The sequence below is a fragment of the Cibotium barometz genome, chromosome 33 (genome assembly GCF_041138505.1).
Source record: "Cibotium barometz isolate CiBa-2024 chromosome 33, ASM4113850v1, whole genome shotgun sequence".
Lineage (NCBI taxonomy): Eukaryota > Viridiplantae > Streptophyta > Polypodiopsida > Cyatheales > Cibotiaceae > Cibotium > Cibotium barometz.
Genome location: NC_141078.1, coordinates 917,255 through 1,061,433, shown reverse-complemented (window position 1 = coordinate 1,061,433; position 144,179 = coordinate 917,255). Strand labels below are relative to the sequence as shown.

Sequence of the window (144,179 nt, the reverse complement as noted above, 5' to 3'; positions counted from 1 at the left end):
TTTATACATTTTAAAAAAAAAACAAAAACAAAAAACAAAAAATAGTAAAAAGAGCAAGAGCACAAAAACAAGAGAAATATCCGTATACAATCAAGAACTAGATTGTCCTGTCATAAACCTACTGATGCTATATCTGTGTTTGCAGATATGGCAGATGCCCGATCATCATACACTTCATCCACTCCCGCCTTTGATGAGAGGTATCATCTGTACCTTTCTCAGATATTTCACATGTGCTATCCTGTAATTGAAACTGAATGGGATCATATAGATGTATTAGCCAGAGAGGAAAATGTTGAGGAATTAGAATGGCTAATTTGCCTATTAACCATGACTGACCCCTACTCCGTAGAGGACATATCCCCGATAGCCCAATGCTTTCCTTTTCCACAAGATGACTATCCTCGCATGGTTACATTCTTGATGAGTCTATGTATTATTAAAAGATTGTGAGTAGTCCGGAATACATTGGTAGTCATGTTGTTCATGTGTCTATGTTTTATCTTACTCTCTTGTGTGTTTGTGTGTTATAGTTAAGGGAGAAGGTAAGTGGTGTGAGTGTGAGTGTGAGGTAATAGAGCATAGGAGGTTCCTATATTGCTAGGGTAATGGGAGAGGCTAGAGAAGGTAAGTCGTGTGAGTGTGTGGGGAAATCGGGCATAGGAGATTCCTATGTAGCTAGGTTGAGGAGAGAGGCTAGTGTAAAAGGCTTAACAGTTCCAAGACCTGTGTGTAATATATGGATCATCCTGAATGAGTATACTTCCTAGAGCATAACCCACTAAGTTCTCTCGTTCTCTTCCTTTGGTGTAGAGTGAGCAGTCCCAAGTCTCTATAGTTAACTTGAACATCATGCCTAAATCCAATTGTAGGACTAAGTTTTATCATTCTCTTCCTTTGGTGTAGAGTGAGTGTAGGGTGTAGGACTAAGTTTTATCATTCTCTTCCTTTGGTGTAGAGTGAGTGTAGGGTGTAGGACTAAGTTTTATCATTCTCTTCCTTTGGTGTAGAGTGAGTGTAGGTGTAGAGTGAGCAATCCCAATAGTCTACAATTAACTTAAACATCTTGCTTGAAGCTAATCAAAGGACTTTGGGTCTATGCATCTCCAACCCTGGTCCCTTCGCCACCATCAGAGTGGCTGATTAGAGGGAAGTTATGCCTCTTGGTTAATAATAGGTGATGTGTCGGTCATTGGTGGGCTGACCTTCTTTATGAACTTTGTGGTATTGGACCTCCCACCGACCAAGGGTACTCCCAATAGTCTCTATAGTTAACTTGAACATCATGCCTTAAGCCAATCGTAGCACTAATTCTCTCGTTCTCTTCCTTTGGTGTAGGTTGAGTGTAGGTGTAGAGTGAGTAGTCCCAATAGTCTACATTTAACTTCAACATCATGCTTGAAGCTAATCGTAGGACTTTGGGTCTATGCATCTCCAACCCTGCTCCCTTTGCCACCCATCAGAGTGGTTGATTAGAGGGAAGTTATGCCTCTAAGGTTGGTAATAGGAAATGTTACAATCATCATTGGTGGGTTGACCTTCTTTATGACTTTTATGGTATTCAACCAAGGGTGCTTACACTATGTTGATTGAAAGATCGTGGCTAAGATTGGCTTCAGTAATCTATGAATAGAGAAGGGATAACTTGCAGGTCCCTAGGGGAGATAGATGTTTGTGCCCTTGGCATTAGAAAAGGGGGTAGATGAAGGAGCTGGGGGAGCTTCCCTTCACGACAACTTGCATGTCCCTATGGTCCCTATGGGGAGATAGATGTGTTCCCTTGGCATTAGAAAAGGGGGTAGATGAAGGAGTTGGGGGAGCTTCCCTTCATAACATAGTTCCAACCTAGTCGAGTAAGGACTTAATTCAAGGAGAATGCGGTGATGATTATTTAGATGCATGGGACTTGTTTGGTCTCGAAGGAGAAGATACATAGCTCTTATGGAATTGGTTAGATTCCTTCATTGGTATGGAATGTAACATGGTGAAGGTCATTGAGCTTCCCACACTCAAGAGAAGACTGAGGATGGATAAAACTTGGTAGATTTGGTGGATTGGGCAGAAACTATCATGGTGGATTGGACCTTGAGCAGACTCGATCCCCTCTCCCTCAACCAAAAGAATCGATAGGGGAGCCAAGTTTATATATTACCATCATACTCGACCAGTGGATTGGGCAGAAACTATCATGGTGGATTGGACCTTGAGCACACTCGATCCCCTCTCCCTCAACCAAAAGAATCGATAGGGGAGCTGAGTTTATATATTACCATCAGAGGTTGTAGGACAAGTGGAATCATTGCAACCTACTCCTCGAAATTGAAGAGAAGGCCAAGCAGCACATTGCAAGTTTAAGTGGAAAAGTTTCCCTTACAACATGGCTAGAAGAGCTCATGATGGGAGATTTTCCTCTTGAGTCTTGGTTGTTGTGATGTAGTTGTGGCACGTGATCTACTGTCTCTTCTCATGAGGCTACCACTAGTAGGGCTCATGACCTCCTTTCTCTTTATGAGGCTATAGAGGGGCCGTTCCTCTCTCTCCAAACACTTACCAAGATGAGGTTAAGGAACTAAATATAGGCACTAAGGAAGATCCCCTAGTCTTGGTGGCAGCTTGGGTGTGGGAGGATGGAGCCACCTTCGACTAGGTCAAAAATTTCTTTTCCCAATATTGAGAAGCTTTTACATGGACTTACAAGAACCTCCCTAGCTTTCGACCCCCATAGGATACCACTTAAGGAGGGAAGCCAACTAATGAAGAAGGGGATCTACCGCATGAACACCAAGTACTTAGAAGTGGTGAAGAAGGAGCTAGAAAAGATGGAGGAGGCTAGCATCATTGTCCCCACTGAGCACTACTTTGAATGACTTTCTCCCATAGTAGTCATTCCCAAGAAGAAGACTAGCAAGATCTACATATGTGTGGAATTTTGATTGCTCAATTAAAGCACCATCAAGGATGGATTTCCTCTCCCATTCATCAAGCAAGTCCTAGAAGATGTGCCAGGCCATGTTCTGTACTCTTTTATGGATGCCTTTAGTGTGGGTACAACCATGGAGCCATAGATCTCACCAACCAACTGCAAATAACATTCATCACATAGTGGGGCACATATGCCTATGTGATGATACCCTTTGGGTTGTGTAATGCTCCTATATCTTTTCAGTCATCCAAGAAAATTCTCAAAAAAGCATCCAAGAATATCTCAATGCTTTTTTGAGAATTTTCTTGGATGACTTTTTAAAATTTTTAGGTACCAAGGGTACACCCAAGGAGATGGTCTTGGGGAAACTCTTATTGGTCTTTACCAAGTGCATCCTCTCGGGTCTCAGGCTCAATCCCTTCAAGTGTCATTTCCTAGTCATAGATGGAGCTCTCTTAGGCCTAGTGATCTCAGAAGAGGGGCTATCCCCCGACCTGGAGAAGATCATTATTATCCTTTGTCTTGCCACCTCCCAATAATTCCAAAGGGGTGTAGGAGCTTCTTGGGCATAATTTGTGAGGTTGTATGCTGATGTCTTCTTTTATCTCACTTGACTTCTACACTAAGAGAAAGCTTTTTCCATGCTCAAGCATATGTTGGTGCACATTCTAGTGCTTATTACCTCAAATTGGTGTATCATTTGTCATGTTCACATAAATGCCATTGGAGTAGTGGTGGGAGTAGTGCTTGCCCAACCATATGACACCCTCAAGATGGATCGACCTATCCACTATGCGAGCCTGAGTGAAACTACTCCACCAGAGAGAGGGAAGGTTTGGCTATTATTTATGCACTTCATAAATTTAGGAATTATTTATTGGGCACCCATTTTGTGGTGATCATCAAGCCTTGAAGTATCTTCTTAACATGGCTCGGGTTGTAGGTCACATCTGGAGGTGGCTATTGCTTTTTCAAGAGTTTGATTTTGAGATTATGGTGCTCCGTGCGTAAAGAGCATGTGATGGGGCCGATCATCTTTCAAGAGGAACTAGTGGTGGCAAGCTAGCTTGTGGCATCCTTCTAGATAGCATATTGTTTGCAGTAGTTCTCACTCCCACTTGGAATGAGGATATTATGGTGCTATTGAGCACGACCCGCTTCCTTGAATTATTGAGCCCTAAGGAGAAGCACCGACTTCTCATCAAGAACTGGTTGTATCAAATCAGCGGCGGCAGGTCAACTCTACAAGATGGCGAGCGACAAGGTTATTTGCCGATGTGTCAACCCTCATGAGGTGGAATTAGCAGGTCTCATGGAAAGTCAACTCTACAAGATGGGGAGGGAAAAGACACTCCATCACTATTCATAAAGTTTTGGTTCACACATCATTATGAGGAAAGGTTTGCCATCGTCCACAAAGTTTTGGTTCGCCACCATCATCAAGAAGGTTTTTCTTCTCCATGGTTGAGGAAAAGTTTTGGTTTGCCAACATTATGAGGAAAAGTTCATCATCATCCAAGAAGTTTTGGTTCATGGTCCAGAAGAGACAAGGGTCACCACCAGCCCAAAAAAAAGAGGCCATTGATACCATCAATCTTGATCATGGATTTCAACACCAACTAGGTTTAGAGAATTTCATTGCCCTCGAGACCCACCGATGTACCCAAAAAAGCACCTTATCCTTGTGGCCACAAATTGTTAAAAATCTCACCCATATTGCGTGCTCGTTTCTTTTCTCTTCCACTACCACTTTCAATTTTCTTGATTTTCTCTTCCTAACTCCAAACCTCTTCTTCCTCTCTCCGCTTGCTAAAAAATCCCCTCTTCTTGCCCTTTTGATCTTCTCTAGCCTCTCCACTGCTTCTCTATAGTTGCTCTTCATTGCTCCATATAGCACACTATTTTCCCTCTTTGTAATAGCCACCTACTTGTATTTTGGTTCCTCCTTTTGTGGTCAGCTTTAGAGAGAGAGAGAGAGAGAGAGAGAGAGAGAGAGAGAGAATTAGAGAATTTGTATGTGTCAAAGAGTTTATGTGTGGGAGGAGAGAGTGTGCATTTGCATTAGTGTATATGCATCCCCACCTTGTTTTTACATGCTCCTTCGCGGTGCTCGTTCACATTGAGTAGCCCATGATCCCCGACGGGTTCCTGATCGTTGCTTGGATTGACTTATTTGGATGGTGATTACATGCCTTCCAAAGGTCTCTTTGGCTCCTCTTACAACTTTGGTGGCAGTAAGCGGCACCTCCTCTAGCTTGAGATAGAGATCTTGGTGGCGGCTCTCGACCTTCATCCACGATCTCAATAGATCAAATTTATGCAGAGGTATCTTTCCATCGCCACCTTTTGGGTTTATCCTTGTCTACTTTTTTTTATCTTCGGACAAGATTAAGAGTGTCATCTTAGCCTTATTTGAGACCCTCAATTTTAAGGATGTCTCAAAGGCCCTATCTTACACATTTCTACTAGTTTTGGCGTCTCGATGGATTCCCATCCTATCAATGTCCTTGGTTGGGGAGTTGTTAGTGTTCCCCTCTTGTCAAAACCACGGGAGGAGGAGGAGGGTTATGAGGGATTACCTAATGACATGGTGGGTGTCATGCAGTCCTTATTTCCAAGGGCCATTCTACATACTGAATCCCCTTATGATTCCTTCTTCTCACATAATTTACCTAGATGCCAGTTTCACAGTCTTAGCCACCCATAGCCCCCCACCCCCATTCATGCTTTGTTTATTACATCCTCACTTGTTGCCTCACCCCAGATGCCCATATAAGAATATAGTGCAATGGAAAGATAGATAGAAAAACAAAGTGCAATAGACAATGCGATAGATAGAGACTGGAGAGAATTTAAAATTCTAAGATAGGTAGAATGTGATGGTACTATCCACCCATGTGCTCTCAAGTAGAGCTTAGATGGTAATCTAGATAGACTATGGTGGATGAAGGATGTACTAAGTGTGGAAGGTGTCGATATTGACAAGAATTTATATAGTGCTATAGGTGTTGTGATAGGCACGTATACAATGCCGACGGTTACATAGTATAAACATGATCACCACCCTCAAAATGTGGCTAACTGACCACCACCATCGGGCCCCAACTACTAATGCTCAAACCCCTGACCATCTCCTAACCATCAATGGTCACAATAATAACAACCCCATCAAAATCTAAGCCTTAGCTCATTTCACCATTGACCACCTTGCCTTAGATCACCATTCATCCATTATCTTTGCCATCAAAATTTTAGCTGGCCTTTTCAAGTGGGTTTAGCATAGCCATTTATATTGTAGTGACGTGTGGACGTAGGCCAATAATGCGCCACGACACGTTTCCCTGATAAGAACTTTTTTCCCTCGAGCATATGTACACACTCTTATGAGTGTGTGTAAGTGACCTTATCATGTCACTTCACTTGTAGTCCCATTCTCATTAATCTACTTTGAGTGTTGTCAAGTTGCTCTTTTGATTGTTTCATATTGAGCTATCTTCTTTTTTAGTAAGTGGAGAAGATATATCTTAAACTATGTTAGCGTTATGTTAACAACATTTTTGGGCATGTCAGGGCATTTTGAGCATGTTTGAGGTTTGTTCGCATGCTGTGAGGTTTGTGTAAACATCCTAGGGAAGTGTTATACTCATTTTCTTTGTTTTTTGATATTAGGTTTTCTACCAAACATACATTTGGTGTATAGACAAGGCGGTCTCGTTAAAACATCAACGCATCTTTGAGGTCATCTTATCACAACAATATAATCATCATTATCATTAATTTTTTTATTCCTACTAGTAACATTTCTACACTCCACACTCTGCCATTTATCATACACTTTGGAAGTTTCTTCATTATCAGTGATCTATTGTTAGTCATCTTGGTTTGTACCTGCAGTAGGTACTTGGGACATCTGCATTTTGTGTTAGAGAGATTTGTTATTTGTGGGCTGAAATGATAGGTAGTAATGTATTTCAAATGCTTTTCGTTGAGGATAAGCTTGATGGGACCAACTACCCATTTGGTCCTATATGATGCATCATGTATTGGTTGTGCTAAAGAGATTTGCAATGTTGTTTTTAGCATTGAGGCATGTCATGTCTCACCTATGGTAGATAGTACATGTAGTTTGGATGGTAATACTAGTTCAAATAAAACTGTGGCATCCACGCGGATGGGAGGGATACATATACGCATGCATTGGTGGCACTTTCTGTGAAAAGGAGCATTATTTCTCATATGTAAAATTACCAAGTAGACTTGGGATGTGCTTGTTACCAAGTGCATATAACGAGGCAAGAGTGGCCTACTTGTCCAAATAATTAGGGTATGAGAATATGACTAAGGGAGATTTAATAGACGAGTTTTTGACCAAGATCTAAGATTTGATGAGGGAGATATAATGGATGAGTTTCTTGCTAGAATCAAAGATCTCAGGGAGCAACTTGCATGTATTGATGAGGCCTATCCGAATAGTTCATTAGTGTCTACTATCCTCACAGATCTACCAAATTCATACCATAGTTTTGCATCCACACTTTGGTTCATGATAAAGCGTAGCGTTAATGCTCTTATGTTTGATGAGTTGGTTGCAGTAATCTTGCAAAAGAAGAGAAATCATAGTAAAACCAAACTACTATATGTGTGGGAGATTAGGTATTCCCCAACTGCCAAATCAAAAAGGTAAAGTCAAAGCCTTTTATCATGGTGGCTATAAGCTAAAGGTAGAATTAGCTTAGTATTTTGGCAAGGATACTGAGAATGGGGGTGATAATCCTAAGAAGTAAGACAAATGAAACTATTGTCAGAAGCCATGCCATTATATCAATGAATGTAAAAAAAGACTGGAGAAGGAGAAGAAGGAAGAGTCGAGCATGGCTGTGGTCGAGATGCATTAGGATGCATTAGCACGGAGTGTTGAAAAGAAGGGGTTAGCACCAAAAGTGTTGAAAAGAAGGAGTCTACAAACTATGCATAGGATGATTGAGCACTCATTATGCACTACTACAATTATGACTATTCTATCCATGATGTATGCATGTCAGTGATGACAAATCAACATGTCTGCTGGTAATCTGATACTGATGCTAGCAACCAAGCACGTTACTTCTCAGCATGATTTGTTTTCCTCCCTTGAGTCTGCTCATTAAGAAGACATAGTAACAACCTTACCAACTCCTCATAAAAAAGTTGGTAAGGTTTTGCTCACTACTACAAATGGTGGGACAATCACTCTCTCAGAAGTGTTATTTATTCTAGGCATTTACATAATTCTTGATGTCAGTCTCTCTACCATTATTGCTAGGTCAAGCCTAGTGGTCAGATTTGTTGATAATAGATGTACAATTAATGACTCAAGTGATGGAGTCATCATTGTGGTATATCTGGTACTCTAAGCCATGGGCTTTATAGGTTAGGTATGTGAGATTGGCACATAATGTTTGTTCTCAGTTTCTACCACACGTGTGCTATGAGTGACACTGAGCTAAGGCATGCCCACCTTGGTTACTTTAATTTTGGCAATTTGTTATGTCTTAAAAGGAAAGAGATGGTGCCAGAGTTATGAAAGCTTAAGGCCCATCAAACATATATGTAAGGGGTATATTTTGGGCAAGATGCAATGGAATCATTTCTATGGCTGAAAATGTATCTACATATAAAGTTGGTACCCTTTGTAGCACAAAGAGTATATATAAAAATAGTTTCATGAATATATGGGTGAAAGAGGCATAAAACATCAATGCATAGTACCTTATACACCTTAACAAAATGGTGTGGTTGAGAGGAAGAAAAGATCTCTCATGGAGATGGCACATTGGTTAAAGGCCATGATCTCCCTCATGTTTTTTGGTTGGAGGCAATTATGTGTGCCACTTATGTGCTAAATAGATACCCCTTGTGACGCTTGGAATGGTAGGAAGCCCTTTGGCTCATTTACATGTTTTTGGTTATCTTTCTTATACACTTGTTCTTGAGAAACAATGCAATAAGCTCAACGATAAGGTAGTAAAATGCATTTTTATGAGATATAATTCAGACTTTACCATCTGGTTGCAAAGGAAGATTTTGGTAAGTAGAGATGTTTTCTTTGTGGAAACTCAATTTAGCCCATGCTTTTATGAAAAAAACAACAAAATGTATGCTCACAAGACATCTTCGATACACTCCTACCTTTCCACAATGCCGGGCATCCATATGCGGAGCAAATGGATGCTCAACAAGGTGCTACAAAGAATCCCATACTACCTAAAAATTAGCTCAAATTTCAGCCCACAGATTAGCCTATTGACGAGACAATTATGGATGATGCAATGGATAAGGAAAGGGCAGCCGTATAGGCATCCAAAGAATATGCAAACATTGCGGGATAGCAAATTAGCTACTCCTTTGCCTAGCAGGATATGTGTAGATTCTCATCATGTATTTTATTCTTTTGTGGGTCATGTTTGCATTGCCAATATATGCAACGAAGGGGAAGGAAGCACAAGAAAATGGTCATTGGTGGGTGGAGGCCATACAGGATAAGTATGACTCAATTTTCAAAACTGAAACTTAGTATTTAGCACATTTACCTTATGGTAAAAAGACCATTGGTACAAAGTGGAATATAGGCTTAAGCATGAAGCTGATGGTGATGGCATGACTGCTACTACAAGGCAAGGCTTGTTGAAAAGAGTTATGCTCAAGAGAAGGGCATAGATTATGATGAGACCTTTGTACCCATGTTTTGTATGATTGTAATGAGGTGCCATATTGCATTGGCAGTGCATTATAGTTGAAATGTACATTAGTTGAATATCAAAATTACCTTCTTGAATGGTGATTTACATGAGAAAATTTGTGTATCTTAGGCTTTTGTTTTGTTGAGAAGGGAAAGGAGTCTACATTATGCAGGTTAAGAAAGGCTTTATATGACCTTAAGCAGGCTCCTAGAGCATGGTATGAGAAGATAAATGCATACTTTGTTGCAACAAATGGTGATTTACATAAGAAGGTTTATGTATCTTAGCCTTGTGTTTTCTTGAGAAGGGATATGAGTCTAAAGCATGTAGGTTAAGAAAGGGAAGGTTTATGTATCTTAGCCTTGTGTTTTTTTGAGAAGGGATATGAGTCTAAAGTATGTAGGTTAAGAAAGGATTTATATGGCCTTAGGTAGGCTCCTAAAGCATAGCATGGTATGAGAAGATAAATGCATACTTGGTTGCAAATGGTGATTTACATGACAAGGTTTATGTATCTTAGCCTTGTGTTTTATTGAGAAGGGACATGAGTCCAAAGTATGCATGTTAAGAAAGGCTTTATATGGCCTTAAATAGGCTCCTAAAGCATGGTATGAGAAGATAAATACAGGTTAAGAAAGACTTTATATGGTTTTAAGCAGGCTCCTAGAGCATGGTATGAGAAGATAAATACGTACTTGGTTGCAAATGGTTTTTCCAACATTCCAACCGAGAGTACCCTCTATGTAAAGAGTAAAGATTTCTTTTTGGTCATCGTTTTATAAGTTGATGACATGCTACTCACAAGCCTTAATGAGGAGAAGATTTCAACCTTCAAGGCTAAAGTACATATGTCATTTGAGATGATAGCTATATCATTATTTGGATATATAGTTTATGATGTCGCGTGATGATGGTATTGTGATTGTGCACTTAAAGTACATACAGAAAATGCTTACATGATTTGGTCTTTAAGATTGTAAGCATGTTGCTATACCAGTAGAGATAGGTGCTAGGCTCACCTGGATCCAGGTGAACCATTTGATACATCACTTTATCACGCTTTGGGTGCATCATCTATCTAAGTAATATGAGCCCATACATTCAGTTTAGGGTCTCCAAATTAAGTAGATTTATGCATGTTTAGGGTCTCCCAGTTAAGTGAATTCATGCATAGGCCCAAAAGTAAGAATTGGTAGGCTACCAAGCAAGTATTCCAATACTTAAAGGCCGATTGGGTTGGGTGTTATTACACATGAGTGTCCACTAGTGGATTCTTCTTTGATCTTAATGATTCATGTGTATCATAGCTCAATGATAGTGGCCACTTCAAGCTATGAAGTTTAGTACATGGCAACTTTGAAAGGACGGTGGAGCATGTATAACTCAAACACCTTTTGGAAGATATTGGTGTTGGACAGTTCCCCACCTCCATCTTCACTAATAGCTAGAGTCCATTAGCCATTTACGAGGTACCTAGTGTTTCATGCTCGCACAAAGCACATTAAGGATAATTATCATTATGTCAAGGAGAGGCTTATTATACACGAGAGATTATCATGGCTTATGTCTCTACACAACAATGTGGCACAAATGTTCATGAACGGTCTTCATGAGAGATGTTCTATGAGAGATGTTCAAAGATTTTCACAAAGCTTTGAGCTTATTGCCATTTGGGAATTAATTAGCCACACGATCCTTGTCATGTTTAACATCATAATATGGGGGGGATTTGTAGCCATTTATATGGTAGTGATGTAGGCTAATAATGGGCCAGGGTACTTTTTCTCTCAGGAGTTTTTTTTCCTGACCCTGTGTACACAATCTTATGAGTGTGTGTAAGTGACCTTATCATGTCATTTCACTTGTACTTCACTCATTTTTATCAATCTACTTTGAGTGTTATGTGATTCTCTTCATCTTTACTTGCTTGCTATATTTGTGTTTATTGCTTGTTTGTTTTTGGCAATCATCGGCAAGGTTACATGTGATTTTTGTTAGTGGGGACACTAAATGATGTTAATAATGGGAGAGAAGAGAGGAAGAGAGTAATCTTCCTTGGCCAAAAGCTATCCCAAAGCCTCTTCTAGAAATCTGAAAGGAAGCACTATGATAGGCCTTGAGACTACCAGTGTGCTGCTGCTGCTGGTGTACCATCTATCTATGGCATCTGAATCCTACGGCGCCGCGCTATATATGCAAAGAAAGGGGCATCTAGAGTCTCCACCTGCTCTATGGGATTATGCCAAGTCCACTCTTCAGGGTCCCATTGCAACCGCGTGAGAGGTCCACACTCCTAAATCCATAACCACCAAAATCTCTCCCTGGCCACCTTGGCCGGTGTGCTGGATCTATGTGCCATGCTCGTGCCCGAAAACCAATCACCCTCACCCTCTGCAAGGTGCAACCTTTGAAATCCTCCAAGGGGTGCTTTGATCTCTCTAATCTGCGAGGTAATCCAATAGAAAAAGTGAGCAGACCACTGTCCTCATCTGCTCCATGGATCGACACAAGGATAACGTGTTTGGTGAACATGCCTAGCCACACTTGGGGGGTCGGCTCTAGAATAGGAGTCAACCACTCTTGAGGAATAGCTGAGTCAATGTTGATGCTAAGCGTGTCTCTACCCCGGATCCCTGTCATGCCTCTCTCCTGCTCCTCTTAAGGTATCTGCCTGTGTACAATCCAATCTCCAAGAGACCTAGCTGGTCCCGTGCTCAAGGCACCCCATGATATGTGCGGTTGGCGAGCCCCTAGCATGTGGCCACTGGGTAAATGGATTAGAGGGTTCTAGATCAAAGGCTGCCAAAGCTGCTCCTCAGAGGCCACTGGAACAATCTGTCTCTCAGGGCTAGCATGAAGCACAAACTAGATTAGCTGCAAATCTGAGATGATCCTAAGCACGAAGTAGATTGGCTGCAAATATGTCCTCAAAGGCTAGGCTGAAACCACGGGTTCGCATCTCTGTGAAGATCCATCTAGTACTCTGCGGCGGGCAGCGGACACGGGCCTCCAAGGCTCGGAGTGCAAGCAATCCAGGCCAAGAGGAAATCCTTCCAAGGCTCACCACCGAGTAGGAGTCCTCTCACAATCAACTTGCCCAACAGGGCATGGCTCTGTATAGCTGGATCGATGAGGCCAAGCCGCCCTCTGTTAACATGGCTGAATGATCACTCTCCATGCCACCTTGGCCATGTCTAGCCTCCCATCACTTCCAACCCACAAGAAGTTTCTAATCAGTTGTACCTGGCCAATACAATCCCGAGGTGATGTACCACATGGTGGCAAGTAGTACTGATTCACCACCACCACTGTGCCTGCTGCTAGGGATAGCCTCGTCGAGCTCCAGTATAAAAACTTCTTCCGAATACTGAGAAGAAGCGAAGCGAGCCGCTGCTTCGGGAGAAATATCAATGCCAACTTAGCAACCAAGGTATTGGACTGGAGTGCCCCTCGGGAGTGCCCCTCGGGGTCCATTAGAAAGCCTCAACTGGTCGCCAAGTCGGGGTGGGTGTTGAGCCTACCCAAAAACCACATGACTTGTGCCGGTTGATCTATGCTCCTGATGCACTAGAGAAAATATATATTTCCTCTGTGAATCTCTGGAGATTCCCAACATCTCTAGCAAGGTAGACTGTTGTGTCATCTACAAACTCTTAGTCCAGTAGCTCCTCCTGCGTGCGGAGGGGAAGGCGCAATCCCTGAAGATTGGTCTCTTGGGCAGAGAGAAAACTACTCATGGCCTCGGTGACAAATAGAAAGAGATACAGTGCCAGAGGACAGCCCTGTCAAACTGAGCAAGAAAGGGGGAATCTATCGCCGTGTGGGCTACCTGAATGAGAACTTGGTTGTGAGATGTTGAATAAAGTCATGAGACTCCACAAATCCACTCCATGGGGAATCCCATCTGGCTCATAGTGCCCTCCAAAAAGCTCTAATCCACCCTATCATAAGCTTTCTCAAAGTCTAGGAGTAGCATAATGAGGTCCTACTGTTGCATCCTGGCTGAAGCTGTCACCTCCCAGAAGGTAAGAATGCTCCGATCCTGAGCAAAACTAGTCTAAGTGTCATGGATCAAGTCTGGGAGAGAAGGCCGAAGTCGCTTGTTGATGGTCTTGGCCAAAATCTTATAGGCCGTCCCTAGAAGGGTGATGGGTCTCCACTACCAAATCTCTAATCTATCACCACCCTCCTTAGGGATCAAATGTATCAAGCCCTCTGTGAGCCTCTTTGGCTTGGCACCTTTGAGCATAAGCTCATTGAAGGCAGTGTGAAGGCCACCTTCCATAAGGTCTTAATGTCGAAGAAAGAAGGAAACAGGACGCCCATCCACCCCCAGGCATTTTCCCGTGGGTAATGCCTTCACCGCCTCCGCCAACTCCTCTGAAGTGAAAGGGGTCAATAAGAAAGACTAAAGGGAGGGAGGAACCACCTCCCTCGTGTGCCTCCACAGACTCTATTGTGTGCATCCATCACCTGGGGGGATAATGTGGCACCAGTGAGAAGAGATCGGAAGAAATCCATGGCGATGGCTCTCACATGCGGGGGATCAGAAATAATAGCTCACATGAGGGGGATCAGAAATAATAGCTCCATCCTGGCCATGTAGCCTATGAATACCGTCTCTCCTCCTGTGTGGGCCGGCTATCTCAAAGAAGTCTCCAGTAACTCTATCCTCACTGGCCCAAGTCGAGAATGAAGCCTTGGCATGGTATCTATACTCCACCCTCCTCTCCTCAATGGATCGAATCTCCGTGTGAGTGGTAGTAATCTGACTCTCAATCCATGAGCTGTCTAGTGAACTCTCCTAAAGATGTTGTAAAGAGACTAGGCCCCTCCTCAGACTCCTCTCCTGCTCCCAAAATCCCTCCAATCTATGTTGGGTTGCCTCCTATAAGAAAATATTGATCTCCCCAAGGCCATCATCCGAAGTGCACGTTGGAGAGCCTGAGGAAAAATCCAGTCCCACCCATATCTGCTCAATCCGGCTACAAATCTCAGGGTCCTGAATGAGGCCTTCAAGAAACCTGGAGCTTGCATGTCTGTCGTGCCTCCATGGGTCCTCTAGGGATAGAATAGCTGGGGCATGATCTGAAAATATAGTGCCTACCACCTAGAACACCAACCATGCCTCCACGGCTACAAGCCCACTCATCAACATAAAACTAGTCTAACCAAGAGAGGTTGGGGCCAGTGCTTTGTCTAACCGATCGAGAGAAGCTAAGACTCACAGGGCTATGCCCAAACTTTGGGAGATGCCAAGGGTAATGTCCCCCTAAGAATCAGTATCATCTCCTCCCATGTAGAGTACTCCGCTCCTGAGACTGTGGCCATGCCACCTCCAAGTCTGTCCTCTGCTGCCTCTATCATGTTGAAGTCACCGCCCATGCACCAAAAATCAGCCTGGGGGGCAGGGCCTATCAGACAATGCTTCAAAAGATAGCTCTACCTACAACAGCATTCGAGGCATAAATGTTGAGGAAGCCAATGCTGTCATCTCCAATCAGAATGGTAACCCACTAAGCACGTTCTTGAACTATGACTCCTGATCTTGTCATAGATGGCAAAAGCTACTCACTGATAGAGAGACACACTCCTTCCTGCATCCCTGATGAAGGGCCAAAGGATGGAGACCAAAAGGTATGACTCTTGCCTAGTACGCCTCTCAGTAAGATGGTGCTCCTGGAGGAAAGGAATGTCGATAGGTCCCCCACCATAGCTCATTGTAGCTCTCCTCTACACCTCATCCCTGAAAGCACTGAGGCCCCCCTAAGCCCTGAATGTTCCACGAGACAATCCTCATATCAATCTTTGTGTGAGGAAGAACTACCGGAACTGCCCTCCACTCAAAGAGTCTTGGGCGCAGGCTTACATGGGGAATAGTCACAATCTATCTTGGTGCGTAGTCGCGCCAAGTGGGCATGGATCCTACCCTCCATGTACTATCACTCAGCCCGAGCGCAAGAGTATGCATACTCCGTGCTCCATCGAGATCACAATGGAGATATCTGCTGTAAGAAGGGGGGAGAGGTACTATGAGAGAGGTATGCATGAACACAAAAAGTAGCACCTCTAGGCTGGAGGTCACCATCTCCCCTCCCTGGTCTCTGTGGGCTGATCCACCAAGCTCCATCCTGGCCAGAGGCCATAAATCAGTAAGAACATTGGTGATGTGAAGATCTTTCAGATAATGCGATAGCTCAACTGCCTGATCCTAAATGGTAGCGGCCACCGACTCTAGATTCCACTATGTCTCGAGGGTTGAGCTCAAGTGGAAAGAGAAGATCATCGCGCCATTCTCTGGCATAGAGGATTTGGAGTGGTGGAAGACCACACATACCCGAATAGGGACTACGGTCTCCTCCAACCTGTCTATCCCTTCCGTCGTCGGAAGACACTAGAAGAAACTATAATCCACATGCTGCCCCAAGATCCTTAGGGGCCTACCTAGAGGCTCAGGTGGGAGAGCCCTCACTGGTGAGGCCGCAATGGTCATCTCCACCGGCTTTGAGAAATGATGAATTAGGCGACAAACAAAACTCGTCGGCTGTCTCCTCTCTGGATCAGGGGCTGCACGGGGGCACAAGGGGATGGTAGGCAGCACGGAGGAAGAGGAAGGGGCAAATGGAGCGACTGTGGGTATAGTCGGAGGCGGGGGGGAGGATGCGACGAGGGGGAACGGGAAGGCAGAGAGGCTAGAGAGGGATGCTGCTGAGAGGTATCCATTGGAGAGGAAGGCTACTGGGGAAGGCTCGACGAAGAGAGGGTGGGGTCAACTTGCCCCACTGGGCACACTGAGGTCCAAAGGAGAAGTCGTGATGACGAGGAATTGGCTGTCACATCGAGGGGGGCGGAGGGACTCTCTTCGTCGTGTCAAGAGGGGGCTCGTTGTCTGCGAGCGGGTGTTGTGATAGTGCTCGAAACGGTTCTCTGACACAATCGAATCCTCCGTATGTTGCTAGCCTAGCGTGCACGACGGCGATGCTCAACTCTGGTGCTCGACCGACGACTGGGGCGGGGGCCAGGGGTGGGGGCCAACCGTCCGCCACTCTCCGGTTGATGGGTCATCCATAGTCGAAACCTGGTACTTTGCGGCTTGGGAACCTGCTCCTCCCTGGCCCCTTGGTGTGAGGATTTGAGTGGAAAGTAGGAGGGGGAACTACTGGGGGCGGTCTCCTAGTCTGACATCAAGGGAAAGCTCTGGCCAGATGGCCCATTTGCTGCAAATGAAGCATTTTCCTGGGAGGCCATAATACTCCATGCGCTACTGTATGTGATGCCCTTGGAGGCTAGGAAGAGAAATGCAATGTGGTATCGACTCCGGTGAGGCCACATAGATACAGAGGGATGGGGGGGACTCCATCACTCTCCTAATGGCACCACCAATCATCGGGGGACAAGAGGAAGGTACTCCTTCCTAAGGCCTGAGAAGAAAACTGTCACTGCCAGCCAATGGGTTAGACGCAAGATTGAAGCCGTGTGCCACCAATGAGAAAAGAACGCCTGCACCATTTGCAGTGCAAGGGGGCTCAGCTGCATGACTTGGTTTGACACCGATGGTGAGTCAAACTCCACTTAGTAGTCTCCGCATCCCAGAGGGTGAATATCGGTGATCTTTGTAGGTTCGCCAATGAGGCTAGCCTAAAAAAGATCCCTAAGCTGTCCGCGCGTGGGGCGGCTACCAACAATTTTGCAGACCAGGATGGAGGCCTCAACAAGTGAGGTAACAGTTGTGGCAAGAACCTAAAGATCCGCTTCGGAGAGAAGGAAATGCAAGTAACGGCGGCTTCGATTGGGGATGATCGAGTGACTGCCATGGAGTCCTCCTGCGGGTGAAGACCAAAATGAACTAAAGCTTGCCAAGAAAACAAAACCCCCCAAAACCGAGAAGTAACAACCTGCACAGGAGGGTGGAGACGCACACAATAACAATTAAAAATTAAAAAAATATTTAAAAAAGCCAAGTGGAGACACACACAATAACAATTAAAATTAAAATTAAAATTTAAAAAAAAAGAAAAAAAGAAAAGAAAGAAAGAAAAGGGAGGGGAAGGGGGGGCGTTCCCAAAAAGAAGAGGCGGATAGAGGGAGTCGACAGGGGGGTAAGCGAAAGTGGAGGGGGGTGGGTAGCAGATCGAAGAGAAGGGGGAGGAGGCAGGCAGCAAAGCACAGAATGGGGGGAAGCAAGGAAAGGGGGGGGAAGGAGAGGCGCACAACGGGTGGGGGGGAAGAGGGCACACATGGCGGGAGCGATTAGGGGGGGGGGAAGAGGGCACAACGGGTAGGGGGAAGAGGGCATACGTGATGGGAGCGATTAGGGGATCTAATGGGAGCTTGCCGACTATCCCTGGTCATATAGTAAAAGAGACGTGACTACAATTGTTGGGGTGCTAGTTAGTCATGGTTAGCTTGGGATAATCCTAGCTCGGGATATCGACACCAAATGTTTGAAAATTTGTGGTGTTTAACATGGTTTGACCACTTTTTGTGGAAACGGACCTTAAGGTTCCAAGACCACTTAGCTATACCGAAAAAAATAGAACAATTGTCTTCTTCGTAAAATTTAAGGCATTATTGATAAAGCCACTTGGTGAATCCAGAGCTCAGAGAACCATGGTGACTCTTGTTTCTAAGGGTCTTGTTGTTCCTCCACTCACGTCTATGTTTTGTTGGCTCATTTCTTCCTAGAGCCCTTGCTTGAGGTGGATCTGAAGGAGTCTAGTCTACTTAATAGAGGAGCACTCTATCGAGTGCTAGTTGTTTGTTGCTGGAATCGAAGGTTTGTTGGGTTTGAGGAAGTGTGGTTTGATGTGCTACACTCCACTGTTTTGTCATTTTCAACAATTAGTCTAGATCGGCGGGTTCCCACCAAAGGTCCTTAGTGCTTCTATCTTAAGACTCACCCTAACCCTCCTTAGTGCTTCTATCTTAAGACTCACCCTAACCCTCCTTGAAACACATCCAAAAAGAGATTACCCGGTACAACTGTCGTGAGGATCTTTCCAATGGCTGAGGTCGTAACCCTTGAGGTCTCCAAGCTCTACAACTCCTTGAGAAGCAATTCTACCATGCCTGATGAGCGTTGTTACACCGCCACATTACACTAAGGGTACTCGTTCCTCCTCTCACCTCACTTTACTCGCACACACTCACTAGCATGCATTAGGGAGAGAGATTAGCAAGAGAATTAGCAAGAGCAAGACTCAATTGCACAATGGGAGAGTATCTTGTATTATGAGAGATATTCACTTATATACATGGCCATAAGTGTTCACACCTCACTTAAACTGTGGAGAGGCCTAATGCTATTACAATGACTACTCTCATAATATATCCATGAAGTACATCACTTAGGACTTCATCCTATCTTGCTACCACACACTCTTGAAATGGGAATCGCCACCATAAATACTATGTCACACCATTACAGGCGCGTTGGTCTAAGTTGTAGCTTTGGACACCATTGCTTCATATCTTGAATGTATGACCCTTTGGTGTATCTATCGTGACTTCTTAATGTAAGATAATGGTTGTATATCTTGTTAACCCTAGAATTAGGTTAACATCCCCTGCTTCCTGATGGCGATCGCATCCTCGTGATCGCATTAAAGACCTTGTGTGGGGAGAATGGGCAAGCTTTGCCGATGGCTTTGAAATTGATTAATGCTCAATGGTCTTTGTCCCTCCGAAAGGAATAAGAAAAGCTAGTTAATGAATGAAGAGGTTAGTGGTTTATTGGGAATTCCTAACTGTTAATCCAATTCTAGGATTAACAAGAGCTACCGCCATTATCTTACATCAAGGAGTCACGGTAGATACACCAAAGTGTCATACATTCAAGATATGAAGCAATAGTGTCCAAAGCTACAACTTGGACGGGCGCCCGTAATGGTGTGACGACAGAGTATTTATGGTGATTCCCACTTCAAGAGCGTGTGGTAGCAAGCTAGGATGAAGTCCCAAGTGATGTACTTCATGGATATATTATGAGAGCAGTCATTATAATAGCATTAGGCCTCTTATGAGCCTAAAGTGCCCAGCCGGCCATAGTTTGAGTGTGAATACTTATGGCCATGTATATAAGTGAATATCTCTCATAATACAACAGACTCTCCCATTGTGCAATTGAGTCTTGCTCTTGCTAATCCTCTTGCAATTGAGTCTTGCTCTTGCTAATCCTCTTTCTAATCTCTCTCCCTAATGCATGCTAGTGAGTGTGGGTGAGTGAAGTGAGGTGAGAGGAGGACAAGTACCCGTAGTGCAACGCAGCGGTGTGACAACGCTCGCGAGAGGCGCGGTGGAATCGCTTCTCAAGGAGTTGTAGAGCTTGGAGACCTCAAGGGTTACGAGTTTAGCCATTGGAAATATCCTCACGGCAGTTGCGGTTCACTAGGTAACCTCTTTTTGGATGTGTTTCAAGGAGGGTTAGGGTGAGCCATAACATTTTTTGTGCCGCCCGGGGAGCCATCCCTTGGCTTTTTCCATTGTTTTGCCTCTAATCTACGCATAATCCATTGCCCATTGTTTTTGCCTCTAATCTACGTATAACCCATTGCCCATTGTTTTTGCCTCTAATCTATGCATAACCCATTGCCCATTATCTTAATTAATGGTTTCCCATAAAAAGATATGGATTGATGGTAATTTATGTGAGATTTGGTGTAGAATAGCTCTCTTTTTTATTTTTGAAAGGAATGCTTTTTGCTTAATTTTTAGATTAATTTGTTATTTTTGTTGTTCTTAGGGCTTGCACATAGTTTGTATTAGGCTTAGTTTGCATCCATTTCATCAAACAATGCAATAGAATACAATTTTTAGTGAATGTTAGCTCTCTTTAGTGTTAAACATAGAACTAAGATCATTAATTTTAGTTTAATTATGTGCTTGTTGTTGAAATTATTTGGATTAGAGTGTTAGCAAGCATTAGGAGTAGCTTAATCTTTTAAAAAATTTCTTAAAACTATCAAAAAATCCTTGAATTTGACTAATTTCTCTTAATGGACTAGTTTTTATCATTAAGGGTGATTAATCTTGCTCAAGTAGTAAAAAATTTAGAAAATGTGTTAATTGGGGTCTAAATTGATCATATGAAGAGTCGAAATTAGTGTTTTTGAGTGTTTTGAGAGCATTTAGATGCATCAAAACACGTAATCATATCAACTTTTTCATCAATTAGAGAAATTTGACTCTCTTTGCTTAATTTTACCTTAAAAAGAGGAGACCATAATTAAGAGTCTAAATTGATCATATGAAGAGTCGAAATTAGTGTTTTTGAGTGTTTTGAGAGCATTTAGATGCATCAAAACACGTAATCATATCAACTTTTTCATCAATTAGAGAAATTTGACTCTCTTTGCTTCATTTTACCTTAAAAGAGGAGACCATAATTAAGAGTCTAATTAATCTTCTATTTAATTTATACATTTATTGATGCACAAAGATTAGCATTCTCTTGCTCTATCCAATGATGTGCTCAATTGTGTGAATTAATTAGGGATTAGTGGTTCATTAGAGCCCTTGATTAGTGTAAACGAGGAAAAGATTAGTGAAAGAATTAATCTTAGATTAATCCTTAATCACTTTTTTTTACATAACTCATTAAGACTAATGAGCATTCAATGAGTACATAATCATGAGTTGTCAATTTGTCCATTTTGGGGGTCATTTATAAAGGGTGTAAGGGGTGTCATTAAAAGGTTGACTTTTTTTTATTCCCACTTACCTTTTTGCGAAAATGCCCATATCCCTTTCATTTAAATTCAAAAAATATCCCCCCTCCCAAAAAAAAGAAAAATTCGTATTTCCCACTAGACTTTTAAAAAAAAATCACGGCGTGAACCATTTTCTATACAACTTCACGAAACCTGAGTTCACGCTCAAAAGATTCACGTTTTCAAGAACCGTGCACAAAAAAATAAAAATAAAAAATCACGGAACCTCAAAAGTTCACGGAACCCTTAAAAAAAAAGAGAGTTTACGGAACCAAAAAAGTTCATGAACCTAAAAGGGGTTCACGAAACCTAAAAAGGTTCAACGGAACCTTAAAAAAAAAAGAGTTCACGGAACCCTTTAAAAAAAAAAGTTCACGAAACCTAAAAGGTTCACAGAACCCTTTTTTAAAAAAAGTAACGAAACCAAAAAAGTTCACGGAATCTTTATAAAAAAAAAGTTCACGAAACCAAAAAAGTTCACGAAACCTAAAAGGTTTATGGAACCTCAAAACTTCATGGAACCCAAAAAATAAAAATAAAAAAAAATTTAAAATTTATAAAACCCTTGAAGTCCGTCAGAGTGAAAAGGGGTCTGTCGGCTTCATTAAAAAAAAACACTCTAGAAAACACCCCTGTTTGGAGGCATGTATCTCCTAGACCGTATATTCGATAAAGGCACTCTAGAGCTCATCGAAAAGCTGACATCGAGCTCTTCGCCTTTGGACTTCGTTGTCCGAAGTCAAAATTGACCATTTTGGCCTCCGACCAGCAACCTCAAAATTCGAGGCAAAAAACAACCCAAAAACCACAAAAAAATCGTAAAAAATAGCGTGAAAACAAGGACGAGCCATATTCGGGCTACTTTTTGAGGGTCCACAACGACAAAATCACAGACGACTCAGGGAAAGAAAGTTGTAGTACTCCAAAAATACTATAACTCCCTTATATAGAATTTTTTAAAATTCCTTTTGGAACACCCTAAAAAACGTGTTGCAAAATAGAAAAAAAATTCTTGAATTTTTTTTCGTCTTGAGACAGTCATGGAAAATAGATTTTAGAACCTCCTCTTCCATTTGGGAAGGTACTAGCATACGTTTTTTTTCAAAAAATTATCTCTAAGGTCGTTCACGTGTGTATAGCGCCTAAGCAATTTAGGGTGAACAGACATCCGTTTGATCCAACGAAGAGTATGCTAAGCCTCTTAAGACTGTAATGAGCTGTGGGAGGATATAAAAAGCAAAAATAAAATAAAATGTGTTTGCTCTTTAAGGAGCATTTAGGCGCTCCGACATGGCCACGATAGAGGGAGTGCCAGAGATCACACAAGGACTAAACCAATGGTTGACATCTTCGAGCCATTGAGATCTATGCCACAAATTCACCTCCCAATACCATTGTCCATGCCTATAACAAGCATGTCATTGGGTTTTACATGCCCTATCACTTCGATCCCACCGGGCTTTGGTCCCTTACCTAACATTCTCGCAAATCCTATAAGTACTAACTCCTTCCTGGATGCCCATACCCTGGACATACTGACTAGTCTAGGAAGGGGGGTAGCCCAAGGACTCAGTGAGTCTCTTCCAACAAGAGCACTCACATACGGCCTCAGTGATTCATACATAAATACCGCCGTATAAATTTTTAAATTATGGGCAAATGACAGAACAACAGACCCTGTTCAATTCATTCAAATGTTTGAAGATATGAAGCCTTTGGAAATCCCAACTGTCCCACCAACAAGGTACATGTGTTGAACCTATGCTTAGAGGAAAAAGCTAGTCGATGGTTCATCACACTGATACCTGCAATCAAGACCAACTTCAAAACCTTGAAATCAGCCTTCCAGACAAGGTGATCGGTGGAGTGCAACAACAAAATTCTATTCAATTGAGCGTCAACCAAATGAATCCATTAGAGACTTTATTCTTTGGATAAACCTCTTGGACTCACGTTGTGAGTCATGGGAAAAATTAAATGATGTTCAATTGAAGAGATGTTTCATGATGGGCTTGAAGAATAACAGCTTACACAACTTGATCATTGTAACCAATCTGGAAACATTCGATTAATGTTGTAAAGAAGCAATACGTTTAGATGACAACATGCTAGAAGATGATCATGCTACGAGGTGTTCCTCATCTAAACCAAGTGAAGCAATGACAAAAGAAAGATCGATCTCGAAATTGACATTCCTAGAAGTTTATGCAGCCTTGCTTAAAACTATACAGCCAACATCTCTAAGAGAGGATGAAAACCTTCAAAACCAAACATCCTTAATGCCTCTTAAAAAAGTGAGGAATGAAATGCCTTGTGTTGAGTGCAATCACTACGACCATCCCAATCCTCATTGTGCATACAAGGTACCTGTTCTTCTATAGTGCATACAAGGCACCTATTCTTCTATAGTGCATACAAGGCACCTGTTCTTCTATAGTGCATTTATTGTAAAACCTTTGACCACGATACTAAAAGTGTCCCGCTTCATCCATAATTGACTCAAAACCTCCATCTCTTGGGCACTAGACAGAAATCGTCCAAAGGGTAGAAACTGCTCAAGAAGCAGTTAATCGAACACTTCAGTGTTTCTATTGTTATGGACCTCACAAGGTGGCAGACTGCACAGTTTGGAATACTTCCATGCCCATAGTCACTGACACTTTGCGACCCATGTGTGAACGATGTGGCATTGATCACATTTTCCAAGATTTCCCAAGACGAGTTGTTTCAATGTAACTTGTCTCACAAAATACAACTCTTAACATCTTAAGTGTACAAACGGGCAATTGGCCATGGTACCCTTGAATATGCTTACATGCTTACAAGCCAAGGCACAAGAAACCATAAAAAAGAATGCAAAAGACAATACCTCAACATGGGTAGAAGAACATGCTTTAAAGCATAACCCAAAAGAAAAAGCAAAACCTTCTAAACCCAAGAAAAACAAGGGACTACGAACTGTCAAAACCAAAGGTGAATTAAAAGACAAGGAAAAGGAGCCTATAGAGGACATAAACCCAAAAGGGGACATAAACACAAAAGAGCCAAAAGCCATACATGATGAAAAAGCATCCACCTCAAAGACCACCACATAAACCTGAAGATCCATATGTGTGACACAGGATACAAAAACCCAAAAGAAAATTTGATCTCGTCGCATGGGTAAACATAATGAAAAACTGACACTCCAAAGAAAGTGAGAAAATGAAAGAAGTTCTAGTACGTCACTAAGTGAGGATGAAAAAAGTTCTTACTCTTCGCTTAGTGCACCACATAGGCCAATCAAGAAACTAGAACCCACCCAACCACCCTAAATGGATAATAATGATCACATGACATATGCGAAACACAAAATGCAAGCGTAGAAGAGCATGCTTAGCTTAATTGAATGTCATACAAGGTCCCCGATTGTGATTGAGTCTCATAATGCCAATACTAAAAGAGCAAAAACCAAAATACAAAGCCTAGATGAGTACCGCTTCCCCTTTCAAGAGAAAGACATATGCGAAACACAAAATGCAAGCGTAGAAGAGCATGCTTAGCTTAGTTGAATGTCATACAAGGTCCCCGATAATAATGATCACATGACATATGCGAAACACAAAATGCAAGCGTAGAAGAGCATGCTTAGCTTAGTTGAATGTCATACAAGGTCCCCGATTGTGATTGAGTCTCATAATGCCAATACTAAAAGAGCAAAAACCAAAATACAAAGCCTAGATGAGTACCGCTTCCCCTTTCAAGAGAAAGACATACTCTCTACAGAAGAGTCATTTGAAAGAAATTGTACGAACTATACGCTTGAGAAAGCACGTGAGGAATTCAATAATTCCCTTACAAGATTAAAATAATCTCTCAAAACCTCATTTAGAGGAATGCTCTTCTCTCATGAGATGAAGCCAGCATCACATTAGCACTTGCACCTTTAAGGGCTCAACATGAGTTATACCAAGACATAAAGAACTTCATAAAATAGGACTGTGAGGATTCACAAGTTTCCAAACAGACCTCATTAAGAATTGTTAGAGGACCAAGTGTGCCAATGTACGCATTGGGCACTCTTGAAAAAGCTGATATCCAAACAGGGGATGAAAGTGAATGGGAATATGAAACAGAAGTAGGATCTGAAGATGAAACAAAAACTGAAACATCCATGGTTCCTTTGGAAGATTCTATCATGGTATTATGATTGGATTTTCCTACAGGCAATGATGTTAAGCGCAAACGCGCATTGATTAGTCCTCAAGCTAGTCATAACATCATGACAATAGACACTTGGGTGTCATTGGGACAACCTAAACTCATCCCCACAAACAATAGCCAATGGACAAAACATTGAAGTTCCAGGTTTCAGATGCACTACTCAAACTATCGATGGTGATATGGAATTTACATTCCATGTTACCCTAGATTCCATTGAGTATGATGTCGTCCTTGGCAAAACTTGGATAGGTGAATCGTTGTATTCAATAGATGACTCCATGAAAAAAGTCACCTTGAACACTCCTGCAAACAATGTACAATTGTTATTACGAGAGGAAGAGACCTTGGAGGAGTTGGAACTTCCAACATATCTTACTGAAAAGATCCCTAGGATTCTAGTTGGATTGGAAATTGCAAATAAAATCACCACAGCTCAAGCACAGCTTTATCCAACCACGAGAACACAATCTCATGACCCTCGAGCTATGGGATTTGTTAGGTCAACCAACACTTACCTTTACACAAGACTTGAACATGCCATGTTTGGGGTACTTTGAACATACAATGTATATTGAAACTAACCCCCTCACTTGCAAGTTTTGAGTATGTGTTTGAAGAAGCGAATTGGATCTTGGGACATAAATGAACTATTGCTGCCCAAGCACCACTGTGCTTCGCTAGCGATAGAGTCATCATGAAGGTCAACGATAAAAAATTGACAATACCATACTGCAAGGAAGAAGATTCAACTTTAATGGATATCTATGATACTGAGCGCAAAAGGATACAAGCCTCTTTCACACAGAAGCCCCTCTACACAATGACCTACCATCTGCATCAATGACTAACTCTGATAAAGCATCTACTCCTTCAACCCCATCCTCACCTATACGAATTTTGATTGCAAAACTTTGCAATCAATGGCTATTCCTGAAGAAGTTCCCACATCCCAACCATCTATCTCTAATAAGGAACTCAAAGGAAAGGACCCAGATCCTATGCATCTTCATCGACAAACCTCACCAAAGGAGACAACAACCACATGCTCAAAGGCCTCCTCATCAACAACCACTCCACAAGAGACTCTAGCCTCATCACATCGATGCCCATGAGTCTCAAACCTGCAGCCTCAGCGCCAACCAAAGTCAAGGAGGGCCCCAAACCTTCCACATCAACCCAAAAGAAAACTCCCCCAAGACAACCACAATCACAGTATCTTAGTAGTATCAAGATGTGGGTGGAGAAGTAGCTATTCTCAAGGCTACTATGAAGGTGCCAATGAAATTTGGGTGCCTCGATAGTCAAAGCCTCTTCCTCGACGCAGCACTCGAAGGCCAAGGAAAAAGAAAAATACTCCCCAACACAGTCCACTAAAGCCTATGCAAGTTCCTCAAAAAACTCCACCACGTCATCAAGTGTGGGTACCAAAAACACTACTACAGGCACAAGGGTACTAGCAAAAAAATACTAAAGCTTGGGTCTCCAAGTACATCATAAAGTCCCCTAAGCTTGCACAAAGAAGGAAGCCTCAGCACCAAGCACATAGGCCACCAATTTATAATGTTCATCAAAGATGGGTGCGTGTGCATGTGCTTCAACAACAAGGATACTATGATGGTAATTTCATCATATGGTTGCCAAAATCGAACAATGTCAAGAAAGCCTTACCACCAACTTCAACCCCAACAGCTTCACCTAAAGTTTGACAAGAATGGAGGCCCAAGCAACAGCAAGCAAATCACTCAACCACTCTCGTGCATTCAGCACCAACACAAGAGCAAGCAAATCACTCAACCACTCTCGTGCATTCAGCACCAACACAAGAGCTTGTCTGTTCAAGCAAACAATCAGCAGTCTTCCCTACTGTCTCGACAACATTTGAGCAAAAAATTCAAGAATCAACGGAGACTTATGAGCGCATCAAGAACAAAATAACAATGCTCTTATCACCCCTCTGGAAGTGAGAAATGAGTGCACAAGAACCTGTTGCTCACAAGTCACGACCTAGTTGTCCCATAAAATCAATATAAAATTAAAAATATATAAAATAATAATAAATTTTAAAAAAACCCATCAAGGTAAAAACCTGCAACTTCACGGGGTCAAAACCTGCAATCTCACGAGTTCAGGTTTCTCAAGAAATACGGTCTCAAGGCTTAAGAACCTGCACTTTCATGATTTAAGCCTCATCACGGATTAAGCCATATCACACAATAGCCACTATATATTTGTTAAGCTTATTCCTTACACTATTCTTTTGGCTAAATTAATGTAGCAGCTGCTCCATGAGTACATATCCATACTCATGCACTGGAGAACATTTGCACCAAAGCCTCATCATCGACAACTTCCACCAGGTACATCTCTGGATGGGGGGGCCATCGTGGGCAAAAACCTGGTCAATGGTACAACCTATCGCCTGGAATTTTCCTTCAAATTACAAACCTCTCCAAACGATGCCACCATCTTCACAAATCAATGATCTTCAATCCTTAGTGAAGATATCCATCTTAGCCTCACAAGTCGACGTAATTCTTTCAATCCTCACCAACAAGTGGCTAATTCAACATCGAGCAGTTCAATAAGAGTCTATATGACTCAATTCTTGTACTTCATGTAAATATGCTTCATGAAGCACTTAAATATACATAAAAAATAAAAAGCACATGGGCAGAAGAAAGACGGAACCCTAACCCTCCTTGAAATACATCCAAAAAGAGATTTTCTCGTGAACCGCAACTATCGTGAGAGGATCTTTCCAATGGCCGAGCTCATAACCCTTGAGGTCTCCAAGCTCTACAACTCCTTGAGAAGCAATTCCACCGTGTCTCCTGCAAACGTTGTGATACCGCCGCGTTGCACTACAGGTCCTCGTCCCTCCTCTCGCCTCACTTCACTCACACCACTCACTAACATGCATTAGGGAGAGAGATTAACAAGAAGATTAGCAAGAGCAAGACTCAATTGCATAATGGGAGAGTATGTTGTATTATGAGAGATATTCACTTATATACATGGCCATAAGTGTTCACACTCACTTAAACTGTGGTAGCCGATCGGGCACTTTAGGCTCATAAGAGGCCTAATGCTATTATAACGACTACTCTCATAATATATCCATGAAGTACATCACCACTTAGGACTTTATCCTAACTTGCTACCACACGCTCTTGAAGCGAAAATCGCCATAAATACACGGGCACTTGTCCAAGTTGTAGTTTTGGATACTATTGCTTCATATCTTGAATGTATGACCCTTTGGTGTATCTATCATAACTCCTTGATGTAAGATAATGGCAGTAGCTCTTGTTAATCCTAGAATTGGATTAACATTTGCTCCTACCCTGATGGCGATTGCGTCCTCGTGATTGCATTTAAAGATCTTTGTGTGTGGGGAGAATGAACAAGCTTTGTTGATGGCTTTGATGTTGAGTGACGTTTAATGGTTTTTGTTCTTCCAGAAGAAATAAGAAAAGCTAGTTAATGAATGAAGAGGTTAGTGGTGTATTGGGAACTCCTAATGGGGTGGGGGATGGGTTTTTTTGTGAATGATTGCATTTTTATATTTGTTTGAGCCCCCTTTTTTTGGCTCACTTTGTTTTCGGCGGCGAGGTTACATTTGATTTTTGTTAGTGGGGACACTAAGAGATGTTAATAATGGAAGAAAAGAGAGGGAAGGATTCGGAGGAATGTAGACTTAATCATCAGAATGAGGTTGTGATTCTTAGTTCCTCATTTGATTCATTGAAGCGCCATTCATCATTTGAAGAATTTGGCCTTTGATGATGTCCCTTTGTGTGGCAGGATTCTTGCAAGTGTTGTTGAGTAGGACCTATTCATGACTTTTTCTACCTATGTGCTTTTTATGTTTTTATATATATTTAAGTTGCCTTCTTATGAAGCAGATTTACATGAAGTAAAATAACTGAGTCATATAGACTCTTATTGAACTGCTTTGTGTTGTTGAAGTAGCCACTTGTTGGTGAGGATTGAAAGAATTATGTTGACTTGCGAGGCTAATATAAATATCATCACTAAGGATTGAAGATCATTGATTTGTGAAGATGGTGGCGTTGTTTGGAGAGGTTTGTAATTTGAAGAAAAATTCCAAGCTATGGGTTTTACCATGACTAGGCTTTCGCCCACCATGGCCCCCCCATCCAAGGATTTATCTGGAAGTTGTCGATAGTGAGGCTTTGGTGCAAATGTTTCCAGTGCATGAGTATGGATAGTACTCATGGAGCAGCTGCTACATTAATTTAGCCAAAAGAATAGTAAGCAATAAGCTTAACAAATATATAATGGCTATTGAAGATCATTGGGAATGTGGTAATGCATGATATGGCTTAATCCGTGTTGTGATGAGACTTAAATCATGAAAGTGCAAGTGCTTAAGTCGTAAGACTCTATTTCTTGAGAAACCTGAACTCGTGAGATTGCAAGATTTTTGGACGTGAAGGGTTATTTTGTGAAATGGCCTAATTCAATGAAGTTGTAGGTTTCGACCCTAAGGTTTTTTTTTAAATTATGGGTCATCTAGGTCATGACTTGCAAACAACGGCATCTTATGCACTTAATTCTCACATCCAAAGGGGTGATAAGAGCATTGTTATTTTGTTCTTGATGCACTCATATGTCTCCATTGTAGACGTGGGTATTGATTCTTGAATTTGTTTTCTCAAATGTTGTCGAGGCAGTAGGGAAGACTGCTGATTGTTTGCTAGAATAGACAAGCTCTTGTGTTGGTGTGCTGAATGCACGAGAGTGGTTGAGTGATTTGCTTGTCGTTGTTGCTTGGGCCTCCATTCTTGTCAAACTTTAGGTGAAGTTATTGGGGTTAAAGTCGATGGTGAGGTTTTCTTCACATTGTTCGATTTTGGCAACCATATGATGGAATTACCATCATAGTATCCTTATTGTTGAAGCACAAGCACAGGCACCCATCTTTGATGAACATTGTAAACTGGCAGCCGATGTGCTTGGTGCCGAGGCTTTCTTCTTTGTGCAAGCTTGGGGGTCTTTGTGATGCGCTTGGGGACTCGATTTTGGCAACCATATGATGGAATTACCATCATAGTATCCTTATTGTTGAAGCACAAGCACAGGCACCCATCTTTGATGAACATTGTAAACTGGCAGCCGATGTGCTTGGTGCCGAGGCTTTCTTCTTTGTGCAAGCTTGGGGGTCTTTGTGATGCGCTTGGGGACCCAAGCTTTGGTAGCACGCTTGTGCCTGCAATAGTGTTTTTGGTACCCACACTTGTTGCATTGGTGGAGTTCTTTGAGGAACTCGCATAGGCTTTTGTGGACGGTGTTGTGGAGTACTCTTATTCTTCCTTGGCCTCCGAGTGTTGTGTTGAGGAAGAGGCACCCAAATTTGATTGGCACCTTCATAGTAGCCTTGAGCTACAAGTAGTTGCTTTTCTACCCATATTTTGATACTATTAAGATACCTTGATTGTGGTTATCGTGGTGGAGTTTTCTTTTGGCTTGATGTGAAAGGTTTTGGGCCCTCCTTGACTTTGGTTGGTGCTGAAGCTGTAGGTTTCAGACTCATGGGCATTGTTGATGATGATGAGGCTAGATTCTCTTATGGAGTGGCTGTCGATGAGTGATGAGGCCTTTGAGCATCTGGTTGTCTCCTTTGGTGAGGTTTGTCGATGAAGATACATAGGTTTCGGGGTCTTTCCTTTGATTTCCTTGTTAGAGATAGATGGTTTGGCTCTGGGAACTTCCTCAGGAATAGCTGCTGATTGCGCGGTTTTGGCATCGAACTTCGTACGTGAGGATGGGGTTGAAGGAGTAGCTACTTTATCAGAGTTGGTCGTTGACGCAGATGGTAGGTCATTGTGTAGAGGGGCTTTTGTGGAAGAGACTTGTATCCTTTTGCATTCAGTATCATAGATATCCATTAAAGTTAAATCCTCTTCCTTGCAGTATGGTATTGTCAACTTTTTGTCGTTGACCATCATGATGACTCTATCGCTCTAGCAAAGCAGAATGGTGCTTGGGCAGCAATACTCTATTTATGCCCCAAGATCAAATCTACTTCTAATACATACTCAACCACAAAAAAACTTGCAAGTAAGGGAGTTAGTTTCAATATACATTGTATGTTCAAAGTACCCCAAACATGGCATGTTCAAGTCTTGTGTAAAGGTAATCCTTTCAGGATGTGCCGTGAGTGTGTTGACCTAACAAATCCCATAGCTCGAGGGTCATGAGATTGTGTTCTCATGTTGGATAAAGTTGTGCTTAAGCTATGGTGATTTTATTTAAAATTTCCAATCCCACCAAAATCCTAGGGATCTTTTCAGTAAGATATGTTAGAAGTTCCAGCTTCTCCTGCAAGGTTTCTTCCTCCCATAGTAATAGCAATTTTACATTGCTTGCAGGAGTGTTCAAGGTGACTATTTGCATGGATTCATCTACTAAATACAACGATTCACCTACCCAAGTTCCGCCAAGGAGGACATCATACTCAAGGGAATCTAGGGTAACATGGAATGTAAATTCCATATCGCCATCGATTGTTTTGAGTAGTGTATCTAAAGTAGCCTGGAACTTCAATGTTTTGTCCATTGGCTCCTTTTGCAAGACTATTGCTTGTAGGGATTAGTTTAGGTTGTCCCAATGACACCCAAGTGTCTATTGTCACAATGTTATGACTAGCTCGACGGCTAATCAATGCATGTTTGCGCTTAACATCATTGCCTGTAGGGAAATCCAATCATACTATGATAGAATCTTCCAAAGGAACCATGGATATTTCAGTTTTTGTTTCACCTTCAGATCCTGTTTCTCTTTCATATTCCCATTCACTTTCATCCCCTGTTTGGACCTCAGCTTTTTCAAGAGTGCCCAATGCGTACACTGGCACACTTGGCCCTTTGACAATTCTTAATGAGGCCTGTTTAAAAACTTGCGAATCCTCACAGTCCTGTTTTATGGAGTTCTTTATGTCTTGGTATAACTCATGTTAAGCCCTTAAAGGTGCAAGTGCTGATGTGATGCTGGCTTTATCATGAGAGAAGAGCATTCCTCCAAATGAGGTTTTGAGAGACTGTTTTAATCTTATAAGGGAATTATCGAATTCCTCACGTGATTTCTCAAGCATATAATTTGTACAATTTGTTTCAAATGACTCTTCTATAGAGAGTATGTCTTCCTCTTGAAAGGGGAAGCGATACTCCTCTGTGCTTTGTATATTGGTTGCTGTTTTAGGATTGGCATTATGAGGCTCAATCACAACAACCGGGGACCTTATAAGACATTCAACCAAGCTAAGCATGCTCTCTTGAGCTTGCCTTTTGCGTTCCACATATGTCATGTGATCACTATTATCCATTTGGGGTGGTTGGGTGGGTTCTAGTTTCTTCATTCTAGTTTCTTGATTGGTCTATGTGGTGCACTGAGTGAAGAGTAAGAACTTGTTTCATCCTCACTTAGTGATGTACTAGAACTTGTTTCATTTTTTGACTTTCTTTGGGTTGTCAGTTTTTCATTATGTTTACCCATGCAAGGAGATCAAATTTTCTTTTGGGTTTTGGTATCCTGTGTCGCACATATGGGTGTCCAGGTTTGTGTGGTGATCTTTGAGGTGGATGCTACTGCATCTTGTATAGCTTTTACCTCTTTTGTGTTTATGTCCCCCTTTTGGGTTTATGTCCTCTATACAGACTCCATTTCCTTGTCTTTTAATTCGACCTTGGTTTCGACAATTTGTTGTCCTTTGTTTTTCTTGGTCTTAGAAGGTTTTGCTCCTTCTTTTAGGTTCTGTTTTGAAGCATGTTCTTCTACCCATGTTGAGGTATTGTCTTTTGCGTTTCTTTTGACTATTTCTCGTGCCTTGGCTTGTAAGTGTGTAAGCACATTCAAGGGTACCATGGACAATTGCCTGTTTTGTACACTTAAGATGTTAAGAGTTGTATTTTGTGAGACAAGTTGCATTGAAGCAACTTGTCTTAGGCAATCTTGGAACATGTGATCAATGCCACATTGTTCACACATTGGTAGCAAGGTGTCAGTGACTATGGGCAGGTAAGTATTTCAAACTGTGCAGTCTGCCACCTTGTGAGGTCCACAAAAATAGAAACACTGAAGTGTTCGATTAACTGCTTCCTGAGCAGTTTCTACCCTTTGGACTGTTTCTGTTGCATGGGAGATGGAGGTTTTGAGTCCATTGTGGATGAAGCGGGACACTTTTTAGGATCATGGTCAAAGGTTTTACAATATATGCAGTATAGAAGAATAGGTGCCTTGTATATGCACAGTGAGGATTAGGATTGTCGTAGTGATTGCACTCGACACACAAAGGCATTTTATTCCTCACTTTTAGAGGCATTAAGGATGTCTAGTTTTCAAGGTTTTCATCCTCTCTTAGAGATATTGGCTATAAGGTTTTAAGCAAGGCTGCATAAAATTCTGAGAATGTCAATTCTGAGATTGATCTTTCTTTTGCCATTGCTTCACTTTGTTTAGATGAGGAACACCTCATAGCATGATCATCTTCTAGCATGTTGTCATCTAAACGTATTGCTTCTTTATAACATTGATCGAATGTTTTTGGATTGGATACAATGATCAAGTTGTGTAAGCTGTTATTCTTCAAGCCCATCATGAAACATCTCTTCAATTGAACATCGTTTAATTTTTCCCATGGCTCACGTGAGTCCAAGAGTGGATAAAATCTCTAATGGATTCATTTGGTTGACGCCCAATTGAATAGAGTTCTGTTGTTGCACTCCACCGATCACCTTGTCTGGAAAAGCCATGTATAAAGGCTAATTTCAAGGTTTTGAAGTTGGTCTTGATCACCGGCATCAATGCGATGAACCATCGACTAGCTTTTTCCTCTAAGCATAGGTTCAACGCATGTACCTTAGTGGGGCAGTTGGGATTCCAAAGGCTTCACATCTCTATTCAAACATTTGAATGAATTGAAAAGGGTTTGTCGTTCCGTCATATTTGTCCATAATTTTAGAAATTTGTACGGTCGTATTTCTGTATGAGTCACTGAGGCTGTATGTTGGAAGAGACTCAGTGAGTCCTTGCCCTTTCTAGACTAGTCAGTATGTCCAAGGTGTGGGCATCCAAGAAAGGGTTGGTGGTACTTAAAGGATTTGCAGGAATGTTAGGCCAAGGACCAAAGCCCGCCGATGGGATTGAAGTGATAGGGGGTGTAAAACTTGATGACACGCCTGTTATTATAGGCATGGCCAATGGCATTGGGAGGTGAATTTGTGGCATAGATCTCAATGGCTTGAAGATGTCAGCCATTGGGTTCAATCCTTGTGTGATCCCTGGCAATCCCTCTATCGTGACCATGTCAGAGTGCCTAAATGCTCCTTAATGAGCAATCACATTTTTTTTGACTTTTTATACTTTCCCACAGCCCGTTAACAGCCTCAAGAGGCTTGGCGTACTCTTCATTGGGTCAACCCAGTGTCCGCTCGTCCTAATTAGCTTAGGCGCTATACGCACGTGAACAGATATTTTTTCGAAAAAAGCGTATACTAGGAACTTCCCAGATGGAAGAGGAGGTCCTAAAACCTATTTTCCATCACTGTCTAAAGACAAAAAAAAATTTCTAAGAATTTTTTCCCTGTTTCGCAGCACATTTTGAGTGTTCCAAAAGGAATTTTGAAAAACTCTATATGAGGGAGTTGTATTATTTTTGGAGTACTACAACTTTGTTTCCTTGAGTCGTCTGTGATTTTGTTATTTGGACCTTCAAATAGTAGCCCTTCGTCGTCATTTTCGTGCTGTTTTTTTACGATTTTTTGAGGTTTTTGGGCTGTTTTTTTGCCTCGATGTTCAGGTCGAAATTTGAGGCTGCTCGTCGGTGACCAAAATGGTCGATTTTGACTTCAAACAAGCGAGTCCAACGTCGAAGAGCTCGATGTCAGCTTCCCGATGAGCCCTAGAACGCCTTCATCGGATATATGGTTTAGGAGATACGAGTCGTTTTTTTGCATGAAACCTTAGGTTCACGCTGTGAAATGTTCAATGTTTCACGTCATGAACTGGACTCCACGGAATATTAAATTCAATTTTTTTTCACGTAAAATCTTAGGTTTTCACGCTAGACTCCACGGAATATTAAATTTGATTCCCCCCCCCAACGTGAAACCTTAGGTTTTCATGCCGTACTCCATGGAATATTAAATTTGATTTTTTTTCCCTCACGTGAAACCTTAGGTTTTCACACTAGACTTCATGAATTATTTTTTTTTATTTTTTCACGTCTGAACTTGCACGGCCTGAACTTTCATGGTCGAAATTTTCATCACACCGAAATTTATTTCACGGCCAGAATTTTCATCGGAATTCTGTTCACGGCTGGAATTTCTTTCAAGGCCGGATTTTTGTTGTCGAAATTTCTTTACGGCCGGATTTTTTTTTCACCAGAATTTCTTTCACGAAAGAAATTTTTTTGTCGGAATTTCTTTCATGCTCGGAATTTTTTTTCGCAAGAATTTCTTTCATAAGGTTGGAATTTCTTTCATGGGCAAAATTTTTTCGCAAGAATTTCTTTCAAGACTAGAATTTTTTTCCTCGAAATTTTCTTTCACGGTCGATTTTTTTATTTTTTATTTTTGGAGTATAGTGGAAAATACGAATTTTCCTTTTTGGGGGGGGATTTTTTTTGAATTTTAAAAGGAAAGGGGTATAGGCATTTTTCCAAAATGGTAAGTGTGAATAAAAAAAGGCAACCTTTTAATGACACCCCTTGCACCCCTCATAAATGACCCCCAAAATGGACAATTTTGATAACTCATGAGCATCTACTTATTGAATGCTCATAGCCTCAATGAGTTATGTAAAAAAGTGAATAAGAATTAATCCAAGATTAATCTTTTCAGTAATCTTTCCCTCTTTTATACTAATCAAGGACTCTAATTAACCACTAATCTCTAATTAATTCACACAATTGAGCACATCATTGACTAGAGCAAGGGAATGTTAATCTTTGTGCATCAATAATTGTGTAAATTAATCTAAAATAAGAGATTAATTAGACTCTTAATTATGGTCTCCTCTTTTAAGGTAAAATTAAGCAAAGAGAGAGTCAAATTTCTCCAACTAATAAAAACATTGATGTGATTAGGTGTTTTGATGCATCTAGATGCTCTCAAAATACTCAAAAATACCAATTTTGACTCATATGATCCATTTAGACCCTAATTAACACATTTTCTAAATTTTTGGCCTCTTGAACAAGATTAATCACCCTTAATGATAAAAACCAGTCGATTAAGAGAAATTAGTCAAATTCAAGGATTTTTTTATGGTTTTAAGAAATTTTTTGAAAGATTAAGCTACTCCTAATGCTTGCTAACACTCTAATCCAAACAATTTCAACAACAAACACACAATTAAACTAGAATTAATGATCTTAGTTGTATGTTTAACACTTAAAGAGAGCTAACATTCACTAAAAATTACATTCTATTGCATTGTTTGATGCAAGCCTAATACAAACTATGTGCAAGCCCTAAGAACATGAACAACAACAAAAACAATAAATTAATCTAAAAATTAAGCAAAAAGTATTCATTTCAAAAACAAAAAAGAAAGCTATTCTACACCAAATCTCACACAAATCACCATCAAATCCACATCCTTTTTATGGGAAACCATTAATCAAGATAATGGGCAATGGGTTATGCGTAGATTAGAGGCAAAACGATGGAAAAAGCCAAGGAATGGCTCCCCGATAGAGGCACCAAAAATGTTATGGCTCACCTTAATCCTCTTTGAAATACATCCAAAAAGAGATTACCTGGTGAACCGCAACTGTCGTGTGAGGATCTTTCCAATGGTTGAGCTCGTAACCCTTGAGGTCTGCAAGCTCTACAACTCCTTGAGAAGCAATTCCACCATGTCTCCCACGAACGTTGTCACACTGCCGCGTTGCACCATGGGTCCTCGTTCCTTCTCTCACCTCACTTCACTCACACACACTCACTAGCATGTATGGAGGGAGATTAGCAGGAGGATTAGCAAGAGAAAGACTCAATTGCAAAATGGGAGAGTATGTTGTATTATGAAAGATATTCACTTATATACATGGCCATAAGTGTTCACACTCACTTAAACTGTGGTCAGTCGGGCACTTTAGGCTCATAAGAGACGTAATGCTATTACAATGACTACTCTCATAATATATCCATGAAGTACGTCACTTAGGACTTCATCCTAACTTGCTACCACACACTCTTGAAGCGGGAATCGCTATAAATACTCGGTCACACCATTACGGGCGCCCGTCCAAGTTGTAGCTTTGGACACTATTGCTTCATATCTTGAATGTATGACCCTTTGGTGTATCTACCGTGATTCCTTGATGTAAGATAATGGTGGTAGCTCTTGTTAATCCTAGAATTGGATTAACACTCTCAACAATATTTGACAAGAATACTGCCTCACAAAGGGACATCATCAAAAGCCAATTACTTTAAAGATGAATGTCGCTTCAATGAATCAAATGAGGAACTAAGAATCACCATCTTGTTCTGATTTGATTAAGTCTACGTTCCTTTGGATCCTCTCCTCTCTTCTCTCTCATTATTAACATCTCTTAGTGTCCCTACTAACAAAAATCAAATGTAACCTTGCTGCCGATGATTGCCAAAAACATATTAATCCAAAAAGAAGGGCTCACACAAATATCAAAATGCAATCATTAGAAAAAAAACCCCCACACCCCACCTCGTTAGGAATTCCCAATACACCACTAACCTCTTCATTCATTACCTAGCTTTTCTTATTTCTTCTAGAGGAACAAAGACCATTGAACGTCACTCAACATCAACGCCATTGACAAAGCTTATTCATTCTCCCCATACAAAGGTCTTCAACGTGATCACGAGGATGCGATCACCATCGGGGAGAATGTTAATCCAATTCTAGGATTAACAAGAGCTACCGCCATCATCTTACATCAAGGAGTCATGGTAGATACACCAAAGGGTCATACATTCAAGATATAAAGCAATAGTATCCAAAGCTACAACTTGGACGGGCGTCCGTAATGGTGTGACGGAGTATTTATAGCGATTTCCGCTTTCAAGAGCCTGTGGTGGTAGCAAGTTAGGATGAAGTCCTAAGTGATGTACTTCATGGATATATTATGAGAGTAGTCATTGTAATAGCAGTAGGCCTCTTATGAGCCTAAAGTGCCCGACCGGCCATAGTTTAAGTGAGTGTGAACATTTATGACCATGTATATAAGTGAATATCTCTCATAATACAACATACTCTCCCAAAGTTAGGATGAAGTCCTAAGTGATGTACTTCATGGATATATTATGAGAGTAGCCATTGTAATAGCATTAGGCCTCTTATGAGCCTAAAGTGCCCGACCGGCCACAGTTTAAGTGAGTGTGAACATTTATGACCATGTATATAAGTGAATATCTCTCATAATACAACATACTCTCCCATTGTGCAATTGAGTCTTGCTCTTGCTAATATCTCTCCCTAATGCATGCTAGTGAGTGTGTGTGAGTGAAGTGAGGTGAGAGGAGGGACGAGTACCCGTAGTGCAACGCGGGGGTGTGACAACGCACGCCGGAGGCGCGGTGGAATTGCTTCTCAAGGAGTTGTAGAGCTTGGAGACCTCAAGGGTTACGAGTTTGGCCATTGGAAAGATCCTCATGATAGTTGCGGTTCATTAGGTAATCTCTTTTTGGATGTGTTTCAAGGAGGGTTAGGGTGAGCCATAACACTAACGGGGTGGGGGGTGGGGTTTTTTACGAATGATTGCATTTTTATATTTGTGTGAGATTTTTTTTTCTGCTCACTTTGTTTTTGGCAATCATAAACAAGGTTACATGTGATTTTTGTTAGTGGGGATACTAAGAGATGTTAATAATGGGAGAGAAGAGAGGGATAGATCTAGAGGAATGTAGACTTAAGCATCAGAACGAGATGGTCATTCTCAGTTGCTCATGTGATTCATTGAAGCGACATTCATCTTTTGAAGAAATTGGCCTTCGATGATGTCCCTTTGTGTGGCAAGATTCTTGTCAAATGTTGTTAAGGTAGGACCTGTTCCTGCTTTCTTCTGCCCATGTGCGTTTTATATTTTGATGTGTATTTAAGTGCTCTTATGAAGTAGATAAAAATGAAGTACAAGAATTGAGTCATATAAACTCTTATTGAACTGCTCTGTGTTGAAATAGCCACTTGTTGGTGAGGATTAAAAGAATTAAGTCAACTTGCGAGGCTAATATAGATATCTTCACTAAGGAATGAAGATTGATTTGTGAAGATGGTTTTGTCATTTGGTTTGTAATTTGAAGAAAAATTCCAGGCGATGGGTTGTACCATTGACCAGGATTTCGCCTACGATGCTCCCCCCATCCAGAGATGTACCTCGAAGTTGTCGATGGTGTGGCTTTGGTGCAAATGTTCTCCAGCGCATGAGTATAGATATGTACTCATGGAGCAGCTCTACTACATTTTTTTAAGCCAAAATAATAGTAAGCAATAAGCTTAACAAATATATAATGGCTATTGAAGATCGTTGTGGGAAAGTGTTAATGCGTGAGATGGTTTAATCCGTGATGTGGCTTAAGTCGTGAAAGTGGAGGTTCTTAAGTTGTGAGTCTGTTAATTCGTGTGAAACCTGAACTCGTGATATTGCAGGTTTTTTGGCCGTGAAGGGATATTTCGTGAAATGGCCTAATCCTGTGAGATTGCAGGTTTTTTGGCCATGAGATGGAATTCCATGAGAGGTAATTCCGTGAGATGGAATTTCGTGAAGTGTAATTCCGTGAGATGGAATTCCGTGAATTGGAATTCCATGAGTTGGAATTCAATGAGATTACAGGTTTTTTTTAATAGGCTGTGAAAGGTTATTCCGTGAAATGGCCTAAACCCCTGAAAGTGCAGGTTTTGACCCTGATGATTTTTCATTGAAATGATTCTATGGGTCAGCTAGAGCATGGCATGTGAGCAACAGGTTCTTGTCCACTTATGCTTCACATCCAGAGGGGTGACAAGAGCATTGTGAGTTTGTCTTCTTTGATGCGCTCATAAGTCTCCGTTTTGCAGACGTGGGAATTGATTCTTGAATTTTTGGCTCACATGTTGTCGAGGCCGTAGATAAGACTTCTTGTTGGTTACCATTTGTTGAAATTTGAGCATAATGATGAGCTATGGTGGATCAAACACTAGAATCAACATCATTAACAAAGTGATTAGCAAATGATTAAGATGTAATTAGTGAATAATTAGCAAATAAATTAATGTAGGCATGGATACTCAAAAACCAGCAAATTCTCATTAGGGCTATGCCTCAATTTATAGAGTTTACATCAAGCATCAAATCCCATTGATTTCTCCATGATTCACTCCCAGAATATCTCCACCTTTTGCCTGATTCTCTCCACCTCTTCTCTTTGCCCTGAATATCTCCCAAAATAACTCCACACTCCTAAATTCTCTCATGCTACCCTTTATTCTCTCCCAGTAGATTCTTCTCACCTTTTCACAGATTCTTTCACATTTACACATCCTCTTTTACAGACTCTAACCAAGAGCTTGTTCCCGCACACACCCTATTCACTTGTATATTTCAACACCTCCCCTCAAGTGAATACTCCTAGTACACCTAGACCCTATACCAAGTTTGCCTCCCTTTACTTGATAGTCCGCGACCAGTGTCTACTCCTCCCCTCAAGTTATCTCAACACACCTGGACCCTCCCTGTATCAAGTTTCTTTCTTACTTAACAGTCCGCGACCAATGCCTCAAGTCCCTAAACTCCATAGTCCTTGACTCTCTCTCTCTCTATGTGTCCAAGGCTACTATAAGTGCCCACGACCTTGACTAAAGTGCTCACACATACATCTATCTACCACGTGGCCTACATCATCAGTGGCTCAGAGGTGGTTTTACTTTGTTGGGGCAGGTTACATTGGGTTGTGGGGTCTCTCTCTCTCTCTCTCTCTCAGAGATTTTCACATGGCTCCTCACTCTTTGGAGCCTCACATCTTCTCTTGTCTTCAGTCTTCTTGTCGTGTGGCAGCTTCTCTCCACGCGTCCGTCTCTTCTTTCAGTCTTCTTGGGGCAGCTTCTCTTCTTGTGGCGGCTTCTCTTCTCGTGTCCATGTCTTCCTTTAGATCTTCTTGGTGTGGATCCTCTTCTTGGAAAGAGGTATTCTTCTTCTTTCATGGCTGGGGCCATGAGCTCGTCCGTCAGGTCATTTTGCTCTATGTGAGCAACATGTTTCAATGTTTTGCTGACAGTTCCTTTGGGCTTTTTATGTTTATCTTGTATCATTATGCAATGCAAACCCAAATTTATGCGGGAGGTCTTACCTCTTGCCTTATTCTGGACAAGGGCAGTGTCTGTTCCCATTTTTACACTGATGCAATGTGCCCAATACATAATGCGTATAGCATTCATTCTCATGCACATTCCCAAATGCAACTCTGGCTGTGAATAATCTTGATTTTGAGTGAGATTTACAGGCATTAACCAAGGGTTAAATGCAAAATGATGATTTTCACAAATTTATCAGCACAATTTTACCAGAAATTATATTAAATCAAGGGTAACCAATTTGTACGGGATGGTTGGAGTATCAAACCAACTCCGAATTGCAATCTGAAGTTATAGGGATCTGTATCAGATACCTAATGGTTAATTTAAACCCTCAATTGCACCAAAATATAGTGATTAGCATTGATTAATCACTGATTAGCAAATTAATGCTCTGTTTTGTGTGCAGAAAACAGAGTATGCGGGGAGTCCAGATCTGGTGCCTTACACTTCAAATGAGCTCAAATGCTTTCAAAGGCATCAATAGAAATGAGTCTAGTAGAGGATTAAGCCAAGAAACACAAGATTTGACCAAATATTGAAAGCTTAATCTCTATTTTACCAAAGTCACTTGTAGATTTGATGAAGAGCTTGGATCTCACTATAGACTTGATGAAATTGAATTCTGTCTTCACCAACTTATAGATCATGCTTGAAAACCCCCGGGGCTAAGAGGAATCAGACCCATTTGATTTGATGAAGTAGAAATCATTGATTTACTACAGAAAAACGTAGCTTTTTAATCAGCAAAAATCGAGAGCTTGCGTGGGTGGTTTGCGCTTCTGATTTGATGGGCTGGAGCTCCTATGGGTTAGCTATCTTGGGCTAGAAGGGTTTGGGCAATGGTTGAGTGTGCAAGGAGAGGGAGCTCCTCCACTGGCTGGGGATACAGAGGCTAATTGAATAAAGAGGAAAAATTATAATTTTCTACTAATCCTAATTAGCAAAATAATTAGCAAGATAATTGGCTCACAAATTAGCATGGCTCTGATACCATGTTGAAATTTGAGCATAATGATGAGCTATGGTGGATCAAACACTAGAATCAACATCATTAATAAAGTGATTAGCAAATAATTTAGACGTAATTAGTGAATAATTAGCAAATAGATTAATGTAGGCATGGATACTCAAAAACCAGCAAATTCTCATTAGGGCTATGCCTCAATTTATAGAGTTTACATCAAGCATCAAATCCCATTGATTTCTCCATGATTCACTCCCAGAATATCTCCACCTTTTGCCTGATTCTCTCCACCTCTTCTCTTTTCCCTGAATATCTCCCAGAATAACTCCACACTCCTAAATTCTCTCATGCTACCCTTTATTCTCTCCCAGTAGATTCTTCTCACCTTTTCACAGGTTCTTTCACATTTACACATCCTCTTTTACAGACTCTAACCAAGAGCTTGTTCCCGCACACACCCTATTCACTTGTATATTTCAACACCATTGGGGTTGCTTGAACACACAAGCTCTTGTGTAGGTATGTGTAGGTACTGAATGCACGAGAGTGGTTGAGTGACTTGCTTGGTGTTGCTTGGGCCTCCACTCTTGTCGAACTTTAGGTAAAGCTATTGGGGTTGAAGTCCATGGTGAGGTTTTTTTCACGTTGTTCGATTTTGGCAACCATATGATGGGATTACCATCATAGTACCCTTGTTTTTGAAGCACATGTACAAGCGCCCATCTTTGATGAACATTGGCTGATGTGCTTGGTGCTAAGGCTTCCTTCTTTGTGCAAGCTTAGGGAACTTTGTGATACGCTTGGGAATCCAAGCTTTGGTATTACTTTGGTAGTACCCTTGTGCTTGCAGTAATCGTTTTGGTACCCACACTTGCTGACTTGGTGGAGTTCTTTGAGGAACTCGTATAGGCTTTTGTGGACGGTGGTGTGGAGTACTTTTCTTTGAGGAACTCGTATAAGCTTTTGTGGACGGTGATGTGGAGTACTTTTCTTTTTCCTTGGCCTCTGAGTGCTACGTTGAGGGAGAGGCTTTGACTGTCAAGCACCCAAATTTGATTGGCACCTTCATAATAGCCTTGAGCTACAAGTAGCTGCTTTTCCACCCACATCTTGATACTATTAAGATACCTTGATTGTGGTTGTCTTGGTGGAGTTTTCAATTGGGTTGATGTGGAAGGTTTGGGGCCCTCCTTAACTTTGGTTGGCGCGCTGAGGCTACAGGTTTGAGACTTATGGGCATTTTTTACGATGATAAGGCTAGAGTCTCTTGTGGAGTGGCTATCGATGATGACGAGACTTTCGAGCACGTGGTTGTCTCCTTTGATGAGGTTTGTCGATGAAGATGCATAGGCTCCAGCGCTTTTCCTTTGAGTTCCTTGTAGAGATAGATGGTTGGGCTATGGGAACTTCTTCAGGAATAGCTGTTGATTGCGAGGTTTTGGCATCGAACTTCATAGGTGAGGATGGGGTTGAAGGAATAGATGCCCTAACGGAGTCGGTTGTTGTTGACGTAGATGGTAGGTCAATGTGTAGAGGGGCTTTTGTGGAAGAGGCTTGTAACCTTTTGCGTTCAGCATCACAGAAATCTATTAAAGTTGGATCCTCTTCCTTGCAGTATGGTATTGTCAACTTTTTGTTGTTGACCACCATGATGACTCTATTGCTAGCAAAGCACAATGGTGCTTGGGCAGCAATAGTCCATTTATGCCCCAAAATCATATCTACTATTTGTTGTTAACCACCATGATGACTCTATTGCTAGCAAAGCACAATGGTGCTTGGGCAGCAATAGTCCATTTATGCCCCAAAATCATATCTACTTCCAACACATACTCAACCACAAAAACTTGCAGGTATAGGGGTTAGTTTCAATATACATTGTATGTTCAAAGCACCCCAAACATGGCATGTTTAAGTCTTGTGTAAAGGGAATTCTTTCAGGATGTGCTGTGAGTGTTGGTTGACCTAACAAATCCCATAGCTCAAGGGTCATGAGATTGTGTTCTCATGTTGGATAAGCTGTGGTGTGCTTAAGCTGTGGTGATTTTATTTGAAATTTCCTATCCAACCAGAATACTAGGGATCTTTTTAGGCACCAAGGATGACATCATACTCGAGGAAATCTAGGGTAACATGGAATGTAAATTCCACATCTCCACCGATTGTTTGAGTATCATAGCTAAAGTATTTGGAACTTCAATGCTTTGTCCATTGGCTCCTCGTGCAAGACCATTGTCTGTAGGGATAAGTTTAGGTTATCCCAAAATGACACCCAAGTGTCAATTGTCATGATGTTATGACTAGCACGAGGACTAATCAATGCGCGTTTGCACTTAACATCATTGCCTGCCAGGGAAATCTAAATACTTCCAGATCTCGTTTCTGTTTCATATTCCCATTCACTTTCATCCTCTTTTTGGCTCTTAGCTTTTTCAAGAGTACCCAATGTGTACACTAGCACACTTGGCTCTCTGACGATTCTTAATGAGGTCTATTTAGAAACTTGTGAATCCTCACAGTCCTGTTCTATAGAGTTCTTTGTCTTGGTATAACTCATGTTGAGCCCTTAAAGGTGCAAGTGCTGATGTGATGCTAGCTTCACCCATGAGAAAAGAGCATTCCTCCAAATAAGGTTTTGAGAGTCTGCTTTAATTTTGTAAGAGAATTATCAAATTCCTCACGTGCTTTCTCAAGCGTATGATTCATGCAATCTATCTCAAATGACTCTTCTCTAGAGAATATGTCTTCCTCTTAAAAGGGGAAGTGGTACTCCTATGGGCTTTTGTATGTTGGTTGCTTTTTTGGGATTGGCATTGTGAGTCTCAATCACAACCGGTTGTAAATTCAATTCTAGGATTAACAAGATCTACCGCCATTATCTTACATCAAGGAGTCATGGTAGATACACCAAAGGGTCATACATTCAAGATATGAAGCAATAGTGTCCAAAGCTACAACTTGGACGGGCGCCCGTAATGGTGTGACAGAGTATTTATTGTGCGATTCCCGTTCAAGAGCGTGTGGTAGCAAGTTAGGATGAAGTCTTAAGTGATGTACTTCATGGATATATTATGAGAGTAGTCATTGTAATAGCATTAGGCCTCTTATGAGCCTAAAGTGCCCGGCCGACCACAGTTTAAGTGAGTGTGAACACTTATGGCCATGTATATAAGTGAATTTCTCTCATAATACAACATAATCTTCCATTGTACAATTGTGTCTTGCTCTTGCTAATCCTCTTACTAATCTCTCTCCCTAATGCATGCTAGTGAGTGTGTGTGAGTGAAGTGACGTGAGAGGAGGGACGAGGACCCGTAGTGCAACGCGGCGGTGTGACAACGCTCGCGGGAGACGCAGTGGAATTGCTTCTCAAGGAGTTGTAGAGCTTGGAGACCTCAAGGGTTACGAGCTCGGCCATTGAAAAGATCCTCACGACAACAGTTGCGGTTCACCAGGTAATCTCTTTTTGGATGTGTTTCAAGGAGGGTTAGGTGACACATTTTCCTTGGCACGAGTAGGTATGTTCTTTCGTATGAGTTTTTAAGGGAGTAACAATTGATCCAGACTCACGTCTCCAACCTTATGTCTATATGCTCATGTGTCTAGACGACACCTCGCATATCCAAGCTCAATGCTTATGTTGTCCAGACTCATGTTTGTAGACTCACATCTTTTGTGGTCTCACATTCCCAATTCGAGAGTTAGTAGTATGGCCTAGTTTTTGGTGATTTATGAGATTTTTAGACGTGATGAGATGTATTGATTTGCATGCTTCTAAGATACTGTGATTGTTTTTACGTTTTGTTTTTAAATGGATTTGCATGCTTCTAAGATATTCTGAATTGTTGCATGCAGTTCTCAAAATGGTAAAAAGTAGTTGCCAACATACATATTGAGTGAAAGCACTTCTAATAATGATTCTTTTTTTGACGACTTCTTTTGCATACAATTGGCATGAAATCCATGTATTATTGGAGACTTGCATACAATTGGCATGAAATCCATGTATTATTGGAGACTTGCAATCCTTGGTATACATGGCCACAGACATTGGTGTTGCAAGCATTTCATGATGCACATTTTATGCTTACCATGACTAAATTATGCACACAAAAAATATGATGCATATTTTATGCTTACCATGATTGAATTTTGCACACTTGTGTGACACTCATTTGGTTTAGTTGAGGACACCTAGCTAGACTATTTGTGTACCATGCTAGATAGCATGTATTATAGGTGTGAGTCACATTAAATACTTGTGACACTAGTGTTATTGACATTAGATCTTGCCTTCCTAGTTAATGCGATGGTGCTAGTGTTATTGGTAGTATGCCATACTAGACGATTAATAGTGTGGGTGATTTTCATGTTCATAGTGATGTCCCTGGTATTATTGGCTATTTTTCTTTGGTCCTTTTCAAGCATTCATATTCACATTAATTGATGGATTTCATTTAATTATGATAACTAATACACTTGGAATGTCTTGATTAGCACAAGTGGCTAGGATGGAAGAGTGTGAGGTTTACGCATTGTAACGATCAATTAAGGATTTGGTGAATGGGATGCGAGGTGTTTTGTTGTAGAGTATTTAGATCTATTATAGTTTTGATTTACATCCCATTTTGGCTTGTATATGATCAAGCATTGTATTTCTAACATCGATGTTTCACAAGAAACACATTTTATGTGTAGGGACTAATGTATTAAGTGTAAAAGGAGTGTGTAAATGCATGAAGGTTAGTTATATTATGAGTAGGGATTAATGTATTAAGTGTAAAAGTGATGTGTAAAGCACCAAGGTTAATTATTGTAAAAGCAAAGACCCAATTTTGGAGGGTAAAGCTATTATTATTAGTGGCTCAAATAAACATGATTAAAATATTCACATGAGGGAGATGGACCCACATGAGGATAGGGTAGGCCTGGAGAGGATATCCTCTAAAGTCTAGCCAACCACCCATTTCCAAAGCCTTAGAAAACCCAAGACCCAAGGCTACCAACTGATCAGTAGGGTACAACAACTAATGGCAGAAGAACATGGCTGCAACCTACCTTTAAGGGCAAGGCAGTTGAGCACTTATGCATACCATGAGAAGTTCAAACTAATGAGCAGCCCGATTTTCCCAAGCAACGGAAGCAAAATAGGCCCAATGTCAAAATAGTGTTGCAACAAGCTAAAGGCATATCAACACGTCGGCAACGTAGGTGGATTTACATGATGATGACAAAACTAATTGTTAGATATTCAGAATCAACATTATATGATATATTTATTGAAGTTCAAGAACTATCCACGAGATGATGCTCAATGGATTTTTTCTCACCATTTCCAACCTTATTACTTCATGTCATCAAACGCACAATTGAGCTTAGCTGCAACCCTAAGTAAAGAGAGATGTTATGCGTGGCATGATACTCATTTGGTTAAGTTAGTGATGCCTAACTATATTGTGTGATGCCACAATAAATGCTCACTACTATGAACTTGTCTGCCATACTAGTGTGATGCTACTGTTGCCATTGGTAGCATGCCATGCTTGATAATTGGTATTGTGGATGATTTCCATGTTCCTGATGTCACTAGTGTTACTGGCTACTTGTGCTTGATAAGCATTCATATTAGGAATTAATTGATGGATTTCAGTTAGTTGTGATAACTAATAATTTGTAGAAGTAGTGAGCAAAGGCACCAAGGTTAATTACTATAAAACCAAAGACCCAATTTTAGAGGATGAAGCTATTATTGGCTCCAAGGGTCAATTACTTCTTACCTTCGTGCTTTAGATTTTAACTGTCTATGGTTAATGAGCTTGATCAATTTCCAATCATCATCTCCAAGTTCAAGATGTTTCAACACCCTTAGGAGCAATGAACGTGAGAGGCACTAGAGTCTAAATAATGTAGCAATGCCATAATGACATCGGCTTCATTAACTAACCTTACTCCTGGACTAGGCCTCTCCATAGTGGAACAAGGCATGGTTGTTTTGTCAACCTGCCAGCCTCTAACTCCACAAGCTTTGAAGCTGCAAACAGCCATGATATCTCTATGTTGTCATAATCTTTTAGGCTCGCACATGTCAATAGAACCTCGCAAGTAATGCATCCTAAACTCCACATCTGATAGTCACTTAAGAGCTCTACATCAGACTATACGTTCCGACATCACACTATACAAGCATATTTCTCCATTCCGACTATACATGTTCCCAACATCAGACTATCCCCATAGAGCAGGTCTCCATTCAAATCATACATGCATGCAACACATCCTTACGAGGTTGGAGAAATCTGTCACCATTGCCATGTTTGCATCTTCTTGCTCGTCGTCTATAGCAAGGTCCTATATGGTAGCTATGGCAGCTCCTATTCTAAGAAAGGAAAGCATCGGAGTATATGTGAGATATAAGAAGCCCCTTAAATGATATTATCTAAAGTGAATTACATGCTTGGATTCTACCCATGAACTTACCAAAATAGTATGGCTTAGACAAGAGACAAAGTTCTATTTAACCAATGTTCGGTTTTGTACAGATTTCACTCAAGAGTACATATTCCAGCTTGCCATATCGATAATCACATAAATTGGTGTGAAAGCATAATAGTGCATCACAATAAAAGATCTCTAGTTTAATTTTCCTCGCAATCAAAAAAAGCTTCGCCAACGGATATTGAAAGCCTTATGATAACAACTTAGGAGCCGAAGGGTTATAAAGTCACCCCAGGTTTTACGGTGGTTGTTGACAGGGACAGTTCTTGCAACTGTTGAGGATCAACTCGAGAAGGTGCTCTTGTGAGGGCACACTGGGCAGCTGTTGTTTTTGGGAACGCTATCACGTCCCTTATGGACTTCTCACCAGCTAGAAGCATCACCAGTCTATCCAGCCCGTAAGCTATTCCACCTGCAATGACAAAACTTGAATTCATTCAATGTTAACAAGCACAAAAAACTAGAGATACCAACAGCACGCAATCAATGAAAACTACACACATACAGGCTGGAATACATGACAGCAACCAATACTGAACCCGCATTATGTGAGGACAAATGATGAGCAATTGAACACTTAACACACAGTTCCATACCCAAAAGTACAAAAGTACACCACATCTCAATACCTGACACTAGGAAAAATACTTTACTATGGGAATTCTAGACCAAGCAAAGGATTTGGCCAGGTAAAAATTCAACTCCAAGACTTTAATCTTCAACTTAGGCCTTGCTAATTTTGTGGACACGGGTGCTCCTCAAGCTTTACAGATCCCACAAAGAACAAGATGCGGAGCCAGCTGTACAGAATTTTGCAGAACTGGTCTACTGAGAACTAGAGAAGTTGTTTACATTGGGAGGCCAATACTTGAGTGGAGGGATCATCTAGATTCTATTCAGCACTGGAATCACTCCAACAGCTACCTGCACCTATGGAAAGACCGCAAAAGAGGAAACCTCTACACAGGCCCCACAAAGAAGAAAATAAACAGAGTCTGTCACTCCCCCACCTGCAAAGAAGCCCAGAGTCGAAGAGGAGGCACAAGTTACTACCAAGCAGTCTGCAAAAGCCAAGGGCTGCAGGGAAGTCTTTATTTTTCTCTTCACCTTATCATCTTAGAAGGGGGGATACACATCCACCAATTCTCATGCCATGAAAATCAATTTCATTTTTACACCATAAAAATGGCCTTCAGCCTCCTAGTGCTACATGGTTTGCAATGTGTCGTGCCTTTGACAACCCCATACAAAGAGAAAAATAATCGAACCTTCAAGTCATTTACAGTGACTGTCTACAAAATTATAGGGTTGTGCCAACAAGCTAGTAAGAAGATGGCCAAGAAGTTAAATCAGAAGGACCACTAGTGTGTATCCATGTCAAAGCTGCAATTGCGCTCAAGATAGAGAGAAAAAACTCTTCATCTGGAGATCAAAAACAGCACTTTCAATCTTTATTTATTAACACACGGCCTGGGCCATACATTAAGGCAAAAAATGTTTCTAGGAGTCAACATACAAAGGCAAAGAGAAAGCTCACCATGGGGAGGAGCACCTAGGTCCAAAGCTTCCAGTAGATAACCAAATTTCTCCTCTGCCTGTGGGAGAAAGGATTCAGCAAGCATCAGACCATAACCCTTATCACACAGAACAAAGCCCTGGAGCATCAACTTACCTGCTCTAAACTGATGCCAATGATTTCAAGCACCTTCTGCTGAATTTCCCTTCGATATACTCTCAAGCTACCACCACCAATCTGCCCAAGAAGTAACAAGGCTCCAAATTTAAACATATGCTTTTGGTTGGGAGGACTTGAATAGTTTCACCCTTTACCTTGCACTAAAATATTTTATGGTTCACTTCCACCACAACTAAAAACATTTTTGCTTAGCATTACCTCAACTCCATTATACACCAAATCATATGCCAATGCACGAGCTGTTTTGAGGTCTCCCATATCATCTGGGTTGGGAGCAGTGAATGGATGATGTAAGGCCTGCCCAAACACAAATGCTCCTAATCACAAAAATGACTCAGGACAACTTGCAAAACATGACACAACTAAAGCCCAAAAAGTAAGTTCAAATACCTCTAGCCTCTGCTCCAATTCATTCCTTTCAAACATGGGAAAGTCAGTGATCCAAAGGATGGAATGGGCAGACTGTTGCAAGGATGAATATCCTTGTAAGCAAACAATGGTAGTGAACATTTCTCAAATGCAAACACTGCACTTTTACACAACAAGACAAGAGAACCTCATTTATAATGTTCAGCTGCTCTGCTATGTATCTCCGTAGCCAGTCAAGAGTTTTGTTGACTGCTGATGGTTCTCCTACAGCAAACAGGACAAGATCCCCAGCTTTTGCAAGACAGCTTTGCAAGAATTCTTCCTTGTTTCCATTGCCCAAACTTGATATGAGGGCTGAAATACCCTCAAGTTCACCTGGCAAACACCCCCAAAATTAACGAGTGTTTCTCCTGACAGTTCTTTTTAGATTCCACGAGCGTTAAGGGGAAATGTAGCTATTCAACATCATTCAGGAATTTAAGATGACAACTTTATAGTGCTTACATAACTAGCATATACGGAAGGCCAAAAATGGCTTATGAGACCAAAGTGGTACACAATCTTGACAATCTATAGCATCACCTAGAGATATCATAAAAAAAGATGAAAAATGAAATGTAAGGTGCTCACCTCACCTTACATTCATGCACACACGGAAGCTGGTAGGGCCACTGCATCACTTTGAAGAAAGAAAGAAAGAAAGAAAGAAAGTTATATTAAATGTCTTCAAAAGACCATAAGGTCTATGAGAGTATAAAATCTCCAAAGCTCAACTAGTGACTATTTAACTATCGATCTTCCCGCTACACTGGATCGAGATTGGACATTCTGACGTACCTGCAGAATCAAGCCGCGTAGGTGGCCACGTGGGTGGCCAGGCCGAACAAGTGAGAATGTACAGGCCAAGCAGGGCCAGCAGCAGGTCTGTAGGCCTGATAAACGTCCGACTAGCACGATGGGGCCCTATAGAAAGCTATCCCAAGACCCACAGTAATAATCATCAAGTTCTATGCCTTCATCTCCGAAGATAGCAGTTCACACGTGATTGAAAGGGCAGAAAGCCAGATCTGTAGCAAGCAGGGTCTACTGCAACTTGGGCTGAGATCAGCAGCGTTGATCACCTTTTGTACTCTGGAAACATTCAGTTGTACATATTACTTGCATTGATGTAAGTTTAGTGTAGCAAACTTGTGAATGATAGCATGTATTGCAAATCTTGCATTGTGCATCTACCTTTGTTCACAAATTCATTGCACCAATAGTCTTAAAGACACAGCAGTTGAAATGCAAGCTCTAGAAGTGGAGTTGCGATGAGGCTGAGGAATGCACAAATTCATGGCACCAATAGTCTTAAAGACACAGCAGTTGAAATGCAAGCTCTAGAAGTGGAGTTGCGATGAGGCTGAGGAATGAAAAAAATATCTCCAGCAAAAAGAGGAACACATTGCTGTTGCTTCCCATGCTTCTTAGAATGATGGTCCTGGGTGCAACACTCTCAAGGGGGCTCCAAGCAATTGCCATGCTCATCATTCTGCTGGTCATCTGAAGGACCTCATCCATACTCTGCAGGGGCGCTTGGAGCTTTTCGCAAAGCTTTAAACCTATAGCCTCTCCCAAGGTAGTCTGCTATACCTTGTTTACGTTCACTTCAGGGGGGTTTGTTAGTCATTTCTCCTAATAGAAGTTCAAGTGTGACCCATGTGAACACACTTATTGTGTCTTGGTCTTTTAGACCTAGACTTAATAGTATTTTGTACTTTACATTTCATTATTATCAAAGTACATTTTCCAGCACTCTCACGTTTCTCTTTGTTCGAGGTGTGTGTGCTTGTCTGTTTGTGTGCAGAGCTTCTCCTGCTTCATCCAACAGACTTTGCACCTACGCCTTCGTTTTACGTTTAAGCTTGTACACGCACTTAGTGCCAATAGCACACTTGCCAACAGACAAGTCACAAAACTCCCAAGTACTGTTCTTTTCAATGGAGTCCAACTCCGAACGCATGGTTGCAACCCAATGCTCATCCTCCAAAGCATCAACGTGAGAAATAGGTTCCTCATTACATGCGGTGGCAAAAAAACCAGTGTCAACAAAATGTGAAGATGCTGAAGCACAAGTACAACCAACCATAAGAGTAGGCTGTTTGCTATCACGCAAAGTGTCGAATCAGCCAGTGATATACATTCCTAGGCTATGAATAGCTCCATTTTCATTGTCCAATGCATCACCCAGGGTCTCTTGATCAACATGTGGCACATCAGGACCAATTTGAGTAGTGTTAGGTGGCTGAATATCAAGAATTTCAGCACCATGTGATGGCTGTAAACGAGCCAAAGCGGGCTCTACATCATCAACATGTGACCCGAATAAAGGTAGCAATGTATCAAAGACACATCTTGTGGTCCAATTGATGGCTGTTTTTGACATGAAAGCAATGGTTGAGATGCAAATTCATCAAAGATAACATCGCGAGACAAAATGATTTGTCCTGTAGCAAGCACATAAAAATGATACCCTTTGCTTTCACTGTTGTAGCCTCTAAAGATACATTTGCATGAAGTTTGTCTTTGTTGGGTTGGTACATGCACATAAGCCAAACAACCAAAGACGCGCATAAGAGTAATCAGCCTCATAAGCTGTCATAGATTTCAAGGCTATAACATGCAAAGGCTTGATGAATAAAACTGGTTCTTCAATGGACAGAATTCAGCAATCTTTCGTGACGAAGACAACGCACAAGATAGACAGATATGTGCAAAAAAAGGGAAGAGAGAGATAGAGAGCGAGTCGGATACAATATTGGGTCCCAATACTCTATGTTGGGCCCCCACCACGAATGGTGTATTTGCTTTATTAGACTCATGAGAAAATAATGCAAATCTGTAGATCTTCACGTAGCTGTAGACTTTCAGCCTGTAGATGATCTGACTCTTGACCTTCAACCTTCACCTTTGCTTTAGGATTCCCTTTGGCTGTCCCGGCCCTTCGAACGCTTCAGCACTTTGTGAATTGTAAGATAATCAAATGAGATCCTAGCCTATGCTTTTATAGCACCTACATATGCTGGTTGGTGGAAGCAAACAGGGTCGGCCTGCTTTATATTCTCCACGACCTGAATATTGTGCTTTAAATATGCACCTCTTTGCTTTATGAGCTGGGCGCCTTTGCTCTTCTGCTGGCCAGGCTGCTGGGCAGCCTTTGTGTCCTGGCCAGGCCACCTGCTGAGCTGGCCTCCATGGCTGGCCGACTGGCTGCCCAGGCCATCTAGGCCTGGCCAACAGCCAGTCCTTGCCCCCTAGGGGCTGGCTGTCTGGCCGCCGGCCTGCTGGGCTGGCCTCCATGGCTGAGGGTCTTTATGGGCCAAATCTATGGTCCATGGGCTGCCCTGGCTAGCCCAAAGTGTAGGGTTCCCCCGACACTGATGCAATTCCTACAAGCAACTACATGTTGTTCTACTCAAATGCCTGGTAATTGGCTACAAGCCAAACATCCGGAACACCTGTCATCATTCCAGAGGTGCCAGGCCTTTCCCGCTAGGGGCTGGCCGCCTGGCCTCTTGCCTCTTATAGGCTGGCCATCAAGCCTATGCCTTATAAGGGCTGGCCCCACATGCTGAGGGTCTTTATGGACTAAATCTATAGTCCATGAGCTGCCCTAGTTAGCCCGAAGTGTGGGGTTCCCCCGACACTAATGCAATTTCTACATGCATTGCATTTACATGTTCTTCTACCCAGATGCCTAGTAACTGGCTACAAGCCAAACACCCGGAACACCTTTCATCATTCCATAGGGTGACTCATAGTACGGACTAGCACTGCTTCATGTGCGGGACTTGCATACCTAACCAAGACCATGTAGGGACCTGTACACCTAACATTGGACGCTTCACAAGGGACCACTTTCCACTCCAGGTCTTGCACATACTGTCCAGATATGTCCACGTGGCATCCAAGTGCACGATGCACGTGACAATGGTTCATCACATAGTTGGAACACATGACTGCCTTAAGTATGCTTACTTGGCAAATCCTTGCTTTTAAGCATACATCTCCATAAGAGTACGATTACGTCTCTCAGTAACACCGTTTTACTGAGGAGTATAAGGTGTAGTACATTGATGAGATATGCCACAAGACTGCATAAAAGTTGTGAACTCATTTGATAAATATTTTTCCCCTTGATCTATACACAAAGCAACAAGCTTATGGCCACAAGCATTTTCAGCCAAGGGTAAAAAAGCATGGGAGGATGCAAATACATCTGATTTGGTTTTCAAGCCATACAGGCCAGTGAACCGAGTGTAGTCATCAATGAAAGTGACAAAATATAGATGTCCCCCAAGAGATGGGGTCCACATCGGGCCACAAACATCACTATGCACAAGCTGCAATGATTGAGTAGCTCACACAATGCCATCCTTGGGAAAAGAATGTCGATGCATCTTCCCAAGTAAACAACCCTCGCATACATGCTTAACAAGGAGCTGCAAAGAAGGCAACTCACAAACCATGTTATGCTGTTGCAACTGCAGAAGAGGGGGAAAATTTAGGTGACCAAACCAAGCATGCCACAACTCAGTGTCACATAGAACTATAGGGGGTAGAGATAGCCATAGCATCATGAGACTCTTGCATATCCACTTTGTACAAACCATTGCACAATGTACTAGACATGACAATAGAATCTACATCTTGATGGTCATGAACTGAGCAACAATGATCAAAAAATTAAACTTTAAAACCCACTTTTAGCAAGAGCGGACAGAGAGGAGATTTTTATGAATTCCAAGTACATACAATGTGTCATGTAAAGTGCAAATGTCACCATTGTATGCTGTCAAATTTACATTCCCAATGCCCTTAATGGCATACGATGCATTATTAGCACACATCTCTGTACCACCTTTAAGTGCATCCTACAAAGTGGCAAACATCGTTTTACATGAAGTGATGTGCTTTGTAACACCACTATCAAAGTCATAGTTGCATGAAATGGAAACGGCAACGGCAACGGCAACGGCTGGCTTCTGGGAAACGGCAACGGCTCAAAACTAGGAAACGGTGGATGTATGATACATAATATGAGAATAATGAGAAAATTAATAACTAGGGAAAAGTTTGAAGAGTACACCATCATAATCTGAAATAAATAGTGAGCAAAATTTATAGAAAATCACTAAGGAAGCACTAGATGAGACAAATCAATGGGTGCTTTTTTTTTTGGAGATTAGGAAAACGAGAAACGGAAATGGCGACTTTCGAGAAACAACGTTTCCGCGTTTCCAGGCTAGGAAATGTTCGTTTCCTATTACTATGATCAAAGTACCAATCAACGTCAAAAACTAACATACAAGAAGAAGGGATAAATGATTACTACATGTGACAATCAATCCATAGCCATCATGGACCAAGTTGGCTCTTCCTTAGTGTCATCTTTGGTGACAGCCAAACCTTGTTGCTTTTTCTTTCATGTCCAAGTTAATAGTTACACCATTTCTTCTTGTCTCCACACTCTTTTGACGCAAGAAGATCTGAACGGGCAAGACCCTTGCCCTTAGGCTTAGCACTAGAAGATGTTCCAGATTTCCCTAAGAGGCAGCAGATCAGGTTGCCCTTAGGCTTAGCACTAGAAAATGTTCCAAATTTCCCTAAGAGGCAACAAATGCCTAATCTGCAGCAATCATGTTGTTCTGGTTTAACCGGGCTTGCTCTTCTTGTAACAAGAGAGCTACCAAATCATCAAATGTGTACAAATCTAAATTTCTCTTCATCAACAGCCAAAGAGTGGTAGCAAATCCTTGAAAGGATTCAAGTAAACCATTGAGAATAGTAGAAACAAGTGAACTGTCAGGTATCACCTCATCAATATTGATTAACTGCTCTCGCAAATCGTGAGAAATACATCCATAGAATCACCCTCAATCATATGCTCCGTGTCAAGCTTTTTCCGGAGATACGCTACACAAGCTTCATTGCAGATTTGATACAACGAGGCAAGTATATCCCATGCACCCTTAGCAGAAGTACATGAACGGACATGAGGAATGACTTGCCATCTACATGAGAGAACGATCAATGCATGAGCATGTGCATCTTTAGCTCCCATCTGATTTGTTCCTATGTAGAAGGGACAGGTGTAGGCGGGGCACTCCCATTGGAACCAAAATCACTAGTCCCAACAATGGACGCCCCTGACGTGCTAGCTGCAGGTGCAGGCCCAACATGTCTTAACAACTCAGCACAGCGCCAGATAAATATACCCATAAATTCTTTGCAACCAATACACGCTTCATCAAGTATGCCCACATGGAATAGTTGGTACCATCCAACTTATCCTCAATTGACAGCATGCCAAACAAGTCACTCATGTTTCCAGGCATTTTCCAATATGTATTCATTGACTGAACACAAATACTGAAACTAATCAAATTGTCTCAAATGTCTGCTAAATATACATACATATAACAAACTGTATGAACCAAATAACTTGCAGCCAAATGAACCAAAGTACTGCAAAAATTGGGCAGAATGTTCCTGTAAGGCAAAAATGCACAAATGTCGGCCAAAAACTTGTAAATCTTGTAAATATGAAAGAAATCCCCAAATTTTCTTACCTAGACCTATCAGTCCTTGTGAAATAGGCACAAATTTGAGCAAAATCTGTGATTTTGGGTGTAAATCTTGTAGATTATGCAAAAAGCCAGAGTACACGTTAGCAGTGTCTGGCAGCACACAACTGCGCAGAGTACACGTTAGCAGTGTACAGCAGCACACTGAAAGGAATCTGGTAGGGAGGTAGCAAGCAGTACGGCAGCGCAAACCTGTACGTGCAGGAGCTGCACGTACAGAGCAGGGCAGATCTGTACGGGCAGCACTGTAGGGAGGTGCATATTTGACACCAACTGTACGGCTGTAGAAGATGGCGAGGAGCAGTAGCGACTAGCTTAACCGGCTCTGATACCAATGTTGGATGAAGCAGGAGAAGCTCTGCACACAAACACACAAGCACACGCACCTCGAACAGAGAAACATGAGAGAGTGAGAGTGCTGGAAAACGTACTGTGATAATAATGAAATGTAAAGTACAAAGTACTGTAAGTCTAGGTCTAAAAGACCAACACACAATAAGTGTGTTCACACAGGAAAAAACCCCTGTCCGGCCATGGTAAAAAGTGCCCGTGAGTAGACTAGTTCACACCTGAACTTCTATGAGGAGAAATGACTGACAAAGTCCAGGCATGTGCTTGGTGTTGGTCTTATCTCAGACTTCAGAGTGCTCCCAAGGGAACTATGGTTGGGTGGTGAGCTAGCGATTCCCTCCCTGAAGGTCCAATAAACTAGCAGTAGTTTGGGTTTTGCAGGTTAAAGTCAGTTGCGATATCTTTGTTAAGCACGCCGGATACAGATCAGAAACCCTAATCCCTTGTGTGATCTTTGGGCAAGAGTATGGAGCATGCATACATATAAAGATGGCTATCTTAGTGATAATTTGATTCATGCATGCATCACAGAGTAGAGTAAACAACAGTTCTTCAAAAGTAGCAGGAACACACAGCTGTGATGAAGCGAACCACTCGAGAGCAAAGCCAGTCAAACGTAGATGTTTTACTCATTCAGCTTAAACCTCGGTAAACATCATAACTTCATCAATTCACGCTACATGACTACCCTGTCCAAATATTTGGGCAAGGATGATTGATGTTAAGTACCTTCATCTGATATCTTCAAGAAAGGAAGCCCCTTTGCCCCAGACTTGATTGCCTGCTGATATAAGTCCCCTTTCTTTAGCATTGTTCCAGAAAACTTTGCACCCCCCTCAGGGACAGTCAAGGCCTTCACCATTCCACCTGAGGCAACTGCATTTGAGAATAGTGAAAAGCTTGACCCCTTAAAAAGACTGGATACCTGTTTCCAAACCATCAGATGAATCAGGCATACACAATCTGAAAGAAACAATTCTGGCATTCAGCCAAATGACTCTTTACAGATAATATGGCAGACTAATTGAATAACTTACATCCACCAGCTCAATCCCGAATCGGAGATCTGGTTTGTCTGAGCCATAGCGATCCATAGCTTCCTTGTATGTAAGCCTAGGAAATGGATTTGGAAGCTCGACTCCCCTAACCTCTCGAAAAACCTGAGATTAGCATGAAGCTGCATCTTTAAAAAATTCAGTGTAAGAGACAAAATTATTCAAATTAGTTTGGAGCATTAATTGAGCAAACCTTAATTAGAACTTACATGTCTAATGAGATCTTCATTCAACTTAAGCATATCCTCAAGAGGAGTGAAAGCAAGCTCCATGTCCAGTTGTGTGAACTCTGGCTGCCTGTCTGCTCTCAAATCCTCATCACGAAAACACCTGAGCATAATCACCCATTAACCAATTACACTTGCAATTTGCATGTGCAACCATTCCCTCCTTCACGAACCACAAGAAACAGAAAGCCAAAAATCATCCTTAATCAATGTGATTGAAGTATGTCTGTACTTTGCAATCTGGTAGTATCGGTCAAATCCTGAGACCATGAGCATCTGCTTAAAAAGCTGAGGGCTTTGAGGTAAAGCATAAAATTCTCCTGGCTTCATCAAACACCAGAGAACCATATTCAGAACCACACCAAAATGCTTCGTTTCATGGTAAAACCAAGTAAATCACAGCATAAGCAAGGCTGACACACAAATCTGTCAGATTCAAAACCACAATACACAGCAAAGAACGGCATGCATCAGAATATTCAGTCCCGATGGCCTGCACCCCTCCTCAAAGTATTCCCATTACACGAGTATAGGAACTACACACTACTGCCTGTGACTGGTTGCTGAAGAGCATCAATTTGCACTCATTGCAGCTGGAGGTAGGAGCCTAACACTGCTAAGTATCATGGGCCACATCAAGGTACTGCTTGCAAAAACTTAAAAGTAAGAATTTATAAATGGCTATTAGGATGTGCCTTTTATAGCCTCTCAATGGCATTTGAGGCAGGTAAGCTATGCATACATTTTCATACATGGAAACAAAGAGAGGGTTTGCAATGAGAGAAAAAATGACAGGGGCTGTTCAATTTTAACATGACAAGAGGGCAAGCCTAAAAATAGGGTTTTCTTAGATGTAATACATGGTATTCTTGCATCTAATCAATTACCTTGAATGCCATGCGCACACCCTTCGGGTTGCACGGTGACAAGCTAGCATCATCATCATCTACAGCATCATCGTCATTGTCATCAGAATCGCCATATCCTCATCACCAGTATTATGGAGGAGCTTAAGTGCCCAGTCGCAGCCCCAACAGCAGTTGGCTGCCAGCAAGCGACTTAGGCAGCCAGTCAGTCTAGCCTCAGGAGGTGGTCAGCAACATGGGCAGCAATTTGCATTATTATCCTGGCTGCCATCACTTTTAGACCATAGAACGTTTCAAATGAGTCTCTTGATTCCCCTTTGCAGCCTTTGGAGAAACACCAGCAAGAAGCAATCCAAGTCATGAAAAGCAAGGTCTACTTTTCCACTACCATTTTAAAAGCCACACCTAGATTTGCATAACTTTATTCTGATAACCTCTAACATTGGTGCAAGTTGTTGTGCTCAGGTGATGATGTCAATCTCCACGAATATCTTGATAATTGTCAACTAAAATAAATTCAATTTCCCAGAGTAGTTATTACTTTCGAGCAAGCCCAAAAACCTACTATTAGAAGAGGATTGTACTTGCAGCACCCGTTTGTCAACCTCCACAAAGGACATTGGGAGCCAGCACCAACTCGGCATAGGAACAAGGCTAGTAAATAATGCTTTTCTTATTTCTATTTATGATTGTGGCATGTGCTTATTTGGGTATGAATCTGGCCTTGTTTGGGCACACTTTTGGCCACCTTATTGGCCGCCCAGTTGGGTGTGTGGCTGGCTACTACCTGACAGCCCTGTTGGCCACCTCTCTTGCAATCATGTAGCTGCCACAACTCAGGGATTAGTGAGGGATTAGGGGGTTTAAACCCAGTCGTGGACTCCATCATTTGATTATTAGATTTGATCCTCTTTATAGGAGAGGCAACCTTTACAAGGTGCGTGCATATGTTGCCACGTCACATCAAGATGCCGAGTGTCCCTATGAGGTGTCACCTACATATACCATTGATTACATAATCCTTCTAAGGGGTTGTTCCCACATACAAGAGAATCCACACACTAGCGGTTTGTTCACACACACTAGAACCGCTTTATTTAAATAGCTTAAATACACACATTACAGTGTTAGTTTACACAACCACCTAGCACTATGTTTATTCCCACATTAATTACCATTAATATCTAACAATCTCCCCCATGGTAATAATGTGGCTAGAAGGCCCCCTCGACTAGGTTTGCTTTTTCCTTTGGCTACTGCTTCTTGTTGTCGGAGGTAGTAGATGCAGTGTTTGTAGAATCTTCATCAACTTTAAGCTTGGCAAGTCTCTTTCAACACTCTCCCAGGCTTGTGGTAGTAATCACATTTTCCTTTCTTCTTGGTGTCACCGTACTTTGCTATTGTCTTTAGAGAGGAAGGCCTGATTTGCTTTGTTTGTCTCCCCTCTAGATTTAAATTGCTCCTCATGAAGAAGTAATCCAACCAGCTCCTCAAAGGAAATGGGATTACCTCCTCCTCTCATAGAGAGAGACAAAGAAGTGTGAAAACTTTGATAGGGCTCAGGTAAGGAATGACGAATTGTGGAGACTAACTTCTTTTCATCAATGACCTTATTTATGTTCAGTAGTTGTTCTTTAAGGCCTGTAAACCTGGCAAGGTGATCCGCTATGTAATCCCCTTCATTCATTGAAACCAATAGGGGACCCGGAACAATTGAATAACCACCACTTCAAATACGAAAGACAGCATCACAACACAGCGGAAGAACTTTAAATAATACAATAACACCGCACTGAGCCGGAACGGACGGCCCTCATAGGAACTTCTTTATTCACACAGAAGCTTTTACAAGATACCAAGGTGCGGGTGCATACAGCACCGAATTTTCCACAAAGCATCAGCACAGATCTTGCCCAGATTTCTATCCAGTGTGCCAAGATACAGACATCTCTAGGAGCTGTCCAAAACTGTCCCAAAACAGTCCTCAAATCAGCTCATAAACCATCCATAAATCAGCCCGGTACGGAGCCAAAAGCTGCCCTGTACTCCGTGCCAAATCAGCCCCAAAATTGGGCCTCAAACCAGCCCCTGAAGAGCTCTCAAATCAGCCCTGAAAACAGTCCATAAAAACAGCCAAAATTACCCCTTTGGTGTGGAAACCTATACCGCGTGTGGAAACCTATACTGCCTTCTATACAGCTACAACACCACTGTATAGCTGCTGTACCATCCGTACAGTCAGTGTAGAGAGTAGAGGAGGTGATGTACAGCCTCTGTACGGCTTCTGCAAGAGGGAAGACAGGGTTGTGTGCTGTACGGCCAACGCAACAGAGAAGAGAGAGAGAGAGAGAGTCTGCAGTTCTATGGAGGAAGTCGACCAGCCCGGTAGCATCTTTGGAGCAAGTCAACGAGTAGAGAGAAGAGAGAAAAACTCCAGGAGGGATGCGCATGATGATAAAACAGCCCAAACCTGCTTTAATAGAGTCGACTAGCTCTATTTTTGAAGTGCTTTTCCACTTTTTGACTAAAAGTGGTTGAATCATCCCAAAATATCCACTTTATGCTTTGCTTGGCTTGTACTCCAAGTTTTGGCCCAAAAATATCCACTTTATGCTTTCCTTGGCTTGTACTCCAAGTGTTGGCCCAAAAATATCAACTTTATGCTTTTCTTGGCTTGATGCCCAAGTTTCATCTAGGTGCCTCCTTTTGTTCACTTGTCCAAGCCCAAAAATAATAATATGTCCAGCCCATCATTAATGATATGTGAACACACCGATTTATAAATGTTATGAGTCACTTTGATGAATAAATATTAAAATCCCATGCTGCTCATGCTGTATGGCCATCTTTCAGGCCAAACCATGCCAGTAAAATGCTCTAGCGTTCTTTTGTGGAAAATCCCCGTTCACACCTTGGTTCCAGACAGTGTGAGACACTGTTCAAGACTGTGAGAGGACCAAATTGGTGACATTCATGGTTGTCCAGCTCCCGCATGAGGTACATAACTCATGCTTCGTTATGGGATTGGAACATGGTCTCAAGTACCAAAAACTGGGCAGCTCTCACAGAGTTGTAGGATTGGATGTGAGGAATGATGGATCGCTTTGGACATTGGTTGAGCATCACGGGTGTCCCACCGTCTTTGATCCTCAATGGGTCCATGTGGTAGTGCTTGAATACCTGACACAACTTGGGCTACTATTTGAGTCCCCCTTCCTGCTGGAAGATGGTGCTACAAGACAAGGCTCTTGCTCTGTGACAATCTCCCATAGCCCCCTAGCTATAAGTAGGCTCTTCATCATGAGGCTCCACAGTGAATAGTTAGGACCATCAAGCCGATCTTCAGTGGTCATAACCCACCAAACCCAAAAAGATCAGTAGGTGCTCTCTGCAACATCCTCACAATAGAGGATTTCCCAAAGCTTGATAGGGTGCAAGGAACAGTGAAGCCCCCTTGGATGTAAGCTCTTGGGAAAGTAAGGGAAGGCAAGAAATACGGGAGTGCACACAAGGCACAGAGATCAGACACGATGGAAGATGCAATCGCCAAAGTAAACCAGAAAACAAGGTGTATACTTGAGTGAGCAAAGCAAGGCTCCGAGAAATGTGCACAAGAACAAGAGTGTCTAGAGTTTGCACATATACTAGAGTGCTTATGGATGCTTCGTAATCCACTACTTGATCCCCTTTTACAGAAATTCTCAATTCTATGCTAACCAAAAGTTGTTTTTTTTTTAATTAACCCCAAATGAGCCTAAATGCTCCCCCTCCCTAAATGATCCTCCTCCTCCTCCCAGCGACTATTCCGGTGTGGCCAACTCTCCACACCACGCGAACACAGGGCACATGCTGATGATGCTTATTGCTCTATTGCAACCACGTGGCTGCTGTTGTGGCACCAACCCCCACACACGACTCCACTAGGTGGAGCATAGGGTGGGTTGTGCAGCTAGCAAGCAGGGATGAGCAAAGATGGACACTGCAAGCGGTGGCGCAGTCGAGCTGAGCACAGTAGAGCAAGGGTGTAGCACGTAAGGCAGAGTAGGCACAGCTGGGTTGACCAGGGGCAGAGGAGGGGCACAGCAAGAGCAGCAGGTGGCTGGCTCTGCAAGGCCTGTGCGGCAGCAGAGGTGACAAAGGCAATGGGCTCCAATGACATGGCTGTAGGCGGCAGCCACCCACCACAGGACAGTGTCGCATGCACTCTGCACTGTAGTGCATGGTGACAAACTGGCTCATCATTGTCAGTGCAACATTGTACAGTATTAGTACCATTCAGGATGATATTTGTCGTACGCTGTGACCCCATTGTAATCCTCAGTCCAGGATAAGTCACGCACAAGCTACGTAGGTCATTCTCAGCCATAGCAAGTCAGTCAGTCAGTCTAAGTCCCTTAACCCACTTAAAGAAACACATTCATGCATATACAGTCAATAGAAACCTTAGGGTTTGCATTAGAAAGCATTCTGCATATTTCACATCATTCATACATTGCATCTAGACCATGGCAAACACCCCAGATATCATCTAGTATTTATCAGGATATTTACTAGGAATTTTCTGGTAATTTTCCCATCATTTTCAGCATTTTATACATATTTTATGCATTTAATGTGGACATGGGCAGTCGGCCAGCTCTATAGCCAGCCGACGGCTCTTGTGGTCCATATAAATAGAGCCCTAAAAAATTCAGCCATTCATTCAATCATATTTCAGCATAAGCATTCAAGCGCTTGGCATCTTCGGCACAAGGAGCATAAGCGATTGCAGTTTCAGCCACCATCCCTCAACATTTGTCTCCTACAGCCCTAGGCGCCTCAAACGCATGAGCATTCAGCACTTCTACATCAGCAAAACGCATCAGTTCAGCATTTCACCTTGCGTTTTCTGCATCCATACAGTTTTCAGCATTCATCATCTCATCGTTTTGCTCCAGCCACTTGGTGAAGGTAAAATGCAGCATTCATATTCATTTACAGCATTCATACTCAGTCTAGAACAGTCCCAAAGAGCCCCTCTCTCAACCTCAGCTTTGCATCCCCTTCTCATTCCATTGGGAAGAGTGCATAGGCTCAAGATTGGACATCTTTGGTGCTTCTACAGCAGTGTACAATTCAGCCCAGCACTTGGTCTTCAGAGGTCTTGCGTTTGGCTTATCGTCAGTCACACCGTCAGTCTCTTTAAAGATAATAAAGCAAATACTATCTCGTAAACGGGATAGGGGGCCCTTCAATAGGTAATTTGGGACCCCATACGGTGTACAGTTCTCATCTCTCTCTCTCTACATCTCTTTAAAGTTTGAAGTCATTAAAGTGGATTGCTAAACTCGCGAAACTCAGGATACAAAAGACGGTGTGAGCATTTGTGTGACAGGATCCTCCAATACGAATACTTCCGCTGCATGTTACATTGGTATCAGATTCAACTTGTCCACACATACCGTATCCTAGCGTGAGGGCATCCTTGGATGGTCAAATTGTGTTCCGGCACGACCACCGACTTCAGCATCATGTCTACAGAGGAGAGTACCCATCAGCCAGAAGACGTCTCCCCCGAAGGAGACCTTGCTCTTCCGACTACCGCAGACACCATAGCTCTTCATGGAGCTCAGAACCAGCCGCTCATGGAGTGTCTCCAACTCTTGGAGGCAATAGCAGCACGTCCTCCTCCGCCTCCAGTAGCCCCCGACTACATCTCCCTCTTCTTTCAGATGGAACAACAAAGAAGAGAAGACGAGGCCCGAAGGAGAGAAGAAAAAGCAGAAGCAAGAAAACAACAAGAAAAAGCAGAAAGACGGGACTATGAGGAAGCCCAACGCAGGATCGACAAAGACCGGCGTCGGGCTGAACTCGACGCTCGGGAGCACCAACGAGAGCTCGATCAAGAACGTATGTTACTCGAGCACCAAAGGAAAAAGGAGACCATTCATCTTAGATACCAGCACCTCTCTTCATCTTCCCCCGCCTCAGGTGCCACCAGCCAGCAGTCTGCAGCATCAACTACCGTCATTCGCAGTCAACCAAATTTCAGTAAGTATGATGGTAAGTGTGATCATTTAGCAGTTAATCAATTCATTAATCAATTTACTGCTCATTTTCCATTAGCTAGGATCCCAGATCCTCAAAATAGAGTCACGTAGCGGGTCCCCATTCCACAGGTGAGGCAGTCACTTGGTGGCAGCATTGGTCTAATCTTTATACAAACGAGACCACAGGTGTCACAACTTTTAGCTGGGATATCTTTGTCCATGACCTGAAGACCACATTCCTTCCGCCCCAGTACATGACCAGTCTGGCTGGACTCTGACAGAACGGATCCCCAATGCTTCAGTTTTCCTGCAAGGTTATTACTTTAGCACAACAGTTAGCGCTATCTGCGTAGGCCAAGATGGAGCAATTCATTCGTGGATTGGATCCTAACATTCGGTTCACAGTTCGCAACTTTGAACCCAGTACATATGACTGGGCTTTGACTCTCGCTTAGAATGAAGAAATGAAGATGAACGGAGGCAAGCCCAAGCAGTCATCCCAGTCCAGTACCAAACCCTAGCAGCAGCAATCCGCTGCACAGCCTCATTCCAACGAGATTTCATTGTCTCGCCTCTGTTGCGGTGTGACATGATCTTAGGAATTCAGTGGTTCCATCAGTATGAGCCTATTCCTGATTGGGGGCAGGACACTTTTACTATTCGTAAAGGTTTTCCTGAGCCTGTCATGATTCGTGGGGATAGAAGCATTCTTGGTATCCCATTGATTTCGCATCTCCAGGCCCGACGAGCTATCCGGAAGGGAGCAGAAGGAGCACTACTTTATGTTCGTGCTCAAACAGCCTCTACCTCATCGGTAGCATCCATCTCATCTTCAGTCCCTCAGTTAGCAGATCTCCTATCTAGACATCAGGGCATTATGCTCAGGGACGATCTCTCACCTAGTATCCCACCCTCTCGTCCTGTGGATCATCATATCGATTTGGTCCCTAGGGCAGAACTCCTAGCAAGTTTCCCTCTTGTCTTTCCAAGACTTTCAAGGGCAAGCTAGAACAGCAGTCAATACTCAAACATTTGAAACCTGTTCCTTATGGACGTATTTTCACAGTCACCACAGAACACCAAGCACTTAAGTGGCTCCCGACGATGCCAAGTGCCCAATGGAGTGCTCAACACACTAGACAAAGTCAGCTCTTCCACCAGGTTGGAGGAATGATCAAGTACATCCCTAGTCAGCATAACCCAGTAGCAGATATTCTTAGTAGAAAGACCAGCATCCAGACCACTCAGGAGTCTACCATTCTCAACATCCCTGGAAAAGACTTAAGTAGCAGAGAAGATCAGTATGTCGATTTCGCAGAGTTTGGTACTCAACCCAGTTTGGTCCTCAATTTTGAGCCTGGCCATTATTCAGTTCACAGACAGGCAAGTATGTTTAGATGAGATATCCACTTCAAGGAAGGGGATTGGGCCTATCTGTGTATCATGAAACAAAGATTGAAACAAGTGGGCAAAAGTTGTCCCAAGCTTTCATTCCGTAGTTTTGGAGCTTTCCCAATAGTTAAAAAGTTAAGTGATGTCTCCATGAAGTTGAAATTGCCTAACAGTTGGACGATGCATGATGTTTTCCATGTTTCTTGGCTAAAACCGTATGTTGGACCAGAAATGTTTGATGTTTCAGATAAGCAGCAGCTAGACGTAGTAGACGAACCAGAAGTCATCGAGCCCGAGCAGATCCTTCTTCATCGTTGGAAGCATGGTTCCAATCGACCGATACGTCAATTCTATACAAAGTTTCGAGATCGAGATACCCACAAAGCCGTATGGCTAGACGAGGGATTCTTTCAAGAGTACCCCCAGTTGTTGGCGGACTACTTGGAAGCCATGAACCTGTTGCCAAGCTAAGCAGGAGTGAATGTCACATACACTCTGCACTGTAGTGCATGGTGACAAACTGGCTCATCATCATCAGCGCAACATTGTACAGTATAAGTACCATTCAGGATGATATTTGTCGTACGTCCTGACCCCATTGTAATCCTCAGTCTAGGATAAGTCACGCACGAGCTACGTAGGTCATTCTCAGCCATAGCAAGTTAGTCAGTCAGTCTAAGTCCCTTAACCCACTTAAAGAGACGCATTCATGCATATACAGTCAGTAGAAACCTTAGGGTTTGCATTAGAAAGCATTCTGCATATTTCACATCATTCATACATTGCATCTAGACCATGGCAAACACCCCAGATATCATCTAGTATTTATCAAGATATTTACTAGGAATTTTCTGGTAATTTTCCATCATTTCAACATTTTATACATATTTTGTGCAATTAATGTGGACATGAGCAGTCGGCCAGCTTTGTAGCCAGCCGACTGGCTCTTGTGGTCCATATAAATAGAGCCCTAAAATATTCAGCCATTCATTCAATCATATTTCAGCATAAGCATTCAAGCGCTTGGCATCTTCAGCACAAGGAGCATAAGCGATTGCAGTTTCAGCCACCATCCCTCAACGTTTGTCTCCTACAGCCCTAGGCGCCTCAAACGCATGAGCATTCAGCACTTCTACATCAGCAAAACGCATCAGTTCAGCATTTCACCTTGCGTTTTCTGCATCCATACAGTTTTCAGCATTCATCATCTCATCGTTTTGCTCCAGACACTTGGTGAAGGTAAAACGCAACATTCATATTCATTTACAGCATTCATACTCAGTCTAGAACAGTCTCAAAGAGCCCCTCTCTCAACCTCAGTTTTGCATCCCCTTCTCATTCCATTGGGAAGAGTGCATAGGCTCGAGATTGGACATCTTTGGCATAGTCACATGGGACGCGAAATCGAGACAAGGAACGAGGACGGAAAAGATTGAGAATGGCCATTCCCTGTGACTATAGAGTGACATGCGACGGGGATGGGAACGGGGAGATGCTGCCATCCCCAACATTCCCAAGTCTAAAAATGCCCATTCCCTATGACTATGATCTTTGGTGCTTCTACAACAGTGTACAGTTCAACCCAACACTTGGTCTTCAGAGGTCTTGCGTTTGGCTTATCGTCAGTCACACCGTCAGCCTCTTTAAAGATAATAAAGCAAATACTATCTCGATAACGGGATAGGGACCCTTCAGTGGGTAATTCAGGACCCCATACGGTGTACAGTTCTCATCTCTCTCTCTCTACATCTCTTTAAAGTTTGAAGTCATTGCTAAACTCGCAAAACTCAAGATACAAAAGACGGTGTGAGCATTTGTGTGACAGGATTCTCCAATACGAATACTTCCGCTGCATGTTACAGGCGGAGAAGGTACCAGGCGGTGGGCTCTGTGCTGAGCAAAGCAACGTTGCAGTAGCACTGCACAAGAAGTGAAGACTCCGTCACACAAAAAGATGAGCAGAGAAGCTGTGGGGAGACGACCGAGTGTTGACACAATTTTGTCGACAGATAAAAACGCCCACGCAATGGAGCCTCTCGTGGCCTCTAAAACTAGCTTTTGATACCACTGTAGGCCCAAGGGAGGTTGCCCACACAGAGAAAGAGACCAAGAATAGAGTGGAGCTCTTCACAGAGATGACTAGCAAAAGGGGATTAACAAGATGATTAAGCACTTAATGAGAGATAAGTCAAGGATGAGGGGATTAAACTAGTCATGGACTGCATCATTTGATTATTAGATTTGGTCCTCTTTATAGGAGAGGCAACCTTTACAAGGTGTGTGCATATCATAGTTATAGGAAACAGAGAGACGGAGATGGAAACGACAATTTTGAGGATGGGGGAAACGGAAACGCCACGTCATCCTAGGTTATCCTAAGAGGGGGGTATGAGGAAAGTCTAGTGTGTACATACTACACTGTACATTTATGACTCATGATTTGAAACTTTACAAGCATTTAGAAGTTAGAACTTGGCATAATCACAAAATAAGCTAAATCCATCACTCAATCAAGAGTCAAGACCAAGTCTTTAGTGACTAGTCATTACAAAAAAGAGTAAAATCAAATGTCAAAGGAAGCTACTATCTAGAGTCTAGACTCTAGATTCTAGAGTCATGAGTCCTAACTCCTCAAGACTCTTCTATTCTATAGAAATAGCCTCATCCTCCTGAAGCTCATCCTCATGCTCCTCCTCTGGTGGAGCTTCTTCCATGCTATCTTCATGTGTTTGACCATCGCCCTCTGCCTCCTCAACTACATCACCAATGATGGAGCCCGTGTCTATCTCCGATTTATGAAAGCCAATGTATTTATCATGCGTGTACTCATGCTTCATCTTTGTTAGCGAACGCAAGTTTGCATTAACAAAGACGAGCTCATCTGGTTTCTTGCTCCCAAGGCGATTCCTCTTCTTTGAGTGTATGTGACCAAAGGTACTCCATAAACGCTCCAAAGCTGATGAAGAGCACACCTGCCCCAAAATACGAATGCCCAGGTGTTGAAGCTCTGGTGTTTCTGCACCATAGTCCATTAACTTGGTCCGACCCATTGATTAGGGTCTAGATGTCCAGACAGATGCTTGACAACATGGAGCAGCAGATGCAGATTTAAATAAAGGTTGAAAATTCAGCTTTCAACCTGTCATGTTGTGCGTCACTCCATCCAAACATTCCCTCTTTGTTGCGGTAGTTTGCAAGCTGATCCTTCACCTTGCGTCTTTCCTCTGGAGTACCAACCAACCTTTGCAAAAGTGGCATTCCAACCACATACCACCTCACCGTCTGCTTGCTGTTGTCTCCCCTTGTGTTGAAACTCTGGATCAAGCACATAGGCAGCTGTATGTAGTGGAGAATCATATTGGTTCCATCTACTCACTGCAAGATCCTCCAACTCTTGTCTTCTATCTGCATCGGTCTCTATCAAATGGATGTTCTCAACCATCCGATCCATGGTCTCATAAATCTTCCCAATGTAAGGCACATCTCCATCCACATGCTTCAAAACCTTAACAATCGGCTAACATAACTTGAGAAGATGCTCTACGGAAGGCCAAAACTCATCTTGTGTAATAGTAGCATAGCAAAGCTGCCGAAGTGCTTGCCTATGAGTAGGCCACGACTCCCAATCAGGGCATGCCATCATCTGCTTTAGGGCTGGTCTCACATGAAAGAGATGACGAAACATCATGAAACTGTATGCAAAGCAGGTGTCGGAGTACTTCAATAACTCTTTCTTTGCAAACCTGCGATATAATGCAAGAGAGTAATGGTGGCGGGTTATGAAAGAAACAACCTCTTTGCCTGTGTCAATGGTGATCTTTACCCAATGCAACTTTCCAATGTCTTAAGCAAGTTATTGAGATAATGTGCCATGCATGGACTCCATGTAATGTGTGGGTACCTCTGCTCCAATAAGGACCCTGCTGCCTTGTTGGTACTCTTACCATCTAAAACAAATTGAACCACATTTTGTGGACCCACATACTCAACAACCTCACTCCATATCTCACAAGCACAGGAGCAATTTTTTGTCTCACCCCAGCTGCTGTAGACTTTATGTAGAGTGGATTCCCTCTACATGCTGCAAGAACGCCTTCTAATGAATGGCTACGTATATCACTCCACCCATCAGCCATTAAAGAGACCCCATACGTGCTCCATTTCTCCTTCACAGGTGCAATGGCTTCATTGATGGATGTTGTCTCATTCTCAAGCAATCTCTCCCTCAAGGCATCATAAGAGGGTGGAGTGTATGCACCACCAAATGCTGCAATTTCAGCCACCATCTCTTTGAAGAATGGTGAGCAGGCAACATTAAAAGAGATCCCACAAGAGTAGAAAAAACGTGCTACTGCAGCATCAACCTGTGCCTTTCTTTGTGGATGCCATGCTGTGTGAAGAGTGGACTGCCTAGCCTTTCCTTTGAGAGGAGCATGTGTAGGCATATCAAATGAGCTTCCACCACTCCCAAGAGACGATGCAGTATGAAAAAAGTGGCCAGCTAGCCTGCACGCACACACACACAACCTCAAGCACAGAGAAACGTCAGAGTGCTGGAAAAGATGTACTCAATAATGATCAAATGAAAGTACAAGTGAGTACATATAGTAGCCTAGGGCAAAGTGCCCAACACACATAAGTGTGTTCACACAGGGAAAAAACCTGTGTCCAATCACAGGGAAAAAATGCCCGTGAGCTGATACATGTGTAGCCAAATTGGCCTGATCTGCACCTGTGGAAGAAGATGCCAGCTTCTTCTTTTTTTCACTCTCAATACGCTTCATGCATTCCTCTATGGTGTGCCCTATTTTCCTGCAATAATTACAACGCTTTTTCTTTTCAAGGTTGTCCTTTGTCTTGGGAGGATCCGATGGGCTAGGTTTAGACCCAGGTCTATTCCCACGAAAGGGAGCAACCATTGCTGACTCAGCAGACATCATGTTGTTCCTGTTGGAACGAGATTGCTCTTCACTGAGCAAGAGAGTCACAAGGTTGTCAAAAGTGACTACATTAGGTGTGTTGTCAGCCAACAACCGCAAAAAGATGCCAAATGTCCTATAAGAGTCAGGCAAATTACGCAAAATTGTCTGAACAAGATAGCCATCTGTCAAGACCTCATCAATGTTAGTGAGCTGCTCTCGTAGGTCTTTCACATGCGTAAGGTACTGATCAATAGAGTCACCTTCAAGCATGCGGCAGTCTCAAGCTTGCCCCGAAGGTAAGCTACAGGAGCTGCATTGCGACCTGAATACAACGCCGCTAAGGTATCCGAAGAACCCTTTGCAGTGGTGCAAGAACGAATGTGTGGAATGATATGCCTACGGCACGAGAGAGCATTCAACGCATGTGCCTGAGCATCCCTAGCATCCCAAGTACGCTGCTGCTGAGTGGGAGGACAAGGAGGTGGACCTGCAGGAGGGTGAGCGGAAATCACTTCACCTTCCACTTGAGCGGGTGCAAGAGGACGCTCCTCAGTGCCATCCACATATAGCCATACATTCTTGGCAACCAATACATGACGCATCATATAAGCCCACATAGGGTAGTTATCCCCATTGAGCTTGTCCTCTTGAGATAGCATTCCAAAGAGGTCATTAGTACTATTGGCCATGATAACACAGCAAATCTGTCACAAGTCACCACGAGTAAGCAATGCCCAGCAAAACCGTAAGAATGCAGGAGATAAATAGCAGGATAATCAATGGACTGAAAGGGAACTCCTTCACCACGAGAAATACATATGCATGTCCCAAATCTGCAAGTGTAACGCATGATGATGCAAATCTCTCAAAGTGTCCACAATGGCATACATATACTGTAGCAAACCACAAATGTATACATGTGCCGTGAAAAACACAATCAGCTAACACTTGTAAAAGCTGCAAGTGCTCAAATCCTAGCAAAATCAAAGGTAAATTGGTTGAATGCTACAAAGATGGACTCAATGTAGAAAAGCCCCAATTTTTAGGCAGCCAATTAGACCAAATCTGAACCAAAGTCACCTGTACCAAATGATGTAATGCCCAAAAATTGGAGGAAATGCCCCAATGCCAAGTAAATGTGTCTGTAATACCCAAAATGTCTACAAATAATGCCAATTTCTGCAAAATCCCTAAATTTCTAGTACAATTATGCACCAAATCTGCTGAAATCAATGCCAATGTGTGCCAATGTTGCAATTGCAAGCTCAATTGTGAAAAGCCCCAAATTTCAACAAGAAAAATGTATAATTTTACGTCCAAAACCGCCAAATCTCACAAAGTTAACCTATAAACCTGTATGGGATTGCATTTTTTTTGAAAATTTTCAAATACCTCAAATTGTGAGTGTGCAGGTATTGTTGAGCTGTAGGGTGGCAGCTGCAGAGCTACACAAAGCAGCAAGGCGAGATTGTGCAACAAGGGCAACTGGGCGGCACAGATCTAAGGCGCAAGGGCGGCGAGTACAGTCAACGGGCTGGGCGTGCAGATCTGAGACGGCGCTGGTGGCGGCGGCGTAGATCTATCAGATCTGGCACAGGAGACACAGTACAAGTCGATGGGCAGCGAGGGCGGCGTAGATCTGACAGTCGATGACAGTACAAGGCGCAGGTACAAGGCGCAGATACAGGGCGGCACACAGCACAACGTACGGACGACGCACAACAACGTACGGTTGACGCAGTACAAGTACAATCGACGGGCAGCAGCACAGCAGATGTGATGTTCAGTGCTCAGTGCAGTAAGCAAAAAACCCTAACCAGGCTCTGATACCAATGTTGGGTAGGAGGACAGCTAGCCTGCACACACACTGTCACCATTTGGTCTCTCCACCAGTCTTGATTAGCGTTTCAGACACTAGGCGGAACCAAGGTGTGAACGGGGATTTTCCACAAAAGAAAGCTAGAGCACTTTATTGGCATGGTTTGGCTTGAAAGATGGCCATACAGCATGAGCACCATGAGATTTTATCATTAAAGTGACTTATTATACTTGGAAGTCAGTGTTTTCACATCAAGGGCTGGTCATATTATTATTTTGGGCGTGGACAGGTGGACAAAAGAAGGCGCCTAGATGAAACTTGGGCACCAAGCCAGGAAAAGCATAAAAGTTGATATTTTTGGGCCCAAACTTGGAGTACAAGCCAAGGAAATCATAAAGTTGATATTTTGGGCAAAGTCCAGCTATTTTGGGAAAAAGGGAAAAAGCAAGGCAAATTTGGCCTATTGGTTTTATTAAAAGGGACTGGCTCTCGCTCTTTTTGCCATGCCCATCCTTTTGGAGGCTTCTCTCTGCTGGCCGACTACAGTTCACCCTCTCTCCTCTCTCTTGCGCTGGCCGTACAGCATATCTGGGACTGTTTCACCTCGCCGACTTGCTCCATGACTTCTACTAGGCTGGTCGACTTCTTCCAAGCCTCCCATAGTGCTGGTCGACTTCTTCTAGGGCAGTCACATGGCTGGTCGCTTTCTCCCAGAGCTTGACATGGCTGGTCCAATCTTTTCTGGGCTGTTTTGGGACTGTTTCAGGACTATTTCGGGCTGATTTGAGAGCTCTTCTGGTGCTGATTTTATGGCTTTGTTTTGGGGCTGATTTGGCACGAAATTCGGGGCTGTTTTGGGGCTCCGTACCGGCCTGTTTTATGGACAGTTTATGAGCTGATTATGGGACTGTTTTGAGACAGTTTATCAAATGGACTTTGGTGCTGTGTTTGAATCTTGGCACGAGATAGTTTACGTGTGCAAGATTTGTGTTGAGGCTTTGTGGAAAATCTGGTGTTGTGTGCACCCGCACCTTGGTATCTTGTAAAAGCTTCTCTATCTATAAAGAAGTTCCTACAGGGGGCCGGCATTTCCGGCTCAATGCAGTGTTATTGTATTGTTTATGGTTCTTCCGCTATGTTATCATGCTCTGTGTTTGGTATTTGAAGTGTTAATCTATTATTATTGTCGTACTGGGTTCCGCTATTTGTGACAGTGGTATTAGAGCAAAGGCTTTCTCGGAAGCAAGAGGCTTCCTTCCAACAATGGGAAAGAGAAAAGATCAGAAGTGGGGACTACACTGACCAACAGTTTGGCTATTGAGCTTATGGGAGCAGTCATGGGCATGAGCAGTAGACAGGTTGGTCTAAGGATTTATGGCGCATCTATATGGTTATCTTTGGCTCCTTTTGATTGACTGGAGTATGTTTCTGGCTCCCTTTATTTGGGATGCGGTGAATTTTGGAAAAGGCTTCTCTATGGTTTTGATGAATGGTTTATGGTTTTGGTCTTGTGAACTGGAGGCTTCTAGCATTATGGGATGCTAGAATTGTCGCCTACATAAGGATCTCATATGGGGAGTATTTTGGTGGTATGGGACGCTAGAATATTCCGCATATGCGGTTACAGAACTATGAATTGTTCATCAATATCATGGACTAGCTGATTCTGGATTATGAGTATACTGTGGATTACAGTGGATTTATTGGATATCTTATGGATCAAGGATTTATTGGATATATCTATGGATTTCTTTTGGCGGCCGAAATGCTTGTAAAACTATCTCTGAACCAGGATATATTTATGGAGAACCATGATCTCTATGCCTATTATTTATTGTTAACTTATGATATACTGCACTCATGGAAGAGTTGGAGACTCTGGTGAGTGAGTATATGGACTCATGGAAGGGTTGGTGACCCTGGTGAGTATTGGAACTCATGGAAGGGTTGGTGACCCTGGTGAGTGAAGCCTCGTGGAAGGGGAAACCCTAGCGAGCATGTATGGTTTCATGGAAGGGTCGTCGCCCTAGTGAACCATATCGACATATGAAGCCTCGTGGAAGGGGAAACCCTCGCGAGCATGTATGGTTTCATGGAAGGGTCATTGCCCTGCAAAACCATATCGACATATGAACCCTCGTGGAAGGGGAAACCCTAGCGAGCATGTATGGTTTCATGGAAGGGTCGTTGCCCTGGTGAACCATATTGACATATGAAGCCTCGTGGAAGCGGAAACCCTGGCGAGCATATACAGTTTCATGGAAGGGTCATTGCCCTGATGGACCATATGGACATGTGAAGCATGTTTGGCTTGGGCATGCATATGGATCACAGGGGTGGTGCCCTTATGCAGTCCAATGGCATGGCAAGATGTTTTGTGGCTATGTATGCTGCTTCTTTATTTTTGCAGGTACTACAGCTACTTATGAATTTATGGATATTTTGAGACACAGTTGGCTCTTGTGCCTGTGTCTAGTTATGGATTTATGGATATTAGGAACATAGTTGGCTCCTGTGCTTGTGTTTGGCTATTATCAGAGTTGTTGACTCATGATATCGATACAGTTTCTTTCTTGATACAGTTGGCTCTTGTGCCTGTATCAAGATTTATGGATCGTAGATCTGGATTTATGGCTTTAATGCATGGATTATGAAATATTATGGATAGACAGTGGATTTGCTATTCTTGAAGGATATTTCAGTGGTATCAGGATTCTACAGTTGCGGACAACTGCTTTATAAGACGGCTGTTGGGTGTTGGACTCGCACACTCACACACACAAACCTGCACATTAGGGTTAGGTGCATTAGGGTTAGGTGCAGGATGGAGAGAGAGAGAGAGAGAGAGAGAGAGAGAGAGAGAGAGAGCCAAAAGTGTGGTATCCACAAAATGCAAGTCAACCCTTGCATGTGTGCCACATCCATATAATATAGAAGTACAAAGAGTGTCCTTTCACACTTGATGTCCAAGGGGAAAAACCACATGGGAAAAAGTGCCCTTGGTTAAGCCCTGTTCACACATAGCACTACCATAAGTGAGCATATGCCTACAAATCTCCCCTGTAGTGGAAGTGTGAACCTGTACAAGGTAGCAGATCACTCTCTATATGAGAGTAAGCCCAAAGCTTTGCGGAAAGCTTCAAACTATCGAGGTAAAGCCTTTGTGAATAGATCTGCAACATTATCCTAAGTAGAGCAGTAAGATAAACTGATCTCCCTTGCATGTAGCCTCTCTCTCACATAGTGATAATGAATCTCAATGTGCTTGGTACGTGCATGAAATACTGGATTTCGTGCCACGGTCATAGCACTCTGGCTATCAATGAGAATGGTGGTGGGTGTCTGCTGCTGACACTCACGAAGATCACCAATAGTCTCCTCAACCATACACAATCTACTGTAGCTGTAAAGACTGCCCTGTACTCAGCTTCACAAGTAGATGTGGCAACAGTGGGTTGCTTTTTACTCAACCAAGATATGCATGAACTGCCAACAATTCCCACAATTCCCACTGGTGGATTGCCTGGTATCATAATCACCAGCCCAATCTGAATCATTGTATGCATAAAGCTGCAAGCTGCCCCCACGGGATAGAACAAACCAAGATCCAGGGTACCCTTAAGATAACGAAAAATGCGTTTGACGGCTTGCCAATGCTTTGTGCCTGGGCTGTGCATGAATTTGCTCAACAAAGACACCCCAAAAGATATGTCTGGCCTCGTGTTACACAAGTAAATGAGGCATCCCACTGCCTGGCTGTAAATGATGGAGCTGAGAAAGCTCAGCTGTAGAGTTAGGGTTTCATGTGGGAGACATACACAGAGAAGAAGGGAGAGAGAAAAAGAGAGAGAGTTGTGGGGATAGGTCAACTCATCAAGTGTATGAGTGTGTGACTCCCCTATCACACATGTATATTTGCACTAGTACACATAGTGCACTTAGTACATTAAAAGTACTAAGTGTACTATGTACTATAACTTATGGGCTTGTACACACTATAAGGGTGGGCATAATGCCTTTACCCCAACAACCTCCCACTTAAAGGCAAAGTGTCCTTAAATGAAGGAGAAGAAAAATCAGCATGTACATGATAATATACAACGCCATATCAAGGCTGAAACTGGCCTCATCCAATGCCCATCAAGTGTCTGCAATGAGCAAACCGCTCCGGAGGCAAACTCTTTGTCAACAGATCAGCCGGGTTGTCATCTGTATGAATCTTAACAAGCTGAATTTGCGTGTTCTCTATCACCTCTCTGATGAAGTGATACTTCACATCCACATGCTTCGTCTTTGCATGAAAGACAGGGTTCTTTGCCAACTGGATGGCACTCTGACTGTCACAATGCAACAATGGAATATCCCCTATATAACCCAAATCAACCACTAACCGAGATAGCCATAATGCCTCCTTGCAAGCCTCTGTGGCTCCAATATACTCGGCCTCTGTAGTAGATAAGGCAATGCACTTCTGCATCCTGGATATCCATGACACAGCACCTCCTGTGAATGTAAACACATAACCGGTAGTAGACTTCCGGTTATCTGGATGACCGGCATAATCCGAATCCGTGTAACCATGCACTAATGCATCCTGTTTGCCAAAGCATATATGCACATATCCTGTGTGTCCTTCAGGTATCTCATGACACCTTTCACTGCTTCCCAATGCTTCTTGCCAGGGTTGGCCATGTATCTAGAAACCACTCCCACTGCAAATGCAATGTCCGGCCTGGTAGCAACCATGGCGTACATGAGACTGCCACAAGCTGAAGCATACGGAATCTTGGCCATATCAGCCCTGTCACTATCCGACTGTGGGCTGTCCATAGCACTGAGTTTCACATATGGAGGCAAAGGAGTACTAGTCTTCTCCCCCCCGTCCATATTGAACCTCTGCAAAACTTTGCCAATGTATTCCTTCTGAGACAAATACAACACATGCTGATTTCTGTCCCGAAGTATCCGCATACCCAAAATGTGATTTGCATCATCCAAATCCTTCATATCAAAGGTTTGATGTAGCCTCTTCTTCAAGGCATCCATCTCTTTACGAGATTTCCCAGCAATCAACATGTCATCAACATACAAGATGAGGATCAATAGACTGCCATCCAAAGCTTTCTTGGTGTATAAGCAGTGATCTATGTCACTTCTCCTGAAATTCTGGGATTTCATAAATGTATCAAATTTATGATACCATTCCCTTGGTGCCTGTTTGAGCCCATAAAAACTCTTTTTCAGCTTGCATACAAGCTTCTCCTTTCCATTCACTGCATAACCCTCTGGCTGTTGCATATATATCTCCTCATGGAGATCACCGTGAAGAAAAGCAGTCTTCACATCCATCTGAATCAAATCCAGATCATCATGAGCAACCAAAGCTAATACAGCTCTAAGTGTGGTCATTTTGACCACTGGAGAGAAGATCTCATCAAAGTCCACACCATATTCCTGCTTGAAGCCCTTAGCCACTAACCTGGCTTTGTATCTTGGCTTTGCATCAGGTGCAACTTTGAGTCTGTAAACCCACTTGCATGGCAAAACCTTCTTGCCTCTAGGCAAATGCACCAACTTCCATGTTCCATTTTTGTGCAAAGAATCCATCTCTGACTTCATAGCACGCTCCCAAAGAGCCTTGTCTGCCCTCTGTAAAGCCTCCTTATAACATGAGGGCTCCCCACAGTCAGTGAGCATCAAGTAGTCAACCCCTGGAACAAACCTGTCAAGGGCTCTGGAAGGTCTTGTGGACCTCCGTACCCAATGACCATCATTTGCAGGTTGCTGTCCAGCCTGCATATCACCTATTGGTGGCTCCTGTTCCATACCATAAGGTTGAAAGATCATGCCCGGTATTTCCTCTAACTATGGGATATCCATAGGGATATCTTCTGCCATCTCTGGCTGTCCATTTGGACCATTTTCAGCATCATTTAAGGGCTGGTTTTGCTGCTGTAATGGCTGATTTACAGCCCTTGGTTGTTGTCCATGATGTCCATCATCATCAAAGATGACTCTGCCAGGCTCCTGTTGCCTTGCAGGCTCCTTATACATGCATGTTTCATCAAAAATGACATCATTGCTGCGTATAATCTATTATCTTTCTATTCACTGGATCCCAAAGTCTATACCCCATTTCACCTCCGTCACCATATCCTAGGAATATGCATTTGTGAGACTTAGGATCAAGTTTGGTGCGCATTTCCCTGCGTATGTGCACGTACGCAACGCAACCAAACACTCTCAAGTGCTTGTATGACGGAGGCTTCCCTGTCCATACTTCCTCTGGCACTTTCCCACCAAGCCTCGTGTTAGAGGTGACCTGTTTATAAGATGAACGGCTGTCATAACAGCTTCAGCCCAAAAACCATGAGGTAACGCAACATGTGACAACATAGAACGGACCTTGTCCTGAATGGTCCTGTTTATCCTCTCTGCTGTCCCGTTTTGTGGAGGATCATAAGGAGTAGAGAGCTCCCTCTTGATGCCTTTAGCATCACAAAAGTCCTAAAACTGTTTGGACATATACTCTCCACCATTGTCGGAACGCAAAGCCTTCAATGTTTTGCAGTTTGACTCTCAACATGAGCAACAAACTTCTGAAACACTGAGAATGTATCACTCTTCAAACGAAGAGGATAAACCCACACCTTGCGTGTGGCATCATCAATGAAGGACACAAAATATTTTGCCCCTCCCAAAGAAAGCTGAGGCATCTCACATACATCTGTATGCACAAGCTCTAACTGAGCATCTTTCTGTCCAAGAGCTTTCTTGTGGGGGCACTGGAGTTGCCTGCCATATATACAATGCTCACAAAACTGAAAACTTGAGAACTTTAGAGAAGGCAAGTAACCAAAACGAGACAATTGCTCCATTCCTTTGACACTCATGTGTCCCAACCGGCTATGCCACATAGAGATTTCCGACAGCTCGGTTGCATTTACATTAGCATGGTGACAAACACCAGCATGCATGAAATAAAAAGTGTCCACCTTAGAGCCTCTGGCAACAACCAGTGAGCCCTTACTAATCTTCCACTTTCCACGACCAAATGTGGTAACATAATCAGCATCATCAAGCTGTCCAGTAGAAAGCAGGTTCTTCTTGATCTCAGGCACATGCCTGACATCATGGAGCATAAGCTGTGAGCCATCCGAAAACACAAGCCTCACATCACCTCTGCCAAGAATCTTGCATGCATGGTTGTCACCCAAATAAACTACTCCTTCATTGCCAGCAGTATACCTGACAAACAAGTCTCTGCAACCTGTAACATGAAAGGAGGCACCTGAATCAATGATCCATGAGTGCATACCATGACCATCTCCTGCAAGAAGTGAATGGGCATCAAGTGAAGACGTGAATAGGACTTCATCCTCACTGTCACTAGCATGTGACACATTGACTTCTTCAATCTTGACTCCACTTTTGCCCTTTGGCTTTGCTTCTTTGGCTTCATCTTTGTCTTTGTCTTTGCCTTTGCCCTTTTCCTTTTGATCATTCTTCCATTTGTAGCATTGCTTTTTGAAGTGTCCCTTCTTGCCACAATAATGGCATTCCAAGTCCTTTTTGGAGCAAGACTTTCTCCTTCCCTGTTCTTGGCTTTTACCCCTTTGCTGGGATCTCCCACGTGCATTCATTGCATTGGACTTTTCAATAATTTTGTTCTTCCTGTTCATCTCCTCTTGAAGGAGAGCACCCTCAACATCTGCATATGACAGCATAGCATTTGAATTGCTAGTGGCTGTCCTGAATGTGTCCCAACTCTCTGGCAAAGTGCATAAGAGAAAGGTGGCTTTGAACTCATCGTCCATTGCCAACTTTTGATTGATGACCTGGCTGACAATACCATTACTCTCATTTAGATGGGCTGTCATAGACGCCCCTTCCTTCATTTGAAGACCTATGAGTTTCTTCAACCAATACACTTTACTTGAGGCACTTTGCTGGGCATACAAGTCCTGCAATCTTTGCCACATTCCCCAAGATGTCTTCTCTTCACGTATGCTGAAAAGTAAAGTGTCTGACACAGACAACATGATAGTGGATCTTGCTAGCTCATCCATATCTTCCCATTCTTCAGCAGTAAGAGAAGCGGGCATTACACCCCTTTCTTTGATGGGCTTGTGCTGCTTCTTCTGGAGCAACACATTATAGCACTGGGTTTGCCAAATGTCATAATTATGTGAGCCTTCAAGCTTCTTGATGTGAAGCAATGAAGAGCTCTCACCTGTGGTTGCCATAGTCAATGCCTGACTCCCTGCAAGATGTGCAAACACTGCACCAAAGCACACAAAGTGCTCACAGTTGTTCTCCCAAAGTTTATCTCCCACTGCGGAATATCTCCCACTGCGGAAGCACAAATGCAACTCTACTCCCACTGTATGTGATTAAATCACCAAAATCTGGTTGCTGCAGATTTAGGACAGCACCTTAGATGTGCTCTGTTCCCCTTCAAAAGTACTGTACAACAGTACCAAGTGCTCACCAATGATGTACCAAATCTGTACCGGCAAGGATAGCAGCTGAAAATGAACCTTTTCCTCACTCAAATCAATGTACAGCCATGCCAAAACTTGTACAAAGTTGTACCAAATCTGTACCAGCAAGTACAGTAGCAATAAATGCTCTCCTGGCTGTCCAAATGAGTGAAAATCAGACCTTGACAGTCCCCACCACTGCATACAACAGTCCCGGACTGAAATTGAGCAAAAGCCCCTTGACTACAATTGGATTTCTAAGGGTTCAAGGCATAAAAGTCTTGCCTGCTGCTTTGCCAAGCTCAACAAGCATAAAATCTTGAAAAGCCCTTGATTCAAGATCAGTTTCTGATCATACATGGTACATTAACGCACATGAAGGCATCCAGAGTTTTCACAATGCTTCCCCCTGGCCACATATACATCCAATACATAAAAAACCCCTTGATTTACAGGCACATTGAGTGCTTGACAAGCATCAACACATTGCCCAAAGCATCAAATGCCAGTGCTTGCATGCAAATCAACCCAATCGGCACAAAAGCCCTTTGATTTGCACTCCAATTTCCTGCAATTTTGCCCCAAATGTGAGATTGCTCACATCATACAGCATGTATGAATGCCCAATGGCACAATTACATCAAAAGCCCCAAATTTTGACATCCAATTTCTTGCAAATTGATCCGTAATGTGACCAATGTCACCCAATTTTGCCAATTTTGCTCAAAATTTGAGCAATTTGGCACCTATACCTGCTCAATTGATGATTGTACCTGCTCAATTGCAAATCCCAAAAAAAAAATTTTGAAGCATGTACCTCTGAAATTTTTGATTAATGTTGCAGAAAGGGAGGAGTCGTATTTGCTCTGATGAGGTGCTGCTTCTGCTATGGGTACGGATGCTACTTTGCTGCAGTGCTGATGGGCTTTTGCAGGCTGCACTAAAGAGTTTTAGATGCTGCTAGTTGTTGACGTGGCGGGAGCAGAATTGAAGGGCAGCAAACGTGCAGACGGCAGTTCCTCAGGCGACTTTATTCGACTGCAAGGACTGTGCTGCGCTGGTCAGTTCTCCTCTGCGGCGGCAGAGTTCTTCTCTCACAGAAGGCGACCTCCTAGCCGTCTTCGCCCAATACGGTGAGATGTCGAAGGAGTTGGAAGGCTGCGAAGGGAAAAATGCCGAGGGCAGGCTGAAGAAGAAGAAGAGAGGCAACCAGGGCTACCAGGCGCGCGCCGGCGTAGGGGGGGCAGGTAGGGCGCAGTCAGTAGAAGCGCCAGCACAGCCTCCGCCATGGCCACCGCTACACGCGACGGGACCTCCCCCTTTGTTACGCCTTGTGCCCAGGCGTCTGACGCCCAACGGCTTGCTGGCCTGTTTGTTGACGCCGCCTCCGTCTTTTCACCAGCAACTCGAGCGAAGCTCCGCCAGCCGACATGCGCGTATCCGCCCAACGCTTGCGTGCGCTAATTCTGCACACGCGGCTCTTCGCCGCCGACTCAATGTTGCCGTCGCCTTCGCCTAGTGGTGGCGGGTTGTGCTCACCCAGCCTGGCTTCGACTGCTCGCTCATAGGCGACTACGACTCAACAGCGCTCAACAGAAGGCAGCTCAATAGCGAGACGATAATGATGACCAAGCCGCTCTGCACTCCTCTAGCCTCACCACGTTGCTGCTGCGCACTCAGGCGTCGCAGTGCTGTGCCTTGTAGATGAAGCGTTGCAGCTCTGCCCGTGGCTATTCCAGGTTCGCCGGCCCTAGTGTATGCGCAGCTCTGCTTGCGGTGACTTCCTGCCTCGCTTCTTGCACTTCCTTCTCTTGCAATGGGAGCCTACAATTACGGCATCTAGAGCCGTCAATTTTGCTGCCCTGCACTGGAGGTGTGTGAAGCGAAGGCTACAGAGGTGAAACCGGTGGCCCTTGCTGTTGGCGTCAAAAATGCCTGTGGGCACGCACCCCTGCTTCTTCAAGCAAATGAAGCAGTTGCAATCGCCATAGCTCTGATACCAGTTGATGGAGCTGAGAAAGCTCAGCTGTAGAGTTAGGGTTTCATGTGGGAGACATACACAGAGAAGAAGGGAGAGAGAGAGAGAGAGAGAGTTGTGGGGATAAGTCAACTCATCAAGTGTATGAGTGTGTGACTCCCCTATCACACATGTATATTTGCACTAGTACACATAGTGCACTTAGTACATTAAAAGTACTAAGTATACTATGTACTATAACTTATGGGCTTATACACACTATAAGGGTGGGCATAATGCCTTTACCCCAACAGTAAATGCCGGCCTCAAAAGGCTCTCCAATATCATGCATAGTAAGCCGTACACCTAGTTCTACCGGAGTAGAAATGGGCTTACATTCATCCATGTGAAACCTTTTTAGCAAACTTTTTATGTACTTAAATTGCTGCATAACAATGCCATCATCTGTATGCATAAACTGTATGCCGAGATAGTAGTGTAAAGGCCCCAAATCTGACATATCAAATTCAGCTTTCAAATCAGCTTTGAAATCTGAAATTTGTGCTTTGCTAGTACCTGTAATGAGCATGTCATCTACATACAAGATGACTATGAGAATATCGGCATCGGTTTTCTTCACATACAATGTGCTTTCAGCTGGACTATTCTCATAACCTTGGCTGGTTAGATGAGCATGTATCTTATCATACCAAGCTCTTGGAGCTTGCTTTAACCCATACAATGCTTTGTGTAACCTACATACTTTATGTTCCTCACCACGAACTACGCAGCCAATGCAATCACTGATCTTATTGCGGTCATTCTCAAAGTAGGAGCAAAAATCTCTTCATAATCTATTCCCTTTTTCTGGGAGTAGCCTTTAGCCACAAGTCTTGCTTTGTACCTCTCAATAGTACCATCAGACTTTCTTTTGACTTTGTACACCCACTTTGTTCCAATGACATGCTTGCCTTTAGGCAATTCCACAAGATCCCATGTATTGTTCTTCATGATAGAAGAAATTTCAGCTTGCATAGCTTGCAACCAATGCTCATTTTAATGTGCCTCTTCATAAGAAGAAGGCTCTTCTGAATCAAAGAGACCACCCATTGCTAATGCAGACTCCCCACGATGTATATTCAAAGCATGGCTGGAACTAGCCCTTGTTCTACCTGTGAGTGGAGCTGCAAGTTCTTGCAAAGTTTTCAGCAACCATCTTGGCACTGACTTGGCCGTGTCTATGGCTGTTTGCTCTTCCCTGACAAGATCTTCCATTTCTTCCATAGAAGGGGGCTGAATGGCTGGCTGTTCCACATGTTCTACATGAGGATTTTCTTGTGTTGGGGCTGGCTGATCTGAATCTCCCCTAATTGCAATGGGTAAAAGTCCATCAAACATGTCCTGTATGCCTGTATCATTGCTTTTATACAAGCTGTACATGGGCTGTTCTGAATTTTCAGCAAATACCACATCTCTACTGACAAAAATCCTTCGTGTAGTTGGATTATAAAGACAGTATCCTTTGCTTTCATTGCTGTAGCCCACAAAAATGCATTTAATTGCTTTGTCATCTAGCTTTGTTCGGAGTTGTTCTGGCACATGTGCATATGCCAAACACCCAAATGTACGCATATAATCCACTGTTGGCTTTCGGCTATACCAAGCCTCAAATGGTGTTATGGTTTTCAAAGCTTTTGTTGGACACCTATTCAACACATGAGTTGCACACATTATAGCTTCCATCCAAAATTTGTGAGGCAACTTTTGTGCTTTCACCATGCATCTTGCCATCTCCATGAGAGATCTATTTTTCCTTTCAGCTACACCATTCTGCTGCGGTGTATAAGGCACAGTACATTGGTGTTTGATGCCCTTTTGAAGCATATAATCCATGAATGCATTTGACATGTATTCTCCACCTCTATCTGAGCGGAGTGTTTGGACTTTACATCCACACATATTTTCAGCCATTGCTACAAAGTGTCGAAAGCATGTAAACACATCTGCTTTCGCTTTCAAAGGGTAAGCCCAAGCAAACCTGGAGTAGTCATCAATGAATGTGACAAAGTAAAGATGCCCCCCTATGGATGGTGTCCGCATTGGACCACATACATCACTATGTATGAGCTGTAATTTACTTTCAGCTCTAACAGCTCCATCTTTGGGGAATGGTTTTCGTTGCATCTTTCCCAAAATACACCCCTCACATACATGTCTTGGTGGAGACTCAAGAGGCGGCATATTATCAACCATACGATGCTTCTGCAAAAGCATCAAACTCTGAAAATTTACATGCCCAAAATGAGCATGCCATAGCTCTGCATCATGCATAGCAAGAGTGTGGGCAGCCACTGTATTTGCATCATAAGTACGCTTGTCATAGCTGTCCAGCTTATACAAGCCTTTGTATCGTGTTCCAGAAGTGACTATTTCATAACCCTTTGATGGGTCTTTTCCAAACACTTTCCATCTTCAAATTCAACCTTTAAACCTTGGTCGTTTATGGCTGAGACGGAGAGCAGATTTTTTTTTATCCCTGGAACATACAATACATTTTTCATACATATATTGGCACCATTGGCTGCAATAAGTATGACATTGCCAATTCCCTTTACTGGATATGTGGTATGATCTGCGCATGATACAGTGCGGCCATTTGAAGCATAAACCAAGTGCTGAAATACATCTTTGCATGAAGTGATGTGGCTCGAAGCACCACTATCAAAATACCATGATGCATTCTATCGATGCAATGCAAGACATATGAGTGTTTGAAGCACTTGGTGTGCCACTAATGCATGTGACCAAAAAAGTGTACTCTTCTTGGATTACATTAGCTGATTGCTGTGTTTTGTCATCAGAAGAGTCTGCTACTGCATTGCCTGCTTCTTTCCTTTTCTCTTTTGCAATCCGCTTCCTACATTCACTGATGTAGTGTCCAGGCTTATGGCAATAGTGACATTTGCCCTTCTTTTTGGGCTTGTTTGCATCCCCTTTGTCAGACTTTTTACCACCAGAAGAGGGCTGTCCATGACCAGGCTTGCTAGACTGTTGTCCCCCATGTCTAAAGCTCTTTGCTTTACCTTTATCCTTGGCTGTAAATGCCTTGTCTCCACCACGGTTGCTCGATAAGTTTGCTCTTGTTTGCTCTTCCTGCAAGAGTAAACCCACGAGCTCTTCAAAAGTGACGGGATCACCGCCTCCTCTCATTGAGAGGTTGAGAGAGGTGTGAAAGCCCAAGTAGGAAGGCGGTAAAGAATGAAGAGTGTTGGTGACCATCTGTCTATCTGGGATAACCTCATCAATGTTGAGCAATTGTTCCTGCAAATCTTTCACTTTGGTGAGATGATGTGCCATGGAGTCACCCTCGTCCATAGAAAGAAGATCCAATTGCCTCTTCAAGTAGGCAACTCTTGCCTCGTTGCGTACCTGATACATTGCTTCCAATGTGTCCCATGCAAGCTTCGATGTCTTGCAAGAACGAATGTGCGGAATAATAGTCCTTTTCAATGAAAGGGCTATCAATGACATGGCCTATGCATCTCTAGAGTCTCATCTCTTCTGCTCTTGTGTGGGAGCAGGTTCTACATCAGGAGCTCTTTGAGCACCTCCCCTTTGAGGCGTGGGCATGTAGGATTAATACTAGCGCATCTACCACGTGGCTGAGGCGGCGGCGCCGTTTTACCCAACCGGGAGGAGGGAAGGAGAGGGAAGGAAAGGAGAGAGAAAAAGGTTGTGGGATATTATCACCTTGGAGTCATAGCAGGAATGTTTCTCGATCAACAATCAAGCTTGGCTCCACTAAGGATCAGCATACATGTAGAATATTGTATGTAGTACGGCTTCATCTGTTTATGCAGCACTTATGGTAGCTCTCCCCTTTTTATCTTCCCCCTAGCAACCACTGATCTGGAAGCTCTCCCTTTCTTCCTCTTGCCCCTAGCAACCAGTGATCTGGAAGTTAGTTGTCTTTCTATTCAACCAAATCTTTTAGCTTCTTTTTTCTACTAATTTGTAAGTTTATCTTAACAGTTGCCTTCATGTTTCACGATGCCCCAAAGCCCTTTGGCTACCAGCAAATTACGGATCATGAAACTCCAAAGTGAGTAGTTAGATCCATCCAACTTGTCCTCCTTGGTGAGCACACCAAATACATCTGTAGCATTCTGTGCCATGTCAACAAAATATACCTGCAAGCAAACCAAGCACCAATGTGCACTGCCAGGCAACCAAATGTCCTGTGCAAATGTATGCCTGCAAACCAAAGCAAGTGTAAACCTGCACCAAATTGTCCAATTACACACAATGTGTATACATACACGACAAATCACAGCTGCAATGTCCAATTACATGCTCCAATCTGAAAATCCCCAATTTTTATGCACTCCAATCGCTTTAATGTGCATCTAATTGGCCAATTTTCATAAAAGCCCCAAATTTCTGCAACTAAAAGAGGTTCAATTTGCTGATTTTGACCTCAATTTTGAAAACCCCCAAATTGCAAGCAAAGCAACATGCTCAATTTCTTTTTTAATTTGTCCTGAAATTGAGAAATCCCCCAAATCGCCTGAACCCTTCACTACCTGCACTGTAGTGAATGCAAAAATTGCATTTGACCTGCACTGAAATGGCTGCAGAATTTGTATTTGTGTTTGAACAAAAAATTGTGTACAGAGAATACCTTCAGGCAATGGCAGCACGTGTGAAGAAAGTGCTAGGCGGGGAGTACACAGGCGAATAGAGCTGACGGGCCAGCAGTCTGGCTAAGGCGTTGGAGGGTGAAGACTCGCGTTGGAGGGAGCCAGCAGGGCGGCGGAGGGCTGTCGGCAGGGCGGCGGAGGGCTGTCGGCGGCAGGCCGACGGGGAGCTAGAGCTGGAGCGCACTGAGCTGATGGGACACGCGTATCTGCGCCAGCTGGGGCGCACAGAGGTGACGGGACACGCGTATCTGCGTCAGGGACGTCGGAGCCAGAGCACACGGTCGACGGTGAGGAGCAGACGGGATCCTCGGATGCGGCGCGCAAAGCAGACGGGCCAGCGGCGGCGGAAGACGCAGGGTGAGCACTGAGCTGGAGACGAGGGCCACAGGCGAGGCCCGGGGCACGTGCAACCGATGGAGCAGGGCCCGGGGGTGGAGCCGTGAGGAGCGACGGCGGTATGGACGGCCGGAATGGAGCGCTGACGGATGGACGTCGGTCGTCGGGGCGGAGCGTGTGCGGTGCTGGGCGGCAGGGGCACTATCGCCGCCGGCTGGTGCCGTCCGCGAGCTGAGCGGCGGTGGGGGGGCTCCCCACTAGTGCCGCCGGTTTTCGGTGGTCGGACGGTGGAGCAGCGACGGAACCGACGGACGGAAGCAGACAGTCCAACGACGGAAGTTCGCAAGCGACGGAAAGCCAAAGTCTGTCAACGGAAATTCGCAGGTGCTGCTTCTCCACAGGCAGAATTCCAAGGCCAGCTCCCAGCTCTGATACTAATTGTTGGATGTTGGACTCGCACACTCACACACACAAACCTGCACATTAGGGTTAGGTGCAGGATGGAGAAGCTCACACAAAAATGAGAGAGAGGGAGAGAGAGAGAGAGAGCCAAAAGTGTGGTATCCACAAAATGCAAGTCAACCCTTGCATGTGTGCCACATCCATATAATATAGAAGTACAAAATATTATATGAGTGTCCTTCCACACTTGATGTCCAAGGGGAAAAACCACATGGAAAAAAGTGCCCTTGGTTAAGCCCTGTTCACACATAGCACTACCATAAGTGAGCATATGCCTACAACGGCGGGGATGTCACCATTTGGTCTCTCCACCAGTCTTGATTAGCGTTTCAGACGCTAGGCGGAACCAATGTGTGAACGGGGATTTTCCACAGAAGAAAGCTAGAACACTTTACTTGCATGGTTTGGCCTGAAAGATGGCCATACACCATGAGCACCATGAGATTTTATCATTAAAGTGACTTATTATATTTGTAAGTCAGTGTTTTCACATGAAGGGCTAGTCATATTATTATTTTGGGCGTGGACAGGTGGACAAAAGAAGGTGCCTAGATGAAACTTGGGCACCAAGCCAGGAAAAGCATAAAAGTTGATATTTTTGGGCCAAAACTTGGAGTACAAACCAAGGAAAGCATAAAGTTGATATTTCGGACAAAGTTCAGCTATTTTGGGAAAAAGGGGAAAAGCAAGACAAATTTGGCCTATTCGTTTTATTAAAAGGCTCTCTCTTTTTGCCATGTGCATCCTTTTGGAGGCTTCTCTCTGCTCGCCGACTATAGTTCACCCTCTCTCCTCTCTCTTGCGCTGGTTGTACAGCATATCTGGGACTGTTTCACCTCGCCGACTTGCTCCATGACTTCTACTAGGCCCGTCGACTTCTTCCAGGCCTCCCATAGTGCTGGCCGACTTCTTCCAAGGCAGCCACATGGCTGGTCGCTTTCTCCCGGAGCTTGACATGGCTGGTCCAATCTTTTTTGGGCTGTTTTGGGACTGTTTCGGGACTGTTTTGGACTGATTTGAGAGCTCTTCTGGTGCTGATTTTATGGCTCTGTTTTGAGGCTGATTTGGCACAAAATTCGGGGCTGTTTTGGGGCTCCGTACCAGCCTTTTTTATGGACAGTTTATGAGCTGATTATGGGACTGTTTTGAGACAGTTTATCAAATGGACTTTGGTGCTGTGTTTGTATCTTGGCACGAGATAGTTTACATGTGCAAGATTTGTGCTCAGGCTTTGTGGAAAATCCGGTGTTGTGTGCACCCGCACCTTGGTATCTTGTAAAAGCTTCTCTATCTGTAAAGAAGTTCCTACAGGGGGCCGGCCGTTCTGGCTCAATGCGGTGTTATTGTATTGTTTATGGTTCTTCCGCTGGGTTATCATGCTCTGTGTTTGGTATTTGAAGTGTTGGGCTATTATTATTGTCGTACCGGGTTCCCGCTATTTGTGACACACACACACACACACACACACACACACACACAACCTCAAGCACAGAGAAACGTGAGAGTGCTGGAAAAGATGTACTCAATAATGATCAAATGAAAGTACAAGTGAGTACATATAGTAAGTAGCCTAGGGCAAAGTGCCCAACACACATAAGTGTGTTCACACGGTGAACTAGCCGGGAGTGGACATGACCAACAGATGTAGCACTTACAAGAGTTCCATAAGAAGCTGAATGCTGAGTTGGAGCACTTATTGTATGCTCCTTGCGCCGAGTATTTGGTGGAGGGGGAAGAAGTGAAGCTTCGCGTTCCATTCTTTGTGCATCTGCTAGAGCAATCTTCTCACATTTACCTATGCCAAACCCTGGCAAGGCAAGCAAATGGGCTTCAACCCGCTTTGGACAACCACCTCTTTCCAGACCACAATATCGGTAACGAAATCTTCTTGCCCCACCTCTCTTGGAGTCATATTTATTAACAATGTCCACCTGCTGCCACCAATAGTCACTCTGGGTGAATTCCTTCTCATTCTCTCTCTCAAGATGTGGCTGCCTAGATGCCATGAATGATGAGAGTGACAAAGAAATGCCTGCAAGAATGGGGATGGAAAAGAAAAGAGCAAACACAAGAATGGGCAGAATGTGCAGTGTGCAACAAATTGCAAGAAAGGAAGAGGGAAAGCAACTTGTGCCTTTCTCTGCAGAGGGAATGGAAGAAAGAAAGAAATAAATGGGTCGATAGTAGCTACAGAAACTTCAAAGAGAGAATCGACAGGGTGTGCACTGCTATGCACAACCAGGTGAAAAAATAAGGATTTCTTTTTGCTATTTTTTATCTCCACACGCGAGCGCCAATTTCGATAACGATTTGGGGCTTTTTTTTAATCATTCGAAGTGCTCACTGTTCGAAGGGCTTTTTTTTATCCACCCCTGGCGCCGCCCTCGATATCGATTTGGGGCTTTTTTTAATTTTTCGATCTCCTGGTCCTTTTTGGTCATTTCCGTTAGGCGGCGGGGATCGCATCATCCATGTGTTGTTTTTTTTGGCTTGCCTGCCACATGGCTTGAGACCCACGAAACGGCTGCATAATGCCCTATGAAACGTTTCTCTCTAGCCAGAAATGTCGAAAAGTTGCTGTTTCTGCCGGACGGAAACGTTTCTACAATTGAAACGCGTTTCAGCACCAACACTGCACGAAACGGCGTTTCTTGTCTCCAAAATGGGCGTTTCCGTCATTTCCCGTAACTATGGTGCATATGTTGCCACCACAAGGTTTGCATCGTATCCAAGCAGCTCGCTCGCTGAAGCTCCCCGCCTCACCCTGCTCTGCGCTGCGCACCCTCGCTCCCCCCCCCCCCTCCTCGCGCTTGTTTTCCTTCCGCCCCCCGCTTGCTTCCCTCTGCTCGCCGCTGCGCCCCCCCTCTCTTTCCTCGCTGCTGCGCCGCCCCCCCCTCCTTCCTCACCGCTGCGCCCCCTCTTCGCCATTTCGCCACCCCCCCCCCCGCTGCCGCCTGTTCGCCTTCACCCCCCCGCTGCCGCCTTCACCCCCCCGCTGCCGCCTGTTCGCCATTCCCCCCCCCCCCGCTGCCGCCTGGTCGCCCCCCCCCCCCTCTTCGCCTGCTCTCGCCGCCTCCACTCCGCAGCGCCCCGCCTCCCACCTTCTCGCGTTTTTCGCCGCCCCCCCCCCACTGGGCCTCTCCTCTTTTCGCCGCCCCCCCCTTCCCTCCATTGTCGTGTTGCTTCCCATCCCTTGGGGGTTTTTGTTTTTTTTCCCTCTTCGTCTTCAGTCCTTCCGCCTCTTGGTGTGCATCCCGCTTCTTGTAGGTTTTTCGCTTTCGCCTCGCCTTCGCTTGAGCTTCAGACTCTGATGGAGACTCCTCCCGCCTCGTCTCAGAGGGACTCTTGCGTAGCCCCCTCGCCCGCCACCGAGGTCCTCCCCATCAGGCTTTCTCTTTCGCCGGAAGAGGAAGCGAGCCTCACCGCAGAGGTGGAACGCCTTCAGGCTCACTCCACCATCTGCCGTATAGTCGGCACTCGCCCCAGCAGAGGGGAGATCAGGGATCTACTTCAGGCTCGCCTTCTTGCAGATGTGGGCAAGATCCTTGATGTACAGCTCTTGGGCCGGGGACATTATCAGATCGAGTTCGAGGCCGCCCAGAGCGTTGCCAAGGTCCTTGCCATGAGTCCTCTGGATATCAGGGGCGCTCGGGCTTTCTTCAGGCCTTGGCAGCATGGATTTGACCCAGCTGCGGCGGAGCAGGGAGAGCGCCTCTTCCATATTACAGTTTGTTTCCCTGGTCTCCGCCGGGAGTATCTTCCGCTCCTCTCCAGGCTTGGAGCACTGGTGGGCTCGGTTCTTGAGACGGGCCCCTCAGCAGCTTCAGTGGTGGCCAGAGCAGCTGGGCTACCTTCGGTCAGAGTGTTAGTATCTGACATCTCCTCCCTTCCTAAGGTCATTCAGCTACCTAGGATAGGGGGGGGGTGGATAGATCAGAGAGTGGAGTTTTCGGGGCTCCCGAACCAGTGCTTCATTTGCAGACAGGTCGGTCATTTGGCCAAGGCCTGCCCTCGCAGGAGACCTCGGCCCTCACCACAGCAGCAGGCCACGGATGGCCCGCCCACAGATTCGGCTCGGCAGGATGCCTCAGGGACACCTGCTCAGGCCACAGAGACCTCGGAGTGGCAGCCTGGACAGGGGCGCCGTCGAGGGAGACAGCCACAGCAGCACGCTCAGGTACCGCTGCAGCAGCAGCCACAGTCTCAGCCTCACTGGGTTCCCGTGAGGAACAGATTTACTCCCCTTCAGGAGGAGACCCATGCAGCGACCGAGGACCAGGAGATGCCAGCTCCCCCTCCTTCACCTCCCCCACACCCATCCCCTCCCACCGCCTCGCTTCCACCATCGCCTCCTCCCGCCTCCGCTCCGGTCTCGGCAGCGACTCCCTCTCCGCCTCCTTCGCCTCCCCCTCCTCCCCCTCCGCCCGCCTCGCCTTCCCGGGAGGTCCTGGCAGCTCCCTGGCGCTCACCTGCAGGCCGGAGGGCGCTGAGCACTGACCTCGCTCGAGCATCACAGAGGAGACCTATGCCGATTAGGGCCTCACGGATTTCATCTATTCGTAGTCGGCTGAGTCGCCTCGGCATTCGACAGCGCTCGGCGGCGTTTGATTATACCTTCACACGGCTTTTTGGAGCAGAGGGCCCCCATGAGCCAGCACCCATCCGAGTGCATGTAGTGATACCTCCGGCCCGCGGGGAGGAGGCACTAGACTCAGCAGTGGCCTTCTCGTTTCCTCTATGTGGACCTTGTGACCGGGAGTGGACTCTAGAGCTCGCTCTCAGCACGTTGAAGACTCAGGCAGTTGAGTTTTCTCACCACATGAGCGATTTGGAGGTTACAGATGTGCTAGGCCGACTTTGGGAGTTGGCTCATTTTGTCTTGGATCCCGGGGGTGTGGATACATCCGGGATTCGGCATTTGGTCGTGCGCATAGTTGCAGATTTGGCGCGCGACCCAGGATATGTGAGCATTCACGAGGTTACTATGTCAGAGCAGGAGGCAGTCGCCATGGGTCACAGCCACTGGCGCCTGATCCGGGATTCTTGCAGTACACCGGGTGGGCAGACTCGCAGCCGTTCGGATGGGGACTACTCTCCATCCAAGCCGCTTGCGAAGGCCCGCCGTACGGCTGAGACAGCATCCACCTCAGTAGGACATCCATGAGGATCATCTCATGGAATGTACAGGGCCTTGGCGGAGCACACTTTATACGCTATCGAGGCTGCTTGAGGCAGGAGCTACAGAGATGTCTGGTTGGTGGCAGCATTGACATTCTGATGATGCAGGAGCACCACTTGGGTGAGAGCAGGATCCGGAGATATGGTTCAGTGATGCCTGGTAGATGGGACACTTTCTGGTCTGCAGGGTTTGGTCCGTTGGGTGGACAGGGAGGAGTATGCATGGTTATTGCAGATGCATGGCGGCAGGCCATTGTGGACCGAGGGATCATTGTGCCTGGTAGAGCACAGTATGTCATTCTGAGGATGCATGATGAGCTATTGGGTGTGCTCAACATCTATGCGCCCAATCATGCTAGTGCCAGAGCAGAGTTCTGGACTCAGGTTACAGATGCATTGCCAGAGGCCGCACATTGGTGTGTTGGGGGAGACTTCAACATGCTTGAGGACCCGGCAGATAGGGTGGGAGGCAGTCATGTTACAGTGCACGGCACGGAGCTTGCAGCTTGGGACCGGTTTTGTATGACGCTGAGGATCACTGATGCATGGCAGCATGGGGCTTTCTCCCGGTCTCAGGACAGTCTTAGTTTCTCTCGGTCGGATCGCCGGCAGGGAGGGACTAATCTATCTCGGATTGATCGCTTTTATGTGGGCGATTGGTTGGGGGAGCGAGGGGGCTCCGTCGGCATTCTTGCTGGCACCTCATTTTCAGATCATGCGCCAGTTATACTGACTTTGGAGGAGGGGACACGGGAGCCCAGCTTGCAGTTGAGGATCCCAGAGAGGGTACTTGCAGACCCCAGTCTCGCTGAGGACATTGAGAGGATCTGGCATGATAGTCAGTGCTCTGACCAGGATGCAGCGGGCCAGTGTGCCCAGGGACTCATTGATCTTAGCTCTTTTCTACACGCTGCAGCTTTGACACGACTGGGAGAGATTCGCGAGCGGGAGCAACGGCTGAGACGCAGCCTTGCTTCGCTACAGCGCCTTCAGGAGCAGCAGCCTGCATGTGAGTGGGTGGCGTCCCAGCTGAGCCAGGCACGCCAGGAGGTTAGAGAGGCAGAGGAGCAGAGACATGAGTTTTACTATCGTCGTCAGGCCTCTCAGTGGACGCAGCTTGGTGATAGAGTGACTGGGGAGTTTTTTGAGATCACTGGACCCCGTCATGCGCGAGCAGGGGTTCGCCAGCTTGCTAGACCGGATGGATCGATAGCTACTGAGCTCGGGGAGATCAGAGCCATTGCCACAGCTTTTTATCGTGACTTGCTTTCAGCGGAGCCAGCCACTGAGGATCGAGATGTATGCAGACAGACTGTGTGGGCCCATGTGCAGAGGAGGGTCACAGACCATATGCGCACAGTTCTAGGTGCGCCTCTGTCAGAGATTGAGCTTGCCGAGGCCTTGAGGGTCCTGCCGCGACATAGTTGCCCAGGGGAGGACGGACTGACGCCGGCCTTTTTTATGCGCTATTGGGACCTTTTGGGGCCAGGCCTCCGCAGGGGCTTTCAGCATGTATTGGACACTGGGGTGATGCCGCAGAGCTTTTCAGAGGGCTTGATCTATCTTATCCCCAAGGGGGAGGGAGTATCGGATGACATTCGGCATTGGAGGCCTATTACGATCCTCAATACTGTATACAAGGTCTTGGCAAAGGCCTTGAGTTTGAGGATCCAGCCCTTCCTGGGGGAGTTGATTCATGCTACTCAGACAGGATTTGTCAAGGAGCGCAGTATCCTTGACAACATCTTTACTTTCTGGGAGGCGACGGCCCGAGCTAGGTTTCTTGGCGAGGACTTGGTCGTGATGCTTCTCGATTTTGAGAAGGCATACGATAGAGTTGATTGGGGATTCTTAGAGGGCACTATGCTACGCCTGGGCTTTGAGCCAGGATGGATCAGAGGGGTGGCAGCTTTGTATTCCACAGCTCGCAGCCAGGTGCTGATTGCAGGAGGTCGGGGGCCGAGTTTTGAGCTGACCAGATCAGTCCGTCAGGGGTGTCCTCTCGCCCCTTTCCTTTTTCTCTTCTTTGCGGAGGCTATAAGTATGTATTTGACGGCAGAGGAGGTTGGTTTGAGAGGACTTCAGCTCCCAGTCCGGGGGGAGGATTTGCTTGATGCTGAGTTTGCAGACGACACGGGCTTATTTTTGCATGGCCAAGAGGCCAATCTTATTCGGGCAGAGCAGTCGCTCCAGGTTTTTAGTGCAGCTTCGGGAGCATTGATCAATTGGCGCAAGACAGTGGCCTTTTGGATCAGTAGTGCTCCCACTCCGGCATGGAGTCCGGACCCCGGTTTTAGATGGATTCCTCCCGGCACAGCAGTGCGGTATTTGGGATGCCAGATTGGCCTCGATTTGTCACCTGAGCAGCAGATTGCCCCGCTTCTTCTGAGCATTCGGAAGAAGCTATTGTATTGGAGTACAGCTCGACTATCCTTGGCTGGGAGGGTGGTGGTGGCAAATCAGGTGTTGTTAGCGACTATGTGGTACATTACGTCTTGCTGGATTTTTTCGAGCTCTTGCATCAGCCAGGTACAGAGGCTGATCAGGAACTTTCTGTGGTCTGGGCGGGACGGTCAGCCAGCTCGGGCAAAGGTTGCATGGGCAGTTATTACACTCCCGCTGGCTCAGGGCGGTTTGGGCATTATAGATCCAGTCGATCAGAGTAGAGCCTTATTAGGGAAGCTTATTGTTCGGGGGTTGCTTCCAGGCGCTGAGCCTTGGAAAGAGCTCCTCTTGCAGCGATTGCAGGCCCGGGCGCCTCCTGCAGGGGGTACTTGGGCACCAGAGATTCGCTGGATATTCATAGAGATGAGGAGGACAGGCCTCAGTAGAGGATGGGAGGACAGATTTGCTTTGAGTATCCTGAGAGCTTGGGAGCTGCTGAGACCGGGGCTCTCTCAGCGGCCTCCGTCTTGTGTTGAGGAGCGGGCCAGGCAGCCGCTCATCTGGAACCCAGCGGTTCGTACAGAGCAGGGTCATATGCTGGGTTCTCGGCCTCGTCTAGCCTGGGGACCTTTAGCGGCAGGCCCAGCTCGTAGTTTTGGAGACTGGCAGGCTTTCTGCAGTCTACCAGAGGAGACCCAGGTGGAGAGGCTGAGTCACTTCAGAGGGGGGTTGATTATGAGGGATGATATTCAGGAGGCACTTTCAGAGGAGTGGTTCACACCTCTCGAGCCAGTGGCCCCACGGTGGATGGGTGCCTTCACACAGTTGGAGATCCTGATTGCTGTCAGAGCTAGCACTGAGGATGGCAGATGCCTCTATTATGAGATTCAGGATGAGGGCCGACTCCAGAGAGTGGAGGTGGAGTCGCCTTTGGTTGCAGAGTGTACCTTTCAGAGGATTCGGGTAGTGGCTGCCGCTTCTCGGAAGTGGCATATTGACCCCGACCCTGCTGACGTGCTCCCGGATTGGCGTATATGGGCATATGCAGCGCGCCCCTTGGCCCGGCTACAGTGGGACCCCGGAGAGTACGAGTGGCATGATCCTTATGCATCCCTTGAGGCCACAGAGATCACATTTTTCCAGTATACTGTTCGGCTGGGACGACATATTTTGACGGCGAGGAGGACGGTTTCTCCAGCGGCAGCGGGACATTGGCGATTGCAGGGACTATCACAGGAGTTCCTGGAGGATTTCTGGGCTCGACTCTGGGCTAGTCGACAGGCCCGCAGGATCTCGGCTTTTCAGTGGCTGGTCGCCCACAGGGGCTCAGCAGTTGGCACTTGGCTTGTTTATAGCGGTCTTCCGGCGGCCTGCGTCCGATGCGGCCACCCTATGGAGACACAGAGACATTGCCTTTGGGACTGCCCTCAGGCACAGCAGATTTGGCTGCGGATGCTGCGTATTCTAGCCCCCCTCTCTCCAGAGGGTATGTTTACGTGGGGTGCCGCTGCTTGGTCGACTTCGTCAGGGCCTGCTATGGGCTATGAGATGGAGCAGGGCAGTCAGGCCATCAGATTTATTAGGGGCCAGCCTCGCCTGGTTCCGGCACCGGATTTCTCGTCCGACAGCTGGACACAGGAGAGGGATTTACGATGGGAGCTCCTCAGCAGCCTCACCATCTGGTTCACCTGGAGGGCCCGGTGCTTCACGGCCTTTGAGGGGAGATTAGAGCCACCAGCAGAGACTGTTCGGGGGATTTGGCAGGAGTTGATCCACACCCTGCGAGGACAGTACGACCGCATCCAGGGAGACTCGGATGAGGCGATTTTACGGCGCCAGGCCTTTCATACCACTTGGCGCTGCGGCCCGTTCTACACCCTGCACACGGGATCCCCCCGCTGGCACTACAGGCCACCTGTTTGGCTCTTCCCCCCCCCCATTGTATGATTTAGCCACTCAGTCCTTTAGACTGATGCTTGTATTTTGCAGCACCTAGGGAGAGTCTCCCGGGCTGCCATGATGTATTCACTGCTCTTCTCTCTGTTAGGAGCAGGAGAGATCTCTTTTGTAGCCCTACGGGCGTTTTTTTTACATAACTAATGAAAGGATCTTTTCTCGGGAAAAAAAAAAAAAATGTTGCCACCACACATGCCACATGTCACATCAAGTTGCCAAGTGTCCCTATGAGGTGTCGCCTACATACATCATTAATTACATAATCCTCTTCTAAGAGAATGTTTCCATGTACAAGAGAATCCACACACTAGCGGTTGTTCACACACACTAGAACCGCTTTATTTAAATAGCTTAAATACACACATTACACTGTTATTTTACACAACCACCTAGCATTGTGTTTATTCCCACATTAATTACCATTAATATCTACCAGACGTTAGGTCTCACTCCGGATTTGTTCTTTCGTATGTGTCCTACAACAAGCTTGGCTAGAGCGGCCTTCAGCTCTCACTGCCTTCTTCTTTGTTCGAATATTTATCATCTCGAGAGGGTCTACATGTACCCTTTCATGCTTGTACTGGTCATTTTATGAGACCTTGCATTAGCATATTTTAGCAGATATTATTTAGGATTTTTTCCAACATTTTATGAGCTTTTTTATGCTATTTATGGCATATTTATGCTCACAACTGTTGTTGGCCTGCTGCTGCAGCTGGCCGACTAGCATACAATGGAAGTATATAAGGGATCACACCCTTCACCTCATTTTTCATCTCATTCTTGCACAACTGTTGGAGGTCATTGGCTGTAGCAACAATATCTTATGCTTGTAAACACCTACGCGCTTCCCTCGTGCTCATTTTTAGCAATAATCAACCATTCTCAACCTTCTAGGATTTGTGCTTTGGGCCTACAACCTGTGTTTGCTCTTTCTTTCATGGTATCAAAGCCAAACGCTGATCTACAGGTGGGAAATTGCTGCATTTTTTTGATTGGAGCAGAGGCTTCATCAACTTTGCTGCATTTTCTGCATCTGTACTCTGGGACTGCTCCGTTTTTGCAGTCGGAGGCTGAAGCTCTCTACTAGGTGCTGAGGACAGGGTTCCTCTTTTCCCACCCTCCCTCCCTTTCTTCTTTCTCTCCTCTTGCTGTGCACAGCTTGAGAGGAGGCTATTTGCTGTTTTTTACAGCCCTCTTGATTCAAAGAAGGTTTCTTGTCAGAGGACATGGCTTCAGGAGATTTCTCTATTGCTGCTCCTTCTCCAATTCATACTCCAACACCTTCACTGCTTGGATCCCCTGCTCCCGCTCCCCAGGTGGTTCCTCTTCCCAATCTTTCTTCTTTGAGTTCTCTCCTCCAGGTCTTGCTCCCACCCCTACCCATATACCATCCTACAATCCTCCCCAAGTTAGTGACTCCATGAAGCTTACAGCAACCAACTATGATACTTGGTCTTTCTACACTCAGTTATTGCTAGAAGGAGCCGGTGTGTGGATGTCCATCTCCACACCTCACTTGGTGGACCCTGATTTGAGAAGCATATTGGATGCTCGGGCCCGTCTTATCATCATCCATTGCATATACAAGCCCAGTTTATCTCTACTCGGAGTAATGCTCATCAGATGTGGACAGAGATCCAAAGGAGGCATGGGAGAGTTTCGACAATGAAGATTGCCAAACTGGAGTCAAATTTGGAGAAGCTCACAATCAATGAGTCTGATAACATGGTTGAGAAGATTGGAGAGTTCACCCATATTAAGCTGCAGCTTGAGGAGTACATGAATACAATCAACAATCCTATCTATAAACTTCTTGGTAAACTACCTTCTTCCTTTGATTCTTTTAAGGATAATATTTACTTGCGTGATCCTCTTCCTCCTTTTGAGGAAGTCGTGAGTTATCTCCACGACAAGTGCATGCTTCGCAGAAAAGGCAAGTCAGAGTCTGCTTTTGTTGCCTCTGACAAGGGCAAAGGCAAAGGCAGAAAAAGAAACTCCAACAACAACAACAAAAACAAAGGCAAAGGCAAGGGTAAACAAGATTGAAAGGAGTCCAAGGACAAAAGCAATGAATGTGATTACTGTGGCAAGACAGGTCATACTGAGGCTCGCTGCTTTGCTCGTCGAGATAGCTCTCGAGTGGCCAAAGCCAAGTATAAAGCCAAGATGCTTCCAAAGAATCTGACAAGGACACTACAAACAAGGGCAAGGACAAAGTTTCATAGGAGAGATCTATCAAAGTTGCATACATGCCAGTCAGATTCATCCACTTCTTCACAGAATTCTCTCCTCGTGATCACAGAGATGACTTCTCCAGAAGAGGTCGATGACACATTTGACGCGGTGGAATGGGTTGGTGACAGTGGTGCTTCTGTCCACATGACCAATCAAGCCCATATCTTGGAGGACTACCAGACTCTCTCTTCTTCAGTTCGCATCGGTGACAACTCTTCACTTCCTGTCACCGGTGTTGGTAATGTTTCTTTGGGTTCCACTGCCACCTTACATGATGTTTTATAGGTACCATGTCTTTCCAAAAATCTGTTTTCAATGTACAAAGCTTCTCAAAAGGGACTTGGTGTGTACTTTGATGATGAGGTCATTGAAGTGATCGACAGGAAGACTAGACTCTCGGTTTTTGCCAATGGAGTCACATATTCATCAACTTTTCTCCCCCTTAATGGCTTTGGTTTCTGAGGCAAATACTACTCTACGGCATTCTCGCTTCGGTCATGTTCCCATTGCTGCCTTACAGAAGTTCCATTCTCAGCAGGTTGTCACCGAACTACCTCAGCTCAGGTCTCTTTCACACATTTGCTCATCCTGCATGATGGGCAAGCATCATCAAGAAGCATTTCCAGAGGATGCCACTCATCGAGCAACCCGAAGATTGGAGCTTATACATGCAGATCTTGATAAACCCATGGAGGTTGAGTCCCATGGACTCGATATTTTCTTCTTCTTGTGGATGATTTCACTCGCAAAGTCTGGGTATGTTTTCTGGCTCGCAAGTCAGATGCTTTTGCCAGTTTCACGACTTGGATTGCAATGGTGGAAAATCAGTATGGGGGTACAGTTTCATTTCTCCGTTCTTCCCTATGTGTCCTCCGGCAAGCTTGGCTAGAGCGGCGCTTCTTGCCTTTCTTCCTCTATGGCTTCCGCTCTTCTTTGGTATTCGAATTTGAACCGAAGTCTGAGTCAGAAGTGTCTTCTTTATATCTCAGCTCCTGGCTGTGTAACCAACCACTGGGAGCTGGGGTGCCGCCTGAGCAAATCCTGAGAGAGCGACTTCGTGAAGAGGTCCACCGTACTGTCCTCCGTCGAACAGAACTCTAGCAAGATGCCATCAGCAACGATCTGTTCACGAAAAAAGTGCCTCTGGATGACCATGGGTTTCTCCAGTGGAAGCCCAAACCTGCAATGTAACCTCCTCCTGCTCCAAAAAACTACTCCTGGGCCATAAGTAGATCCCCTCGTGTCCGAATCTCCTCCCCAAACCGAGTCACTCCAACCATGGAGTCGGACTCCATCCAACAATCCCCCTCCTGTGTACAAGAGTCCATGATCCTTCGCATGCCGCAGAAACCACATGAAACGCAATCCTGCCTCCCAAAGAGACATCTGCAACCATGAGCTCAACCGCCTCATCAGGAAGCTCTCGTCCAATCTGGTGTCCATCAACCAGATCAATGAACCATACAGCTTCTGAGTCACAGAGACATCACACTGCTAACAAGGATCAACACCTGTTACGGTGCACAAACAAGTCCTGGAAACCTAATGAAACCTGTCAACCACCCCCTCTGAATCCGGAACCACAAAGCCTAGAGAAACCACCTCCTTCTGCAAGTAAGCACCTGCCACCTGCCTGGCTTTCCGAAAGGTCCCCGTGGAAAGAACATCCTCATCTACTGGAGGTTCTATGTCCCGAACACTACGAGACATCAGAGCATAAGTGACCTGTTCAGCTTCCTCTGACTGACGAACACAAGAACTACCAACATCAGTACTGGAAAGTTCCTGCCAACTGCTGCCTTCTACTGGCAAGCTATCCACCACCTGGTCTCGGAAAGCCCGCACCTGCAGCGTATCCACACTTAAGTGGCCATTACCAGACTGCCACTCATCACAAACCTGAGGACCTGGGAGAGAGAGTGCTGAAAGCCTGTAAACTCCATTCTCCACTCCACCTTCCCAAACCACTTGGCCTGTTGCTTTGTCCCGGAGAGCAACAAAATGCTCATCAAACTCCACCCGTACGCCAGTCTTGCAAACCTGATGCACTGACAACAGATGAAAACCAAGTGCCGGAACATACAACACCTGAGAGGAATGCTTCCCCCCTCTGCCAATCGGGAACTATCTCCAGCCTGCCCTCACTGTGAACTGGGATAGTGGATGTATCACCAGTAAGAATATGACCAGAAAGCCTGCAGAGATCCTGTAAACCGGAACGGGAGAGAGTCATGTGCCTGGAAGCACCACTATCGAGAATCCACTCCCGAGTATCTGTTGCGGAGAGTCCTCCAATCTCCTCCCTGCCGCCTAAAGAAAATGAAGCATCGGTGTCCATCACCTCCAGGTGCACAAAAGCCGGAGTCTTCATGATTGCTGCTGAGGAGTCTTCACCCTTCTCGGTCTTCCGCTTGGGACACTGCCTCCAGTAGTGGCCTTTCTCGCCACAATCATTACAGGTCCTCTCTGCCTTCAGTTTCTCGCGGTCAGCGTCGGACTTCTTCTCAGAAGACTTCTCCAATGAAGCCTTCCCTTTGCCCGAGTTACGGTCTTTCGACCGTTGGCCAGTTAAGGCCTCCGAACCTCCACCCTGAGGAGGGTTCGTGAATCGTTCCTCCTGGTCCAGGACCATGGGGCATAGTCACCAGGGAACGGGAACGGATATGGGAACGAGGGGCCAATCCGGAACGGGAACGGGACCCCTTGCAATCCGGAACGGGATCCGGAACGACACGTTATCATATTTCAATACACATGAGTAGACAAATATACAATTAAAAGCAGGCAAAAAGAGACAAATATACAATTGAAAGTAGACAAAAAGAGACAAGAATTTGATAGCAAACTCAATGACCTTGTTCATATTTAGAAAACCAGAAGTACAATAGCTTGTACAATGTTGATATTGATGTTTTTTTTTTTGAACGTTGCAGGGCAGCCTGGCAGCCTGCAGGTCGTCTTTCAAGTTTCAACGTTTTTTTTGAACGTTGCATTATTTATTCGTTAATTTCGTTTTTTGATTTGTTTTTTTTTAGGGGTCGGCGGCGGCGCTCAAAGCAGGTATCCTCTTTTCTTTTTTTTAAGGGTTACGGGTGCCCAACGTTTTGGGCACCCTTTAAAAAAGGCCCAAATTTTGGGCCTTTTTTAAAGGGTGCCCAAAACGTTGGGCACCCATAACCCAAAAAAAATAAAAGAGGATACGCTATTACGCGCCGGCTGCTGGAGAAAAAAAAACAATAACATCGCCGTTTCGCCGTTTCGCGCATGAGGGAAAAAAAAAATTAAAGCCACGTAGCTCCACGTTCCGCCGTTCCCAAGGTGGCTTCCTCCACGTTCCCCCGTTCCACACCAGTGGAACGGCGTTCCCATGTGACTATGCCATGGACACAAGCTCCTCCCACGTTATGGTGCTGAGCCTGCCACTGGTAATCAACGACGAGTAAAATGCTGAGTACGAAAAGAGCAAGTGTGACAACAACGTGATGGCTATGTCCTCTGACGATATCTCCTTCCCAGCCTGAAGAACTTCCTGCTGAAGAGCCTGCAGCTTGTTAATATGCTCCCGCATCGTCGACGACTTTGCAGGGCTCATAACCCGCATCTGTACTTTCAAGGAAATCCTCTTCATGGGCGATACGCTGTTGTAAAGTGAGGCCAAATGCTGCCATATACCTCTCGCCAACGTCATGTGCTTTACATGATTGATTACCTGTGGTGTGCAGTTGAGAAAGATAAACGAACAGACCCTGGCGTTGACACGATCCCACATCTGTGTCTGGGCCTCCCGGTCCTTTCGGATCGACGGTAACTCCCCTTCCTCTACTTCCGGCCGTTGAACACCAACAACGACAAAATCGGCGAGGTCGTAAGACTCCAGATCGGATTCCATCATCACCTTCCATATGCCGTAGTTGCTCCCGTCCAACTGACGGTCCACCGGGAACGTGGGGAGTGTCGGGATCTTCACATGTCTCTCGGCCATCTCAAACAGATCTGCCATATCGGGGATGTACTCTGAAAAGGGTGGGTGGGTGGAAACAAAGAAGAACTAAAACCTGCAAGTGGCTGTCCAGCAAATCAGCCCGCCTTCCTCTTGCACCTTCTCTTCCCGATCAGCCCAAAACAGTCCACCAATCAGCCACAAAACAGTCCCCCTCTTGCTCACACAAATCCCAAGACCTATCTAGAGACTAGGGCTCTGATACCATGTCAGAATACGCAGCGGATATGATGACCAAATCTGGGAACACACGAGCAAAAACACAGGCAGAAAAAACAGCACGAGAGAGAGAGAGAGATGTAGGCGTTTAACTCTGCTTGATATACACAAGAAGATCCCGAGAAATGATACCAATAAGGTATGGGGGCTGGGGTCCTATATATACATCCCATAGAGGGCAGTCGGCCAGCAGAAAGAGTGCCCACGGCTGAAGAAAAAGTCCCACGACTGCATAAATGCAGTCGGCCAGCATACAGATGCCCACGACTGATGAAAACCAATCGGCCAGCAGCCCTGTAGCCCACGACTGATGAACATCCAGTCGGCCAGCACTGGAGTGCTCCTGGCATCATCTGGCAGCCCTCCCAAGCCTCAAAAAAATGGGAAAAAATAGGGGAAAAATGCGGGGAGTGAGGAAAAATGATAAAACACCTGATAAGGGCGGGCCCACAACAAAGGCCCTGTTTATGGGGTGTTTTGTTGTCCAAGGACTTGGCCAACAGCAATCGGGTATAGGTAGGGGTAGTTCCATGAGCCTATAAATAGGCTAGAGCAATTCATTGTGTAGTCATCTGATCCCTCATAGGTGGATGGGTCATAGGCATAGATGTTACCTTTTGGAGGCCATGTTGGATTGGATCTATGTAAATCTTGATACATACATCTATACAGAAAACACTGTTTCAGCAACATCTCTCTGTTCATCTTTGCGTTTTTGCACAGTTCTTAATACATGCAGTTCTTCCGCATGTTACATTGGTATTAGAGCCTGGTAGAAGTCCTAGAGGTGCTGAATTGGTGCAGATTAGGAAAACGCACAGTACAAAGGTGGTTGTTTTGGTCCAGACACGAAAACGCAGCCAAGTGGTTCTTCAACATCAGGTATCCTGATGATCCCAGAACGGGGGCAGCCATGAGGTATAGAGCCCCCAGGTGAGTATCACGGGGTATGAAGCACCCAGATGCTCAGCCCAGCAGCCATGGTACAAGGATAAGAAGAGTTCCTATATGTCAAGCTGAGTGGACAGTAATCATAAACCATAAGCATGGCATTACTCATAAGCACATCCCACAAATAAAACAATTCACTGATGAAATTGACAACATTATTTTCCACCCAAAAAAAAAAAGCATCACTACCTGCACTCGAGAAGGAACAAGATAATCTCGAGCACCTTCGGGAGTTGATCTTGACAGAAGTGGAGTTTCAATCTGTACAACATGCCACCTCTCACTTGTCAAAAAAGAAGTTCTTACCTGCTGAGAGTCAAAAGTATTCTTGCGTACCTCTACAAAATTGTGTTCATCCTCTAAAAACCGTCTGATTGTTCTGACAACTTTGTGGCGAAGCCTTAAATTTGCATTCATCTGTGGGCGTCGCAAATCAAGATGCCGATATCTGACAGTAAACAACTCTGTTTGACAATCCAAGAAAAAGCTTTTGCTTACAAAAACTCCATGTATAAAGCGACGTCTGTTTTGAGGTCCAAGAGTGTGTTTCTTGGATACCTAAGACGGACTTCCTCAGTGATGACATCCTTTAACTCCGGAGGTGTGGTGATGAGGAATGGTAAAACGACCCGAACGGGATTTAATAGCTGCAAATCCTCTGCAACAACCTGCATATTGAAAGTATATAACCATGTTAGCTTTAGGCACAATGATGGGATCCAGGATCCAACTACTGGGCACTCAAATTGCCTTGACCTTTAAGGAAGTTTAACAACCGGCAACGGCTCTGTTGAGTAGCTTAATGGTCAAGCATAAATCTCACTCCAGCCCCTTTATATAAGAAAAGGCTTTCCGTAAGGGAAAGGAGAACCGAGCTCTTTAGACTTTGCTACACCAAGATTCTACAGCTATCGTAAGCTCCCTCTCTCAATTTCGGTGCATATCTTCTCTCTCTCTCTCTCTCTCTCTCTCTCTCTCTCTCTCTCTCTCTCTCTCTCTCAGAGGATGATATGAGCCTATGCTCTTTGTACATGGATCAGCTCTAGCATCTCAGCTTTGTCATTTTCTTTCATTTTATTTTAGTACCCATGATGGTGTATTCCATGGACATGATGTAATCCTTTTGGCCTCACAGGTCATTTCGGCCTTTTGTAGACGTTAATATTACTTGCTCTCTCTCTCTCTCTCTCTCTCTCTCTCTCTCTCTCTCTCTCTCTCTCTCTCTCTCTCGCCAGATTAGTGTCCATTCATAGCACCTGGGAGCTTCCCCGACACCGGTATGCACGACTTGCTTTAGAGTCCTCTCATCAGCTAGCCATGGAGGGAGACGCTTCATGTTGGTATGCGTAGATAGCATCCTGGTTTGAGCTCCATGGGTTCAGTTTAGACAGACTTCCACCCTTCCAATACTCTCTGGAGGCACCCTCTCTCACCTTGACACATTCTAAGATTAGTAGTCATCAAACAGGACCTCATTCAGTTGGACACTAGGAGGACATGGCTAGAGCCCTCACAGGAGTTGGGGACGAAGATGGCTTTCTATAGAGACCATCTTCTCCGCACCACTGAGGATGGCTTTATACTTAGACCGAGCTACATGGATACCCATCTGTCTCATGGATTGAGGTGCGCCATTGGGCAGATCCGCACCTCTTCACATCAGTTAGAGATAGAGACGGGCAGATTTAGAGGCATACCTCCAAGGGATAGGATTTGTCAGATTTGTTGGATAGAGCCAGAGACGGACATCAGTTAGAGATAGAGACAGGCAGATTTAGAGACATACCTCCTGTGTCAGATTTGTTGGATAGAGCCAGAGTCGGAGGAGCACCACATCTGTCGCTGCACAGCATATTATGAGATTCGAGGGTGCTACCATTGCCTTTTCAGAGAGGGATTTGGACCACTGGCTAGAGTCATGGACTATTGTGATCAGCGATGCTTGGGTTTTTATCTCTGGAGATCCGCAGGCTCAGAGAGTCCATTATCAGGAGCAGACACCCGACTGGCAGGGAGTCCACACAGAGACAGATTACTGACTTCTTTAGAGGGACTACCCGGGAGGACACACAGCCGACAGCCCAGCAGTGGGCGCCCCGTGGGACTCTAGTTGAGAGAGCTATCCAGTTGGGCAGATCCAGACGCCCAAGGGCTCACGGATCCTCACATCGAAGACGGTGCCTATGCCGGAGGATTCAAAGCATCATTGCGAGGCATCGGGCTCGTCCGACCAAGCATCTCACTATGGCAGATATCCAGGCCATCCGGCAGAGACCCATGCTAGAGCTCCTAGGATGATTACCACTCCAGCCATATACTGTTGTACTCACTGTCACTTTTGTACTCCCCCATATTCATGTATTCATGTATCCATGTACTCATGTACCCCATTTTGACTAGTAGCATTAGCTTCCCACTCTCCCTAGTTGCTGCTTCCGGATGCTCCCTACTGATGTATTGTAGGGCTAGATACTTACCTTCAGTTCTTTCTTTTCTTTTCCAGACAGTGTATCACATGTCACATGGTTGTAACTTTGGTCTCATAGGTCACTTTGGCCTTTTGAAGACGTTAATATAACATTTCATTTCATTTCATTTCTCTCTCTCTCTCTCTCTCAATGCACGGACACAAAGCCGACAGTGGGACATTTATGATTTCGAGCACCCCGAGGTGATGCACACACTAGAGGCACGGGAGCTTGTAGGGTGTAAGAGGACATGGGGCCGGATAACACCAGATATGGTCATCACCTACTTGAGCTGGGAGCCCGACACCATCTCGTTATTTGTAACGGGATGAGACAATGGCAGGATTCAGGAGCACTGACATGCTTTCCACGGTCAGGGGGAGGTAGCACAGTGGACTACATCATGGGGTCCATGGAGACCACACAGGCAGTGACATCTTTCACCATCCCTCCCTATCCTATCGGTGCGGATCACACGTACCTCTTGCTGTCACTAGCGAGCTCCACACCAGCATCCACACAGCCCACACAGGCATCGCATATCACTTTCTACTTCACCCATGACCTGGCAGACATATATGAGCATCATGTATATGACGGGCTACTCCATATGGATCCCCTGTCACCCCTAGACACACTCACCACTCAGATGTCATCTCTACTACATACGGCCGCCACCCGCCGCAGCTTCCCCCACTATACACGCATTGCACACACACGTAGATCTAGGAGCATGCCCCAAAATCGGTGGTATGATGATGAGTGCAAAGAGCTATACAGACACCTCCGTGCCCAGAGAGCACTGGGAACCATTACACAAAGACAAGTGAGCCGACAGATACGGACCCTCACACGCCGTAAGAGGCATGCATATGAGGAGGCACAGTACTAGAATATGTACCACCTTCTCATGAGCAGAGATACAGCCACTGCATGGCGCAGGATGAGAGAGCCTCGCCCTTGTACCCCAATTGAGGATCCACACACATGGCACACATATGCAAAGAGCCTCTAGTGGCACCACTCACATCTGGTTATAACCACTCTTCAAATCAATACGACTAAAACAAGCCGTGCCATCAAGCTTATCCAAAATGTCATCAATACGCGGGATTGGAAATCTATTCTTGATGGTGAGCTTATTTAGAGCTCTATAATCCACACACATGCGGAATGACCCGTCTTTCTTTTGAACAAGAAGCACGGGAGAGCAATAAGGTGAGGAACTTGGCTGAACCAAACCTTTCTCTAAAAGCTCATTAACCTGCTTCATGATCTCTGCGTGTTGTGCAGCACTCACACGGTATGGCCAGGCTCAAGCCTGTGATGCCATGGCTTGCCAAGCAATACATCACATCCATTAAGTGGTGCAACCAAGAAATGCTCATGATCAAGGTAACCCTGGATATGTATGCGCAACTTCCCTATAAGTGGGTGTATGCGCAACTTCCCTATAAGTGGGGTAACCTGCACCTCTTTACCAACAAAGGCAGCTTCTGCTTCAATTTAAGGCCCCATGTCCTCAACCTCAATACCCAAGGCGGCTGCCATCTGAATAGAGATGAAGTTATTTGTTGCACAATCATCAAACATAAATAGGACGGGCTGATCCTTAAATTGATCCCATGCTTTGCATACCATCCTCTCTTTTCCGTCATGCTTTGTGTTTCCCTACACATCGGGAACTGCATGCACATCTACCTTGGTTTGCTTGTCCTCATGCTTTGGTTTGTGGTTAGGGCATTGTCTAAACATATGCTCCTTGCTGCCACAAGAGAAACATTTCCCCTCCTTGGCATATTGCTCCCTTTGCTCGGGGGTCAAGCCAAATTTGTTCTTCTTTGGCCCATGATTCTTAGATGAGGTATTTTCAGCTCTACCTCCCTTCTGGACCTCCTGGAAGCTCTTTTTAGGTGGCTGTCCACCTTTTTGCAAGTTTGGGACAGCCTTATCTTTGCCCTTAGAACCCCCTTGATCTTGCTTAATTTTGCGCACCAATTGCTCCGTAGCAAGAGTAGAGGCTATAAGTTGTTGCAAAGTGTGTTTCGGGTGCAATTCAATGCCCAAACGATAAGCTGGTTGCAATCCGGAGCGAAACTTCCTCTTTCTTTCATCCTCGGAGATTTGCATAAAGGGAGTTACCTCAAGCAACACTTTCCAAAACTTATTGACATACTGCTGCATACTTTCATTATCTTTTTGCTCAAGTCTATCCCACTTTTGGGTGAGAGTTTGCTCCGCATTAGGTGGCAAGAATTGGGCATAAAATCTATCCTTAAACTCTTTCCAAGTGCACATGGGGTCTTTGGTGGTCTTTTCAGTGATCCACCAATGGGCAGCTGTCCCCTTCAAGAACATGCTTGCATGACGAATTCTGGACTTCTCAGTGAAGTCCTCATCACTAAAAGCAATATCAAACTGTCCCACAAATGTTAGCACTTTAGAGGCATCATATTCTCCATGAAAGGCACCAAATTTCACGGACTTGTCCCTTCCTTGAACTCTTTGGGCTTCTTGGGATGTGGTACATGTTCTACTCTTTTTCTCTTCCCCTTATCCAACGGAGCAGCTCTCTCTGCATGAGCTTCATGGGCAATGATAGGTGTTCCACTAGCCAAAGTGACAATTCTTGTGGCCCCACTGTATGTGACTTCGCTGAGAAATGCCTTGCCACGACACAACTCAATAGGCAAGGTCTTTTGGCTTGCATGCCGACCGTTGTCCCCATGATGTACATACCTAGAATCCAAATGGCCTTGAGCATGCATAAATCTGTTTCCTCCTATGCCATGAGGAGTGGATGCACGGCGAGAGGTGACCGATACTTCTTCTTTATGCAAATATGATCTCAACCTTTGAGAGACTGGGTCTCCATGCTGCAAACGGGGTGGATTCTTGAACATAAGCTATCCATCCTCTCTCTTTGAGGTCACCCTTGCGGATAAGATAAGAGAGTGCCAGCTCCCTTAGCTTCTTACCCACTTCTCGAGCCATAGACTCAAAAGTCATGTCCACCATAGCATCAGCTTTCTTGGCTTCTATGACACTTTGTACATGGGGGTCCTCATGCAAGAATTTCAACTCTTGCTCTTTTGCCTGCAAGAGCCTCTTCATGTGCTCCAACTCAGCCCTCAATGCATTGGGCTCTTCCTCGTGCATGGATTCTTTACCACTGATGGCTGTCCCATGTATGCACTATCATAGACGCACTATCATAGACTCTCTCCAGAGGCGTATGCCTTCCATGCAATGCATCAGCATCCCGTGAAGCACTTGATTGGTCCCTCGAATTCAGCACTTCCAATGGGTTGCCCCGGCTGTCCATTGAATTAAGTGTTCGTGCTAGCTTCCGATCTCAAAACTCCGTGTCTCCACTTAAGAAAGAGAGACGACCGGGCTCTAATACCAATGTGACCACTCCCAACAAGAGACCTATAGATCGGAAGACAATATATACATATTTAGAACACTTAATTTAACTGTTATAAAACAATGAAAACAACATCAGCAACACAAATACTGGAAATACTGAAAATACAAATGACACCAGCACTGGGGCCGGAGAGGGCCGGTCCCCCCCTCAATACTTTTTGTATTTCTTGGAGTATTTATATTTGTACAAGTGTCACGGGCTTGACAGGCCAGATTTCTCCACAAGGGAGTGAAAACAACCAAAAAGAATGGGTTCAAGTCGATGAAGAGGTGTTGGGTAGAGTAACCCCAGATCACAGGCTCATTCCCACCTTCACTAGGTGGACACCTGCCTTTCACTGGTCTTCTAGGACCGTGCACCAACAGGCACGCCCGTACTGACGCAGGCCAAGGAGTACACCGCGGAGGGAACGTGGCCTGGTTCTCCCCAATGAGCTTTGCTCCCAAATTCCCTAGTGAGTTTAACCTTCACTGGCTCTCAGAAGCTCTGAGAGTGCGGTTAACATCACCACACAGGGAAATATACTAGCCACATCAAGAAGAATTTTCCTGAACATGGCCAGCATATACATGCCATGCTCCTGCACTACACAACTTAAAGCATTTTCTGAATTTAAACTAGCAAATTTCAAATTTATTCAAATGAGAAAAAGAATAAGAGAGCACTTGGTACGGTGAGTACAATCCAGATACAACCGGTACTTTTTGTAGCAGGTACAATCAAGCACTTTAGGTTCTTCACAAGTATGCAAGTACAACCAACCAGGTACTATGCAGGTACCTCTACTTGCAGCAGGTACAGTAGGTACACCAAGGCAGCCAGCAAGTACTGTAGGTACGCCACAGGCAGCCAGCAGGTGCTGTAGGTACACCAGGGGCAGCCAGCGGGTGGGGACAGCAAGTACACAGGGGCTGGTATAGCCGTGGACAGCAGGTACAATCAGAACTGGTACAGTCGTGGACAGCAGGTACAATCACAGCAGATACAGGCGTATGCAGCAGGTACAGGCGATGGAGAGTAGGCGGGTACAGCCAGCCATCTTTAGGCGTGGGCAGCCGTGAGGAGGCAATGGAGAAAGAGGAACCACCAACCCACCACCTGGGGAGTTTTTAATAAATGTTCCATGCAAAAAGGCTTATCCAAGGTTATAATACCTTAATACAAAATTTATACTTATGGTGGGGGCACCCACACTAGGAAGTAAATGTCCAGCCCAACTTTAAACGTGTGTAAACACATTAGCTTATAACAAATTAAGGTTTACTCTAGTTTATGGATTTCACCTTTTAAAAAAAGGAAAATGAATATACTTACCACCTGTTCATACGCCACATCACCAAGTCAGCAAACAGCATTTCACGGTACACTAGGGGCGTCCCCGTCCAGTGTACTGGCACGGCATAACAGGCAGACACACGCAAACAAGTCATGCAAAAACAAATTTATGCATGCGGGCATAAATGCATGTGCACAAATAGTAGATGAAATCTCCCTTTCATGAAACTTGTACAAGAGGTTCCTGTCGGGCACAAGACTGGCGCGACAAATATAAATAAATATGTCCTGGTCTTCCTATGGAGTGACAGTCCCATAGGTAAGACACCATCCTGGCTATACACGGGTGGCACCAACAGGCTCCCGTCCATACAGCACGAAGCAAATCACACACGAGTGACACGAAACTGATTCTCGTCCATGTGACGCAGCACTAGTCGCACACGGGTGGCACTGATCTGGCTCCCGTCCATGTGACACCATAAAACTGGCCCTTTCACATGGGACACTGACCTGGCCCCATGTGAACATGGCACAAATCTCGCCGCTCTATGGAGTGACAGTCCCATAGAAATGGCTCCAAAAATGGAGATGGACCAAATGGTGACACTTTGTACCTGTCTAAAGTACCATCTGCATGAAACTTGACTTTGAAAATCCATTTCACACCAATAACACGACAATGTAAAGGCCATGGTACCAAAGACCAAGTGTTATTCCTCTCAATAGAGGCCATCTCTGCTTCCATGGCTTGCCGCCACTGCGGCTGTGAAAGAGCCTCCTCTGGACCCTCAGGCTCATCAATCTCTTGGAGAGAACTCATGAGAGCATAATTCACTGTGTGATGAGATGTGGAAGCCCGAGATGAACGGCATGGTCCACGGGTGGTGGTAGAGATCTGGTTATGGAGCTATGCATCACTGAGACCAGAACCTCTAAAGAGCTGCTGAACCCACCGAGGTGGGCCAGCCTTCCTCTCAAAGCGTGAAGAAGATCCAGCTGCAGTAGAGAACTCGTCCAATGCTGCTGGAAGTGGTAATGAGATAAGCACTGGTGAGGGTAATCTCGGAGTCAAAGAAGGACTCGTAGAGGGACTGGGAGCTGCAAAAGCTGATGCAACAGGAACGGGTGACTGTAAAGGAGCAGCTGGCACCGGGGTTGCAGAAGGGGGAGGAGGAGGAGCTGGACGTGGAAGAGATAAAAGATCACTAGCATCTGTCGGGAATGGATCATCTAGAAAGTCGAAAGATGCATCAGGTGGAAAGAAATCAACGCCAAACAAGCTCTCATCAAACCGAGCATTATTGGAAATGATGATGTCATCAACCTCCAGATCCCAGAAGCGGTACCCATTGGATCTCAGACTGTAGCTTGTTGAGATCATCCTCTTTGACTTCGGGGCGAGTGTGGTCCTATTCTTATCTGGGACATGCACATAAGCAACACAGCCGAAAACATGAAGATGAGAAACAGACGGCTTGTGGCTTGTAAAAGCCTCCTCCGGAGTTATCCCCTCAACCGCTTTTGTGAGAGAGCAGTTAATGAGATAAACTAAGGTAGCCACAGCTTCACCCCAAAAAGCAGGAGGGAGAACTGCATGATGCAACAAAACACGAGCCATCTCTTTGACGGGCCGGTTCTTTCGTTCCACAACTCCATCCTGCTGAGGAGTGTAAGGACGTGTAGTTTGTCAGTGAATGCCCTTTGAAGCAAGGAAGTCATCCAATGGTACAAACTCGCCACCATTATCAATCCGGAGAAATGAAAACTCTACCCCCAAACTGATTTTCCACCATCGCAATCCAAGTCTTGAAACTGGCTAAAGCATCTGACTTGTGAGCCAGAAAACATACCCAGACTTTGCGAGTGAAATCATCCACAAGAAGAAGAAAATATCGAGCCCCACCAAGAGACTCAACCTCCATAGGTCCTGCAAGATCTGCATTTATAAGCTCCAGTCTTCAGGTTGCTCGATAAGTGGCCTCCTCTGGAAATGCATCTCGATGATGCTTGCCCATCACGTAGGATGAGACTTGAGCTGTAACATGCGGAAGCTTCGAGGGAGATCGGTAACTGTTTTGGCTGAGATGGATCTTTGCCCTTGACCTTCAAACCTTCACCCTTGCGTTAGCTTCTCCCTTGGTTGTCCAGGCCCTTGAGTAGCTGCAGCACCTTGTGAATTATGAGAGAAAAGAACTGATTTATGCCTTGGGTATTTATACCCCCTACTGTATCCAGTCGTCGGCTGGTTTTAATCCAAGCGGCTGACTGAAAAATAGCCTGACGACTATATAATTAGCATTTAATGCTATTAACTCCTACGCTTCACACCTATGGAGGGCTGGCGGCCTCACCTTCCAAGTACCACTTGGCTAAGATCACCCTATCAGTATCATTCTTTCTAACTACGACAAAGTAAGCTTCAAATTGATGCAACCATGAATAAAGGGTTATGGGGTCAAGTTTCTCGAGAAAATGATTTGAGGAAGCCGCTGGTATCAGTCTTGCGTCCAAAGCCGCAAGGTATCGCTCATGTTCCATGCGTCGCATGACTTCGTCTTCACGTTGTCGTATCTCCAATGCACATGGTCAGATTGCGGTCCGGAAAGGAACTGCATATTCCCGCTATGGCGAGCTTTGGCGACGAGAGAGAACCAGAACCATGGGACCAGAGTGCACCAGGCAGCCCAGCTAGGGCACCCGGCTTGAGTGTACAAGACATGTTCCAGCAGATGATGCGAGCAATCGCAGACCAGACAACCAAGTTGGACGAGCAGAAGGCGCGGATTTTGGCTCTGGAGGAGCGTTCTCGCTCTCCAGCGTCGCGTTTTCCATCTCCTCCTCCCTCTCCTTCCGTACCCCAGATACCAGATCCTCGTCACAGGGACCCTCTCGAGGGGTCACAGCCACAGTCAAGCTCCTTGCTTGAGAGGCAGATACGGGCATTGGAGATTCGACAACGAGAAGACGAAGCCATGCGACGAGTGGAACACGAGCATTACCTCCGAGCTTTGGACGCCAGATTGACACCGGCGGCGCCCTCGAATCATTTTCCCGAGAAAATGAACTTCAGTAAGTATAATGGTAAACTCGATCCCACTACTCTGTATTCATGGTTACATCAATTTGAAGCTTACTTTGCCGCAGTTAGGAAATCAGATATTGACAAAGTGATCTTAGCCAGTTGGTATTTGGAAGGTGAGGCCATTCCTTGGTGGACTCAGTGGGCTCATGCCCACACCAGATCAGGTATGGCAGCTTATGGGTGGGACGAGTTCGTCCGTGACCTTAAGCAGCGGTTTTTACCGCCCCACTACCTTGAGCGACTCGAAGACGAGTTCAGGGGTGCGCGTCAGAATGCGCAACCAGTCCTTCAGTTTGCCAATAGAATTTCGACCTTGTGTCTACAATTAGGCTTATCTGATGCGGACAAGAAAGGGCAGTTTTTGTATGGCCTGGACACGCAAATCCAATGGGAGGTGTGTATGTTTAGGCCAGCCACCTTTGAGGACGCACTCTCGCTTGCGCAGAGTGCAGAAATGAAACACAATGGTGGCAAGCCCAAGACTTCCCAGCCGGTTTCTCCCAAGGCTAACACCTCGGGGGGCAAAAGCCAGAACCAGACGGGGTCTTCCCCAGGACAGAGCCCGGGAGCCTCTGGCTCCAAGAACTCGAACAATGCGTCTAAGCTTACTCCAGACCAGAAAGCGGAGGCAGGCAAGACAGGTGGCAAGTTGAGTGCTGAGGAGCTTGCTCAGTACAGGAAGGAGGGTAGATGTTACTTTTGTCACACAAAAGGACATACTTCTCGGGATTGTCCGAAGAAGCCTCCAAAGCCCGCCGCCGCCTCCACAGCTTCCGTGGTGAGCACAGCTCCCACACAGACCCCAGCGGCGACCCCTAGTTCTTCAACCCCCGGTGCTTCAGTTGGAGCAATTATTAGCCGGGAGCTCGAAGATAAGCAGAAGGGCGCCCATGACCAGGAGTATGAGCGCAACGAATTGCTCAAGTCCTTTGGCTACATAGGTGGCCAGAGAGTCGTTGTCTTGTTTGACAGCGGCAGCACGGAGGATGTGATCACGGAAGAGGCCGCTCGGCGTGCCCGCTTCGAGCTCACTCCGGTGGACAAACAAGTTGAGGGATTTAGCACAGGTATGACAACGAGCGTCAAGTATGAAGCTTTAGGTGCTAAATTAGTCATTCAAGGCATAGAGTTTGTGCGTGATTTTATGGTTGCCCCTCTTGTAGGAGCAGACATAATTTTGGGTATCCAGTGGTTTCACAAGTTCCTTCCTGATGTCAAGTGGGACAAGCACACGTTCCAGATTGATCGGAATGTGTCAAACACCCCTGTGACCATTAAGTGTGAGCCAGGTATTCCAAACTTTCCGCTCATAAGCCACTTGCAGGCTAAGCGAGCAGTCAGGAAAGGCGCACAGTGTGCGATGATTTACGTCCAGACAGCCCAGACGGTGGCCAGTGCTTCCGAGAAGTACTCGGTTCTCCATGAAAAGTTCCAGAAGATTTTTCTTCGGGACAGTCTCCCTCCCCAGCTTCCCCCGTCCAGACCGGAGGATCACAAGATTGACCTCCTCCCAGGCTCGGAACCCCCGAGCAAGTTTCCGTATCGCCTTTCTAAGGCAATGGAATCGGAGTTGGACCGCTAACTCCAAGAATTGTTGCAAGCTGGCTTCATCCGCCCCAGCGTGTCGCCGTTTGCAGCACCGATCTTATTTGTCAAGAAGAAAGATGGGTCTTCTCGGTTGTGTGTCGATTATCGTGCACTCAACAAGCTGACTATCAAGAGCAGATTCCCGATGCCTCGAATTGACTATATTCTCGAGAGGCTGAATGGAGCTAAGGTGTTCTCTAAATTGGATTTAAAGAGTGGGTACCACCAGGTTCGGATTGTTGAGGGGGACATCCCCAAGACAGCTTTCCGTACAGAACGGGCCCACTATGAATTTGTGGTCATGCCATTTGGTTTGACGAACGCCCCAGCTACATTTAACCGCATGATGATGCGTATTTTCCGGGAGTTGATTGGAGTGTGTGTGTTCATATTTCTGGACGACATACTCATATTTTCAGCTACAGTTGAGCAGCATGACATTGATGTGGAGAAAGTCCTTAGGTTGCTGGAAAGCAACGAGCTCTATGTCAATGAAAAGAAGTCAGAATTTTATCTGTTCCAGGTACATTACTTGGGATATATAATCAGTGCCGAAGGCATTCGACTTGATCCGGCTAAAGTGGCCGAGATTGTTAACTGGGAAGTACCTCAGACTGCTTATGACATTAGATCATTTGTGGGTATATGCCAGGCATATTCCACCCACATTGATAAGTTTTCCGATCTCTCGGCAGACCTCACCGATCTGCTAAAGGGAGTGAAAACAAGGAGGCAAAAGATTCGAATGACTCCACGAGCATTGGAGGCATTCCAGAACCTCAAGGTGGCTTTGTCAGAAGCGCCTTGTCTAGCCCTTGCCTCGTGGGACGAACCATTTCAAGTGATCACCGATGCGAGTAACATCGCAATTGGAGGTGTATTGCAACAGAATGGTCATCCAGTAGCTTACATGTCTCGTAAGTTACTGCCCGCCGAAAAGAACTACTCAGTCTACGATCGTGAACTCCTAGCAGTTATACAGGCCTTGAAACATTGGAAACATTTCCTGTATGGCCGTGACTTCGAGGTCCGCACTGACCATCAGGCATTGCGCTGGATTCAGACAATGCCAAGTGCACAGTGGAGTGATCGACAACACCGCTGGAGTCAGATATTCCAGCAGTTTGGTAGCATGATTGAGTACCTTCCAGGAAAGGCCAATCCAGTGGCCGATGCTCTGAGCAGGAAGGGACAAGTATCTGCGATTCAGACCACTAGACTTGACCTTGTTGGTACAGGACTAGAAGACATGAAGCACACGTATGCGGATTCCGAGGAATTCGGTACACAGTGGGAACAGGCATTGGATGCCACAAGACCATGCCATTTTCTGATACGCGATGGTTGGCTTTACTACAAAGGCCGACTGTGTGTCATGAAATCATTCCGGGCAGCTCTTCTCCATGATGCCCATGACGCCATTACAGGTGGTCATAGGGGCATGAATTCGACTCTGGAGAAATTAGAACGGCAATACTATTGGCCAAAGATGAGGCGTGATGTGTTTACTTATGTACAACGCTGTGACATTTGTCAAAAGGTGAAAGCTCCTCGTGGAAAGAAGATAGGGTTGTTACAGCCTTTGCCAATTCCTGAGGGCCCTTTCCAAGACATTTCGATGGACTTTGTCACAAATCTGCCTCCCAGTCCGAGTAAGCGTAATACACAGTGTTTGACTATTGTTGACAGGTTCAGCAAATTTGTGATGCTTATTCCTTGCAGGGCCAATGTGACCGCCGAGGATGTTGCCCAGCTATTCATTCGGCATTGGTACCCGATTGGTGGGATTCCTAGAACCATAGTGTCAGACCGAGATGCCAAGTTTACCAATCATTTTTGGAGGGCATTGTTTGATAATTTTGGTACTAAGTTGAATTTTTCCAGTGCATTCCACCCACAGACAGATGGCCAGACAGAGATATACAACCAGTTGGCCTTTGATGTGCTGAAGTGTTATGTCCACGATCAGCAAGGTAAGTGGGAATCGTTTCTGCCTTTAGTTCAAGCTGTTTTGAATGACTCTTTTTCTTCAGCTATTGGCAGGACTCCATATGAGGCAGCGTTTGGAAGACCTTTCCAGTCGTTGTTAACCAGGACGTCGTCTTCAGTACCGGAGGCGAACAGAGTGACGGAGTCTTACCAGGAGATCCTAGAGTCCGTCAAAGACAGATTGGCTAAAGCGCAAGAGGCCTACACTCGACAGGCCAATAAAGATCGAAGGGACATGAAGTTTTCAGAAGGAGATTGGGTATATCTTCGGATTATGAAGCAAAGATTAAAGCAGGTGGGCAAGCGATGCCCAAAGTTGTCTTTCAGGAGCTTCGGACCATTCCCCATCCGGAAAAAGATTAATGAGGTGTCTATGCAGTTAAAGCTACCTCCGAGTTGGACTATGCACGATGTATTTCATGTCAGTTGGTTGAAGCCATATGCAGGTCCACCCCCTTCAGCGGTCAAAGACGAAGCGGAACCAGACATCATTGATGAAGCCGAAGTAATGGTTCCAGAACAGATCCTTCTGCACCGTTTCAAGCATGGCTCAGGCCGAAGACTACGACAGTTCCTCACGAAGTTTCAAGACCGAGGAACTCATGAAGCGGTATGGCTCGACAAGGAATTCTTCGAAGACTATCCGGCTTTATTGACGGATTATTTGGAGGCTATGCAGCTTCCGTCAAGTTAAGCAGAAGGGGATGTCACGTGCATCCCGCACTTGGATGCCACGTGGACATTCTGTACAGTAGGTGCAGGACCTGGGATGGTGAACTGGTCCCATGTGAGCCCAGTCCGGGACGAGTCAGCCAGGGATCCATCTCAGTCGTCCGAGGTCAGGTGTGCATTGTCCTGCACATGAGTCCAAGGTCAGGTGTGCATTGTCCTGCACATGAAGCAGTGCCAGTCCGCGCTGTGAGTCTCCCTCTGGAATGATGTCAGATGTGCTGAGTATCTGGTTTGCAACTGGATGCCAGTTATCTGTAGGCATGTAGTTTGCATGTAGAGATGGGGCCAGCCCATAGGGCTACCCCAGTGTAGGTATTTGCATGGGCATACTTAGATGGGCATGGGGGAGGTGTGGAACCACCCCCAAGGGGCCAGGAGGGCCCAAGACTTTGCCCACCAGCCAAGGCAAGGGCTGGAGGGGCAGTCGGCCAGCTCCAGAGCCTCTGGACAGGCAGCCGACAGTGGGTAAAAGCCCTAGACAGTAGGCAGCCAGGTGTAGGGGCAGTCCCCACACCTATGCGCAGCCTGCCCAGCAGCCAGGAGGCTGTCCCAGAGTCATGCGCAGGCTGGACAGCCATCAGACAAGTGTGAAAACACTTTATTAAGTGTGTGGGAATTTTAATAAAATTACTCAGTCGTGGGTGCTTCATAAAGCCAGCCGACTGGATGCTTTGAAGGGTATAAAAGCCCAGCCCATAATCCCATTATAGCATCTCACAATTCACCAAGAGTCTCAAGCATTCAAGGGCCAGGACAGCCAAGGGTTTGCTAAAGCTAAGGGGTGAAGGACTGAAGGTCAAGGGCAGGTTTTCCAGCCAAGAAAAGGTCAAGTACTTTGTATTTGTTTCAGATTTACATCATTCTAATAAAGCAAATACACCATCCGTGGTGGGGGGCCTACAGAGGGTAATTGGGACCCAATACTGTGTCCTCTCCATCTTCCCCTTCTCTCTCTATTTTCTGCACATCGTCTTTCAGTTTTGTGCGTTAATTCCGTCGCGAAAAGAGTGCTGTTTTCTGAGTTTTGAAGTACCGATCCTTCTCCGAAGCTTCCGCATATTACATTTTAATCCAGGCAGCTGACTGAAAAATAGCCTCACGACTGTATAATTAGCATTTAATGCTATTAACTCCTATGCTTCACACCTATGGAGGGCTGGCCACCTATGTGCATGGCCTTTGGCTGCTGGGCTGCTTGTGTGGGCTGCCCCACACCTGGCCGACTGGCCTCTAAGGGCTGGATGCCCTGTCGGCTGCCTGTCCAGAGGCCCTAGGGCTGGCCTACAGCCCTTCCAGCCCATCCCATGGCTGGTGAGCACAGCCAAGGCCCTCCTGGCCCTTTGGGGATGGTTCTACACCTCCCCCATGCCCACATAACTGTTCTTGGGGCAGCCCTATGGGCTGGCCCCATTCCTACATGCAAACCCTACCTGTCTACACAGTGGTTTGACATCCGGTGTCATACCAGATACACACAACCATTGACATCATTCCAGAGGGAAACTCACAGCGCAGACTGGCACTATTTCATGTGTAGGACAATGCACACTTGACCTTGGACGCATGTGCTAGACAATGCACAGCTGACCTGGGACGATTGGAGTGGAACCCTGGTTGACTCGTCCCGGACTGGGCTCACATGGGACCAGTTTTCCACCCCAGGTCCTGCACCTTCTGTCCAGATATGTCTACGTGGCATCCAAGTGCGGGATGCACATGACATGAGCTGAGGTAGTCCGCTGCTGACAACCTCCTTAGAATGGAACTTCTATAAGGCAGCAATGGGTACATGACCGAAGCGAGAATGCCACAAAGAAGTATCTGCCTCAGAAACCAAAGCCCACACGGGAGAGAAAAGCTGATGAATATGGAAATCAGTGTGAGCGATCTGGGAAGAAAAATTGGTGATCTTGTAGAGACCCCCATCATGGACTCCATTGGCAACAACCGAGAGAGTCTTCATGTCGATTACTTTGATGACCTCATCATCAAAGTACACACCAAGTCCCTTCTGAGAAGCTTTGTATATTGAAAACAAACTTTTGGAAATTCGTGGTACATGCAAAACATCATGTAAGGAGGCAGAGGAACCCAAAGAAACATTACCAACACCGGTGACAGGAAGCAAAGAGTTGTCACCGATATGAACTAAAGAAGAGAGAGTCTAGTAGTCCTCCAAGATATGGGCCTGATTGGTCATGTGGGCAGAAGCACCACTATCACCAACCCATTCCACCGCTTCAGGTGTGACACTAACCTCTTCAGGAGAAGTCATATCTGTGATCACGAGGAATGAATCCTTTGAAGAAGTGGATGAATCTATGACTGCCATGTATGCAACTTTGGCAGATCCCTCCTCTGAAACTTTGCCTTTATCTTTGGTGTTGGGCTTTATATTTGGCTTTTGCTGCTCGAGAATCATCATGACGAGCAAAGCAGCGAGCCTCAATATGACCTGTCCTGCCACAATAATCTCATTCATTGCTTTTGTCCTTGGATTCCTTAGAATCCTGTTTACCCTTTCCTTTGCCTTTATTGTTGTTGTTGTTGTTGTTGTTGTTGTTGTTGTTGTTGGAGTTGGAGTTCCCTTTTCCGCCTTTGCCTTTGCCTTTGCCCTTGTCAGAGGCAACAAAAGCAGACTCCGACTTGCCTTTTCCTCGAAGCATGCACTTGTCGTGGAGATAACTCACAACTTCCTCGAAAGGGGGGAGAGGATCACGGAAATAAATATTATCCCTGAAAGAATCAAACGAAGCAGGCAACTTACCAAGAAGTTTATGGATGGAATTGTTGATGGTGCTCCCGTACTCCTCAAGTTGCAGCTTGATACGGGAGAACTCTCCAATCTTCTCAATCAAGTTATCTGACTCAGTGATGGTAAGCCTCTCCAGATCTGACTCCAATTTGGCAATCTTCACTATCGAGACTCTCCCATACCTCCTCTAGATCTCTGTCCACATCTAATGAGCATTACTCCGGGAGGAGACAAACTGTGCCTGTATGGATGGAGTCATGCAATGGATGATGATAAGACAAGCCCAAGCATCCAATATGCTTCTCAAAGCAGGACCCACCAAGTGACGTGTGGAAATAGCCATCAACACACCGGCTCCTTCTAGCAACAACTGAGTGTAGAAAGACCAAGTATGATAGTTGGTTGTTGTAAGCTTCATGGAGTCACTGACTTGGGGAGGATTGTAGGATGGTATGTGGGTAGGGGTGGGAGCAAGACCTTGATGAGAGAAACTTAGAGAGGAAAGATTGGGAATAGGAACCACCTACGGAGCGGCGGGAGCAGGAGATCCAGGGAGGTTGGCTAGTGGTATTCCACAAAGCCCAAGGGGATGGTAGTCCTGTGAGTCGGGTGCCACTCAGGGCACACCAGGAAAGGCTTTCACGCAACGGTTCCAGGGGAGGTTGATCCTTCAAGGGGTTGAGTGAGAATGCCAAACTCATTTCTTAGGAAAGAAGACCAAAGACAGTGTTCAGGGACAGGGTAGGAACAAAATGGGGACTGGATGGAACAGATGCATAGATCTTCATCAGAGTTCAAGTAGATTTCGATACCGGGCCGGGTGAAAAGGTGTTGTGGGTGTGCCTGCCCAGGTGTTTTTGTTAGAAGTCATCACCTGTCCAGTTTTATACACCAAGGCCTTTGTTGTGGGTGTGCCCGCCCTTATGAGGTGTTTTATCATTTTTCCCCACTCTCCGCATTTTTCCCCTATTTTTCCTATTTTTTTTGTGGCTTGGGAGGCTGCCCTACAGCAGGCCGACTGCTGATGTGGGGGCATATAAATAGGCCCCCAGTCCCCATACCACTTTTGTATCATACCTCGGGATTTTCTTGTGTATATAGAGCACAGTTACACGCCTATATCTCTCTCTCTCTTGTGCTGTATTTTTTCTGCATGCGTTTTGCTCTTGTGTTCCCAGATCTGGTCATCATCTCCGTTGCGTATTCTGACATGGTATCATAGCCTAGGCTCTAGATAGTTCTTGGGATTTGTGTGAGCAAGAGGGGGACTGTTGTGTTGCTGATTGGTGGACTGTTTTGGACTGTTCGGGAAGAGGAGAAGCAAGAGGACGGCGGGCTGATTTGCTGGACAGTCACTTGCAGGTATTAGTTCTTCTTTGTTCCCACCCACGCACCTTGTTCAGAGTACATCCCCGCAATGGCAGATCTGTTTGAGATGGCCGAGAGACATGTGAAGATCCCGACACTCCCCACGTTCCCGGTGGACCGTCAGTTGGACGGGAGCAACTACGGCATATGGAAGGTTATGATGGAATCTGTTTTGGAGTCTTACGACCTCGCTGATTTCGTCGTTGTTGGTGTTTCACGGCCGGAAGTAGAGGAAGGGGAGTTACCGTCGATCCGAAAGGACCGGGAGGCTCAAACACAGATGTGGGATCGTGTCAACGCCAGGGTCCGTTCGTTTATCTTTCTCAACTGCACACCGCAGGTAATCAATCATGTAAAGCATATGACGCTAGCCAGAGGTATGTGGCAGCATTTGGCCTCTCTTTACAACAGGGTATCGCCCATGAAGAGGATTTCCTTGGAAGTACAGATGCAGGTTATGAACCCTGCAAAGTCGTCGACGATGCGGGAGCATATTAACAAGCTGCAAGCTCTTCAGCAAGAAGTTCTTCAGGCTGGGAAGGAGATATCGTCAGAGGACATGGCCATCACGTTGCTGTCACATTTGCCCTCTTCGTACTCAGCATTTTACTCATCTTTGATTACCAGTGGCAGGCTCAGCACCATCACGTGGGAGGAGCTTGTGCCCATGGTCCTGGACCAGGAGGAACAATTCACGAACCCTCCTCAGGGTGGAGGTTCGGAGGCCTTAACTGGCCAACGGTCGAAAGGCCGTAACACGGGCAAAGGGAAGGCTTCGTCGGAGAAGTCTTCTGAGAAGAAGTCCGTTACTGACCGCGAGAAACTAAAGGCAGAGAGGACCTCTAATGATTGTGGCGAGAAAGGCCACTATTGGAGGCAGTGTCCCAAGCAGAAGACTGAGAAGGGTGAAGATTCCTCGGCAGCAATCATGAAGACTCCGGCTTATGTGCACCTGGAGGTGGTGGACACCGATGTTTCATTTTCTTCAGGCAGGGAGGAGATTGGAGAACTCTCTGCAACGGATACTCGGGAGTGGATTCTCGATAGTGGTGCTTCCAGGCACATGACTCCTTCCCGTTCCAGTTTACAGGATCTCTGCAGGTGTTCTGGTCACATTCTTACTGGGGATACATCCACTATCCCAGTTCACAATGAGGGCAGGATGGAGATAGTTCCCGATGGCAGAGGAGGGAAGCATTCCTCCTAGGTGTTGTATGTTCCGGCACTTGGTTTTCATCTGTTGTCAGTGCATCAGGTTTGCAAGACTGGCGTACGGGTGGAGTTTGATGAGCATTTTGTTGCTGTCCGGGACAAAGCAACAGGCCAAGTGGTTTGGGAAGGCAGAGTGGAGAATGGAGTTTACAAGCTTTCAGCACTCTCTCTCCCAGGTCCTCAGGTTTGTGATGAGTGGCAGTTTGGTAATGGCCACTTAAGTGTGGATACACTGCAAGCGCAGGCTTTCCGGGACCAGATGGTGGATAGCTTGCCAGTAGATGGCAGCAGTTGGCATGCCAGTAGATGGCAGCAGTTGGCAGGAACTTTCCAGTACTTATGTTGGTAGTTCTTGTGTTCGTCAGTCAGAGGAAACTGAACAAGTCACTTATGCTCTGATGTCTCGTAGTATTCGGGACAAAGAACCTCCTGTAGATGAGGATGTTCTTTCCACGGAGACCTTTCGAAAAGCCAGGCAGGTGGCAGTTGATTACTTGCAGAAGGAGGTGCATACTCCAGGCTTTGTGGTTCCGGATTCAGAGAGGGTGGTTGACAGGTTTCAGAAGGCCTTGCGTGGTCTTCATCAGGTTTCCAGGACTTGTTTTGGCACCGTAACAGGTGTTGATCCTTGTGAGCAATGTGATGCCTCTTTGACTCAAAAGCAGAATGGTTCATTGATCTGGTTGATGGACACCAGATTGGACGGGAGCTTCCTGATGAGGTAGTTGAGCTCATGGTTGCGGATGACTCTTTGGGAGGCAGGATTGCGTTTCCTGTGGTTTCTGCGGCATGCAAAGGATCATGGACTCTTGTACACAGGAGGGGGATTGTTGGATGGAGTCCAACTCCACGGTTGGAGTCAATTTGGGGAGGAGATCCGGACACGAGGAGATCTACTTCAGGCCCATGAGCAGTTTTTCGGAGCAGTAAGAGGCAGTCATCTTTTGCCTTGTCGAGGACAGAGGCAGAGTACCGGGCTGCTTGTGATGCTACTTGTGAGGTGGTGAGGATGCAGAGGTTGCATTGCAGGTTTGGGCTTCCACTGGAGGAACCCATGGTCATCCAGAGGCACTTTGTTCGTGAACAGATCGTTGCTGATGACATCTTGCTAGAGTTCTGTTCGACGGAGGACAGTACGGTGGACCTCTTCACGTTGTGGGTGTGCCCGCCCTTATGAGGTGTTTTATCATTTTTCCCACTCTTCGCATTTTTCCCCTATTTTTCCTATTTTTTCTGTGGCTTGGGAGGCTGCCCTACAGCAGGCCGACTGCTGATGTGGGGGCATATAAATAGGCCCCCAGCCGCCATACCACTTTTGTATCATACCTCGGGATTTTCTTGTGTATATAGAGCAGAGTTACACACCTATATCTCTCTCTCTCTTGAGCTGTATTTTTTCTGCATGCGTTTTGCTCTTGTGTTCCCAGATCTGGTCATCATCTCCGCTGCGTATTCTAACAGTTTTCTCATTTTTCCTCACTCCCCGTATTTTTCCCCATTTTTTTCCTTTTTTTACCAGGTGTGGGAGGCAGTTCTTTGCACCCTGGCTGATCTAGACACTTGCCGACTACTGGTCAAGATGTCCTAGATGCTTGCCGACTGCTCCTTCTGGTCCCCGACCTCTCATGTATGCTGGCCGACTGGTGGATGGCGCTGGTCGTGGACATTTAGGTCCAGTCGGCTGCCTTTTCTATAGGCCGCCGACTGCATGTTTGGGGCCATATAAAATTGGCCCAAGGCCCCCACACCATTGTATCTTGTTTTCACTTCGGGATCTTGTGTATAGAGCAGAGTTACACGCCTATCTCTCTCCTTCTCTTGTGCTATCTATTTTCTACACTCTACTTGCTCTCGTGGTCTCAAATTTGGTTATCATCTCCATTGCGTATTTTGCCATGGCATCAGAGCCCTAGGCTCTTGAAAGATCTTGGGAGTTTTCTGAGCAAGAGGGGGATTGTTGCTTTGCTGATTGGTGGATTGTTGCGTTGCTGATTGTCACCTTGTACCAGCAAAGAAGACCTTCAAAGCTTCTGATGTTGCTCGAATATTCATCAAGGAAGTCCTCAAACTTCATGGTCTCCCAAAAAGGATAGTAAGCGACCGGGATTCTGACTTCACTTCAAAGTTCTGGCAGTCCTTATTTCAAGCCCTGGGAACTCAACTTTGCTTTAGCACAGCTTATCATCCAGAGACTGATGGCCAGACTGAGAGAGTCAATCAAGTAATTGAAGACATTCTCAGAGCATGTTGTGGACGAGAACCAAGAAGGTAGATCCAATACCTTCCTCTGGTAGAATTTGCCTACAATGCATCTTATCATCAGAGCATAGAAATGTCACCATTCAAAGCACTCTATGGGTAAGAATACTTGTCTCCTCTAAATTTCTCTGATCCGACCATAAGAGTTGAGACATCCAGGAAAATGCTCAAAGAGATGGAGGAACAAACTAAAGCAATCCAGAAGGATATTAAAGCTGCCGAAGATCGACAAAAACATTATGCTGACACCAAGAGGTCTGAAAGGATCTTCAAAGAAGGAGACAAAGTTCTTCTACGAGTGCGACCCAAACAAAGTTCTCTATCACTTGGGAAATATAAGAAGCTCAGTCCTAGGTATTGTGGCTCCTATACAGTTATCAAGTGTCTAGGTAAAAGTGCCTATAAACTCCAACTCCCAGCCCATATCAAAGTCCACAATGTATTTCATGTAAGTTTGTTAAAACCTTATGTACCCAGTCTCGATCATATTCTTGATGATGAATAAGTTGTAATCCCTACTCAAGGAGTCCTTGAATTACAGTCTAGTAGCATCATAGATTCTAGGGAAAGGCAACTCCGAAATAGAACTCTTGTAGAACATCTAGTACAGTGGAAAGATTACCCTAAAGAGGATGCAACTTGGGAAGATGAAGCTACACTCTTAAAGGATTATCCCCAATTTATGACGAGATGAGGACATCTCGATTTCTTTAAGGGGGGAAGGATGTAACATACCCATCTTCACTAATAAAGAAATGTCCATGTAATAGATAAATTTATGAGTTTTTATGGTATAAAAATCAATGATTTTATTAAATGAGTCATTTCTACTTAGAATCTTCAAATTCTGAGCCCAAATTTGGAATCTGCGCGCGATTTTACCCTAATATAGGATTTTATAGCATCCAAAACAGACACCGGATCAAGCTTATACACAAATTTCAATCATTTTAGTTAAAAAGCGACAACCTTTAAACCTTAATAAATGCACGACCGGGCGTCCGATTGACGAACAGTCTGCACCCCAACGACCAGGAGAACCTCCCAGACAAAAAAAAAAATTCGCCCCCGGGACGGTCTGACACGCAAATCGAGACCAACGTCCCAAATTTGGGAACCCCGCCCCAAAATTTGGACAGTACACACTTACCAAGGTACCCGTACAATGGCCGCACAAGAACCAAAGGACGACCGCCCACTGTGTGGTCCACACGTACCGGTACGTGGACACCCATGCTGCCCCAGACCAGATAAGGTACATGCATACCACTCCTTTCCCTGTTAACCGACACCGTACCTTTTCCACAGAGCCATGCAAACCACTGATCTGCAGCCTTTGCTGGTACACCGTCCTTTCGTCCTCGCTTTGCTCAACGCCCGTACCCATACCCCACAGTTATATAAACCCCCGGGGTGCTCCATGGGCAACACGCATTTCTACGTAGCTTATGCTCTGCTGTGCCGCCGTCCGTCCCTGTGCAGTATACTTGTTGTAGTACAGCCGCCCCTTGCAACCACCCCTCTCACACCCCCTCATTTGCCACTTTTCAGATAAGGCAATTTTCCTCTATCCTCCTCTTGCTAGAAGGCAGTGTCCTTAACTCTTCTCTCCTTCCCCCCCCCCCCCCCCGCGCGGTGTGAAGAGACTTACAGCAGCCCTCAACCCTTCTCCCCTTTAGCAAAACGTTTTTGTGTTAAGAACATCTCACAATCCCCCCCCCCCATTTACGTAGACTTTAGTAAAAGGTTTTAGCCTTAAGAGAGGGTTCATGCGCTGTGGTCTTTTGCTCATACGATGAGCAAACGATCTCATAATTGAGATCCGACTGGAGCGTTTCGACCGCGACAGCAAGCCCTACAAGACGACGTCCAAGATGGCCCCTTCCCAGAAACGACAGAATATTGCCTCGGAAGGAGCGCGCAACAACGAGATTAGAGAAGATGCTCCCGATGCGGCCCCAATAATCCCTTTACAAGCTCCTCAAGGAAATGGTGGCCAGGTTAGCTTGGTTATCTTTTAAAGAAGAGTTTTTTTTTTTATATTAGTGTTAATAAATGTGTATCTTTTCCTTTTAAAATAATGACATAAAATTGTATAAAGCTACGAATTGAGTGATGTTGTATTCAATGAATTGTATTGAAATTGTTATCTTTAAAGAGTGCAAGTTTTCTTGGCTTCGACACTAACTCCGTTCCGTGCTTGTGTAGCCGGCGTCGTTAGCAAAGCCCGGGAATGGCCCAAGGTATCCCTCATACCATTGGGAGAATAAGGTTCGCCAATTAAGGAGAGAGATTATGACGCCGTTCTGAGGGCCCAAGCTAGTGCGGTGAATAAGCCCACCCTAATGTGCAGACATCCCTCTGAGGGGGGGAGGATCGAGCGATGGAACCTGAGAGAGCGACAGGCCGGCTTAGTCCTCGCCAGCGGCCGGGACGATGAGGTGTATGGTCCCGTAGGGTTTTGCCCAGCATGTAGAGGCTGGAAGGCCGAATTCTAGATCATCGGCGGTATAAAGGAAAAGAATAAGAGAGTCGGTTTGGCTTGTATGAAATTGATTCATGTATAAACTTTTTTTTATAAATCTTGTCTTGGCATTATTGTATTGTGTAAAAAGGCTGTTTTAACAAACCTTGTGAAAAGAGCCTTAATTAAGGAACATGTTTATTTATGTCAAACAGTGTGGTAGGATTAATTAGAAAACAAATTGACGCGTGAGTAGGGTGGAAAGTGGGAGGATGGAATGCCCCAACAGCACCATCCTACGGACGGGTGGACCCGATTAGTCGGGTAGCTTGCCAACAGATTAAGTGAAAGCCTTACGCTAGATAAATAGGTTCTTGGGCAACTCTATTCTAGAAGACTAGGCCAGCGGGATTGTGCCTTGCATGGATGAGGAAAAAAGCGTTGCCTCTAGAAATCAAGTCTAGTAGTTGCCCAATTTATGATCAATTACCCTATGGGTGATTTGATTTTTAAAAGATCACGCTCCCCCTGCGGGATAGGACTAGGTCTTACCTATGAATCGTATCCTTGAATCTCTACATGGTCAAGGTGTTGATGAATAGGAAATTTTCTCCAAGTTAAGACTTAGTGGACTATCTTAAGTGTTTCCCCTATTTTTGGAAGGGGGGAACCTTACAGTGCCCATGGTCTTGGACCAGGAGAAACGATTCACGAACCCTCCTCACAGCGGAGGTTCGGAGGCCTTAACTGGCCAACGGCCGAAAGGCTGGAATAACAACAAGGGCAAAGGGAAGGCTTCACCGGAGAAGTCTTCTGAGAAGAAGCCTGACACAGATCGAGAGAAAGTGAAGGCCGAGAGGTCCTACAATGATTGTGGCGAGAAAGGCCACTATTGGAGGAAGTGTCCTAAGCAGTCTGGGAAGAGTGCTGATTCTTCAGCCTCAGCTGCAAAGACTCCTGCATTTGTGCACTTAGAGATGATGGACTCAGATTCTTCAGCCTCAGCTGCAAAGACTCCTGCATTTGTGCACTTAGAGATGATGGACTCAGATGATGGACTCAGATGCTTCATCGTCTTCGAGCGAGGAGACAGTTGGCTTCACCGCAAAGGATACCCGAGGATGGATTCTTGACAGTGGTGCTTCCAGGCACGTGACTCCTCCCGAGACTTCTTTTTGGATCCGAAACGGAAGTCAGATCACATCTTCATTGGCGACAACTCCAACATTCCGATACACAGTGAGGGCCGGATGGAGATAATTCCCGACGGCAAGGGGGGCAAGCATGCCTCCCGTGTTCTTTACGTCCCTGCTCTTGGTTTTCATCTTCTGTTAGTGCATGAAGTATGCAAGACTGGCTTTCGGGTGGAATTTGAGGAGCATTCAGTTGCTCTATGGGACCGTGAGACTGGCCAGGTTGTTTGGGAAGGCGGTGTGGAGAATGGTATATACAAGCTCTCTGCACTTTCCTCAAGTCGGAGATCTGTGGCACTTTCGTTTTGGCCACTTAAATGTGGATGCACTGCGGCGAGCTTTCCGAGACCAGATGGTGGTTGGCTTACCAGATGTTGGTAGCACGCAAGGACGTTGCAATTCTTACATACGTGGTAAGCAGCACAGGGAATCCTTTCCGAAGCAGGCTTCCAAGCGGGCTTCAAAACCATCGGAGTTGATTCACATTGACTTGTGTGGACCTCAACAGACACCATCATTGGGAGGATCTCTCTATTTCATGATGCTTGTTGATGGCTGTACCAGATTCACGTGGGTCCACTTTCTTTCACAAAAGGACCAAGCTTTTGCACGGTTCAAGGATTGGCATGTGATGGTGGAAAAAGAGTCTGGATTGCAGGTAAAGACTCTCAGGGCTGACAAAGGAGATGAATTCTCTTCGAATGTTTTTCTCAGATTTTGTGCAGATCATGGCATCAAGAGGGAACTGGCCAATATAGGATCACCTTCAGAGAATGGAGTTGTAGAACGCAAAAACAAGACTATGGTGGAGATGGCGAGGACCATGCCGGAGCATCGCGATCTTCCTCGTCCACTTTGGGGAGAGGCTGTGGCAACGGCTGTCCATACCCTCAACCGGTCTCCAACGACTTAAGTACCTAATATGACTCCGTTTGAGGCATACTTTGGCAGGAAACCTGATGTCTCCCACTTCCGTGTTTTTGGGAGCGATGCGTATGTACATATTCCGAAGAAGCAGAGGGGGAAGCTTGACTCCAAATCTCGCAAGCTTATATTTGTGGGGTATAATTCTCTTTCCAAGGGATGGAGATTGTATGACTCAGAGAGGAATGAGATTGTTGTCGGCCGAGATGTGGTCTTTGATGAGCATGTTCCAGTATCCACTGTCGAGGAGCCGCCACTTCTTGGAGATCCAGAGGAGTCTGATGATGATTCCCAAACCATTGTTCCAGTTGATCAACCAAAGTCAGTACAGGAGGTTGAGCCAGCAACTGGAGTAGAGCCCCCGCAACGGCAGGAGGCTCCACGATCTGTTCGAGTACCCATGTGGTTGATGGACACCCTTCGGGAGTCAGGTGTCAAGGAACTACCCTCCAAGTGGACCACAGAGGACGGCCCTCCAAGATCGCACAGAGTCCACGACAAAAGCAATACAGCAGAGCTTCTTCAGGTAAACTATGCCTTGATGTCTCGTATTATGCGGGACAAGGAGCCCACTTCCGTTAAGGAAGCCCTTTCACAGGATACTTGGAGGAAAGCCATGCAGGTGGAGCTTGATGCCATCCAGAAGAAGAACACATGGGAGTTGGTATCGAGGCCGTCGAAACGGTTAGTCATTGGTGTCAAATGGATCTTTAAGACCAAATATGCATCAGATGGGTCGGTGGACAAACACAAAGCCAGACTCGTGGGGCTAAAGGTTATGCTCAGCGGCCAGGCATCGGCTACGAGGATACCTTTGCACCTACAGCAAGGATGACCACGATTCGGACCGTTCTTGCCCTTGCTTCTTCTCAAAGGTGGCCTGTGTATCAAATGGATGTAAAATCTGCGTTCCTTAATGGTGACCTACAAGAGGAGGTGTATGTTGAGCAGCCTCCAGGCTTTGTTGTTCCAGGATCAGAAGGGATGGTTTACAAGTTACGTAAGGCCTTGTATGGTCTTAAGCAGGCTCTGAGGGCTTGGAATCAGAAGATTGATTCCTTCTTTGTTCGGACTGGTTTTCAGAGATCGGTTGCAGATCCCAACCTGTATCTCTTTGGGGAACGTGGCATGGTTACGATTATCATCCTTTATGTGGATGATCTCATTCTCACCGGCGGTGGCCCCATGGCCCCCACACCATTGTATCTTGTTTTCACTTCGGGATCTTGTGTCTAGAGCAGAGTTACACGCCTATCTCTCTCCTTCTCTTGTGCTATCTATTTTCTGCACTCTACTTGCTCTTGTGGTCTCAAATTTGGTTATCATCTCCGCTGCGTATTTTGACAGAAGCATGTAGAAGGAGCCAAGGGTCACCCCTAGGGATAGGCCAAGGGCTTAGATCATGTACAGACATGAAGTCACCTTTTGTATCATATAAATAAAAGAAAACCTTGACACCAACTCTCTCTCTTAATCTCTCTCCTTTGTCTTAATCATGTTAAATTAGCATCTTGTTCTTAAACGGGCTTAAGGCTGTGGATCAGTACAGCAAGGCTTATGCGCATGCAATATTTAGTATTATATAACTGAGCCCTAATCTAATGTTTATCTACTGCAAATCAAGGATTTAGCGTTTGGATTAGCATGTCCATGTTCATGGACATGACAAGATTTCCGGCTTCCCTAGAGCATCTTCAAACTCTTTTTTGTCATCTTCGTCAATGTGTTGGCCTCTAAGGCACCCACTTGTTGCGAGATGGTGTTAAGGTGCTCTTGAAGAGAATGGTGCTCTTTCATTTTGACATTGTGGTACTTTTGCTTGAGAATGTCATGTGCACACACATGTACATGCTAATCTCAGAGCTAATCCTGGAGGCAACATGATAAAGACTCACTAGAACCACAAATTTGGAGCATCGAAGTGCAGGTTATGGCAAGGGATGGACTGGAGTGGACATAAGGAGCTGTCGGCTGAGTGGAAAACATGAAGAGTCTGAGTTGGCTACAGTAGATCAGGTCAGGTACTTCATTAAAGTTTGGGTGTCCAGGCAGCAGGCCGACCAGCAGTTGGCCAGTTCTCTAGTCTCTCCAATGGCCTATAAAAGGCACTTGATCTCATCGTTTTGTTCATTCAGCCCCTTGTTGGCTGGGTCATAGAATTAGGGTTTTTTTAGGTGATTTACCTTTTCATGGAAGGCAGGCTATGGCTGCAAGATAGATGTACCTTTTTGTACCATATGAAATACTGAATTTCCAGCTCTCTCTCTCTCTCTCTACTCTCCCTTCTGTCTGCGTTTTTTGCATCATCATGTTCTAGATGGTGTTTAGGGCTGAAAGAAGTATCTCAGAGCTTCCGCATGCTCATGGATCTATTTTTTAGTCTCATAGACCCTTTGGGTCTTTTGTAGACATTAGAAATATTCCCTCCGTCACAAACTTCTTTGGATTACATCCGCCAAGACCACACATGCTATCACCCAAGCTCACATGGAGCACCAAGATCACCAAATGATATATTAACATTTTCAAAAAACCCAAAGGGTCTACTAGACCAAAGAGTAATACAATAACTCCGTGAATGCTTCAGATCCGTGTACGTGGCTTACTTGATGCATGGTTCATGGATGGCGATGAGGAGGGGTACTTAGGTGAGCAACTACATGCAACAGTGCCAATGATTAACTAGAAGCTAGTGTTTGCCTCAGTTTCAAGACAGGGTAGTCATCCAGTAATCACTTATCATTATAAAGATAAGATTGGGGTCTTAAAAGAATCAAGCAAAGGAACTCGCCCCCAATGCAACTCAAGCTAAAAGATACAGAATAAGCAAAGGTCAATGCAGCTCGGAAAGAAGGCGAGCGGGCAATGTATCATAAAGGTAGAGCGGTGGTTGAGGATTAACCTAATCACAAGCTAAAACTTTAAAAAAAACAATAAGAGTTGATCTTTAGTGAAGGTAATTGTACTTGATGCTTAACATTGCAAATTTTCTACTTTAGTAGGAAGTTTTTATGTATGTTTTCTTTTCTAGGCCAAAGATTTAGCTCAAGACCGACATGACCTTTCAATTATGCATTTGGTCTCGTAGGTCATTTTGGCCTTCTGCAAATGTGAATACGTCTCTCTCTCTCTCTCTCTCTCTCTCTCTCAAGGCTTGTAAGAAACTTCCATGCATAGCTATGACACCCCTCCAAAAAATTTAGGCTCAACTAAAAAAAGGGAATATTATTTTCAAAAAAAGTTTTCCAGTGCATTTTTGTTCCATCTGCAACATTCCAGAGAGTGTACCTCTACAGCTCCAGTGTCCATCCTGGGATTGAAGGCCTCCTTTGGTCGGGCTCGCAAGCGACCTTCTACCATGATGACATACTCAAGCCGCATCTTTTCCCCCACATAGTGAGCGTGGGGGTAGTTGTCAGGGTCTGTGGTGACCTTTACATGAGGAAAACACAAGAAGACAACCCCCTGAATTCTTCAGCATATAGCCCATGGCTACACAAGCAGGGCTAGAAAAAAACAGAAGGGAAAAGGAAACTGAAAGGGGGGAAGAACGGAAGCAAAAGACTTACCATCAACAGAAACAAAGGACCAAAGAAACCCTAACTTCCTTCTTATAAAATCAAGGAAACAGGCAAAGTTAAAAGAGAGGACAGACAGAAGCTGGGAGACGTAGCTTGCGACGGCTTACCTGAACAATGCCCGTGTGATCTCGGAGGGTTATGAAGGTTACTGTTCCATGGATTCGATGCAAAGCCACCCAGCCACAGAGGCGAACGCGATCCCCGGCATGCTCGAGGCGGAGTGTCCCACAGCCATGGCTGCGGGAGGTCCATCGAAGGGACTCGGAGAGGAGGGAAAGGGGGGGAGACTGCTGCTGCTGCTGCTCGGGCTTAGCGACGGTGAAGCTTGATGATGGTGGTGGTGGTGGTGGTGGTGAGGTCGAGGAGGAGGAGATTATGGGGAGGGCGTGCCTGGATACCGAAGAGAAGCGGCAGAGGCGAGGGGAAGACGAGAGCAAAAACTGCGGGAAGCGGTAGGAGATGAAGGGTAAGGATGTCGGTAGTGGAGAGCAGAAGACGAGACGAGCTGCAGCTGCCATAGCAGCCACCTTCTGCTCCCTGCACAAGTAAGAGCAAATGTTTTGGATTGAATTAGGCCCTTCCACCCAAGAATGGTTTTTTAGTCGCATTTTGCCATTAATTTGCAGCGGTTATTTGCAATGTTTCACTAAGGTTCTCCTTTAAGGCTTCATCATGAGTTTTTTTTAGCAAGTATCCACAATTACCTATTACATATTAGCCATGGACAACCAAGGCACAAGCAGATGAGAGAAAAAAGAAATCCTGGATTTTTAAAAAATAAGAGAAAAAAATCCCTTCAATTGACCTTTTGTATTCGATTGATTCTTTGTATTCCGGCTTCCATTCCTACATTTCGCTTCTTGATGTCTTTTACATACCGCAGCAACGCGCAAGTTGAGTACTAGTTACATATTAACCATGGACAACCAAGGCACAAGGAGAGGAGAGAAAAAAGAAATCCTGGATTTCTAAAAAATAAGAGGAAAAAATCCCTTCAATTGACCCTTTGTATTCTGATTGACCCTTTGTATTCTGGCTTCCATTGCTGTGTTTCGCTTCTTACATACCGCAGCAACACACAGGTTGAGTACTGGTCTTCCTTAATTAGTAGAAGACGAATATATATATGTGCATCTCTCCCTCTGCTCTTTGCAAAGCAGGAGGCCATCCTCCCTCTCTCTTTCTCTCCCTCTGCTCTTTGCAAAGCAGGAGGCCATCCTCCCTCTCTCACAGGTTTAGGAGCTTACTTGGAGTGCAGTGTGTGGAGTGAGCTAGAGGGGGAGTGTTGAGATATGGAGCTTAACTTAGTGCTACGAGATGGACATTGATGACCTGCCAGGGTGATAGCTTTCGCACTTATGTCATTGACACGGTTGGTGCGATTATGGCTGGTATATTGCCAGTGGATGACAGGCTGTGTGAGAGCCACTTTGGAGTACTAGAGTTATGGCATAGTTATAGCGCCAGCTCATATAGTCGGGTTCACACTATAGACCAACCACTTTGTATATCATTGTAGGAGAGTACTTTCCCTTTATGTATATACTCTTATTTGGTTGTAGAGAAGAGAAGAAGATAGAAGAAAACTCAGCCCTCCATCTCTCTCTTGTGTCTTGCACTCTCTTGTGTGAGGAACTCAAGCTCTCTCCCCCGCATTCTCTTGTGTCTTGCACTCTCTTGTGTGTGTGTGTGTGTTTACTTGTAAGGAACTCAAGCTCTCTCTCTCCCCCGCATTCTCTTTAACAAAGACCAAGCAAACTCACCACACACAAAGCTCAGGATCAGAGTAATATGTCTCAATCATGTATGCTCAAGTGGCTATTGAAAGGATAGCCAACAAGCACGTAGACTTTTCACCACTTCATTGCACTAGACATTGAGAGAAGGAGTATAGCAAAACTCGATCACACAAGGGTACCAACACGGTCTTGAAATTATAGCAGTAGTGGGTTTTGTAGTCTTCGAGGTCTTCACAATTGTCCACAAGATTAAGGCCTTCACTTGAGGATGGCCTTCTTAATGTGCTTCACAAGCTTCACTCCTCAATGGCCTTCAAGAGCTTCACTTCAAAAGATCACCTCGCACACCCTTCCCCTTCTTCAACTTTTAGTTAAGCACCATCTTCTTCAATCTTCTCTCTTCCTTTCGAGCTGTTCACTTCAAAAGATCACCTCTGTCGCTACGCACACCCTTCCCCTTCTTCAACTTTTAGTTAAGCACCATCTTCTTCAATCTTCTCTCTTCCTGCTGTTCACAATGAGCTTCCCCTTGCAGCTCGACCTTAACAGTAGTGTTTCTGGCCCTCACTCTCCCTTCTGTTCTTCCTGACGAGCTCCTTCACCCTATTTTATAGTGTTACGAGGCGTTGTGAGAATTTTGGCAAGCTTGCTAAGTGGCCGGACATGCTATTGCTTCACCATTACTTCTCGATCAGTCCCAACGCTGCTGCCATGTCGCTCCGTCATCACCTTTCTCTACGTTGCTATATATTGCGCCTTCATTTATGCCAAAGAGAGGGCCCCCAATGCCTATCTCGAGCGATCAGTCGGCTCATTGCCACGCCATGCCCATGTGGGCTCCTGCTCCATACTCTTAACTATTATTATCCTCTCGCTCCACCACCATCATACATACACCAACTAGCTGCCACGCTGCATACACACCACTAATGCATGGTTGTCGACCACATGACTGCTCATAGTCTCCATTTATGAAAGTTTTATAAAACCTTAGTGTATTTTTTGAAGGATAGCCCAAAGCCATTGTTCACATGGCTAGGCTCCCACTTAACAAGTCCATCACAACACTACCACATCCACTTGTCCGTGGCCACCACTCTCTCCCTAAAGCAAGTTTTTGAAGATGTGATAGCTACACCTTCATCATCGATCCAATGTCCAAGTGAGTCAATGGCACCGTATACCATCAAAGTCTCTGAGATCAAGAGTGCGATGTCATTAAGAGCTTCTTTAGAAGAGTTGTTATCATCCCTTGAGTCTTGTCACAAACATATACACATTGTGCAACAAGCAACATGCTACATATACACATTGTGCAACAAGCAACATGCTATATATACAAAGATGAATTGATGCATCACTCAAACCATAATGCAAGAAGAGTAGTTGATCATTAGTACATCCCCATCAAAGGATCCTACTACTACTACTCCGATCACAAACACAAAGTGCATTCATTTGAGCATACCAAAGCTCAACACACACTGCCTTGGTTACTTATGTACAAGGTTTTGGGGTTTGCCATTTTCTCCTAACAACGTGCTCAACTCTCCCTGTCTCCACTCTCAAGGGATGGGATGAAACTTGTATATGGCCAATCACAATCCGCATGGCATGGGACATGTGAAGATTTAGGTAGCCCAGTTGTTGGATGAATCCATCCTCAGTGAGCGTGCATAAGTGATCTCTGTAGAAGTGCATCTTCAGTGGGTGCTCCGAAGGTGTGATTCATGTGCAATGGGTGAAGATGAGAAGATCTAAGCAGATAATCTGGTTGGTGTCCTCATGTGAAAGAGCCAAAGAAAAGGGGAGTCCAAACTGTACTGAAGGGGTGGGAGGCAGTCCATGCAGAGCCCATACCTTGAGGAACCAAGTGGAAACTTGAGCATATCATACTACAGGGTGGCCCTCGAGTGCTAGTTATCTTGAAGACTTCAAGGCAAGCCTCGGGTACCTGTGGAGATCCATGTGACTAATGCGATGGAGATATGTGATTGTTTGGAAGAGTGCATCCTCTACCATCAGGGTGCAACAAACTCTATCTGGATAATTTGGTGTGTAATTTGGTGTGGGACTGATGGTTTGTCTGCCAACCCTCATCGGATAAATTTGGCCCCTAGAAGGCTGCTCCATACATCAAGGCTAGTGCAACAAAGGTGTACAAAAGCTAACCCTTTGTTCTAGGCTCCTGGAAATGTGCTTGGAAGCACTGCTGCTTAAGTAAGCTCAAGCCTGCATATCCTCGTGTCACTATAGCATGTGTTGCGGGGGATTGAAAGTGACATCCCTTGCAAGCTACTAGATTCTTCCACGAGAGAGAGAGAGAGAGAGAGAGAGAGAGAGAGAGAGAGGGCCTTTAACTACTTAGTAAAGAGTAGAGAAAGGGAGAGAAAGAGAGAGGAAGGATGGCCCTTTCAAGTGAGACACATCTAATCTTATGCATGTAAACTTCTATTCAAGCGGCATACCATGAACAGCTACAGTGGGTGTCTTGTTCATAATGTACACAGCAATTGCTACTACTTCTACCAAAAAATAATGTGGCATATTCTTTTCAGCCAGCAAGGCACATGCCACTTCTGCAATGTGCTTTTTTCTTTCTTTCTACACCACCATTCTATTGCAGAGTGTACCTGCATGTAAACTGTCTCTTGATTCCTTGCATCCTTAGGAAATTGCTAAACTCATTGGAGAAATATTTCTTGACCAAGGCTTTAAATCTTTGAAAGTGAGCAAACACCTCACTTTTCTCCTTCATGAAGTAAACCCACACTTTCCTAGTGTGGTCTCATTAATGAATGTAACATAATACCTACAACCTGCAATTGTTGCAATCTTGGTTGGTCCCCATACATTTGAATGTAATATGGCCTTACACTGACATTCTTTTCATATGGCAGAGCATGTTTGGCCTACTTACCAAGCTGGCATGCTTCACATACTTTGTGCATACCGTCAACCTTAAACTTTGGCAAACCTACAACAATATTTTGGGCTTGCATAGACTTCGGTCGTTCACATGACCAATGAATGCGCTTGTGCCATATGTCAATATCTGCAATGATACCCGTTTCATGTGCAAACATGGTTGCCTTTACTTAAGGCATGCTCACATCTAAAGCAAACATCATGTCATTTCTGTTACCCTTTGCAACCAAGCGACATTGATTTTTGAAGTCTTTCACAAAACATCCTTGAGGATTAAACCTCACTTGCAGACCTTGCTCAATCATCTGTCCAACAGAAACCATGTTCTTTGTAATATTTAGAACATGAAATACGTCTACCAAGTACTTCATTTTGCCATCCTGCATAGACAATGGCACTTTACCAACATGCGCAATGGGATGCGCAGTATCATCACATGTTTCTACATAATCTAGTTTTTCCATTTTCTACATGTCTCTAAACCACTCAGCATGATTGGTCATGTGGTTAGAGGCGCTAGAATCCACATACCATGTAGAGATTGAGATCCTGACACATCTCATGTTATGGAACTGAGCATGTGTTGCATCACAAACAGCTACTCACTTCTGTCATCACCTCCCTATTTACTAAATGATGCATAGTTGCCTTGCTGCAACTTTCCACTTTTAATGTCATCCTGCTTTTTATAGCAGTCCTTTGCCGTGTGCCCTGGTTTGCCACAATAATAGCACTCTATGCTATTTGCATTCTGATTTCTTTGCCAACCACCTCAGCCTCTTTGGCTCCCCTTGGCCTCTTCCACTTGTGTATGATTGCTGCTGCTGTGCGAATCATTGGACTGTTGTCCATAATTATGATTTCCTTGTCGACCTCCACCTTGGCCTCGACCACGACCTCTACCTTTGTCTCTATGTGAAGTAGAGTAAAAGGCATGTTCTGATGTGTTCTTGCTTTGTGAAGAAGAGTCCTCACCTAGTGACTTTTCTTCTATTAACAACAAACAATAGACACCAAGTCCTGAAAGTTGGGAATATTCTCCCTGACTGCAATGGAGGTCTTGAATGGCTTGTACTCTTTGCCAAGCCCATTCAAATAGACACTCACCAAATCATAATCTTCCAGCGATACATTGATGGACCCAAGGGATTCAACAATGCCCTTGATCTTTAAAGCATACTCATTGATAGACATGCTTTTTTTCCGCAGTATGCAACTCTCTTGCTTTAGTTGCTATTTTCTTACCTTTGTATTGGTATGGAACATCTGCACCAAGTTTTGTCACATAACTGCTAGAGTGTTGGCATCTCGTATGTGTCATATCATCATGTCTGTGACACTAATTGAAAGCCAATACATGACTTTCCTTGCACCCTGGTTCCAATCCTTGAATGCCTTTATGTCTGCTGGAGTGGCATTCTCTTCAAACAACTCAAGAGGCTCCTCATTGTCTCCTTCGACATAGTCCCAAAATCCTTAACCCCCATAAGGAAATTGGTCATTCTGAACATCCAGGCATGGAAGTTGTTCTTATTGAGCTTCTCACTGACAATCTGATTGATTTTGTCAGACATGTTTTCCAGCAACAATCAAAAAATTGCAACAGACAATTTCTATATG

The 144,179-nt window shown here is 45.0% G+C and overlaps 1 protein-coding gene across 2 annotated transcripts; it reads right to left on the bottom strand.

Annotated features, from left to right (window-relative positions):
* Positions 1 to 49,344: 49,344 nt before the first annotated feature.
* On the bottom strand, positions 49,345 to 138,488 carry LOC147619171 (tRNA synthetase class II (D, K and N) family protein). 2 transcript variants are annotated; one of them, XM_086772791.1, is made up of 15 exons: positions 138,000 to 138,486; positions 137,600 to 137,743; positions 108,126 to 108,235; positions 107,904 to 108,015; positions 107,757 to 107,828; positions 59,907 to 59,998; positions 59,657 to 59,777; positions 59,430 to 59,552; positions 59,122 to 59,317; positions 51,603 to 51,790; positions 51,437 to 51,508; positions 51,245 to 51,343; positions 51,023 to 51,103; positions 50,888 to 50,945; positions 49,345 to 49,762 (listed from the first exon to the last, which is right to left on the bottom strand). In XM_086772791.1, exons 1-15 carry the CDS (start codon positions 138,408 to 138,410, stop codon positions 49,569 to 49,571), a joined length of 2,073 nt encoding a protein of 690 aa, XP_086628917.1. In that variant the 5' UTR covers positions 138,411 to 138,486; the 3' UTR covers positions 49,345 to 49,568. The 2 variants fall into 2 exon arrangements, with proteins under 2 accessions (XP_086628917.1, XP_086628919.1); XM_086772793.1 differs by lacking the exons at positions 49,345 to 49,762; positions 50,888 to 50,945 and having other exon boundaries at positions 51,014 to 51,103; positions 138,000 to 138,488.
* Between the last annotated feature and the right edge of the window lie 5,691 nt (positions 138,489 to 144,179).

Coding starts and splice junctions, on each gene's coding strand:
- LOC147619171 (XM_086772791.1), bottom strand. CDS start 138,410: ATGGCAGCTGCAGCTCGTCTCGTCTTCTGCTCTCCACTACCGACATCC. Junction 59,318..59,429: donor TCGGGATTGAGCTGGTGGAT/GTAAGTTATTCA, acceptor GTTTGGAAACAG/GTATCCAGTCTTTTTAAGGG. Junction 51,104..51,244: donor TGGTGTATAATGGAGTTGAG/GTAATGCTAAGC, acceptor CTTCTTGGGCAG/ATTGGTGGTGGTAGCTTGAG.